Below are 144,179 nucleotides of genomic sequence, written 5' to 3' on the forward strand. Positions count from 1 at the left end.
GATCATCATCCCGGTGGGCCTCTATTATTACAAGACCTACTAGTTAGTACCTGTTGTATTTATTGTTAACTTGTTCTCGTCCTGAACTTTCGTGAAATATTTGCCACTGGACATAAAGCAATCAACAATCAATCAATCATCAACAAATAGCATAAGTTGGTTTGGGATTAAAACAAGTATTTTATTTTAAAACTCCATGGCTATATGTATTCTTAAGTTCTTAAGTTTCATATCAACACATTAATACATTGAAGAGGATTCTTTTGATGAACTTTATGATAACATTCTTTATGTGCCTGTTTCAAGCCACGACTTCTCATTTTTGATTGTCGTTATGTGTTGTATGTCATAATTTGTGTTATTCAATGTTTTTGGTGTAGATCAGTGTGTTTTTTTTCCTTACGATTAGTTTCACTAGTTATCAAGTAGACTTTTACAGCTTTCCATGAGCAATGATGTTTTTATTGTTGATTCATGTGAAAGACGGAAAAGGAGCTGTCATATAGACAGTAAAATTCAATCATATAAGCAACAAATACAAAACCATCAGACAGAGGTCACCAATACAGCTCTTCAAGATTAAGCAGTCAACACCATACAAGAAGTTCTGAATAGCTCCGACAAAAAAAGAATAGATGTCACCTAGATGTACAGCACAATGTCAGAATATCGTTCATCAAACTAAATGTATAACTGCACAAAGACATATCTATATAATATGACTTTGTCCGACTTGGGGCAGAGGTGCATATAAATGTGGCGGGTTGAACCGATTTTGTCGACGGCTGACGTTGAACATTATGGTTATATATATATGGTAACCTTGTTATGTTGTTGTTAGTTGGGAGGCATACCACATCTCCTTGTTTTATTATAGAACTAAATATGTAGATTAGATATATAGATTATATATGCAGTCGTCTATATTAAAACTGTTGCTCTTTCACACTTTCTTGTAGCACTTGAATTGCAATGAAGTCTTTAATATAGTTCACGTTTCTCCTATAGAAAGAAAAGATCCTTCTGATACCATGACAGTTTATTATCAGTAATAATTTCAAAGTAATTTAAAAGAATAAGCACACGTTTCAAGATATTTTTATAACATGAACCTTGGACTAAGTCAGGAACCTGTAGTCTAGTGGTTATGGTTGGTTCATTTCGGTCATATTTGTTGTTTGTAAATTGTTTTGTTTAACATTAGGCAGTTAAAATTCTCATATGAATTGTTTCATATTCATATTTCACATGTTTAAACCTTTTATTGCGACTTTTACTCACTCTATCAAGGCCGTACAATTGACTACAATTGCGTATATCTAACTAAAACTTTGGTGAATTATAGTTGTGTCATTGAAAATTATAACCACATTTCTTATTTTGACCAACATTGATATTTTCTATTCAACGACAAGAAAATAGAACTTTGCTTCTTATTGTTCTTTGTGTGGTTTTAATATAGCATAACAATTTTGACAGCAGTAGTCTAGATTTTGAATGAAAAGCTGGACTAATTTTTAGGGTAGTATGGCAGAATCCAATTAAAATACATATTCTAAATATAAAAAGAAATATTAGTTAAATTCTCACGAAACAGTAACCCTTCTACCAAAGATATTTCAGTCTATTACTATATGGAGTCTAATTCGGTTTTCTTCATCTTTTACATAACAAGTAAAAGAGTGTTCAATTGCAAAAAACTGCATTTTTTTGTCCTTGGCCTAAAGCACTTTCAAAATCACGGTTAGTGTAAAAGAATTATCTAAACTACAGACAAATTGTCTACCTATGAAATTAAAGTGAATCGAGCTATCACATGATTATTTTTTATGGGAAATGAACACGAATCGAGCCTTCACATGAATTTAACAGTAACTTAACATACATTTTCTTTTTGGTAGGGAGCATGTTTTATACAACCTTTCTTTATTTCTTTCTTGTTGTTCAAATTTCTTGGTCCTCAACAATCAGTCAGTCTTGTAAGCTCTAACCGTTGGTTTTCCCGTTTGAATGGTTTTATACTAGTAATTTTGGGGCCCTTTATAGCTTGTTGTTCGGTGTGAGCCAAGGCTCCGTGTTGAAGGCCGTACTTTAACCTATAATGGTTTACTTTTTTAAATTGTTATTTGGATGGAGAGTTGTCTCATTGGTACTCACACCACATCTGCCTTTATCTATCTAACCAATAATGTCTCACTTATAACTTATAACATAAGATGTAACAAGAATGCTCAAGCTGAATCGTCTCGCCTGCTTTTCTATTCACGAATTATTTTATGCTGATAATCCATTGATAGAGTTTTAGTACAAGTGTCACATACACCACACATTGTCAAAGATCCATGAAAATGAAGTCAATGTGAGATAAACCACAGTCGTTTGAATTTTAGTGATAAATAAACCAAAAAAATAGAAAAAAGTCGCCCATATCTTAAACGAGAAACAGACAAAACCATGAAAATTACATATTGACCAATGAACCATAAATTTAACATTGACCAATGACCTGTGCAAATTAAACAAATAATAGTACACAAGACACATAAAAAACTAATGACGAAGTAACACGAACCCCACCATGGGTTTGATCTCGGGTGCTCCTGAAGGGTATGCAGATTCTGCTCCACATATAAATGTAGTACCCATCCTGTTACCCGTGTTATTACAAACCCGGTAAATAGTCCAATTCGGTAGTTCATTAATAGGTAAGTGAGAAATTAACATAACAAAAATAGAAATTTGTTTTCAAGCAGTTGCTTGACAATGAAAATGAGGTCAAGGCCAACAGACACAATACAGACTTTCGTTATACATGTATAAGCCATCTGTACACAAGGTATGAAGCCTCCAGTTCAAGTCAATTACCATATAAAATATCAGGCTCAATACAAATAGCTAACACCGTAGGATTGTTATCTGTATCTTTCGCATGTCACAGGCGCGACAATACAGCAAGAAGACAAGCAATGTCATGTACATCGATGACTCGCATCCTGGATATTAGTTGTATTTGTTGATCAACTTTGAAACAAATTACTCAGGGAAAAGAGTCTAACTTGCAAAAGACAGAACGAAAGATGTTCATTCTTTCATGATTTTTTTCTAATCCATTTATCAACTTAATATTCTAAAAATAATTTATTTATTTAAACGCCTGCACCAAGGTAGGAACCTTATCATGTAAAAAAAAAAATAAAAAAAATCTGTGTTGATTTAGCTTTGATTCACAATGGAGAGCATGCTATATGTATCAAGTGTACGAATGGCAAGTTTCCCTTTAGATTTGTGTTTGGTGTTTTTTTATCGATTGATTGCTGTCGGATTCGAAGGCGTTTTCTTTTAGGGGGCAGGGATCCAGTCCCCTATATGGAGCTACATAAATGGATAAAGCATAAACTTTCTACATGTCCGACAACATGGAAAAGTTTGTAAAAGTTATTTTTATTTCAATGTTTTGTACTTTAACGTTTCATTTAAAACTAAATTAAATTTTGCTCTTTTGAGACTTTATCTGTAATGTTCATACAATAATTTAAATTTAAATTGTATATTATTATCAACGAGCTTCTGGTTGGGAAAATATACTCATGGCAAGTTATTACAGGTTCTTTCGGTCTCTTTAAAAATACACCACTGTATATCTCTTACATTAAAGTATTGTTTAAATGTTCTCCCCTGCACAAAATTACTATTAGTACCCATGGATTCTTTCATTTATTTGTATGTTATATTCTTGTAGGATGTTGATTCAATGATAAAATCCTGTTAAATAAACCGTATTAGACTCTTGGAATTCTTCATTCTGTTGCTGCAATCTAAAAATAAAATTCAGGGTACAATTTTCGTAAAATAATCAAATACTACGGTAACCTTACCAATCAGGGTTATTACTAAGGAATTTAAAAGATGAGTCCACATATTTCGCATTTCTGACATGTGCAATGGTGAGATTAAGGAATTTTTGTAATTTATAATTAGGGAGCTACCGTTTGATTTTTATGGGGGGGGGGGCTAGGATGAAAAATGTTGTCCTGCCTTTTTTTAGCAGTAATCTCTGTCCTGCCTTTTTTTTTAGTTTATCCTGACTTTTTTTTTACCTAAATTGTCGTCCTGACTTTTTTTTTTTGCAAGTGTCGCATCAAGCCTTTTTTACCTAAATTGTTGTCCTGCCTTTTTTTTTTTGCAAGTGTCGCATCCTGCCTTTTTTTTTACTCAAAACTCCTGTCCTGCCTATTTTTTTCAAATTTCATCCTAGCCCCCCATAAAAATCAAATGGTAGCTCCCCTTATCATTGCATTCTCCATGATAAACTAGAACAAGAAAAATTTTCTAATAAGATTATACCAATTTTACCCCTTAAATTAGATCTATATATATATACATCTATATATATATTTTTGTTATTGGTATAACATTGATTTTATTATCAGTATATAAAAACCGTAGTTTATATACGAGTATTTTATACACATATATATATTCTTTTAATTCTGTATTTTACTGATAAATATACTCACTTTTTTTTTAAGTCAACATCACACTTTTACATTACACTAACAGCAGCAACTGCAGGTGAGACACAGAGTTCTGTGGATCCCCTTAGAAAATGTCCAATCTAGATATCCCTTTGAAGATTTCTTGTGCGCTAGTTTGGTAAAATAATTAAGCTCATATGAATATTAGAGGAGAAACAGTTTTTACAATTTTAGATAAGTTAACGGACAATGATTACGTGGATAAGTGGGGCCCACTGACTGTCTAAGACGGGGCCCGTTCCAGTCAAGCTTCAGTGATTCCCTATTTAAGTAGCTGTCTGCCTAAGAATCATGCAAACAGTGGCATACTGATGATCTCAGATTTTGATAAAAATTTGCATAACACTTCATATTGATGGTCTAAGTTAGCATTCAAAATAAAACTTTCGTCAGTCTTTCGTTGCTAGGCAAAATGAAGCCATTTAGTTTCCATAGCAACTTGGTTTGAAATTTTGGGCAAAATCAGAAAAATCACCAATTTTTAAGTTAGATTAGAAAAAAAAATTCATGCTTTAGGTAAAAATGTAATTTATTACATGAAAGATACATATAAGCATAATACATTAGGCATATATCATAGACATATATTCTCAAAAAAAAATTTGACTGCTAGCCAAGCATTACATAGTTTTGATTCTTAGAATTTATTGACAATTTTGAAATTTTACAACATATTCATTGGTGTTTTTCTCAAGTTATCTGAAAGATCATTTAATATCATGCATATGTCAACAACTATTGGTACTTTGACTTCGTAAAACAAAATTCAAATGAGTCGGAAACATACAGGGTTGCCGTTGCTAGGCAACAATAAAATGGTCCATTTTTCAAGTTATTGGAAACAGAACCATACAAAACATACATTTATTACATACTTAAATTTAAAATATGTCTTAATATCTTATCAATTCACATTTCCATATTCACTATGTAATGTTTAAAGAGTAAATGAACTATTTAAAATTTCCTCAGTCACCATAGTAACCAAATTTTCCATAGCAACATAACCAAAAAATGGGATTTTTTTTCATCATTTTTCTAGCCCAAAAAACAACAATTTTAATATTTTTTGGCACATGATTTTACTTATCAAGTCTTTTGACAATCTGTTTTTCATCTGCATTGTATTAACTTATTGTTTGCAATATCAGATGACCCCTATTTATTTGGAACAATTTCCACAATTTATCAACATTTTAATTTTTTGTGTTTAACTTTTCCTTTCTGAAACCCCTATTCTTCCATTCATTTTTTTTTAAATAGAATATAAAAAGTGTCCAGACTGAAAACTCAATAGTTATATGACAAAGACATTGACTTCATTTATAAGGCAATATTAGCAAGAATTCTCTTTAAAAAAAGGGGGGTTATTTTGCCAATAATTTTGATTTGTTTAGATTTTGATATTCTTTCATAATATACTTGTAGTCTCTTAAAGTTAGAATCAAATCATGGGCAGTAGTAACTTTCTACAAAGCCTAGAAAAATGCATACTAATTATATGTATAATTAAATCTATTTGAAGTCATTTTTTTTTATTTACTTGGAGCCAAAACAAATTTCAGTTTTAACTTTGCAAATTTTGCCATCTGTACATAAAAATATCAATGACAAAAATATTTTCAGCACTTTATTTACTTATACATACATGCAGTCACAATAACTTTAATTCTCTATAAACAAGAACTGAATTTACAAGGACATTGTATAGACTGTAAAAAGTAATCACTAGCTCTGACCACACTTGTTGTCACTATCTTTACTGTAATTTTGCACATTTTATCCTTATATGTCTAACGTGACGGTACCAAAATTGCACCTATTTTGACAGTTTGTTCACCTACGTTTTTTTATAATCAAGACAAAAATGTCTATACTGTGTTTATTTTGTAGCCCTATCCTTCTTGATTGTATAGGTACACCAATTTACATTTTAATCCATATTGAGTCATTGAAAAATGGGTTTGAATCAACCTCCAAACTATCCATGATTCTGTAATGAGGAGTACCCAAATTGCATCCATGCTTAGATTCACATCGTCAAAAGTGTAATAACCTGGCTTTTGTTTAATTTCTTCAAATATTTTGAACAATTGGATATTTTTCCATGCTTACTCTTCATATTTTACGAAATGGATACTTATAATATTTTGTATTTGCTAATTTTAAAAAGATGACGTTTTGATGACGTCGCATGGTGACGTTTTCGTACATTTTGCTTTTTCAGTAAACAGTCCATCTGTTGATAAAAACTATGAACGTTTTGTGTATATCTAAATATGTTTACCTATGTTGAAAGACGTGCATAGTATCAAATCATAAAAATACAAATTGTTTAGTCTCTAGGAAATCTTGTAAGATTTTTGTTGCTATTTTTTTCTAAATAGGTGCAATTTGGGTACTCGGTGCAATTTGGGTACCCTTACGTTAAATTAATTTAATATTAGTTTTCCGGTTTTTCTGCATGTGCATAATAAAGGATTGTAAATGAGAATAATATTACTAACCCTATATATATATATATATAGAATAACCATACCTTGTCTAAAAATATAAAATTTATTGGTACAAGGATTAGAAACAGGAAGAAATCAAGGCTTTCCTGAGCATTTCTATCCTGTTTCGAGCTGAGTAAAAATACAATTTATATCGTAAGACAATGTATGGTTATTCTCTATATACTGCAACTCTTAAATTTCTTACAAAAGAAATATTTTGGGTAAAAACCAATATTTTGAATTTGAAGCGGATGACGTCAAGATTCCGTGAACCTGTATTACTTAATGACTTCATCAATAAAACTCTGGAAACACATTGTCAGCGTCACAAAGAAGGTGATATACCTTCAGTGACAGTATATCACACAAAAATATACTGCCAATGCATTTTGACTGCTCAAATAAAAGGCTTGCAGTATAAATAAATATATGGTTTACAATGACAAAATTTGTTGTCAACTTATTGTATTCAAAAATGAATTTAGCTATATCATTTTATAATTATGTTCTTATAAAAACAATGTGTTAAAAACAATGGTTAACTTAAAAAAAGAAGTGTGTTCAGTATAAATGACACAACTAACACAAATTACACAGTACTATTAAAAAAATCATTGTTAGATTAAAGCTGTTATTTCTTCTATGGCTTCAAACCTCTCGATAAGAGCTACCGCACTGTCAATATCCTCTGAAGACTTTGATGGCATTTTTTTCTCTGCAGTTAACCGTGAAAAGTAAGATGTGATTTGACTAGCATTTAAGTATTCACTGTTGCAAAACTTTTTGGTACCATTCTCTAGTGCAACTCTCATATTTCTTGCTACAGTGCCAGCATTCATCTTGTTCCCACTCTTTTCACCATCTTCAAATATTGACTTTAGATATAATTTAACTTTGTCTGAAAATCTCACATGCTTCCTTTCTTTTTTTAAGGCCCAACCTTGTTGTTCTTTGGCTATATCTTGTGAGATATTTGGTTGAGAAGCATCAGTTCGATTAAAATTCAATATTTCAGACAAGTTTATACAAGCATCATACCATCTGAGCTTAATCTTGTCATAAGTTGACATTTGTTGTAGATCATAGTTGTGATCACCAATCAAACAATGCATATGCATATCCATAAATGAGGTAAAGGTCTGAACACAACCTTCTTGACAACTGAAACCATCACCTGCAGAACTCTGCTTTATGGATCCTTCCACCTTCATTGGAGGTTTAAAATCAGCTAACACTTTCAATGACCTGAAAAAAGTTTATAAAATTCAAATTCATCTTTTTATAAAAATAAATCATGATTATAGTCATTATACATGTATGTATTTTAATAAAACATGATTGTGTGAACAGAAACATGACCAATATGGTCTCAAGTCATTAATTGCTATTTATCATATTGGTTTTTGTTTTAACAGTTGTTATTATATGAAACGTCACATATATATAATGTCAAACTATCTAAACAGAATGATTTTTGTCAATAGTTTAAGGTTGTACTGTGACATGTAACTGCTTACATCAACACCATTATCATCATTTGGTAGATTGTGGATAGTGGTCCATGAATTGATTTTGTGTCATGAATTTTAATACCCAAATCCATTCTTTTGAATTACTAATTCACTTAAAATGGGGACCCATTGTTTTCATGCTATAAAACACCATAGACAAATAATCTATTATCCAAATCAATGTCAGGATAGGCATATTTGCTAGGCAGCTGAAACAACATATACCATGCAAAATATTATTATGTTTAGTAAATTGTACCAACCTTTCATCTTGACTATTCATTTGTCCCTGAACAGATATATTTCTCCCTTGGCCAATACCATATGCTTTCCACATAGTTATTTGCATATTTTCCTGAAACTCTATATTGGATATTTTGGAGATTCCTTTAATAAGACCAGTTGCTCTATGATCATCCAAAGTATTTGTGATTTCCACATGAGCTGCTTGGCATCCAGAAACTCCCCCATAGTCATCTATTGCAGACTTCATATCTGAAGCACAAACTACATTTTTTCCATTTGAAACGCACTGTCTGATTTTCCCTCGCATGTGTGCAATTTTGGCATCACAGTATGACTTTCCGCTTTGGGCTTCGCTGAAGTCATATCTTTTTATATAAACTCCTACAAAAAAAAAACTATTTAGAAAACTATACATCAAAAGATTACTTCAATTGTTTCTTAACAATCTGCTATCAGACGGTTACCTTATGCATATAAAAATCAAGCTCTGTATGTCAGACCAGTACGAAGTAACGGTCAATGTTCCAATCTGATCATCATGCTCTAGTCCTTAATATTTAGTTTTTATTATCATGTTCTACTCCTATCCATCCATAAATTGTTTGTGTGCAATAAAGTATTTTTAGATAAGAAAATCAAGTAAGAAAATCAGGTAACATTTGATACATACTTATCAATGGTAAATTCTTAACCTACATACAACATACCTGTCCTTTCACTAATAAAAGGAATGGAGAACCAAAGGTTACCACAATGGTAACAGCCAGCATTGTCACTGCGTAAGAAGACAGTTTTGATATTTGGCAACTGGCTCTTGATGGTCTGCAAAGTATGCTCCAAAAGTGCAGACACAGTATACCAGTCCTGTTTGGTTGCTTCTACACAATGTGCAAAAGTTCTGTGCTGAAATAGAAAAGACATTTTTAAAAGATGTTTGCTAGTCATGTTTTGTAATTTTTGTCAGACTTTAGGAATCCTCAGGTTTTATCCATTTGACTGTCATAAATATTTTTGGATGCTTACCCCTAATTTATCATAAATCTTTTACTTGTTCAATTATAAGCCATTTTTATAACCTTACAAAATCTTTTCAATAGTTATTTAGAAATGAAACTGGTAAAAAAATCAAGAAATAACGTTTTTCCTGCCAAATATCTTTGGTAAATATCTCATTGACCTATGATTTTTTTTATCTTTTGCATCCAGATATCTTTTGACAGAAGCATTGAGTACAGTGTTTGACTTATTTTATAGATACATATCTTAAACCAAATTGTGTACAATTTGCATTACCCCTTCTTTGTAATGAAACTTTTTGAGAATCTCAATCATATTATGCCAGTGTGCACCTCCTATTTTGTACTTGATCAAATTGATTTTTGGGGTTCCCAATACCAAAACATGAAATTTGCAAGGATCAGGGGTATAATTGTGTGAGCTCTGATCACAGTAGTTTTTATTTACTTTTATTTCATTTATTTAAAAAAAAAAAAGTTTTTCTTTTGTGTAGGGTGCTGGTGGGGGAGTGGGTTGGTAGATATACCCAAAAACACTTTTTTTTATAAAAAAAAATAATAATACAAACCTTCAACTCTTCATTCTCTGACTTATAAATACAAACAGAGACATGCCAGTTGACACCTTTCTGTCCAAACCAGTCACTTTGTTTTTCCCTAAAAGACATGGGTAAGAATTTCATGGCCCAGTCCATGACAATGACTGCTTGTTCTGGTGAAAGGCTCTTCAAAAGATCACTGCGGCCTTTGTCTTGGTTGATGGTTCTTACAATGTGTCTTTTCCAATCTGTTATTCTTTCACAGGCTGATTCAATGTCACCATATATGTCAGATAGTAAATCTGGTGGAAGTTCATCTGCAATAGTTAAAAAACATTTCAGTTTAGTTTACTTTCTTATTACAATAATTTTATTAAAATCTATATAAACTGACACTGTTGTTGATGCACTGAGTTACAGATTAATTACTGATGACAAACCACCACTTCAAAACTGTCAAATTGGTGTCGAAACTATAATTTGGCATTACAATTAGAAAGATCATATCATAGTGAACATGTGTACTAAGTTTAAAGTTGTTTGGACTAAAACTTAATCAAAAACTACCTTGACCAAAAACTTTAACCCGACACAGGTCTCTCATTGTCTATGTTCAGTGGACCGTGAAATTGGTGTCAAATCTATAATTTGGCATTACAATTAGAAAGATCATATCATAGGGAACAAGTGCACTGAGTTTCAATTTAATTGGACTTCAACTTCATCAAAACTAACTTGACTAAAAACTTTAACCTGACAGTGGACAGACAGACAGACAAACGAACAGACCCACAGACCAGTAAACCTAATGCCCCTCTACAATCGTAAGTGGGGCATACAAATAATATTTTTGACATTGTAATTCAGTATTTGTTTTACTAACAGTGTATCATACCTCCTAAATTACGGATCTGGCTTTTGACCTCCAGAACAGTGTTGGTAAATAAATCACACCTGTCACAGCTTGTGTCATGAATGTGATCACTGCACAGCTGCTGATGTTTCTGATCCATAGGATCAGAAAGGGCAAAACTAATGCAGTGATCAGCACATCTATCCTTTTGCTTAATGTGAGCCTTGAAATCTGTTTCCCAAAAAGGGGGGTCCCTCAACAACAACCAGGTGCTCCGCGGGTGCGTATTAAACTTTATACGACCGCAGTGGTCTAACCCTGAACGGTTGGGGCAAATTTGGTCACAATATTCAAGCTTGATATTGCCTGAATTTGGATTGTGATCGAATTTTTGACATAATAAAGGTTTTTGTCACAAAATAAATGTGGTCAAAGATCTAACAAATCTACTGCACAATACTGTGCAATTGAAGATTTCTTCTGAAACTTTTCAAAATTCGAAAGTTGAAAAATTTTGAAAAAAAAAGAATCCCTTAAAAAAATTGTTAACAAAAACCCCCCTTCCCCAACTTGTTGCCCCCCCCCCCCTTTAAGCAATAACCCTTAAATTCAATCTCATCTTTTCCTTTGTAATATGGAACCTTGTAGTACAATTTCAGAGATATCCATTCACTTAAACACAAGTTATTGTTTGGAAACTAGAAACATGCTTCTTTTTGGTCCTTTTTTGTTCCCTAACTCCTACATATTTTGGGCAATTAATCCAAAACTTAATACCAGCCTCCCCCATGTTATATGGAACATTGTGGTATAATTTTAGAGAGTTCCATACAATTACACACTTGTAAGTTATTGTCTTGATTGTTTTTTACCCCTTTTTGGCCCCTAATTCCTAAACTTTGGACCCATAACCCCACAAATGAATCTAAACCTTCTACTTGTGGTTTTGAACATTGTGATACAATTTCAGAGCAATTGAAATACTTATACACAAGTTATTATCCTTAAACTAGAAAAATGCTTGTTTTGGGCACCTTTTGGGCCTCTAATTCCTAAACGGTTGGGACCACAATCCCTAAAGTCGAACCCAACCTTCCTTTTGTGGTATTGAACCTTCTAAAAAAAAATTATAAAGATCTATTTTCCTTTTCTAAAGATACTGTCCGGAAACCAATGTATCTTCTGACGACGCAGCCAACGACGACATCATACCATTAAACGATCCCAAACAATTTGTTGCTGTCGTATAAAAAATCACCTCTAGTTTACATTGTGGCTTAACTTATAAAATTTGAGGTAGGGCCAATTTCCCGATAATTTTAGTCACAGAAGGGCCAATTTAAAAAAGTGCTGAAAGAATAAAATTTACTTTAAAAACAAAAAATAAAACTGCTTTTTGATCAATATGTCGATTATCATATATCATGATATGTGTGAAAGATAGTTATTTCAACCCTAAACCAGATGCTCCGCAGGGCGCAGCTTTATACGACCGCAGAGGTTGAACCCTGAACGGTTGGGGAAAGTATGGACACAACATTCAAGCTGGATACAGCTCTAAATTTGGATTGTGATTAAATAGTTGACACAGAATGAATGAGGTCTAATGAACTTAAATTTTCTTTTTTGCCTTTGAGCAATTCACTATGCTGTTGAATATTAATCCTCTAAAAAAAATGTTTGAAGAAATTTTCTTTTTATTTATGAAATCTGAAATGAGAAAAATTTAACCCCCCCCTTTTTCACATCCCCCTTTCCCTTTTTCCAAAACTGATCTCAATTCAAATTTCTAATGGAGTTTGCAACAATAACTACTCATTTAAATCCATCATAAAATATTAAAATGTAACAAAAGGTGCTTGTTATCACTGAATGGTAAAGATTGTTTTAATTTATCAGTTGGTAGTAAAAGTAAATATACATTGTATATTGTATAAAACAATGATTTAAGTTGACTCAATTACTATTTTGGACAAAGAAAGATAACTCCAATCAATTGAAAATTTCTTGCTATTGCACAATATTGTGCAATTAGATATTTCTGGTTATTGCGCAATACTGTGCAATTGAAAATATTTGCTATTGCACAATACTGTGCAATTGAAAATTTCTTGCTATTGCACAATACTTAATATAATAATTTTGGATCCTGATTTGAACCAACTTGAAAACTGGGCCCATAAACAAAAATCTAAGTACATGTTTAGATTCAGCATATCAAAAAAGCCCAAGAATTCAATTTTTGTTAAAATCAAATTTAGTTTAATTTTGGACCCTTTGGACTTTAATGTAGACCAATTTGAAAACAGGACAAAAAAAATAAGAATCTACATACACAGTTAGATTTGGCATATCAAAGAACCCCAAGTATTCAATTTTTGATGAAATCAAACAAAGTTTAATTTTAGACCCCGATTTGGACCAACTTGAAAACTGGGCCAATAATAAAAAATATAAGTAAATTTTAGATTCCACATATTAAAGAACCCCAAGGATTCATTTGTTTGTTAAAATCAAACTAAGTTTAATTTTGGACCCTTTTGACCTTAATGTAGACCAATTTGAAAACGGGACCAAAAATTAAGAATCTACATACACAGTTAGATGTAGCATATCAAAGAACCCTAATTACTCAATTTTTGAAGAAATCAAACAAAGTTCAATTTTGGACCCTTTGGGCCCCTTATTCCTAAATTGTTGGGACCAAAACTCCCAAAATCAATCCGAACCTTCCTTTTATGGTCATAAACCTTGTGTTTAAATTTCATAGATTTCTATTTACTTATACTTAAGTTATGGTGCGAAAACCAAGAATAATGCTTATTTGGGCCCCTTGTTGGCCCCCAATTCCTAAACTGTTGGGACCTTAACTCCCAAAATCAATCCCAACCTTCCTTTTGTGGTCATAAACCTTGTGTTTAAATTTCACTGATTTCTATGTACTTATACTGAAGTTATTGTGCGAAAACCAAGAAAATGCTTATTTGGGCCCTTTTTGGCCCCTAATTCCTAAAATGTTGGGACCAAAACTCCCAAAATCAATCCCAACCTTTCTTTTGTGGTCATAAACCTTGTGTTAAAATTTCATTGATTTCTATTCACTTTTACTAAAGTAAGAGTGCGAAAACTAAAAATATTCGGACGACGACGACGACGACGACGACGACGACGTGATAGCAATATACGACCAAAAAATTAAAATTTTTGCGGTCGTATAAAAAGAAGCATTCAATACTCATAATTACAAAATTTTTTTTAGCAATGATCATGAAAACACGAATTCTATTATTGTTTTATTTAATTCACCTGTGCACTTTATTGTGGGACCAGGGGTATCATGAATGAAAAGTTTTATTGAGCAATGCAATTGCTTACGGAATAACACGTGATGTGCAGTTATCCAATCAGAATACAGTATCATAATGAAACATACATCTAATGTAATTATGAGTTAATGCAACAACGTGAATGGAAACGCCATTTTACAATCTTTCAAGAACCATAACTCCTGAACAGTAAAAGTCAAAATCGTCATTATTGAACTTGACCTCTATTTTGTCATCAGTAACAACATATAAAAATTTTAAAAGCTTTGGTTGAATAGTTCATGAGAAAATGCACGGACACGACTGGAAACACCATTTTTCAATCTTTCAAGAACCATAACTCCTGAACGGTAAAAGTCAAAATCGTCATTATTGAACTTGTCTGTATTTTGTCATAAGTAACAACATATTAAAATTAGGGAAGCTTTGGTAGAACAGTTCATGCGTAAATGCACGGACACGACTGGAAACTCCATTTTTCAATCTTTCAAGAACCATAACTCCTGAACGGTAAAAGTCAAAATCGTCATTATTGAACTTGACCTCCATTTTGTCATCAGTAACAACATATTAAAATTTGGGAAGCTTTGGTAAAACAGTTCATGCGTAAATGCACGGACACGACTGGAAACTCCATTTTTCAATCTTTCAAGAACCATAACTCCTGAACGGTAAAAGTCAAAATCGCCATTATTGAACTTGACCTTCATTTAGTTGTCAGGACCAAAATATTTAAATTTTAAAAGCTTTGGTTGAACGGTTCATGAGTTAATGCACGGACAACATTTGATTACCGCCCGCCCGCCCGCCGTACATCCCCAATTCAATAACCGACATTTTTGTCACAAAAATCCAGTTAAAAATGATAGAATCTGAAGCGAGATGATATATCAAATACTCTTGCTTTGTGCGTTTCAAAGACAAAATATACTCCTAAAACACGCCTTAACATAAAAAGGTGCACTCGATTTTCTCTTTTCAATACATTTGTTAACCATTTTTTTGATTTTTTTTCTCGAGTCACATAATGGAAGGGCAGGCATGAAAATTACTGAACTAATAGATTGATACATATGTTCTCCGTGCGTGGTAAAATTTCAAAAAAATCGGAGGTTATGCATTTTCTACATCCAACTTGATGGATACCCATGACGTCGACTTGATATTAATAGATAAATTGAAATCTTATGCAAATGGTGTTTTTAAAATAAAACACTCCGTATTCGGAGAAAAATGTCGTTTTATTCATTTCTATTTACATTTTAAAATGTTGTTACTATAGTAAACATTACAGTAAGCACTTATCGCCTTCTCTAACAAAGAGCTTCGATTCTTTTGTTCTATTTCAACTGGCTTTCCGACTGGCAGGAGTATTTGAAAGCAGATATACTTTTTTATTTTTTTTATTTCACTGGATAATGAATTCCACACTTTTGGACCAGTAAAAGAAAAACTTGATTTGTATAATTCTGTATTTGATTTAGTGACAATACAATTATCCGATGATGAAAGTCGAGTATTGTACGATTGTTTACTATTTGTAGGCACAATAAGAGTTAAGAAAGTTGAGTTGCGAGTTAAGAACGAGTTAAGAAAGTCGATTTGCGAATTACAAAAGTCGAGTTGCGAGTTACAAAAGTCGAGTTGCGAGTTAAGAATGCCGAGTTGCGAGTTGCGAGTTAAGAGAGTCGAGTTGCGAGTTAAGAAAGTCGAGTTGCGAGTTAAGAAAGTCCAGTTCCGACTTGAGAAAGTCGAGTTGCGAGTTACAAAAGTCGAATTGCTTAAAACTGTGGAAACCAAACTATTGTTTTGGTGTAACTGTATAACATTTTGGAATGATGATTGCTTATAGAATTGTATACAGTATTGTTGATTATTTTTGTTGTTTATATCTCTTCGTAAAAATAAAATGGATCGATAATCACTACTATCGGATTTTCTGAAGAAGCAGATAGCCTTTTGAGATACAGCGGATAGCTTGCAGTTTAATCATAATTAAATTTCATAGCTAGCACCGTCATATTAAACGTAAAGGAAGATATAGCAACCAAGCTATGGTACATATGTAAAAGACCCCTTCTGCAAGTTTCGTTTAGAGTGGGCAATTTAGGGCAGCTGTAGAGCCGGGTAATATTCGTTAGGGACCTCAAAATTTATTCTTTGACAATGACACTTACAATTGTGGACGTTAAAATTATATATGTCTACATAGGCTAGAGTTGAAGGGGAAATGATGGGCGTGTATAAAACCAGTTTAAACCAGCCGCCTTTTTGTGTCTGACCGAAGTCGGGACCTTTAGCCTGTGTTGGTCTTGTATATCTTTTACAATTGGAAAACTTATAAACAATGCTAAATACAACAAAAAACGGATCAAGTTTGAATTTTAGTGTCGTCATTCTACCCATTTTAGAGTTATGCCCCTATACAAATGAAAAAATGATAATTTTTTGTTTCTATTTTTAACTTTAGTCCAAATTGCCTAAACCAAATGTTATGTAACTTATAAACAATACTTATTACGACAAAACTCGGATCAAGTACAAATTGAATTTAGGTAGTATCACTTTTACTGTTCCTCAGTGATGTCCTTTTATAACTTTATATGATATGCAAGCGGGGCTGTGTCCAATGGACTCATTACCTATTTATCTAAATTCTTTAAAGTAACAGATATAAATTATAGAACAGACAAGGGGTAGTTGCAAATATTTCATGTATATTTTGAACACATGCAGAGAAGATTACTTAGGAACCCTTTGCCAAAAAATAAAACCTTCTTTTCTTCTATGTGCCCGCCTTCAGATGTTATGTTTTGAATTTTAGTTTCACTTTCCATATTCGGTATTTATCCTTAGGTAAGCTCCTTGTGGCAAAAATCACGTGATGCAAGAATTTATTATCCTGGAGTTAGGCTATTTATTTCTTTTTGTGGCGGGTATCCAAGCAGACAACGTGCATGTGTTTAACGGCAATGCAGATTTTCTCTTATGAAATAAAATTAAAAAGTTGCCGATCCGGCACATAATAAAGATCGGTTAGAAAGCAAGGTTTTCATTTTAATTTAGATCGAAAATCTTAATTCGAGGGTTGAAAATTTAGAGCACAAAAAAAGGAGGTGTTCCTCAGGGGATCTTTTTATCTTATGCACTCTCATTCAGGGCCGTAACTAGCTTCTTTTAAAAGTGAGGCAAAATATATTCGCCGAGCGAAGCGAGGCGAAGGGTCTGGAGGCCGCTCAAGGCCCCCAGAAGCTCTGAAAAAATGACGCAAAATCGTGCATTCTGACCGTTTCCCGGACTCTTTCTTACTCTGAAACGCAATTAATTTTTAGCTATTTTTTCGACAATATTCTGGTCTCAAAGCAAAATATATAGATTCATTGTAAATAAAAACTTTTAGGTTAAAGGGACAACATCAAAAGACCGATATGTAGGATAAAGCAAAAATCGTAATTCTCATAATCACTTTAATACTAGATCTGTCTGTTCTTGTCTTGTATTGTGTTTAGACTTTGGAGAATTTTTTTTTTTACTGAATTTAGATATAGTGACAGTGCAGTATTATACTTTAAGTACCGCTTAAGTCGACATTAGGGACCATCTTGACTTTGTTTTATGGTATTAATGATTCTTTCATTGCTGAAGACTCTCAGGCCAGCGACTATATCAAGATGAAGAACAGGGATAAAAACCCTGATCATAGATAATTTGTATTTTTTCTATGTATTGACTTTGTGTGCGATTAAGTCCCGTGCACGTTTACTCCATATTCCTTTATTTTGTATTAAAGGGTCTGAACACGACTTAATTGCAAGCGCTTCAATGTAAAAGGTCATATATGGCAATACATTGTTGTTTTTTTCAAATGATTTGATACCGCGAGATTGGTGGTCTCATTTTAATTTAACCCATGTCGGCTATCTAGTTTTATCTACAAAAAAGAGAGCCAGTTTTGAATGTCTGGACATCGGTGGACATGCAACATTGCCAAAAACCAAACAACCGTTCACCCGTCATTGTAGATCTAATTTCAAATATTCTTACAATTGAATGTAGTTTTTCAGTTTTTTCAATTAGATAAAAGGTCCTTCAGTATAAGAAAACTCAAGTTTTAAACAAAATTACTAGATTTACAAAAGAAAATCAACACTTAGACTATAGTCATAAAGTAGGACAATAAATGAACAAAAGACAAACCCGGGTACAGATAAGACACATAACTACAAACAATAGACCATCAACACTGAAAACTAAAAGTAAATTAGAAACATAGATCACGAAAAACATGCAGGGGCGACATCAGAGAGTGAAGAGAACTTGCTTCTTGCAAGACAATCGCCGTGAAAACAATTTGATATGAAGACAAGCTTTTGTTTCAATTTTTTTTCTTCAAATTTCCAACATGAGGCATTTGCCTTATTTGCCTCCATGTAGTTACGGCCCTGCCCTTATGAACATTTCTTGATCCGCCAGTGGTTGATACTTTAGTCTGGAAGAGCATGATTTATAGGCTGGTTTTAATTGGCTTTTAAATAGACAAGTGTGCTAGTACTAGTAGTTTTCAGTTACTACAAATACTCTTATTTTGGTGCTTCGCGTTTATAATCTTTAGTAAATGTTAGTTGTTTTTGTGTCTCGTATCGATCTTTTGGGTCAATCCAATTGCAACGGACTTTTAAACGTTGTTTTTATGTTATACTATTACAACACTGACTGTTTAAGTTTAGGGGTTGAACGCTCACACACATGTTGAATCCTACCACATTATCATGAGCATGTATAGTTGAGTGGTTATTGTTTGTTCATATCTGTCGACTCATATTTGAAGTTTTTAGAATGGGTTTGTTATATATCGCTAGGCCGTTACTTTATTTCGTCTTAATTGTTTCACATTTTTGTCGTTGCCTTTTATAACTGATATACAGTATGGATATTTGTACTTTTTTAAGGCCGCACGGTTTGTTATAATTGATAATACTACTTCATTGAACTTCAGTTGATAGTTGCCAAATTAGCAGTCATACCACATCTTCTTACTTGTTATGATATTGTATACATGACTTTTAGTTTCGGGTCTTGTCTAAACATTTATGAAATATTAGTCGCTTGACGTTAAAAACAAACAACTAACAATCAATCAATTTAAACTCGTGTTCAATAAGGAGAAAATCATTTGATTTGTTGGGTTAAAAGGGAGAGGTGGCAGGAGTATTTTGAATATGAATATGGTGGGCTGGTAAGAGCTGGAAAAAATAAGCATGATTAGCGACAAGTTAAATCTTTAACATGAATAAAAAATTTCGCAAAAGATCCTCCTGCCGGCCCCATTCCCATCCTTAGAATAACAAAAGGTCGTATCCTTACTGTAATTGTCCGTGTGTGTTTATTATTTATCCAGCTAATTGTCCTTATAGTGTCCTACTAAGGGGACGACTATTTGATATTCTGGGGGAGGAGGATTTTGAAAATAAATAACTAAGCCTTGATAATCACAAAAATCAAAAAGGTTTGTTCTGTGGTAGTTTGAAAATATATAACCTGACACACAATTTATTGAAAAAATAGGTCTATTCGAAAGTATTAGATGGCACCAGATATTCATACTTTTTTTTCCAAACAAAAATCGGGAAACACTTCCGTAAACTTTACATAATGAATTATTAATATTATTTAAATATACTTGAAATGTGTGAAAAAGGGTTTCATTTTTAAAAGTTGAGATACATTGTGGTAGAAATACGCGTTGGTAAATATTGGGTACGAGTTTGCGAAGGTACGAGTTGACATGGCTCCACAGCTATTTTATTCTAGATTTGTAAAACTTTTGACTTGTCAAACTTCTTGATTTGTAACTTGTATTTTTCTTTAGAAACGCAACTTCTCTTTGGCTGGCAGCGGTAACTATTACACAGACGCGATCTCACAAAACGTGACTAAAACAAAGTGACTACATTTAAAAAATTAAGAAACGTAGAAATTCATGAAACTAATGGAGAAAATACGTTTACAATTTAAGAAATTGTGTTTACTCGTGTATCAAGAAATTACATTTCACAAATCAAGAAATGTAGAAATTCGTGTAACGGATGGAAAAAATACATGTTACAAATTAAGAAATGACATTTTACAAATTAAGAAATTGCATATGTTATACGAATTAGAAATTGCAAGCCATTTCACAAATTAAGAATTGTATAATTTTGGCGGATATTCCCTTCCATAGTTTTGCACCCACCTAAATTCCCCAAGTTTCAGAGTTTGAACACCTTAGGCAGCAACCATTTAATTTTCTGGGGGGGGGGGCTATGGTTTTTTTTGGAAAAAAAAGTTTGTTTCCAGTTTTTGGAGAAAAAAATAATTTGTTTTTGATTCTGAGAAAAAAAAATTGTTTGTTTCACCCTCATCTGCCACTATATGTAATGCTAAAATTGAAAGAAAAAAATTGTTTTCGACTTGTCGCGAAAAAAATAGATTGTTTTTCGCCGCAGGCGAAAAAAAAAATTTGTCCAGAAAAAAAAACCATAGCCCCCCCCAGAAAATCAAATGGTTGCTGCCTTATTTGATTTCAGGACCACCATACTCAAATGTGAAATACTTTGATATATTTCGTAACTTTTTACCTTAAAGAATCCTGGTCTTGAGTAGATTTAGAAGTTGTCGTCAGCAAAAGATTAAAACACCGTTCATTGCGGGCTTCCGTTGTCGTTGATTTCTATATTTTGTGCAATGTCAATTTCATCATGGAAAACTTTCTCTACCATCAGAGGTTCATCAAGGGATAATACTAAATTTGATATTTATGCTATTAATATATGATAGTTACGATTTAAAAAAATCAATGTTTTAATTTAAGTTGCAGTATAAAAACAATATTAGGTCAATGTTATAAAGATATAAACTTTTTGGTATTCCGAATAAAACTGGGGAAGGGAAGGGCGCAGTAAAATCTCGTCCTTCCCCAGTTTCTCAGTCTCAATAATATTTTTTGTATGATGCTGAGAAACTGGGGAAGGACGAAGTTCTACTGAGCTCTTCCCCATTTTTGCGCCGAGTACAAACAAAAATATTTTTTCTGACATTGACTTAATATTGTTTTTAAACTGCAACTTAAATTAATAAATTGATAGCTATTCAAATCGTAACACAAATGTCAAACTTATTTTCATCCCTTAATGGACCCCTGATTGTGGAGAAAGTGTTCCATGATGAAATTGACATCGTACACAATATAGCTGTGTTACTATATTTTATATGAAATAAACAGAACTATTTGCAGTATAAAAAAACATTATATATTTTTCTGACATTTGACCTGATACTGTATGTTTAGAAGTACTTAAAGATGACAAAAAGTTTAGAATTGAAAATGACTAAAATTTTCAGTACTGAAAAATGACTGAAATTTTCAGTACTGAAAAATGACTGAAATTTTCAGTACTGAAAAATGACTGAAATTTTCAGTACTGAAAAATGACTGAAATATACAGTACTGAAAAATGACTGAAATTTTTAGTACTGAAAAATGACTGAAATTTTCAGTACTGGAAAATGACTGAAATTTTCAGTACTGTAAACAACTTCTTCCCAACATTACTGAAAATGATATAAAATTTAATGTACTGAATAGTGATGTTTCCTAAAAGTACTGTTTATATAGCGGCATTTAATGTACTGTTTGGTGATGTTTTCTAAAAGTACTGTTTATCACTGGGGTAAAGCTGATGACCGTAACTGCATTCACGGTCATCCCAAGATGTCGGATGAAAAATTAGGTCAGTTTCTGTATTGTCTGTTAAAGTGTTTCTATATCATTTTCTTTACAAATCATACATTGAAACGATGTAAATTTATAAAAGAATCACTCGAAAATCACTAATTACTTCCGAGAAATGTGCATGAAACGGGAAATTCGATTTGAAAAAATCGTTAAGATGACCGTAAATCATAATCAAAATATTTTCAAGATGACCGTAACATAAAACAAGGATGACCGTGATTGGTAAAAAGATGACCGTAACTTGTAAAGGATGACCGTAATTTGTAAAGACTGACTGTAATTTATATGGGACGACCGTAAGTTTTATAGGATGACCATCAATTCTAAGAAATATCCGTATTGTATTCAAAGCTTTTTTGTTGAGTTTGTCGATCTCAATAGGGGCTCGGTTAGCGGATATAAATATGTTTCATAAATTTCTTTTTTTAAACTATAATATAATTGGCCATATTTAGGATTTATAACAATGATAGTAAATTGCATATTTCTCGTAAACAATGAAATATTTATTGATATCGACGTTAAAATTTTAACACAAATTTACAGCGATACGACGAAAATTTGAAGAAACATGAATGTGTCCCTAGTACACGGATGCCTCATCTACACAATCATTTTCTATGTTTAGTGGACTATGAAAATGGGATAAAACTCAGTGTAATTTGGCATTAGAATTAAAAAGATCATTCCATAGGGAAAATGTGTACTAAGTTTCAATTTTATTTAACTTGAAGCTGGACAAACGGACAAACAAACAGACGAACGGACGAACGTACGCACAGACCAGAAAAACATAATGCCAATAAATGGAGCATTAAAAACATTAACAATACATACGAATATTTGGTAATCGAGCCCATGTGTATGGGTCCAGAGGAAGCAGATTAAAATCTTAATTTGTCTTGATATATGCAGGCGGAAACACTTTTGAAATAGAACAAAAGAATCGAAGCTCTGTGTTTATCGAGAAAGCGATAAAAGTTAACTGTAATGTTTGATATAGTAACAAAATTTTAAAAAGTTAATAGAAACAAATAAAACGACAATTTTCTTATTTTAAAAACACCATTTGCATAAGTTTTCAATGTATCTATTACATAGTAATGCAAAATAATAAGATATCAAGTCGACGACATGGTTCTTATCGGGGCCTTTTATAGCTGACTATGCGGTATGGGATTTGCTCATTGTTGAAGGCCTTACGGTTACCTATAGTTGTTAATGTTTGTGTCATTTTGGTCTTTTCTGGATAGCTGTCTCATTGGCAATAATACCACATCTTCTTTTTTATATATAGTATCTATAAGTTGGATGTAGAAAATGCATAACCTCCGATTTTTTTTTATCACGGACGGAGAACATAATTATCAATCTTTTAGTTCAGAAATTTTCGTGTCTGCCCTTCCATTATGTGAATCAAGAAAAAATTCCCCAAAACAGGTACCGATTGTATCGAAAAGAGAAAAATCGAGTGCACCTTTTTATGTTAGGGCATGCTTGGGGTGTATATTTTGTCTTTAAAACGTACAAAGCAAGAGTATTTTATATAGCATCTCGCTTCAGATTCTATCATTATTATATATCAAAGCTACAGGTTGACTTTATAACGTAAACAAATGACAGTACGAAAAGGTGAAATATATGGGTCAATTGAGATACCTATCTAATGAATCACAAAAACAGAGTAGGTGTGTTCGAAAGTTATAGCTATTTTTTCTAAAAGTACTTGACGACAGTCTTTTAATTTGGATGATGAAAATGTGTGTGTGATAACTAGGGTTTATAATCTTCAACCACTGAAAATTTTTAGTCTGCCCTTCCACGAAATATTTAATTAGAATTTTTTTAAATGCTTAAGAATTTTCAAAAATTCCATCTGACATCCAAACAGACAATATTTTTAAGTTGAATCAATGTAGACAAGATCATTAACTAATGCTCATTAGCTAGTAGATACATTTGTATTTTAAAATATAACTGACATATATATAACGATCGATCGTAATGGTGCTATTTGGATAAATTTATCAGTTTTCAAGAGCAAAATTGGCAGAGCGTCATCCCTACAATGGCTTCCATTTCTACGACTGTGAGCATGAACTGGCGTAATGGGGAGATAATTTTGAAGAAGTAGAATCTTGACTGTATGAATAACATTTCTGTATATATACAAATTGACAACGTTCCGCCTTGTGATACGCTTTTCGTACAATACTATTTTAAGGATCTACTTTGCTGGAGCTCACCTTCACCAGTTTATTCGAATGATATTTTCAAAATATTTCTGTTATTTTATTTACACGACAAAATGGAAGACGATATAATATCAATGGGTGTACATGCAATTTTTTGGCATTTTTAAAAATGTGTATTTATTATATGTCATTAAAAGGAATCCCAGAAACAAAAAAAAATCTTTTGTCGAGCAGTTGAAGGCTGTGCACCGCATGTCTTTTGGCAAATTCATTTTAAAAATTGAACCCTCTACTGTAAAAAAGATACATAGGGTAATCTTTGCATTTGAAGCACGTCTTATTTTCTTCTACCTATAGGATAAAACTTTCATATTAATATGTGTATACCAACACGATTAATCATTTGATACAAAAAGATAGTTATATAAATACGGATATTTCTTAGAATTGAGGGTCATTCTTTAAAAGTTACGGTCATCATTTACAAATTACGGTCATCTTAAAAGCAGTTACGGTCAGCCTTGTTATGAATCGCTGATTCTGTTACGGTCATCTCGATTGTGATTTACGGTCATCTTGGCGATTTTTTCAAATCGAATTTCCCGTTTCATGCACATTTCTCAGAAGTAATTAGTGATTTCCGAGTGATTCTTTTATAAATTTACATCGTTTCAATGTATGATTTGTAAAGAAAATGATATAGAAACACTTTAACAGACAATACAGAAACTGACCTAATTTTTCATCCGACATCTTGGGATGACCGTGAATGCAGTTACGGTCATCAGCTTTACCCCAGTGTTTATATAGCGGCATTTAATGTACTGATTAGTGATGTTTTCTAAAAGTACTGTTTATATAGTGGCATTTAATGTACTGATTAGTGATGTTTCCTAAAAGTACTGTTTATATAGCGGCATTTAATGTACATGTAAATGCTAGTCAAATTGTTGGTAGTGTATCACATTTGTTTTTTCTTCATTGTTTTGTATATAAATCAGGTCGTTAATTTTCTCGTTTGAATTGTTTAACATTTGTCATTTCGGGCCTTTCTTAGCTACAATGTAACTATGGGGATTGGGTTTTGCTCATTGTTGAAGACCGTGTGATGACCTTTTGTTGTAAACATCTATGTCATTTGGTCTCAGGCGGATACTTGTCTCATTCACAACCATGTCACATCTCTTTATTATTAAACAGAACTGCGAACTGTGTCTATGATACATCGTCTAAACTTTTTATGTCATAAAAGTCCTATTAATTTGAGAATAGAAGGGGATTTCTCATAAAAATTTTGAAGCATCAAGCAAAGGATAACTGGAATTTTCTACAAGATATTTTATAGATGGTTGGCATTTTCAAAGAAACAATTCCAAAATCTGTTCAAAGACCAATATGGGAGTCTAAATAAATCGAAAGGAATTTTTAAGTCGTTTAACAGAAGATGTGTGTATACTTCAATGGCACACATCACGCAAACAAAAGTTGATGTATTTTACTATGAAAGTAAAAACTATGAAACGAAAAATATGATAATCCTCAAAATCGATTAAGGGTTGCAAAAAGAAGGCAACTACCTTCACAGAAGTTGCGAATTCGGATGCTAACAACAGAGGTTTCTCAGCACCAATTGTTGAATTAATAACCAAATTAAAATATGACCTCCACTGTTAATCTCTAAAATCAGAAGATTACTCATTGGCACCCCATTTCAATACAAAATGGCTGATCTTACTATAGGCTTGTAAATTTAACAAAACCTTTTGTGTGCCCCTAAAGGTTTCCTTTAAAAGACCCTCTTATAAAAAAATAAGCGAACTTCAGCACACATTTATAATTATTATGTCCGTCCATGATTTGTAACCTTAGGAAAATTGACTTTTTTCAAAAACAGCTGTGAAATACTTTGATATATTTCGTAACTTTTTACCTTAAAGAATCCTGGTCTTGAGTAGATTTAGAAGTTGTCGTCAGCAAAAGATTAAAACACCGTTCATTGCGGGCTTCCGTTGTCGTTGATTTCTATATTTTGTGCAATGTCAATTTCATCATGGAAAACTTTCTCTACCATCAGAGGTTCATCAAGGGATAATACTAAATTTGATATTTATGCTATTAATATATGATAGTTACGATTTAAAAAAATCAATGTTTTAATTTAAGTTGCAGTATAAAAACAATATTAGGTCAATGTTATAAAGATATAAACTTTTTGGTATTCCGAATAAAACTGGGGAAGGGAAGGGCGCAGTAAAATCTCGTCCTTCCCCAGTTTCTCAGTCTCAATAATATTTTTTGTATGATGCTGAGAAACTGGGGAAGGACGAAGTTCTACTGAGCTCTTCCCCATTTTTGCGCCGAGTACAAACAAAAATATTTTTTCTGACATTGACTTAATATTGTTTTTAAACTGCAACTTAAATTAATAAATTGATAGCTATTCAAATCGTAACACAAATGTCAAACTTATTTTCATCCCTTAATGGACCCCTGATTGTGGAGAAAGTGTTCCATGATGAAATTGACATCGTACACAATATAGCTGTGTTACTATATTTTATATGAAATAAACAGAACTATTTGCAGTATAAAAAAACATTATATATTTTTCTGACATTTGACCTGATACTGTATGTTTAGAAGTACTTAAAGATGACAAAAAGTTTAGAATTGAAAATGACTAAAATTTTCAGTACTGAAAAATGACTGAAATTTTCAGTACTGAAAAATGACTGAAATTTTCAGTACTGAAAAATGACTGAAATTTTCAGTACTGAAAAATGACTGAAATATACAGTACTGAAAAATGACTGAAATTTTTAGTACTGAAAAATGACTGAAATTTTCAGTACTGGAAAATGACTGAAATTTTCAGTACTGTAAACAACTTCTTCCCAACATTACTGAAAATGATATAAAATTTAATGTACTGAATAGTGATGTTTCCTAAAAGTACTGTTTATATAGCGGCATTTAATGTACTGTTTGGTGATGTTTTCTAAAAGTACTGTTTATCACTGGGGTAAAGCTGATGACCGTAACTGCATTCACGGTCATCCCAAGATGTCGGATGAAAAATTAGGTCAGTTTCTGTATTGTCTGTTAAAGTGTTTCTATATCATTTTCTTTACAAATCATACATTGAAACGATGTAAATTTATAAAAGAATCACTCGAAAATCACTAATTACTTCCGAGAAATGTGCATGAAACGGGAAATTCGATTTGAAAAAATCGTTAAGATGACCGTAAATCATAATCAAAATATTTTCAAGATGACCGTAACATAAAACAAGGATGACCGTGATTGGTAAAAAGATGACCGTAACTTGTAAAGGATGACCGTAATTTGTAAAGACTGACTGTAATTTATATGGGACGACCGTAAGTTTTATAGGATGACCATCAATTCTAAGAAATATCCGTATTGTATTCAAAGCTTTTTTGTTGAGTTTGTCGATCTCAATAGGGGCTCGGTTAGCGGATATAAATATGTTTCATAAATTTCTTTTTTTAAACTATAATATAATTGGCCATATTTAGGATTTATAACAATGATAGTAAATTGCATATTTCTCGTAAACAATGAAATATTTATTGATATCGACGTTAAAATTTTAACACAAATTTACAGCGATACGACGAAAATTTGAAGAAACATGAATGTGTCCCTAGTACACGGATGCCTCATCTACACAATCATTTTCTATGTTTAGTGGACTATGAAAATGGGATAAAACTCAGTGTAATTTGGCATTAGAATTAAAAAGATCATTCCATAGGGAAAATGTGTACTAAGTTTCAATTTTATTTAACTTGAAGCTGGACAAACGGACAAACAAACAGACGAACGGACGAACGTACGCACAGACCAGAAAAACATAATGCCAATAAATGGAGCATTAAAAACATTAACAATACATACGAATATTTGGTAATCGAGCCCATGTGTATGGGTCCAGAGGAAGCAGATTAAAATCTTAATTTGTCTTGATATATGCAGGCGGAAACACTTTTGAAATAGAACAAAAGAATCGAAGCTCTGTGTTTATCGAGAAAGCGATAAAAGTTAACTGTAATGTTTGATATAGTAACAAAATTTTAAAAAGTTAATAGAAACAAATAAAACGACAATTTTCTTATTTTAAAAACACCATTTGCATAAGTTTTCAATGTATCTATTACATAGTAATGCAAAATAATAAGATATCAAGTCGACGACATGGTTCTTATCGGGGCCTTTTATAGCTGACTATGCGGTATGGGATTTGCTCATTGTTGAAGGCCTTACGGTTACCTATAGTTGTTAATGTTTGTGTCATTTTGGTCTTTTCTGGATAGCTGTCTCATTGGCAATAATACCACATCTTCTTTTTTATATATAGTATCTATAAGTTGGATGTAGAAAATGCATAACCTCCGATTTTTTTTTATCACGGACGGAGAACATAATTATCAATCTTTTAGTTCAGAAATTTTCGTGTCTGCCCTTCCATTATGTGAATCAAGAAAAAATTCCCCAAAACAGGTACCGATTGTATCGAAAAGAGAAAAATCGAGTGCACCTTTTTATGTTAGGGCATGCTTGGGGTGTATATTTTGTCTTTAAAACGTACAAAGCAAGAGTATTTTATATAGCATCTCGCTTCAGATTCTATCATTATTATATATCAAAGCTACAGGTTGACTTTATAACGTAAACAAATGACAGTACGAAAAGGTGAAATATATGGGTCAATTGAGATACCTATCTAATGAATCACAAAAACAGAGTAGGTGTGTTCGAAAGTTATAGCTATTTTTTCTAAAAGTACTTGACGACAGTCTTTTAATTTGGATGATGAAAATGTGTGTGTGATAACTAGGGTTTATAATCTTCAACCACTGAAAATTTTTAGTCTGCCCTTCCACGAAATATTTAATTAGAATTTTTTTAAATGCTTAAGAATTTTCAAAAATTCCATCTGACATCCAAACAGACAATATTTTTAAGTTGAATCAATGTAGACAAGATCATTAACTAATGCTCATTAGCTAGTAGATACATTTGTATTTTAAAATATAACTGACATATATATAACGATCGATCGTAATGGTGCTATTTGGATAAATTTATCAGTTTTCAAGAGCAAAATTGGCAGAGCGTCATCCCTACAATGGCTTCCATTTCTACGACTGTGAGCATGAACTGGCGTAATGGGGAGATAATTTTGAAGAAGTAGAATCTTGACTGTATGAATAACATTTCTGTATATATACAAATTGACAACGTTCCGCCTTGTGATACGCTTTTCGTACAATACTATTTTAAGGATCTACTTTGCTGGAGCTCACCTTCACCAGTTTATTCGAATGATATTTTCAAAATATTTCTGTTATTTTATTTACACGACAAAATGGAAGACGATATAATATCAATGGGTGTACATGCAATTTTTTGGCATTTTTAAAAATGTGTATTTATTATATGTCATTAAAAGGAATCCCAGAAACAAAAAAAAATCTTTTGTCGAGCAGTTGAAGGCTGTGCACCGCATGTCTTTTGGCAAATTCATTTTAAAAATTGAACCCTCTACTGTAAAAAAGATACATAGGGTAATCTTTGCATTTGAAGCACGTCTTATTTTCTTCTACCTATAGGATAAAACTTTCATATTAATATGTGTATACCAACACGATTAATCATTTGATACAAAAAGATAGTTATATAAATACGGATATTTCTTAGAATTGAGGGTCATTCTTTAAAAGTTACGGTCATCATTTACAAATTACGGTCATCTTAAAAGCAGTTACGGTCAGCCTTGTTATGAATCGCTGATTCTGTTACGGTCATCTCGATTGTGATTTACGGTCATCTTGGCGATTTTTTCAAATCGAATTTCCCGTTTCATGCACATTTCTCAGAAGTAATTAGTGATTTCCGAGTGATTCTTTTATAAATTTACATCGTTTCAATGTATGATTTGTAAAGAAAATGATATAGAAACACTTTAACAGACAATACAGAAACTGACCTAATTTTTCATCCGACATCTTGGGATGACCGTGAATGCAGTTACGGTCATCAGCTTTACCCCAGTGTTTATATAGCGGCATTTAATGTACTGATTAGTGATGTTTTCTAAAAGTACTGTTTATATAGTGGCATTTAATGTACTGATTAGTGATGTTTCCTAAAAGTACTGTTTATATAGCGGCATTTAATGTACATGTAAATGCTAGTCAAATTGTTGGTAGTGTATCACATTTGTTTTTTCTTCATTGTTTTGTATATAAATCAGGTCGTTAATTTTCTCGTTTGAATTGTTTAACATTTGTCATTTCGGGCCTTTCTTAGCTACAATGTAACTATGGGGATTGGGTTTTGCTCATTGTTGAAGACCGTGTGATGACCTTTTGTTGTAAACATCTATGTCATTTGGTCTCAGGCGGATACTTGTCTCATTCACAACCATGTCACATCTCTTTATTATTAAACAGAACTGCGAACTGTGTCTATGATACATCGTCTAAACTTTTTATGTCATAAAAGTCCTATTAATTTGAGAATAGAAGGGGATTTCTCATAAAAATTTTGAAGCATCAAGCAAAGGATAACTGGAATTTTCTACAAGATATTTTATAGATGGTTGGCATTTTCAAAGAAACAATTCCAAAATCTGTTCAAAGACCAATATGGGAGTCTAAATAAATCGAAAGGAATTTTTAAGTCGTTTAACAGAAGATGTGTGTATACTTCAATGGCACACATCACGCAAACAAAAGTTGATGTATTTTACTATGAAAGTAAAAACTATGAAACGAAAAATATGATAATCCTCAAAATCGATTAAGGGTTGCAAAAAGAAGGCAACTACCTTCACAGAAGTTGCGAATTCGGATGCTAACAACAGAGGTTTCTCAGCACCAATTGTTGAATTAATAACCAAATTAAAATATGACCTCCACTGTTAATCTCTAAAATCAGAAGATTACTCATTGGCACCCCATTTCAATACAAAATGGCTGATCTTACTATAGGCTTGTAAATTTAACAAAACCTTTTGTGTGCCCCTAAAGGTTTCCTTTAAAAGACCCTCTTATAAAAAAATAAGCGAACTTCAGCACACATTTATAATTATTATGTCCGTCCATGATTTGTAACCTTAGGAAAATTGACTTTTTTCAAAAACAGCTGTGAACAACATAAAAATAACAACAATTAGCAAATTCCAAACCACATAGCAAGCTAAGAAGGACATGAAATGACAAATGTAAAACAATTCAAGCGATAAGAATGACTGTCTGGTTTATAGATAGAATTGTTAACGAAAAACAAATATGATATATGCAGATATACTGTACAGCAAACGACAAGTCTTGTTACGAATAACGAAAAGGGAGAAGACAAACTGAAAACACACTCTTCAAGCTTAGTCAGAGAAATTTAATAATGAAAAATTGTCATAATCATCCGATACGAGTATGTGATATTCAGTAGTTAACGTTTGTTGGTGCGACTCTTTTTTATATAGATTACATCGTTGCCTCACACAGATATCTATAATACTAAAATAACGAGGTCAATTTGTCAGCCGTCATGGGTTAAAAACGACTAATCAGCGCAGTACGTTCTGCATTTGACAGGCGCACCACCAAACGGTGTATTTCGGATTTTGCTCTATACACGGGTCATAATCACAGGGTTGATACTACTAAATTCAATCATTGTCAAATTATTCCCAATTGTACAAATGTTGTAGTATTTTATACTTTCTAAGATGACAATACGAATACTTAAATTCTGGACTTAAAATAAGGCTTATAGATACAGTTTTCAATTTGTTAGCGGGCATGATGCAAAACAGCGATTCAAAGAGTTCAACTTAATTTATAACTAATATAGGACAATGCTGTTGATTAAAAAATACTCCATTATATATACAGGACCTTTTGTTTTCCAAATAATTAATATTACCAAACAGAAAGAATTTTAAATCCTAGAAAACTGTGCGTCTTATAATCGGCATGACTTTATCAGATGACAATCCCAATACTATAATAAGGCTTACGCATAGTTATATACTTTAATTCTGTCACGGACCCGCAATATCACGGGTGTGCTTTAGTAATTATAATAAATCCCTTTGACATGAAATATAGGTAACTTTTTACATCCACTTTATTTGCACTTTGGCAAATAGTTGTTTCATTGGCATTCAAAACACATCTGCTTATTTTTATATAGATAGGTAAACGTGAGTGTAGTTTGTGTTTTTTTGTGTTAATGATTAAATTACCTCACATGAATAGACTGGAAAACACACCACAAATTGCATTATACTTTTTTTTAGATAAAATGATTCATTTCAATGTGTAGGGTACGCTCATACCTAATGTAAGGAACTGAAGGTAAGAGCGCCAACCCTTCAAAATTTCTGGTAGGCATTGGTGTTTCGCCAATGGACTATCATAAATTACAGCGCCGACGGAGGAGAAACCGGGTCTGCTTTAATCGTGCACCTCTACAAGGTATAATTTCTTCTTAAGAAATTATTTTGGAACGGATCTCTTCTTATCTTTATTCATTAAAACTCTCTTTCAATCTTCAACTTCTTTCTCATTGTCTATATTTCACACTTTTTCATTCCCCTACTCTTTCTCTTTCTCTAAATCTCGTTAAATTTTTTGTATGTTTCTTACACTTGATTTTTTTCTCATACGCTCTTTCTTACTTTCTATCATTCGCTCTTTCTTACTTTCTCTCAGACATTCTTATTGTGTATGGGAGAGAGAGAGACAGAGTGTGTGTGTGGGATAGAAAGAGAGAGAGAGTATGTGTGGGTGTGGGAGAGCGAGACAGAGTGTATTTGGGTGTGTGTGTTTGAGGGGGAGGAGAGAGTGTGGTAGTGAGATTGTGTGTAGGAGAGAGTGTATATGTGTGAGGGGAGAGTGAGTGTTTGTTAAGTAAATAAAAATCTTTTCCACAAAAATGCAAACTGTTTTTAATTCAATCCTCATTCACCTCATTTATAGACTTATACCTCAAATTTGACATACACGGTTATCTCACTTCTAGATTCTATGTCAAACAAGACGATTTTAGTTTTGAAATTATCAATTTCCCCCACCTTAGTAGCAATACCATCTTCACCTGCATATGGGATATACATTTCCTATCTTATTTGTTAATTAAGAGCATGCAGAAATTGTATTTTTTTACTGAATTTGTAAAACGTCACAAGTGTCTGAGTACAAAGTTGACGAACCAGGGGTATCTCAAAGAACGTCTGGTCCTTTTTCTGAAAAAGAGTTCATTGGAAGGTACTAAGACCTTGTTGATGAATATTCCATATCACTTCACAAATACTACACGATGGTCCTGTAGTATAGATTTTTGTTACTGACGTTTTCAATCATCTAAATAACGTGTTATAGTATTCTTTTATTTCTCTTTATGAATATTACTTTTACTGGTTAGTCTGTTTTTTGTGGTATCCATTTGACGTGGCTCTGTATCTATACATCCCGTCATTGTGTTATTGTTCTATAACTTTTGTATTATTGTCTTTCACTTTTGCTAATATGCTTTGTCTATATGCTTTTTACTGTTTCTTTTTTACACGTGGCTTTGTACTTATACATCCCGTCATTGTGTTATAATTGTTCTATGATAATTATTGTATTCTTATTTTTCATTTTTGTTAATATGCTGTCTATATGCCTTTTTGTGTTTCTTTTTTACATGTGACGTGGCTCTGTACTTATACATTCCAACGTTGCGTCATGGTAAAAAGCAAAATCACAAAATTACTGAACTCCGAGGAAAATTTAAATATAAAGTCTCTTATCAAATGGAAAATCGGAATGTTTGTTTACATATTTGTTTTTTTGTAGTAGTGATTAAGATGATAATACAATGTTGTCTGCTGTATCCCTATTATTTTACATTTTTACCTGTTACAATGTATGTCTGTTTGTTTTGTTCACACATCGTTGTCAACATAATGGAATGTTATGCAACTGTCATATAATACAACATTTGATCATGTTGATAAGGGATTTCTATTTTTGAATTTTTCTCGGTGTTTAGTATTTTTGTGATTTTACTTTTTTTTCGTAACAAATCTTAGCAGCACTTTTTTTCCAGGTTTGTTTAAGGGACATTTTTCGACTAAATTTATCGAAATAGGTACAGGCAACAAATGTAAGTGCTTTCGTGAAATTATTTAAAACCCCTCAAAGCAATGACCCTTGTTATTGAACTACTTGCATAACTGTCCTTGAAGGAAGCAACGTTTCATTTGCAATATCATTTGCCCACCTTTACTGTAGATAAACAGATTAGGTCATGATCACACTCTTGACAAGAAGTAAATTATTCGTGCCTTGTAAAACGTTATGCACGTATTATTTACAACACTTTCAGAGAACAAAAAGGAAATACTCCAATGAAACACTAGATGTCGACACGTATGTTCAATATTAGACGTAAACAGAGGTTATTATCAGACAATCTCCAGAATGAAACATGTTAATTTGTTATAATTTTTCCCAACGCGTCAGTTGGAAAAAAATATATTGCATTTGGTTGTTATGATAATAGTTAACGATCTCTTTCTTATTTAGAAAATAACATTAAGAAAATGCTGATGTAATGCACTGTATCAATATCCTATACATAAATATTGAAACAAATTATGAAATTGTTTACCATAAAGATTGAAATTGAGATATCATAATTGACATTTAAGTTATTGGTTATTATACTGGAACTGTAATTTCTCTGCAACCGATCGAATTCCAAACAAAAAACAAAATGTCGAACAGTAAAATCTCAGCAGCACGCTGGCTTTCCATCACGTTAAATTGACATTTAACCTAACTTCAGAATCTTGTTAACGCTTTTTTTTATTCGACTTCATTGATTAAAGGGGAAACGTCATATTTCAAATGTTCATCCTCAAGCCTTATTACACAATAACAGAATTATTCCTTCTGCTGGTTTAAGTTTCCCGATTATTTAGCACTTTTTCTTCGGACAAGAGTTCATTGTGACTTTTGAATTTCGTGAGTATCGATTATTCCATCGTAAAAATCACATGGCACTTAGATTTAATCGCTTGTCGCTAGTACGTACGTATTACTTTTTGTTTCCGGTGAAATGAGCCATTGACAGTAGGTGTCTCCCTCTAGAACATTATTGACTTTTGAATGATTGAATTTCAAAACTATTCTGACACTGAAATGAAACACGGAAAGTCAATCACATCATAATTCAAATAACTTTCTTCCATAATGTTGGATTGACTAGTGATCAAAAAATGATTATCAAATAAGGTAAGGAAAGTTTGTAAACGATCTGTAGATTTAATGTTAAAGTTAAAAAAAAAAAAAAAGTTCAATATTTTTATCTTGTTTGAATATGTAATTTAATCTGCTTTGAGATATTATATATATACTTTATTTCATATTTATATGAGACTGTAACATTAATTAAAAAAAAAATATTAATAGAGTGATAATAATAACTAACACAACTAAAATTAAAATCTGAATAAAAAGAAGATCAGTGTAGACAGCAAACCCACAATATAAAATCCAAGTGACGTGTGTTTGAAAATTTTCGTTTTCTATATGATACTTATTTTTTTAGAAAATTACAACTTAGATTAACTAACATACAATGTGCTCAGAAATACATTTTATGTTAAGATATTGATATGTTTGGAGAGAACTTTGAAATTTATGAGGAACATGAAGGTTAATAACAATTTCTTGAAGTGCTTTCAAGAACACTTGCTTGCGTATAATTATATTCGTTATATATATTAAATACAATGTATTTCCATGAAAAACAGAGGAAAATAAATTCAATATGGAATTTAAGGAAAAAATCTTATTGTTCCAGTATGTTTCAACTAAATTTATGTATAAATGATACATGTATATCTTATTTAGGAATATATTTGATATAATATAGATATAAAAATAACGTATAGTCTTGACGCTTCAGTTGTGAGCGAACAGCGATGTTCATAAATTGTTAAGTCATGGTTCATTTTACTTCCTGTTCGGTTTCTAGTATGCCATAACTACATTTTTTTTTAATATTTCGACTTCAATGAATATATATACTTATCATATACTTAGACTAAATAACATATGATTTTTACCGTATGATAATAGCATTAAATTAAAGTATTTTCCATATTTTCCGAATTGGTGCTTAGCGGGCTGATATGAAAAGTTTATCACATGCTTCGATTGTTATCACATGCCTTTCCGTAACGTTATCACATGGCATTCCGGTGATACTCGGCAAATTCCGGAAAATACACCTCAATGCTACGTTTTCAGTGAAAAACATTACAAAGTAGTGTACAAAACAATTATTTGAATAGTGGAAAATATATTGTGTAAAATGATTAAATTAAATAAAAAAAAAAAAAAAAAAATATTAAATAAATGCAGTTTTTAAGTTTTGCGGCTCTTGGGCTGATATTGAACCTAGGGCTGATAATACATGCGATATGAAAAATGCCATGTAATAATCTGATATTATCGTATAACCAGGGTTACAAAATGAAGGGATTCGACAATGTTCGATGGCCGAGTGGTCTAAGAATTCGATCAACTGTATCACTAGTCTGTGGTTTAATTTCGATTCCCGAACGTGGCACGTTCGTCACCAATTTAAATTGACTAAGATTGTAAGCTTTTGCAACATGACGTTTGCGCTTTTTCTATAGGATACTTACGCTTTATCTAAACTACATTTGAGATATCATGGTTACGAGTTTAAACAAATTATTTATTATAAAAAAACCAAATTCATTCTTAAATATATTTACACCTAAAAACTTACAACTTTCTCAAAAATGTTTGTCTTCTGAAAAATGTTTGTCATCTGAAAAATGTTTGTCATCTGAAAACGACAACACTTGAAGAGGCTGGACGCAGATTAATTTCTAATAACAACAAATATTCCTTTTAGAAGCTTTAGTCAAGGTAAACTGCAGGTTTCAGTCATTTGAATCGTGCTTAAATAAAACTATGATGATACAGGGAATTTCTATACAAAATATGGGCGAAGACAAATATAGTTTCCATCTTAAAATCCACGAATTGTATAAAGGTGCTTCAAGAATTTAGTGCATTTAGAGAGCCTTATTAAAAAATTTGTGCAATCAAAATTAGTTAGTCTCTCTTAATAAAGATATTATGAATATTATTCCTTATTATTACAGACTTTTTTTTCAGCAAAAACGTAATAATTTTTATGATGCTTGTACCTTTAAAATAACACGAACCAAACTTTGTTTTCTAATATTTTGTGGTATTATACAACATAGTTTGAAAATAAATTACTGTATTTATGATATTTTGAATTTCAGCAGCAAAAAAATTCTTGTGGACTGAACGTACTTGCCACTGATAGTGATTTACATATAATTCGAACAATTTTATAAAAAGTAACCTGGTATAATTGCAATTTTTATAATTATAAAATTGCACCTCCCAAAGGATTAATCGAACTTAAAATAGATTTTGCCAATTCTATCATATTTCTTTAGAATAAATCATGCCTTCTCCTGCTTCATTTTATTTTCGAGCTTTTTCCCGCATGATAATTGATCTACTAATAGACATTTTACGAAAAGGTATATTCACGATGCTGGGGTTGACAAATTACACTTTAAATGTGGGGACTATGTCAAAACGCAAAAGAGATTACCTGTGTATACATTGGATTTTATTTAAAAACTGTATTTCGTAGGCAATTCCGTATGGAACGAATATTCAATAAAATTTATACCATAAGAAATATAAGAAATAGATATTAATAATTTCCATTATATTTTTAAGAAAATATACCGCAAAAAAATGGGGGGACGGTCATGTTAATGCAGTAGATGTGCGGTACAACGTAGACACGAGGTACATACTTGTGTAAATTCTTTGACGATCTTGCAAATAATCTTAAGTATTATAATCTGTTTTATACCTACTCTTAAATATATATGTAACGGTCATTTTTATTTAGTTTTAAAAAGCAAACAGTGTATGTATTTTGATCCAGTTGTTTGCCACCCAAATTTTTACATAACGGGGTCTGTTTTAAAACAACTAAAACACGATTTGTATACAATTTAAACTTGAGGCATGTTGCATTATATACATTGTAGTTTTAGAAAATTTACGCCTTGTAATATAGCTTCGATGGCATGTATTTTCTTTCTTAATTTCCTTCCAACTTTGTCTTAATTTAAAAAGTTTTAGCTCGTTTTGTATTTTCTTTATGAAGGGTTTGTGATTGATTGATTGTTGGTTGCTTAACGTTCAGTGGCAAATATTTCATGTATGTTCAGAACGAGAAGATATTTGTGTAAAATATGACTTACTACTCATCGGTTGAAAAACCCTGCAGAGTTTCAAAAGCATTGCATAATGACTTTGCATTTACATCTTAACACCACCTTATGCAGATATTTTGTATTTCATAAATTCCTGAAACGTTTTGTGGAAATTCGCCAACCGTTTCATAAGAAAATGACAATATGAATAAAGTGACACAGATGACCGATGGGTCTTTCCACTGTTTAAGCAAACAATGCTAGGGGTTTCTTTAAGAAGTAATATGTTTTTTTTATATTAAATCTGTTGGATGGGTACTTATTACTACTCTATGGAAGTACCAGTTGTTGTTTCAGGGAGAATGGGGGGGGGGGGGGGGGGGGGGGGGGGGATAGGATTAAATTTTAAAAAGTCAGGACAGGAGTTTTGAGTTAAGAAAAGGCAGAATAAGCAACTTGAAAAAAAAAAACTAAAATTTAACTGGCTTACTATGTATATATTATCAATCTAGAATCGAATGAACTGGTATAACCCTCAGCCCCCTTTTTCTAGACCACCCACTCCTGCGCGCGTACACCTTTTATGTCTTATGACAGGTTTTAGCCAGCAATAATATCACACAAGCAGTTGTCGTATAGGATGTTACACAATGATGTTCTAGATAAGTGTAATTTGAATTAAGCAAGACGCACAAGATTTAAATTTTACCTATTTAAATCTATAATCAATGTTTTGACTCCGTCCCCAAATTTAAAGTCTATTTGTCAACCTCATCGTCGAGAATATACCTTTTCGTAACATAGATATAGGAAGATGTGGTGTGAGTGCCAATGAGACAACTCTCTGTCTGAGATTTTACATCTCCTTCGGGGTAAGTCGACTTTTTAAGACAATTTCAATAATCTTTAATTAAACCTTTTTAGTTGTCTATATCATTGTTGTTTTTTATTAAACAAAACCACAAAACCACATTAACACAATGAATTGCATCAAACTGTCTGGACAATTTGTTGTTCTTTGTTGTCGTAGTTTAAACGTCTGTTCTATTTTTCAAGGGAGTTGGTACATGTAGTTGGTGTCTGTTCTAATTTTCGGAGGAGTCAGTGGTACATGTAGTTGGTGGCTGGTGGGGCTTTCATAACCGTCTACTAACTTTCAGCAAAATTTCATAAAAGATAGAAAATTCGATATGATGTACGTTGATTTAAATTTACCACACATACTATAAATGAACACATACAAACAATATATATAGCAACAATAAATCCCTCAAATCGGTTTTTGTTTTATAAAAATAAGAAGATGTGGTATGATTGCCAATGAGACAACTTTCCACAAGAGACGAAATGACGTAAAAGATAGTTTGTTCAGGATAAACTTGGCTTTTAACTGGTTCAACATTGTCAATTTTCCACAAGAGACCGACTGACGTAAAAGTTAGTTTACCTCAGGCTAAACTTGGCTTTTAACTGGTTCAACATTGTCAATTTTCCACAAGAGACCGACTGACGTAAAAGTTAGTTTGCTCAGGCTAAACTTGGCTTTTAACTGGTTCAGCATTGTAATTTAAACCTGCTTTAAGCCATTTCAGGTAATGTTGATGTAATTGAACACAGAAATACGAGCCTCGCATTTGTAATACTTCTTTTTGCTCTTGATATTTTACGTCTTTAAAGCAATAACATAATATTGTTAAACGTTAATAAAATGTTTCCTTTATAAATATCATCCTTTTCATTTCATTCCCTTGTGAGTCATTACACATTTATAAAAATAACTCAATTTGCAATTTATAACTAACATAAAAATTCTCAGTTCTAAACATTTTCAACAGATTTATTTTGATTGAATACATGATACTATCGATAGTTAAAACCATCATTGTTGTAACGGCTTTATCGTCGTAAAAATAATCGGAAAAAATTAGAAAAGTATCACCATAAAAATCAAAACCATAGCAAATGACATAATACAGTGCACTTAATAACTGAACATTTAATTTTCCTAATTAATGTAATTGAGAACCAAGTCTTAAAGTGATTAGCAAAAGTTACTTTGATTGACTCAAAATAGTATGTGGGGTGTGTTAAACTTCCATATCTAGGTTCATAATACGGGTATTTATGTATAATACATATATGTTTAATATTGATAATATAATACGTGTCCTAGAAAATTGATAATTCATTTATACGTTACTACTATAGTACTTTTAGATCGGTACTTCGTGTCTTCTTTGGTTGTTTTGTATGGATATTATAAGATCTGATTAGCCAAGTACACCCTTTCTTTAAACTGACTGTGTTCGTATTCGGTGCTATAACTCAATTTTCCAAGGTTATGAAAAGAAAAAGAGCCATCGCATGTTTAACGTTGCCGCATTTTTAAATACACGTCTGTCACTTGTCATGATTCTTTAGTTCGTTGTCGTGTAGTACAAAAAGAGGGACGAAAGATACCAAAGGGACAGTCAAACTCATAAATCTAAAACAAACTGACAACGCCATGGCTAAAAATAAAAAAGACAAACAGAAAAACAATAGTACACACGACACAACATAGAAAACTAAAGAATAAACAACACGAACCCCACCAAAAACTAGGGGTGATCTCAGGTGCTCCGGAAGGGTAAGCAGATCCTGCTCCACATGTGGCACCCGTCGTGTTGCTTAAGTGATTACAAATCCGGTAAACAGTCTAATTCGGTAGGTCATATTCATGAAAGGGGATTGTAGTTACGACGTAAGGAACATATCCGATATCATTTGTGAAACGGTTATTCCATAACGGTCAACCAACTCGTGATGGCGTCCGTAAAATTTACGAAGGGATGATTTCAACTTCACCATTTGGAACTCTTGGTTTAATAGCTTCCTTGTGAGCAGCAAACCTCTATCAAGAAAATCCTGATAGGAAATGCAAGCACGGGAATATCGTATCAATTGGGAGATATATACCCCGTATGCAGGTGCTGCTGGAATGTTGCTACTTAGAAATGGAAAGTTCACAATTGGAAAGCTGACATCATCTCTTTTGTCGTAAAGTTTTGTTTTCAACCGACCCTCATTGTCAATTTCTAGATGTAAGTCAAGATATGAAGCCGACTTAACTGTATCTGTAGTATCCTTTATCTCTAGTTCGATTGGATAGATGCGTTCCACATAGTCACCAAATTTTGAATTGTTTAGTGAAAGAACATCATCTATATAGCGGAAAGTAGAGTTAAAGGATATTGCTAACTTCTTATCTTTCTTACCTGTTTCTCTTAATGTTTTTCGCTTACACTAGAACGTTAGTTTACTCTCTTGAATTTGTCACACTTTTTATATTTCCATTTTATAGCTTACTATACTTTTTTTGGCATTGTTGAGGTCTGTTGGTTTGAAAATGTGTACCGAGTACTTGTTCTACATGAAGATTGTTAGTATACTTTATTGGATTGGTTTGTTTGAGCTTCAACATTAAGTCGTTCGATATTTTGTGAAAAAGTCTAACGTAAAATGTAACTGACTTGTAGATTTTCTGGCTTACGAGTTCGAAGATCTGTTTTCAAAAACGCTTTCTATACATAATGCTTTAAAAAAAAAAAGTAACATGTAAGAATTTTTTGTTTTGATTCATGTCGATCTGATGAGACAAGCCATTTCACACTGATCTTTACAGTACTTAGGTTGTGCTGTTTCACAACTGTCTCAGTTAGAGGGAAGGGTTGAGCGAACACAAACATGTTCTACCCCAACACAATTGTTATCGTTCTGTATCCTAAGCCAGGAGCCTGTAACTCACCGGTTGTCGTTTGTTGCTGTCTGTCTGTCATGTTTGTTTTTTGTTTATTATATTGCGACCAATCAGGCCGTTCACTTTTTTCGTTTGAAACTTTTAACATTTTGTTATTACGGGATCTGTTATAAAGACAATACTGTATTGATTTTGCCCATGGTTATTATAGGCCGTATTGTGACCGGTTGATGCTTAAAGGTTGCACTTTGTAAATACAGCTGTTTCTCTAAACACGCCTCTTTTGGGGAGATCTTGAATATTCATAGAAAATTAATTTTGTTTACATACTGGTTCCCAGTTATGCCCTCTGTGTTCCATCTCACAGAGACATAACTTGGGAATGTTACCAGTAAATTTTCATTTGCATATTGTTTACATTGAAATCTGTGGTAACCTTTCATTCGAGGTAGGGGTAGTTAAGAAAATAAGTGTTAGTTTAAACTCTGAGAAGTTCAGGGCATATAAACGTTGAAATATGCCGCACAGCCCTATATTTTGATCTTTGAAAAAAATTGTGGTGCATATGAACAATCAATTCTAGGATAAGTTTTTTTTCAAAACTTCATAGAAAAAGTGGTACAGTTTTAGCCGTAAAAGTAGTTCCTATGGGAAATTGCATTGTCAATATTAAAAGAAATGCAACCTAAAACCGCGTCATTAGTATATGCTGATGGCAATGTTATCACATAACCTTATTGTATAATGATGACAAACAATTCCTCGAAGAATGTAAATATAAAAAATATGTTGTATGATTATTGCCAATGGGACAATTCTCCACAAGAGACCAAATGACACATAAACTATTAACTATAGGTCACCGTACGGCCTTCAACAAAGAGCAAAGCCTTTAGTACAAACGAATTTATACTATAACTGTTTTGTGGATCAAACGGACAAAAAAAATGATTATAAGTACACGACTGTCTCCTTTTGGTTTGTGAAGCGGAAGACAATAACAAATTATCATAGTAATGTAGTTTTGTAAATTTCCCTACATCAAAACTATATTAAAATTATTGTCTTCTGTAATTTCCCATCAAATCTATTCGAATTATATCCTTGAAGATTCTAATTCTTCTATAAGAGAAATATGTTCTTCTATTCTATTCTATTAATTTTCAAATTTTAGTTTTTCAGGATTATTTATAATCGAGGTATAAATATTGTGTTAGAATTTATATCACAAAATTTATTCAAAATGGTTTACGTAATATGTTAAAATGGACAAAGACAAACGATTTTAAATATGCATTAGGAAGTGAACGTTTAGACCGATGACATTTTCCATTATCTCAAATAAGATATCGGTATCATGCGTATCGCCCACAAAGACAGTATCTAGTACTGCTTGTTTACTATCATTTTCGAGGGTACCAGCTCAACATCCAATAACGTTTGAACAAACATAATTTAAATGATCTATAGTTTTGTCCGAATAGTTCTATGTTATAATTATTTCTTGTGCTAAAATAAAGGTCGCAACTCTCTTACAAAGTTTACCAAATACGTTTTTGGTTGGTTTCTCTCTATGTCCTTTTTAACGTTTTCTAATTTGGGACTGTCCAGAGTTTTGTTTTCGAAACTTAACTTTTAATTTGTTTAAGCGGATACTTTTTTCAAACATTCCAAAATGGTATCAGACGTTTTTACTTCATTGTACTGCTGGTGGAGAACTACCTGTATCAGTTCAGTCATTTTATTGTTGCATTTTGCTCGTATATATTGTATGTATGTATATTCCAGTTGATTAAACATGTATTTGATCTTAAGGTGGTACCTAACACTACAGTGAGATGACTCTGTAAAATCAGCTCAACGTTTTAATTGCGTTGTGTTGGTAAAAGAATATTAAGCTTCTCAATGATCAAAATAAGTGTTTGTCAAACTGCTATATAACCAGTGTATTTTTTCTGATAAAATGGTTTGTTCAAATTTTTGGAAATTTTTATATTTTTGTCATAGGGTCAAAGTAAATCATTTTGTCAAAATTTTATGAAAATTAAACGAGCAAAATAAATTTCAGTGAATGTGTTGGGTACCATCTTAACTGAATGAAAAATCACTATGGACATTTGATTTTACTTTTCTTTGTTTTTTATTGAGGAAAACTTTCTTGTGAAATTGCACTAAATATATTCAGATGTCAAGAACATGTAGAACGGTTCAGAAGAGAGTCTAGTAAAGTATATCTATTTAGAATTATATCTATTTCCAGTCCCTTTACCAGTATCTGTTACATGTACGTAAAAGCCTTATCATTAACAATAACACCAAAGATTTTGACTATTAAAAGAGTTTGCCTGTCAATTTCGGAAAATAACATGTCTGAAAGTCATTTGTTTTTCTTTCAATCCCTCAATTAATTTAGTTCATGACATCATGAATATGCAAATTTTCAGAGTGATGAAGTTCTTTAATGATATACCATGCATTTCACGAAAATCAGGCAACCATTATAAAAGTTTCAACTGCCAATAAGAAGATAGAAAATTGAAAGTTCGAGGTTCGACGGTACGGGCAAAATGAACAAGCATAATATCTTGATAGTGATTCATAAAAAAACCCTATATTTGATTATGATGATAGATATGACTATCGTGTTTACATAAACCAAAGCTTCAAGTAACGCAAGAATTCACAGCATCTAAGATATTTTCAATAACTATTATTAAAAATTGTACTTGATGTGACATAAGATGATGTAATGAAATTTACATTCGCAATCGATTAATCTGTAAATCAATTACTAATTTGTGAGAACAAATATTTGTATAAGGACTTTATATGAGAGATTGAATTTTCAAAGGAACACAGATAGAACGATTTTAATTTTCTAGTTCAAGACCTTCATGAGGCTATAATAGTTTACTTTAGGTTTATAATGAGAAGCTTTTAGTTAATGAATTTTCAATAAACTGATATTTTTCGCGATTTCAATACATTTATTTAATCACAATTCTTTGGTTATTTTGGCTTAACCACCTTTTTCAAGAATATTTACTGCTTTTGACAGCTTTCTGTCGTTACGAAAATTTTACATCGAATACTCTTACACACACACATGTTTATTTGCAAAATTAAAAAAAATATGTGTATTATACTTAAATTCGATAGCGAGTAGATAGTTGAATTTTAAACAGAATAGTATGGTTTGTCTCGAAAAGATAGGCTAACAACTATTTTGCAGATACATTTCCTCTCAATAATTTCATTAGATGTATGTTTCATTATAATACTTTATTCCGATTGGCTAACTGCACATCCCGTGTTATTCCTTAAGCAATTGCATTACTCAATAAAACTTATCATTTATGATAACACGTGGTCCCACAATAAAGTGAACAGGTGAATTAAATAAAACAATTATAAAATTCGTGTTTTCATGATCATAGCTAAAAAATGTAATTATAAGTATTGAATGCCTCTTTTTGTAACTTCATAGGGTTGTAAAAGCGTTGACCGTGCGCACATTTTTAGAATGAAGCGCTTCCGCGCTTCATACAAAATGTACTTCGGTCAACGCTTTTACAACCCAATGGAGTTACAAAAAGAAGCATTCAATTCTTAAATATACCCTCGGACATTTATGACCAATAGTACAAAGGTGAGTTTATTTTTTTGCCATAAATCATTTCTTTAATTTTCCCTGTTTGAATTGTTGTTTCATATTTTGTCATGCCGGTGCCTTTTATAACTGACTATACTGTATGGGTTTAACTCATTGTTGAAGGTCACAGGGTGACCTATAGTTGCTTACATAATTTGAACTCTGGTGGCGAGTTGTCTCATTGGCAATTATGCCACATCTCTTTATCTTAAAATTAAATTAGTTTTCCGACAATCATCTTTCGAGATAAAAATATTGTTTTGTTTCTTGCACTTTTCACCAAGAAAATTGCAAAAGAGATATGACTTGTCACACTTGTAGTTTAAAAATAAATACATTTGTGCAGCATATCGATTAATAATCAAAGTACTGAAGTACTGAACATCAGAGGACCTCAAGTTGTGTTGAATTATTGATAAATGACAGGTGTTTATATTATACCTACCAGACAGATATGTTCACCATACAATATAGTACAAATATTAAATATAATTTGCTATCATATCTGAGATACTGACTTGAACTAGGAAACTTAATTTTGTGAATTATCAATGATTACTTGGTCAAATGAGAACTGTTAGATTGGCATTATGACCATATAGTTGCACACATACAAAAATCGCTAACATATAACTTATAATAGAGAATCAACATAGCAAACAATTCTTCGAGTAGCTATATAGTCACTCACTGAACTATGAAAAAGAGGTTCAAGACAATCATATTAAAACAGATAAATTGTAATATTGTGGCTAATTGAAAAATAAAGTGGGGAAAAATATATTGTTTTGGCGAAAGAGGTGGCGAAAAAAATAATTGACCCAGGGGAAACCCTGGGGCTAAAGATACCAGATGAACAGCAAACTCATAAATGGAAAATAAACTTACAATTCCATGACTAAAACTGAAAAAGACATGCATACAAATAAAAGTACACTAGAAACAACATAGAAAACTAAAGACTGAGCAACACAAACCCCACCAAAACAGGTGATCTCAGGTGCTCCAGATGAGTAAGCAGTTCCTGCTCTACAGATGGCATTTATTAACAATGTTTGTACATGTAGTATCCAGGTCTTTTTTCTGAAACATTTAGCTTTTGGATCAATTGCTAATTAAATGGATGTTAACACAGCAAGATTACTATCCCTTATTCTAGATTTTTGATGCAGTCAACACAAACTCTTTAAATGTTCATAAATAGCTTCACTGAGTTACATTTGTATCTTGGTTTTATTGTAACACAGTCAATCATTTATCCATTATATTTTTTTTTAAATCAGCAGCTATACATGTACATTGTAGGTTCTGTTTTCTAATTATTAAATGGTTCATTGTAAATATTACAATGTATTATATGTAGATAGCCATTTGCTAATGATGGTATTTTTGTTAATTGAATATCACATTTGGATAGTTTTTCAACTGTTAGGTTTTTTTACCTTGTTCTGTATTTAATACTTTGGATACCACTGGTATAGTAATGAGAACATTTTGCACTATACATATAGAACACAACTACCATATGAATGTGTCGGTCCTTTGTAAGAAACCTGTAAAACAGGCCTTGTAATTTTTTGGTGTATATCTTGATTTCCCGATTGTACATTGATGTGGCCATTAGTTTTCTTGTATATATTGTTTAACATTTGACATTTCATGGCTATTTCTAACTGATTTATGTATAGTTTTTTTCTGATTGTAAAAATGTTGTATGGTTATAAGCTTTATTTCTTTTTCATCATTTTGTCTAGAGCTGGTGTCTGATTTATACCAATCATACCTCCCTTTTCTTTTTTTATGAATAATGACAACAGTTTGGTTTTAATTTTCATTTATGTATGTACATGTAACAATATAAAAAGTATATATACATGTATAATCTCATTCCATCATTAATATTGGTCATTGTCGGTATATATTTATCTTTAAGTTTAACAATGTACTGTGAAAGAGCTATCTTCTAACAGATACTAAGTATATAATGGTTATTGTGAAACCACTGATTTAAAGGACAAGTTTCACTTATTGCCCAAAATAGCCTAAACTATAAAACTCCAAAAAGTTCTCAATTTGGTTCGTAATTTGGGTCTATTTCAAAAGTCTTAACACTCAATAAATCAGTTCTTTTCATAAAAGTACATTTTACGTTCCAAATTTGTCAAAATGTGATGATTTTGGGCAATTTTCAGACCTGAAAGCTTTAAGCCTCAGGAATAAAGATTTGGCCCCTACCTACAAATGTACATGTACCATCCAAAATGTTTTGTAACCAAAAGAATCCAAATCTGATATATATAATTCATTAAATATAAAAACTTTTTAGATCTTGGATGGCAGCCAAGTTTAATTATGCCAAAAACAATTAAAGTTTTACCATAGTTATCTGTGGTATAATTTTCACAATTATTCAATGGTTTTGTTGTATCTGATTTTCGAATATAGAAAAATAAAGATGGCAAGACCTGAACGATGCCGCCTAATTTTTTTAAGTAACATATGAACAACAGAGTCAGTGTGGGGCCACTAAGCTAAACTGCCCGCTTTGCACCAGCCAATATAAATGAATGCCTAGGGTGGGAATCGAACCCACATACACCAACTCTGTTGTTCCTATATTTTTTTTTTTAAAATAAACAAAAACAAATTGTCAAGAACAAATTTAAAAATATAGCGCTCATAGGTTTGTCTCAATAAAGATTTGCTTAGTTTGCTCATGCAGTATCCCAATATTGCTCTCAATAGTATAAATAGGCTCATGTGTACTCAAATAACCATTTAGATTAGTCTCAATATTGATATATATCTAACTCAATTGAGTAGATCTAGCTCAAATTTTACTCAACATATAACTGATCATATTTGCTCAATTTAAGATCTCATGGGTGCTCATAGATAAAGTTAACTGATTGTATTTATCATAGATATAACTAATCATATTTGCTCAATTCAAGTTCTTATATGCATGTATGTGTGAACAAATGTCTAATATAAGTTACTAAAATTTGACATGAATATGGTTACACATTTAAATTAAATAATGCTGTAGAGTATGATAAGCACAAGTATGTCATCAAATTATCATATAATTTTGGCGATACATGTCATGTATGGTCAAAATAATACAATACTATGCAAGCTAAGGAAGACTTAAAAAACAGGACAGTTAATCTATATTTATATCTCCAAAACTGTAAGGTTTCTCCCAATATATCTATAGTAATTCAGTAAATGTGATTAACCCAAATTCTGACATTTCAATGTAAAGTAAGACTCTTGATTTTACGAGCAAGAGTCTTTATACACTCAAAAAGAGTTCAACTCTATTGGAAGAAGAAAAAGTCGAAGATTCTCTGAATATTATATAAACAATAAATTCAACCAATAATTATATATTAGAATTACTTACATAGACATAGTCAAAGTCATTACAGTCAAGGGACATATTCACATATACTAATGCAACAAACTAAGTCGGAGAAGGAGCGAAAATCCGAAACAGTATCTTAAAAAACAGAAAATAGTTCCGTGTGTGTGTCCAAGTGATCAATCTACTTGTTATTTACGAAGAAAAGAAATTTAACTCCAAAAATTGTTGAGATCTTTATAAAAACAAATTGTTGTTATAAAAAATACACAAATAGTAACCTTATCTTTAAAGGCCTTGCAGGTTCTTGTTACTCCTACCCAATCTGCTGGTATTTTCAAAATGGCTGCGGGCCGGGACGTGACCTGATAATTTATTTTAATATTATGACAGATTAAATTTTCCTGGTTTTGCTACGTTAATATTATAGACAAATATGCTACAAACGGTTTAAAAAGGTGACTCCAAATCAAATAATTGAAATATAATTACCTCTCTGTGTATAAATGTGTGAATTGATTTCCTCTCGATTTTCTACTCGCTCGCTCTTGCCCTCTTGCGCACTCGTGGTATTCATCCGCAACAACAATTTTTCGACGCGTCATTGATATTGAAGATCGTTTGATTAATATACAAATATTTCTAACGACAAAACATTTTCATATTATAAATTTTGCATTAAGAAAAATTAAAAAAAACTGAGTATCCATTGAAAACATGAATTTAAAAGAAGCGATACGGAATTTTATTCTGCAATATATAGGTCCGCGGGTCTATAATGTCGGTTATTATTCCAACACTAATTATATATGCATCTCTTTGATCTTTGAAAAGTAGGCGATGGCAATACACCCGAGGCCCCCTCAGGGGCCTCTGATGTAAAAAGGGGGGAGGAGTGAATAAAAAAATCAAATGATCTTTTTCTTTTTGATTTTGATTTATTTTCAATATCAAATGTAATTACATCATGCGGTTTCTTTTGAGTTTGCAATTAGTAGCGTCCAGGCTAAGTACGTGTGACGGATTGTAGAGTTGTGGTTTGTCAGTATTTGCAGGAGATGTGATTTTTGCAGCTAGATTAAATAGCAGCATCACATCCGATTGCATTAAACGACTTAAACTATACCCATGGCAAATCAAAATAAACAAATGTATCACATTTAAAAGAAGTTAATTTCGTCACATTTTTCGTCTTTGTTAGTTATGTCATACTAGTAGTTTATATTCATCACTCTCTCCAAATTGCATTTGTCAAATGTACAGTGCAAGTAAAATTAGATGAAATTTCCATTCTAAACATTTACAATCCAGTGTATTACTTGTGCTAGATTAACCAAAAGATCGACCGTAAAACAGATTTTGATCATTTATAGAAATGAGATCAGAGTATTTTGGTGTTATTTTGAAGTCGAAAATCAAATGTCAATATTACAATGTAGGGCTTGTTATTAAAACTGCCATATCCAATGTCATTGATTACGCCATCAAAGTGTAATTCGATTGAAAATAGTGGAAAACATTTCATCATATTTAGGTCATGAACAAGTACAATAATACATGTATATCAAACTTGATAAATGTTTTACGGTGGCTTGGCCTGAAGGAAGGAGAGAGAGATGGTCCCTGTATTAAAATAAAAGAAGAACATGTATGTACATGTATATAACAAGTTACCAAAGGTACCAGGGTTATAATTTAATACGCCAGACGCGCGTTTCGTCTGCATAAGACTCATCAGTGACGCTCAGATCAAAAAAGTTATGCGGAAGCCAAACAAGTACAAAGTTGAAGAGCATTGAGGACCATTGTTTTAATTGTCATAAAATTCGAAAAAAATGACGTAAAAATATGAGTAAAACTATCAACGACATTCGGCTTATATTTCGGTACACCAGACACTCGTTTCTATTACGTAATAGTTGTCAGTGGCGCCCATATAGACAATAGGAAGGCAATATTTAATACGAAGTTAAGTTAAAAAGCATTATAAACCAGAAATTCAGTGATGCAAAAAAGACCTTTGGATCGGCAAACCTAAAAGTAAAATCGTACATACATTTCCTAAAAGTATTTATAATCGATTTTTTTTTCAATTCTTATCTAATTATCCCATGTACAATTACCGCCACCATCACCATTATCAAAATCACCACCGACATCACTGTTGGCACAATCAATGCTGCCATTACCCCATTGCCATCACCACTACTACCCTTTCTTCTCCACTTCTTTTCAATGAAACCTTAAATACTCTTAAAAAAAGGCACATAAAAGATTTGACGTATACATTTTTCAACCAATGTGCACGTGGTATTATGTTTAAAAATTAATCTAGACTGAGTATAGTATATCAATTAGATTTTCTTTTACTGTACATTTTGTTTTTATCTTCATTACCAGTATCCATTGTTCCTGCTTGTGCGAAGTGAATTTTTATAAATTGTTTTTTACTTTCTTAATAGATGATTGATTCATATATATACCAGGAACACGCAAGACGTCGTTTCGAAATAATTGTTCCATAGAACCACGGTACATATTGTATGTACTTAAGAAACTTTTAATAATAATGAAGCTGTCTTTGTTTTTTTTAAATTGCACTCCACAACACGAAAGTGAATCAATCATATAAGATTATAAGCATTTCAAAAATTATCTCTAATATCAGAAAATGTTCTTCTAGATAATGAAAGCTTTGTAGCTTTTAAAAAAGCTGAAACATGATAACTGCGTGTAGACAGACACAAGAAATTTAACTCTTGCGGAAGTGAAATAAAAATCACAATATTCTGAATAAAACACGATATATTAAAAATTTAAAATGATATAATAGAAAGTCTATCTCTTCGACTGTTTTACTGAGGCACCCCGGGTTGCCCAAAAAAGATAATAAAAGACGAAATTTGTCTGTTAATGTCAGATACTTCTTTGACTAAAAAATGTCGATAAATGAAATGACGAAAATAAATGAGCAAATAACATTTCAATAACGTTTCACGGAACAACATTTATTTTTTACGAGTCTAGACTTGGAATTATTTTGACATAAACTATTAAAGATCTGCTAGCTATGTCAAATAAATTTCATGAAGATTAAAGAAAGACAACTATAAATGAACTAACGAGTTTCTAGACTGGAAATAAGAAACTAATTTATGGCGGGCTTCGTGTACTTTTTGTACAGTCACACTTTAGTCTCTTTTATTTTATCTTGACCAATGGAGAAATCCGAAACATTCGAAAGGTACATTGAACTCACAATAAGTAAGATACATTATGCTGCAACAATTTGAAGAAAACTGGGTCATGTCCTTCAAACCCCGACAAGCGTAGAGTACTGTGCATCATAAACATATGCACATCATGTGACCCAACCTACAACATATGGAATACCCCTAAGTACGATAAAAGGCAAAGAACTTTGGTCTTAACATAAGTTCTAACCGCAGCTTATTTCCCATGTGAAATGTCTCGCATTACAAACAGCTGCAATATATATACAATAACTCAAATCAAAGGACTTTGGTCTTAATATCAGTTTAAACCGCAGCTGGGTTCTACATTTAGACAGCATCGCCTATGTGAAATGTTTCTACATCATACATATTTATGCACAACTCGCTTTTCCATAGTGATTGCCAGTTTTCATAAAAAGTGTTCTGAAAGCTTTCAGTTTTGATTTCTACATCTTTATGTAAAGAAATGGGTTGAATATTCCTTTACTTTTGATTTAATTGTGTTAAAAATTGATTTTGCAGACAAATGTAGATTTTTAGCATCAAGTAGAATTCATGTTTAAAACATTTATGTTCTCTTAGTTGATTAAAGATGAAACGTGTTCGAATGCACTTTTCATTTGTAAATCATGTGATTTTATGAGTTATATTTTTGCAGGTGATTTGTTACTTTTATTACAGATATGAGTTACTATAATTAAGTTTTCATTGTAAATTGAAACTAATTGATGGCACTTCAAGAAAAACAGGTATTGAATCTCAATAAAATGTTCTTCTAAGACTGATCGATCAATTTCAGTTTCATTTTTTCCGACAAACATTACGAATTCAAACATTTTTGTAAGAGATATTGCAATTTGAAACTTGAAATCTCAATTAAAAGTCTGGTGAATTACAACAAGGAAATATTGGTAATAAAAAAAACTTCCAACAATTTCCTTGATATGAATGAATTATTAATTCTTAAAACTATCCGAGGAAGTAAATGTATTGTTAGTACTATAGACCTTAAAGGCTATTTTGTTTTAACCATTAGTCTGACTGATTGTAAAGATTTTATATAGCATTTTAAATTCAAAGATTTATCACAATACAAATGATATCTATTTATGAATAATTGATTGCTGCAAGAACTGTTTTATCGATCATAAGACGTCATACCATACCTCTGATAAATAAAGTGTCAGAAACGTCATTGTGATTGTCAGAATGTGAACATTATCTGTTTTAACTTCATTTCCTGGATAAGAAAGGCTTTTTGTTAAAATCTACTGGTGCGTCAACTTTTCGTGGGAATTATCGCATATTTTTTTAATTAACTTGTATTACGAAACTAAACATCTCTATGTAAAACAGTCAATTTACATTTGAACCAGTTCTCATTTTTAATGTTATATATACGAATTTATGAGTATGCTACAAATCAAGATCGCCAAATATCAGTCACAGATCACACTATTAAACTTTTTGAATGTGGACGTAGCAAACAAGCGAAAAAGCTTCGCATTATGTCGATCTGCTGATTTTTTACGATTTTTATAACCAGTAAACCCGATAATTGATTTATCTTACGATTTCTGATCGTTTATCCTTCATTAGGCAGTACTAAAGTGACGAAAATAAGATTGGTAACATTATATGGTGTTTATAAGATTGATGTGTTAACTGGATCTTTCGCGTTGATAAACAAGTCCTTCTGACTATATTCAGTGTATGTGAATTGGTTGAGTTTACACACCAGTAAAATCCTTTAAACTTCATAGTTATATAATTAGTACAGTATCTTTATAAATGTAATGTATCATGGTAAAATTTTATAATATTCCAAATATCCTCATCTTATTACTGTAAATTCAGAAATTATTGCGAATTTTCAAGAATTGACAAAAATGCGGGTTTAATTATAGAGATTTCGAAAAAAATGTATACAGGTCTATGTTTTAGTTATCAGAATGCGAGCTCTTCTTATCTATCATTGCGATATTCACCCAGTCGCATTATTCGATCGATTTTTTTTTTGAATTTACAGTATTCATTCATTCGTCATAAAAAAAAATTACATAAAACGCTAGTAAAAAATAATGTTCTTTTCTTTCTTTTCAGACAAAAGTCAAAATGCTTCTCTGCTATGGCAACGACTAACTGCAGCTATACTGATAGCAGCACTAACTACCAAGTACTGACATGTGCGTCAAATGAATTTTGCTGTACTGGTTCCTCGTTAAATACTTGTTCTTCTACGATATGTTCAACCTCGGCATCAAGCAGCAGTAGTTCTAGCATTTCACCGACTTTGTAAGTTTTAATGAAACATATTATTTACTAAGAAGGTTTGAAATTAACTTTTGTCGATGTTTGTCTTATTTGAAATTAGACTGTATCTAAAACAAATTACATTGTAATGTTTCACAATTCGAATTTTTGATTAGAATGCACTTTACTTGGAACTTTTTGCAGAAAAATATATTGGAATTTAACGAATCAATAAAAGTTACGTTCCAGGAAAAAGTTATTTTTATCAGTATGTTAAAAAACACATAATCGATAAATCTTTACTGAAAATATCTAATTGTATCTTTGAGTGCTAACCCTCTCCTTTCACATTTTAATATCAACAAGATCTAGTAATTTTATTTTTTACTTCATTCTGCAGGTGATTTTTTTTAAGTCAAATTCAACACATCAAGTATTTTCAACTGATTTGTACATCATTATGTTGTTCTGTACAACCATTGTCCAAGGATAAGAGGATATTTGATTACTTACAAATATATTTTAACCCGCCTTATGTTCCTTTCTAAAGTCAGTAGCCTGCATGTATTTCAGCCGTTATCGTTTGTTGCTATCTGGTGTCGCGGGGAGGCACTACAAGAGTCTTGGTAGTTTCGAGGCTATGTACTTGCAGGAAAGACACACTTGCGTTTCGTTTATTGTTTTTATCATATAGAAGGCAGTTGGTTTTCTCTTTTGAATTATTCGAAAAAGCATAGGGATAAAACTAAATCTTACATTCTTGAGACAGCGTTTGACCTTGCTTGAAAGGGATGAGGAGTTAACGTCAATGAGACGGAATCACAAGAACACAAAAGCAAGTTTAGCTTCAAAACCATAATCCTCTCCTTCAATTTTTTACCCTTAATTTGTAAAATACTTTTAAAACACATTCTATAAAAATCAAGATTATGAATAAATGTACTATAAATGATGATTTATTAAAGCTTGTTCTTGAATTGTTTAATATGGTTTTGCTAGCACTGGCAACATATGCAGATTAATTTCCTTTTCTGCTTAACAAACACTAATTTCATTTTAATTCCAAGTGTCACAAAATATTGAAAACGTATATGAACTGGAGTTATTGTCTAATATCAATAGAACTCTGTGTGTGTTGTTATCTTGAACGCTGAAATAAGCAGGCGATAAATTGACGAGATAATTAAGAGAAGCTTATTTCTAAGCAATCTAAATAAAATAAAGCGAACTGATTTAATTTTGATAATTCTTTTAGATTTGATGGAATGAAATATTCTAATCAAATTCATTGATGATATATGGTAACTGCATGCAATATTGCACATAGAAAGTCGATTAAAATTAAATTTTTCAGTCTAAGAGTCTTCTTTTCAATTAGAAAAACCGTTTTATTTCATATCGTAACTTTAATATCTCTAAAAGTACAGGGAAATCCGATTTTAGTGCTTAAATTGTCACTGTGATAATGCAAACATTAAAATTAAAACGTTCACAAATCTAGTTTTAACTGCCTTAAAGACTAGACAAAGAGTATAAAGTACAAATGCATACTAACATGTTTATATATGTATACATGTATTTCCAAATATATTATACATTAAGCAAAGAAATGTTTTGGAATAGCGTCTTCTTTATAGATATTTCAACTTTGTTAAACAACTGAAACAGTCTCTCATTCATTTTTTGTGAAGTACATGCATCAAGTCATATTTTTAAAGCAATGGTCAATCTTCATACATTACTGCATGATGAATAACTAATGCTGTTTTGATCTGATAATTGAAATATTAATGTAACGAATATTACTTCAATCTATGGTTCATTCTTAGTTGAATAGATATATATTTTAGGCATTAATTTCAAGCATGTTTATGACGGTCTTTCGAAGTTGTAACATAAAAAGAAATTGGAAAAGAACACTGCTCTTAAATATGGAACTTGTGACGTCTATAACAATATGTGCATTCTTCTCATAATACTGGATTTCGTATGGACACCGCAAAAAGAAAAACATAGAACTTAAAGGTTTAACCAATATTAATAGATTAAGGAAATAAATCCTTGTTTTGTTTACAGATGGCTTATAAATGGTCACCAGAAAAACGGAAAAACTTAAAAGGTTTAAACAATGTTAATAGATTAAGGAAATAAATCCTTTTTTGTATACATATGGCTTTTAAATGGTCATCAGAGTTCTAATGATTTAAATAAATTATGTATTAAATATTGATGGATAGACTGTCAGTTGCTGACTGAGATACATACAAAGGGCATCATATTATCCAACATAAGCAAAACGACGGTTGCCACATGTGGTGCGGGATCTGCTTACCCTTCCGGAGCGCCTTAGATCACCCCAGTTTTTGGTGGGGTTCGTGTTGCTTATTCTTTAGTTTTCTATGTGTGTCCTCTGTACTATTGTTTGTCTGTTTGTCTTTTTATTTTTAGCCATGGCGTTGTCAGTTTATTTTCTATCTATGTGTTTGACCCTCCCTCTGGTATCTTTGTTTGATGATCATTGAGGTTTGTTTAGCTTGTTAACGTAATAAAGTATTTCTGTTTTGAATTAAACAAAAAAGAATTATCAAACAGGTCTTCATTCATGTTTAAATTTGATATTTGCGTTTCGAGATTATAAAAAATAAATAGAAACCTACTATCTCTCTTTTATAGGTATTGACTTGTTTGCATAATATCGATAGACCCGTCCGACTGTTGAGAAACATAACATAATACTGAAAAGCGAAAATAAGTTCGTCAAGACATGCAATCATAGACACCCTTTAAACACGTTTTGGTAGTTTAAGGCTATATTTAAGATATCCATGTAATTCTAACGCCGAGGTTGGAAAATTAAATGTAATACCCAATTACATGTTATAGTACCAACCGACGAAGCGCTGAATTTTCAGAACAATTTAATTTTTTTTATATTGAAAAGTGTTATTTCAATGCAAAATACTCATAATAAGTCTATTGAAACTTTTTCATATGCCGATGAGCGTGAAATTAGTGAAAACTGTTAATATTATGATTTATTGTATTACACATCAGATATTAAATTGCTCTTTCAAGCTCATTTGTGTCACTTCATAAAGAAATCTCCTATTTTGGAATATGTGTGATGTTGCTGAATAGCATTTCTGTGACATGCAACGCACGTACGCTTTTAATTTATTTAGTTATCGCAGAATATACACAATTTGAAGAATCGACCAATATCCTTAAAGAGCAAAAGTTCCGCTTTATTCAATTACATAATACTGTCCAATATTATGAAACTTAATTTGGAATATGAACGAAGTTTGAATTCGATTCATTAATTTATTGCAGTGTACCGTCAAGGGAGGAAATAAATCGAGACTGTAACATATTGACATTAATTTGATTTCTTCCTTTTGAAATCAATTTTAAGTGCATCGTCATGGAATTTGACAAACAGTACTATATATTCTCAGTTATGTTCGTAAACGGAATGAAGTCAAACATTATCTTTTGGTCAAGATACTAAAGAGATATTCAAAATTATAAGTCGAAAACAAAATGACAATGCAATGAAAAGAAAAGAAAAGAAAAAACATTCAAAAGACAAATACATGTAGCAGTATTCAAAACACCACATAGAAAACTAACGAATGAGCAAGGAAGGGTAAACAAATCCTACTTAGCACGTGGCGCCCGTCGTGTTGTTCATGCAAGTTCAAACCAAGTGAACTCAATCGGCAGAAAACCAGCAATGAAAAATATCTCCAGATCATTCCCGTTCCACATGACACCGTTTTGATCCGATACAGCAGAATCAGTCACGACATAGGCACGATTGTAATCCGACTAGACAAAATCGGCTGAGTATCCCCGAATGTTACGGCACGCACCTAACTGTCGGGGTGCTTCGCCGAACTATTCGAACCCCTCCCGACCCGTAGGAATTTGTTACGAAATTAAACGACTGCGTTCAGACAATAATAGAGCATTCCAGATAATTGAGGATAGTAATCCGACTTTTTCACTTTTCGTGTCGTACCGTTGTCTGATCTCAGACGGCGTAATAATCGGCAATGTGTGAACCCCGCATTAATTAAAATTATTTGACAGAAAAACAAAGACCTTTTTCGAATTCGAAATAGTACCTAACTTCTGAATTAGTTAGATTTTTAACAGTTATAGTTTATCAACTCAGTCAGTCATTAATGATATCCTCTCTGATTGTCAGTGTGTTCGCACTTACATATCAATTTAGTTCATAAATAGTACAATGTGCACAAATGATGACATTAAGTCTCCATGCACTATACGCGATTCTGTCCCTTTTTTGTCCAACCATGCTGAATGTATTCTGTTTTTTAAATACAAGACGGAAGGCTTTCTAGATGGCGGGAAATTTTGCACTCTTCCATAATGAAGACATTACATTTGTAATCGCATTTTTTTACCGGACGTGAAAGAGCCTTACAGACGGCCAATTATAATAGTATTTGTCATACCATGTATTTCAGAATTGATCAGCTAGATCTGAATATTAAAATGAGAGTTGTATTATCCACCATGCATACATTTTTCATGAAACCGAGACGAAGGTGTATTATAATCGCATTTACTATGCGTATCCTATACTGGGCAACTGGATGTTCCGTTAAACGAAAGTTGCTAGTGTTTCGCATTCATCTAGGTTTTGTATTTGTCTAAACTAATTATTTCAAAAGAAAGACTGAATCAGATGATTTCAAGACATATACGTTAAACTAATGGCGAATGAAAACAAAACATCATAAGTTTTGTGTGTCTGATGTGTTTCAAGGAATGGTAAAATGTTAGGAGCTTAATTTCATTACCAAAAGGAAACTTAAAAAGAAAATTCATTTAAGGTCAACTCTCAACCTTAAACCTTGTTGACTGTAAAACTCGAATCACTGTTACACATAATTTAGAGTAAATATAGGTGGTGGAATAGCATGGACATCTATGATTTTTTTCATGTAAACGCATTTGATAAAATGTCTTACTCACTAAGAATAAGACAAGAGAAAACTATTTCAATTCTTTATCATTGATCAATGTGTTTCTAACAAAATCGCTGTTTATAATCTTGTTTATTACAGATTTTGGAGTATACTTGGTGGACTATTTGGAACAGGAATATTACTTATTTTCTTAATGTACATCATTTGCAAGTTCAAGTCACCAACCAGTTGCTGTAAGTAATGGTATATTACTTCTGTAATTCATTTGACATTTTGGGAATTTTTAGTTTAAGATATGAAAGCTTTTAACTTTTTGTAATTGATTTTTACCTTCTATTTGTTTTTATTTGAACAACAAAGATGAGTATCGTCATAAAGTACGTCTGTTACACTGAGTTATTAGCTTGGTGTCTTTGTTGAGTTTTAACGTCGTACCTGTTTTGAAAATACTTTGTCAATTAGTAATCAATTCTTCTATGAAATGATTAACAATATTTTCCGAGGTCTGGTTAACAATATAATCCGTGTTCTGAATTTCAAAACCATTCGCATAGGAGTTTCTAACCTCTCTCTAAAGTAAAGAAGGATCTAACAAAAACAAAACTGAATTTAAGATTCTTATGCACAGAAAGTCTAGACTATCGGGCAGATTATACTCTTAAGGACTAACAATTCTGAACCACCATTGTTGAATGACAGTTCATGTATCAACAGTTGTACTGATAATTCATAAATCACTCTAGATGATTTACAATTTATCAAACATCCTAGGTCTTTGACAATTTACGAATCAGCAGAGGTATTAAACATTAATGAATCACTATCGCGATTGTTGACGTGCAATTCTTTAAACACACTCGTTAACTGACAATTCATGAATTAGGAGAGATACTTTCCCAGTGGTTTATACATTTATCAATATCTGCTTAGCTAATTCAGAATTTGGTGTATTTTTGCACTTGGTAACGAAAAGACAATTTAAACTCCTTTTAATAAAAACGTTTCTCTTATTTCAGTATCAGATGAACATGTACACGATGCTGAAATGTTCGAAGAAGAACGTCATGAAATTAACACTGTCACTCATCAACAATCTCATCATCAACCAAGATTTTATATTAGACGTGAAAGTTTTTGGAAAATAACCAGACGCAAGTCTTCGAATTCGAATATAGTTTGCAGACAGTGTGAACAAACTCGTGAAAGAAATCAGGACAAAAACAACAAAACGAGGAAGGATGATGTTGAAATGAAAAACAACATTGTTATCATTAAAAACGTTGCCAACCAGAAATGTTCAAACACGAAAACTGTATTAGCTCTTCCGGATGTTGGATGAATATCTTTCTCAAAGGTTAACGACAATGCATTCGTTGTCATGACATATTTGAAGGTGAAACAACAACACAACAAGCGTTTTGGTATCCCTAAAAAGTCGGGCTCATATGTATAGTTCAAGTTTTCTAATAACTTGTTATGAATTTGTTATTGATATATAAATAAAAATACATGTTTTTTTTTAAATTGAAAAATAGCTAGAAAAACTGAAGCCCTACTCCTCTAAATAGTGACATCCTTTCAATAATTCCGTTACAAAAAATAATCGGTGTACGATGGGAAATAATGAATCAAATGATTTACAACATCAAGACCACAGAAAGTAAACAGTAGGTAAACATACTAAGCCAAATCTCTCATCTTACTTTTTTTAATATCATTATAATTATAAAGTTGACGGTTCATGACCTGAATATTTTCAAGAAGGCTTTAGCAAGAACAAATATTAACAAACAAAACTCTAAGGTAAATCTAAAACGGGGAGGTCAATAGAAACTTACAAAATCAAACGGTAGAGTTTATCATGCAACAAACAGAACGAATGGAAAGCAATTGCCATATTCCGGAATTAGTACAGGGATTTTCCAGTGTTATTTTTGACATTCTTCGGAGCTCGTTATCTTTGTGTTTTTTTAAAACTTTTTATAGCTAGCTTAACCTCCCAAAAGAATTCATGTGTTTTATTCCATCGAAAGAACATATTGTCTCAGATATAAAAGATTACTTAAAATGTCATTTGGTTAGAAATCAAGAGATACATATGCTACAAGATAAGCAATTGAATGGAAAGGACATTGCAAAGATCCTTTATGTTTGCCAATCTATGTTATTTTCACTGGCAATTGCATATAGACGTCTGTAATATTCATCAGCAATGTGTCACCGGTGACAGAGGAGAAGGTTCATGAAAGGTTAAACTATTCTTATACTAAATACTAAGTTTCCGAAATAGTCTCAGCTATAATGTGACTTTTACGTATACATTAGTCAATAATTCTACGCACCTTCTGATAACAAGTTTATATAACTGTTCAGAGACAAATGTTTTTATCTAACGTAAGCACACTCTGATATATAGTTATCAAAGGTACCAGGATTATAATTTAGTACGCCAGACGCGCGTTTCGTCTACATAAGACTCATCAGTGACGCTCATATCAAAATATTTATAAAGCCAAACAAGTACAAAGTTGAGGAGCATTGAGGATCCAAAGTTCCAAAAGGTTGTGCCAAATACGGCTAAGGTAATCTATGTCTGGTAATAAGAAAATCCTTAGTTTTTCAAAAAATTGAAAGTTTTGTAAACGGGAAATTTATAAAAATGACCACATTATTGATATTCATGATATGCTTGGAATTTAAATAGACATTAAATTCAGTGCTTTTTATGCTGAAATATAATTTGGCAATTATCTGACATTCTAGTATACAAAGCTAGTGTTGAAGTTTTTCGATGTCACATTTATGAGTCATTGTAGATAAAACACGTGTCTTGTTTTTAAAATCATGTCTGGCATATATGGTTGTTTATTTTACAACCACTCGGTCGATGTCAATGTTGGTAGATATTTCCTCTCCAATGGTATCACTATCACAGCATATCAGTCAACACTTAATTGTTTACATTATATGCGGTGATAATTATTACAAACTAACTGTTTACAAAACTGAAGGTTCAAAATCTAATTTAGTGTCCTGAATGCTCTTCAAATTATGATTCGAAAATCACTGATAAGTGTTTTGTAGACGAAACCCGCTCCGCTGGTGTAAAAAATGGTAAGTCTTGTATCAATGAGGTTTTTTATACATTGCTTAACCCACTTTTATTTTTGTGAAATGTCTGTACCAAGTTGGGAATATAACAGTTGTTCCCAGTCGTCCGGTGTACCGTTTAATTTGATCAGATTTTAAAAGAATTCATTCTTTCGAATTTACCTATGAGTTTGGTATTTTTGTTTTGACATTTTGTATGACCTTCTACAAACACGGAATATAAACTGTAGGCGTGTGAGTACATTTTGTACCTGGTTCAAGCAGGTAGTTTTGTTTGTAATGAAGATTGAGATAACCTGACAGTAAAACCAATCTGCTTGTACATTGTATTACACCATATTTGAAGACTAAAATAACAAAACACGATTTTTCCAGCTAGAATAAAGATTGAAGAATGATCGTATGGCAAAATTATATTCTTGCCTGACGTTTGCCCTTCACTAATTGTAACTTGAGCCTTGATAACATGGAATTTTGAATCTTCCTAATGATGATTATGATATGTGTTGTAGATTGTTATTGGTCCTTCTTTTTTCTATACCAGTCTCTAATTTCGTTTTTTCTTTCACGTTTTTTGTTAACATCTATATTTTTCTGGTTTTTTTTTTAATGTGCAGTATTTCATAGAAACAAAAACGTATGGACCACGTCGTCCAACGATCTCAATATTGGTATCCTACCGACTTTTGATACGAGTGCTCGCTTTTCATTTATCTGCGTATTCAATTCCCGCGTGCTATGATCCATTTTATATAATCCTGGTCCCTTTGATAACTAATTAGTCTATATTAGCACCATGTTAATTGTTTGTGCAATTATTATTTTTATCTATATTCCGGTGTTTGTTCATCAAAATAAGTCAGCATACTCAATCATCATCTATACACCAGTTACAAATATTGAGATATGATCGAATCTCATGTCCTGATGAAGAAGAGAACACGTCTTTCTTTGCAGTCTTAATACACTTTATCCACGTTTATGTTATTCCCTTTTTATACTCCTATCTTTGTAGAAGTGATTCATTGCAATTTTCTGATATCTTTGTTTGATGATTATTGTTGTTTAGCTATAATGTAACAAAGTATTTCTGCTTTGAATTAAGGATGTTCGCTACTCTGTTAAATAATAACAAGCTTTTTAAAAGACTGTTATGAATTTATAGTATATAAATAAAGAAACTAAAAAAGTAGAAAAAAATGGAGAGTCCGTGTGCTCATTTTCGAGATATAAGCCATTGAAATCTTGGCGGGAAATGATTCTGGGATAATAATGACTCCTTCCATATTTTTTGCATACATGTTAGTCTTTTTGATCTTTTTGAAATAAAAAACAGAATTTGGTCAAATATGGTGAAAGGTAGAATGCAACTGTGTGACTTTCAGTTTATCAGCTTATATTTTTCATTATTAGAATGGTAGGAATTTACACAAAGTTCATTATTATATGTGTAACTATAATTACATACATTATATTATAATTGTTTTGATTCATATAAATAAATAATGTTTTTATCTTAATATATTTTGAGAACTTTACAAAAGTCACGGATAACAAAAAAGCTTAAGTACCATAAACTCAGACAAGACGAAAAAATACCTCAAGATAAATTTGAAAAAAATCAAAATTTGTATATGAAATTAAATGATAAATATTCCGTTCTGTTGATAAATACAGTTAACATACATTTAATAAGGATGTGAGTGGGTAAAGTGTTATCTAAAAGAATATTTTCTATATTTATATCGAAATTCAATGATCTATTTCTGTGTATTTCGCAACAATGTTATGTTCCTATCTTTTTTAACCTACAATGTATAAGGCTACTGGGACATATGAATCATCGTGTATTCATGTATTAAGAAATCAAGCATTATTATTAAGATTTCTAATCAACTACTTATCCTCTTTAATTTTATAATAAAACAATATACATTTGTGTCTGTTTATGTATATAACAAGAGTTCGACATTGTTGCAGTTCCGCATTATAATGAATTAATAACTATAACTAATAGCTGTCATAATCAGGTGAACTTTATAAGTACGCGAGATATGCAGATATTGTTTGTTTACTTACAACAAATTGTCACATGAGTTTGACGGTATGGGATTATCAAGAGAGTTGTGAACTTCTCATCGATGTATAAATAAAAAAAAATGTAAATCAATTTCAAAACTAAAAATGCATTTGTTCACAACGTTTTTGACAATTTTGCTTGGGTTGTGTTATAGCAATGGGCGCTTTGTTGACCCAATACATCCAACACAAAGGCCTTTAGTGCCTTCGCACACAAAACCCACTCCAACAGCAGCATTCGAACATGAATTTCAGTTAGACTCTGACGGAAACTTTTGGTTGTTTTGGAATGCCAGCGGTACCAATATTACGTTTGAAACTCATGTCAGAACCAGGGGGTATGTTGGATTTGGACTATCGCCGAATGGTAAAATGTTTCCATCGGATGTCGTCGTTGGATGGGTAAAAGACGGAACAGCAGTTTTAAAAGCAAGTATATTCATATTAAAAGGTAGAACAAAGTAGAAGGGCTAAATTCCCCAGAAATTATTTCGCGCTAGTGTCATTTTTTAAAATTCGCCAATCTGTACTAAAATTCATCCATACCAATTTTAAACAAATGAAGTCGTCTAGCAGGCCTCCAGATTTTTGTTGAAAATTTAGTGTTCAACCCAAGAACCGGTCTGGCCACAACAACAATTTTAAGTTTATGATAATTGACACAGTGTGTATATGTTAAGTACGTTTAAATGAAGATATGTTCCCATAGTTTAGAACTTTATTCATTATAGGTTGAGAATTACAGGCAAAGTTTAGATGTTTATGAAGTGTCCTATATTTTGACTTTAGTGGAACATTAATATTGTGATTGAAGACACTTTGATACAATATTGCAAAATTTAGATGTTTTAATTAGTTTGCATCCAAGTATTGGTATCTATGAAGAATGTTTACTCATTAACCATATCCATTAATTTGTAGTTAATAGATAACTGCATAAAAATGTCCTTTTTGTTGATTTTTTATACATATTCCATAATTGCTTAAATCGATATATACCTTTATAATTGATTAACATGTTCAGAAACACGCAATAATTTCTTTAGTATCGTCGCTATATTTTTAGATTGGTACGGATTATCGCACTCACTTTGTGATACCTCATCAAAGCTCGTCATCAATGTGAATGCAGAAGACCATGCTGAGCCAAATCAAACCAACAAACTATTTCTATTGTTTGCGACTCACCAGTTATCCCAGTAAATAGATACTGTAAATAACACAATTATATTTTATTTTAAGGACTGCCATACAACGGGACATTTTACTCCCGAAGTTGATACCAGTCAGGATTGGCACTTGATTAATGGCTTTGAGAACGACTTTGGCACTGTCCTGACATTTTCCAGAAAATTGGACACATGTGATGACAACGATACAATAATTACTGTAAGTGTTTGTAAATACTATTCAGTAAGTCTGATATTGATGTTATATTAAATTTTGTTCAGGTACGATGACTTGTGATATTGAATTTGGTACAGATGCACTGCATTTGAAGGTAGATTTTTGTAAGTCTTCCCCCACACATACAGCACATACGTAAGCGTTATTCCCCTCAACTCTGGTCATCATCTTTCGCTAAGATATTGCGATCATGGACGATATTTCGTCACAAACCTTGTAGTCATTAAAGCTTATTCATGCAAATAGGTTGGCATGAGCTTTGTTTGCTGATTGGCAAGAGGTCATATGCATAAATTAACTCCCTCGGCTTATGAAACTGTCTATAGCCAGGAGGGAGGTTTAGTTCTACATTGGTATCCGGAAAACATTCTTCAGAATCACTGATCGAAGCAATTGAAAAAGCATACTATCGAACGGTTACTCATTACAAGATATACTTACAGTGTGTAATTAGTATTAAATACAACAAATATGGCCAACCTCATGAATATTTACAGGTGAAAAAAGTCTTAAAATACGGTTAACCAACTATGAAATAAACATGAAAAAAGGCTCCTAGTGTTGTTACTTTGATGCAGTTGGAGTCATCATTATATATAAGCCAAATGGTAGTACATGTTTGTAGAAAACAAATCTAGGAAATTTCTTCACTAGTTGAAACCAATTGTTGCTTAAAGATTCGTATATCAATGTACTTCCTGATTGCCATATAATGTTAATTGAGGATATATCTCAGCATACAAAAAAAGCTTCCTGTTGATTTTTTCTGTTTGTCTTTTTCATTTTTAGCCATGGCGTTGTCAGTTTGTTTTAGATTTATGAGTTTGACTGTCCCTTTGGTATCTTTCGTCCCTCTTTTACAAAGAAAAGGTATTTCAAATTAAGCAAACAAAATAATCAGATCAGCAGCATTTGTAAGTATAAAAAAAAGAAGATGTGGTATGATTGCCAATGAGACAACTGTCCATAAGAGACCAAAATGGCACAGACATTAACAACTATAGGTCACCGTACGGCCTTCAACAATGAGCAAAGCCCATACCGCATAGTCAGCTATAAAACGCCCGATAAGACAATGTAAAACAATTCAAACGAGAGAATTAACGGCCTTATTTATATGAAAAAATGAACGAGAAACAAATATGTAACAAATAAACAAACGACAACCACTGAATTACAGGCTCCTGACTTGGGACAGGCACATATTTAAATAATGTGGCGGGGTTAAAAATGTTAGCGGGATCCCAACCCTCCCCCTAACCTGGGCCAGTGGTATAACAGTACAACATAAGAACGAACTATAAAAACCAGTTGAAAAAGGCTTTACTCATCAGATGGACAAAAATACAAGTGGACGTGGCCGGGTACTTATACATCCCGACAAAAAAAGATACTAGGAACAAATCTGAGGGTACTCGCAGTTATCTGACTGCTAGTTCAAAGCCACTAACAACAAATAAAACAAATCATGCATCTAAGACTAAACTATCAATCCGTACACATCCAACATCCAATGGATTTAGTATAAAGACGTCATAAACAGCCAGAGAAAAACATGACCTTGTGCAATGCCAAGTTACAGGTATCGACAGATTGTAGATCCATGAATGTGTATGTGTATATAACATACTAGTAATATTTAGTTTGCTTTTAATTTTACTGATAACAAAATCAATATTTATACCAATAAAAACAATATTCAATGATCTTATTACAGTGTTGAATTGGTAACCTTTTAGAATAAGTTTATTTAAAGGAGCGATCAGTTTACATGGATCATTTTGAAATTTCCGGGCACGGTTAACATCATTTCCGTAAAAATGAGGATGTGCTATCCCGTTTGAAATAAGTTTTCTACAAGAACAATCAAGCTTCAAACCCAAATCTTTATATCTATGGAAAAATTTAGTAAAGGTTTTAAGTAATTTATGATAACGATATCCCTGGTTTAATAATTTACCAGTTATACATAGATAACCTTCGTTAAAATCAAAAACGTCACAACAGACATGGGCATAGCGAACGAGCTGTGAAATATAAACACCGTAAGATGGTACCAAAGGAACATCACCATCTAAAAATGGAAAATTAACGATAGGGAACGAAAAATCGTCCCTTTTGTCGTAAATTGTGTGGAGTTTCCCGTTTAAAACCGAAATATCTAAATCCAGGAAAGGACAGTTATTACCGAATAAATTTGATTTATTTAAAGTAAGTTCCTTGGGGTAAATTTCAGCAGTATATTGAGAAAACTCTTGATTATTTAATGAAAAAATATCATCAAGATAACGGAAAGTGTTGTTGAATTTATCAATTAAATGCAATTTCGACGGGTCTTTACTGAGTTTAGTCATAAACTGTGATTCGTAACAGTACAAAAACAAGTCTGCTATTAAATGGGCACAATTAGTGCCAATGGGGATACCTACAACCTGTCGATAAACTTTGTTGCCGAAACGTACATAAATATTATCAAGGAGAAAATTAACAGCTTCAATCATCTCATCACACCTCCAGTAAGTATTTCTAGCATATTACCTTTCTCATTAGAGAAGAAGGCTTTAAATGAGTTGCAGCAATATTGCATTCAGCTTTACCAAACGACCATTTAATTAAATAGGAAAACTTTTGTTTAATAAGATAGTGTGGAAGTGTAGTGTATTGAGTAGAAAAATCAAAACTGTCAACAGAATCAAAAGGACCATCAAAAGCACGTAATTTATCTAAAACATCCAAAGATTTTTTTACACTCCAAAAAGAGCCATTTTAAAACATTTTAGTTAATTGAATTAAATTTCATGGATTTTATTTTCAGGACGACACTGTGAAAGCTATATATTCCTATCATCCTGACGATCCAGATTCTGTCCAAGGAATGCAATGGCATGGAGTAAAACGTCGTGGAGCGCAAAGTTTAATGTTATTGTCATCTACTAAATCGGATATTAACATTCCAGTTAATAATATACACTTAGATCTGGTATCACCTCACGTAGGTTTACATGTATATTAGCAATGTCTTTTAGATGAAAAAATAAATTGAGGCGTGGTTGAGGTTAGGGACATGTATAAAATGTATATCTTTCATATCCCTCTAAGGTTTCAATAAAAGATGTGATTAAAGGAATGTTTTAATAATAGAACAAATAGAGTTGTATTGAATATTTAAATGTTTTTTTCCGTAATTATTCATATTGAATACACAATGAGACAGTTCTTTAGATAAAAGTTGCTCTAGAAACCAGAGCTTTGATTTCAAATAACCTTAGTCCAATCAGCAATTACTGAGTTTCTTATATTGATCCTATATCATTTATTTAAGTCGAAACTTAAACTCTCATGATATTTCTGTCATCCCTAACTTTACTAAAATGTATAATACATGTATTGTGAAGATATGTATGACAAGAGATAAGAGTAGCTAGTAAGCTGCACATATGCATATTTATATGGAATTTCTTTAAACAACTTAAATATAAAACTCATGTTCCGTCGCCGATTACAAATGCATAGTAGAAAAAACACAACTGACATTATAATATCCATAATAAATTCCAAATACATGTAGCTGTGTCAAATCTATGTAAGACCATTTATAAGATTTTAAGCGGTAAAGAGGGTAATTTAAGGGAGGGGGGTAGAAAAACTTTAATGTTTTAAATACATGTAATGTTAACATGCAGAACATTTACAGAAAATGACAGCATTTATGAAATTTAATTATAGCACTACTGGGATATATATATCGCCTAGGACAAATCGTCTACCAGCATTGTCATCAACCCAGTGGTCGCAAAAACTGAACATTCTTTTTTCCGCAGACAAGTCCGATATGTATTTCATATGTATGACCTTATTCTTTTTTGCTTCTTTGTTTGTTGCATTTCTAATAATTATATTGAAATATTTCTTTTCGTCAGTTTTCTTTACCTTCAGTTGATACACGCTACCAATGTACTATACACAAAATACCAACTCTACCAAAGAAACATCATATGATCAGAGTGAGTTATAGATTTATTAGATATCATAACTTTATTTGATATGAACTGCATATACAAAAAGGAAAATAATTGAATCAATAACAAATAACAGGTGACAAAGAGGGTTTATTTCAATTATATACTAGTATTTTTTTTTTGCAAACACACTTGTGCAGGAAGGTATTGTCTTAATCAGTATAAAAAAGTCCAGAGCATAATTAAAGTGCATACACAAAACAGGGTGCAAAACATAGTATATATGAACAGAAATACAAAATATATCTGTGAAATCCAGAACAAGTTAAAGTATATTGCAAAAATAATTTTATATATATATATGAGCGGAGTCATTTGTGAAATGTAACATCAATCTGCAATGTTGCATTATGATATAATGATCACGTATTAGTGTTTTTAAACATGTATCTATAGAAAATAAAATTAGAAAAGCATTTAAAGTGTTTCTAGCAAGAATGCTAGACATTTCTGTGTCATTTGGTGAGTTGTCTCGTTGGTAAGGATACCACATCTTCTTATTTTTATATTGTAATGAAATTCTCTAACATTAAGCATATGAAGAGTAAAACTTGTCTGTGGCGTAACACTAATGTTCGTCGTCTACCCGTGACCCAGTCGTAAGTCTGCATTGACAAAACATAAGCCTTGATAACTATCTGCTTGTTTTTATTAAAAAAAAATTGTTTAATGGAACTAAGTTCTACTCTTTTTATAAATCAATACATATTGTGTTAATAATTTTTTGGGGGAAATAGTTAAATCATTGTATTCTTTTAGTATGAACCAGTTATACAGAAAGAAAACATCGATTATGTCCACCATATTGTTGTTACAACATGTCCTGAAGTAACCGAGGCAGATGTTGGAACTTCCTTTGAATGTTACTCAAGGTCTACACCTAGACGTTTCCATAAATGCAGTGAAGTAGTGGTGGGTTGGGCTGTAGGCGGAGTGGTATGTATCATGCAGCTTTAGATATTAGGTTGGCTGACACGCTCCTATCTTAAATGGCTCTAAAAGTTGAATTGAGTTTTTAAAAAAGGGCAACCTTTACTTCACCCTTCCAGCAGTAAAAGAGAGGCGAAAAATATGAAAGGAATATTCAAACTTAATATTCGAAAAAAAAACTGACAATGTCATAACAAAAACAAAACGAGCAAAAAGACTAACAACAGTACACAAAACAGCACACAAATCAAAACACAAGATTGAAAACTGCAGACTCAGCAAAACAAACGCTAACAAAAACCGGTGTCGATCTCACGTACTCCTGTAGTGTAAGCATATTATGCTCCACATGTGGAACAAATCGTGTTGCTCGTGTAAGTACAAACCCAGTGACAAGTCTAATTCGGAAAGTTACATTCGAGGAAAAGAGGACTGGATTGTTGTTTCAACAATTGGCACATAACCATCATCATCCGTGAAACAGATATTCTATATCGGTAATGCAACTCATGATGGCGTTCATTGAAATTTTCAGATTGATGATTTCAACTTCAGCACTTGGAACTGTGATAGCTTCCCTGTAAGCAGCAATCCTCTATCAGTAAAACCTTAACTAAGTGGTAATCCAATTGGTTGTTCATGATTCATAAATTTGCAGCTACAACAAGTTAGAATGGGTTATTCAATTCGATGTCCTATGTTGAGCGAGTTCTGTCTGATCGTAAAAAGTCCATAGTAATAACACTTCGAATGGTCTGCGTGTAAGACGTACATGCTTCTTCTATCAATTATACTTTCAAATGGCAGTCCATACTTTCAGCCCTTCATCTCGATTGACTCATGATTCAGAATTTAACTAAATGATTTATATTTTGTTTGTTCTCCTACTGAATATATAACTAAATAATAAACTTAAAGCAAAAACCTTCCGATCGACCTCCCCAATGGTACACTTGTAGCACAATCGTTATCATTCGTGTTACTGCATGAAATTTAGATTTTCACATGCTCGATTGAGTTTAAGTTAGGTATAGTTGAGCCTTGCAGTTCAAGCACAACGCATGTGAAAAGTGCCAACAAGATTACGATCTACTTAAATGATCCAATTTTTTTCTTTTCTATCATTCCCCTTTCATCGATTATTACATAGAGTCAGTTTGTTTACATCGATTAAAAAAAAATTAGTATTATGTCCTGCAGAGTTTTTTTTTTTTTTTTTTTAATTTTTTTTTTTTTAAAGGGCATTGGCCTACAAAAATGTATGTGAACCAATAACCTAGTATCAGGAGTATTTATTTCCTTCGTAAATATTTTTTCTTCTATTACTAGGCTTTTAATATGCCAGAGCACGTTGGATTTGCTTTTGGGGAGGCAGACAGTCCAAAATATGTGAGACTAGAAATACATTATAACAATCCTACCATGAAATCTGGTAAGTAACTGAAATTAAATATTTATATACAGATTTTACACGTACATGTACTTGTACTTGGATTCATTTTTGTATTTACCCCTCAAAGTGAGTTGAATATTATTTATGTACACAGATATGAAACAATTTTAATTTGTAAAACTTGAAAAGAGTAAACAGCAATACAATGATCAATCTACAATACACAAACACAGTGATTGCAGTATTTACGAATGTATATCCTTTAGTGACAAAAGGAATCAAATGTGTCTTAATACATATAGATTACATGATATTAACATTGCAAACAAGTAAGTTCTCGTGAACTTCGTACTTTAATTGGTCTTTTAATTTTTTGTATTCGAGCGTCTCTGATTAGTCCTTTGTAAACGAAATGCGCGTCTTGCGTACAAAACTTTAAGACTGGTATCTATGACGAGATTATTGCTTTGATCAAATCTATAATTCAAAAAACATAAACGCATTCTAACAGTAAATATTTTCCAACAGAAAATATATAAATGCATGTTAATACTAAAAATATGACAAGCAAAACAACAAAACAATACTTACGAGAATAACTAGCCACATTTTTATTTAAATTTGTTTTGATTTTCAAAAATGGTGTCAAAGTGATGTGTCTTGTAACTAGCTGAGATTTTTTTGGATTACATTTCAGATATTGTTGACAGTTCAGGTATCAGATTAATTCTTACCCCGGATACTCGCCAGTTTGACGCAGCCGGTATGAGTACTGGGATCAATTTTGATCCAAACCATTTTATACCTCCATATCAGAGAGCTTTTTTGTCTACGGGATATTGTAGTCCAGAGTGTACTGAGAAGGTCTGTTTTCAAATATTGTTTTTTAGAAAGAGATTCCTTTGTACCCTCATGTATAGTTTTAATAGACAAAATGATGGACACTATATAGTATTTTGTGGAGAGAGTTGTCTTTATAACATTAAAATTATAAAAAAAGTGGTCCGAGTTGTCCTTAAAACTGTTCCGAATTTCTCTAAAACTTGTCCGAGTTGTCTTTAAATTGGTCCGAGTTGTCTTGGTCTGACTTGTCCTTTGTCCAAGTTGTCTTGGTCTGACTTGTCTTTGGTCCGAGTTGTCTTGGTCTGACTTGTCTTTGGTTCGAGTTGTCTTTGCTCCGAGTTGTCTTGGTCTGACTTGTCTTTGGTTCGAGTTGTCTTGGTCCGACCTGACTGTGATCCGTGTTGTCTTGGTCTGACTTGACTGTGGTTCGAGTTGTCTTGGTCTGACTTGTCTTTGGTTCGAGTTGTCTTGGTCCAATTTGACTGTGGTCCGAGTTGTCTGTGCTGACTTGTCTTTGGTCCGAGTTGTCTTGGTCTGACTTAGTCTTTGGTTCGAGTAGACTTCGTCTAACTTGACTGTGGTCCGAGTTGTCTTGGTCTGACTAGACTGTGGTCCGAGTTGTATTGGTCTGACTTGTCTTTGGTTCGAGTTGTCTTGTTCCTACTTGACTGTGGTTTGGGTTGCTTTGGTCCGACTTGTTTTGGTTCGAGTTGTCATGTATTTGTTGTTAGTATTTATGTTTTGTTTCCTGTTGTATTTTCTGTCTTTCCTCGATTTTTTTTAATTACCTCATGGTACCTTCTATTTTTTCTTGGTTATTAGAGACCCTTGAAGTGTTTGATTTACTGTCCGGTGTAACAGGATTTCACTGAATGCAAATGAACCAATCATCGACTTTAAATCATACTTCGTACATTTTGAGATTTCAAAAATTAGATCTTGTTACAACAACACTCTAAGCAGAATGAAACAAAAATTTATAAAACAACCCAAAAAAATGGAGACTGACTAGAACAACGTGCCTTGGAAAAGCTGCAGTTCTTACAACATGACCTTTGAACCCATTAAACACCATTCCTTTACTTTGATCAGAAACACTATAACACAAATTGCGAACAATGATAGTATGTTGGTGCATGAAAAAACGTACTGTCCACTATAATCTAACCTTGAGTCATTTTTATGTTGTTTTTTAAATTCAATGAACTTATATTTCAGGGTTTACCAGACACTGGAATTAAGATTTTTGGCCTCTTACAACATGCTCATTTATTGGGTGCTGGAATTAAAACAAGGCATATAAGAAACGGAACTGAACTTCCACCCATAGCTGAGGATGATCACTATGATTTTAATTACCAAGATATCCGGGTTTTAAAAAAAGAACGAGAGGTCAAACGAGTATGTTAAACTGTTTTGAAATTTTTTAACAACATAACATTCATTATTTTTTTTTAAATATAAAAGGAATAATTTGAAGGAGTCATTGTGTATGTAAAGACGTGTCTTTCAAGTTTGGAATTTGTATAGCACGATGCATACTTGAGATGAATTCATTACAAAAGAATACATACGGGATTTTTTAAATGCATTTTTAAAGGAAAAAACCTTAGTTTTGTAACCACAAAAAATAGTACACGTTAAATTTCTTTGCGAAAAATTATTTAAAACAAAGTTGCTATTAAAACAATTGATCTCATTTTGAAAGATTCCTATACATGTGCATTACATGTATAAATTTGTTCGGTTTATCATCGAAATCCATTAATTACGGGAAGACATCATTGTCCATAATGAAGCGTTTTATGTTATTGGACAAACCTACACAATCACTATACATTGGCGTATTTCGCTATTTCGACGGTTAGACCAGTTTCTTCCCAATCAAAAAACCTTAACTCTAAATTTTTATGAAATAACTTCAGAGTTTTCGACATCCATGAGGGTTCAGACTGTGAAGAGGGCGCAGAATTCGCTCAACTTACAAGGAAGAAATATATTTCAGAACAATACGCACATAAAAGCACCACAAAAGAGCTTAAATAAAATATTTAAGAAAAACCTTAGGATTTATCATATTTAAAATCTTTACATTAATCATTTTTTTTCTATATAGCTAAATGCTCGATATTTATACAAAGCGGTATGTGTATTGTTTTCAGAGATAAACACACTAACAGTTAAAGGATATATAAGCTATAAGACAAAGAGACAAAATATATAACATTTCATTTCAAATAACAGAAAAATTGCCGTAAACGTAAAATGTACCTTATCTTTATCAGGGTGACAGTTTTGTTGTTGAATGTACCTACGACTCGCCAAGAAGAAACAAACCAACAATAGTGAGTACATATCAGTTTATCTTTTTCTCTGTCCTCTTTTCCTATTTCAAATTTAGAAATTAGTAAGAAACTTAGATTTCAACTTCCTCAAACAAAGTTGACCTTAAATGGAACTGGCTATTATTCAAGATCTGTTATTTTCATATAGTTTTTCAACCCTCGTGTTTTTAAGGGAGTTCGCTTCTCTGTTTCAAAGTAATTAAATTTTCAAAACACTAGTTTCTATTGATAGGGAATCAATAAAGGAATCCAAAGAGCTGAAAAAATATATAGGTCACCGTGCTTGTTTTGGAGATATGAGCCATTGAAATTTTGGCGGGAAAATATTCTCTCTTGACTTTTCATAGCTATATCATTGACAATTGACGTTCTCAAAAACTGTTAAAAAGTAATTAAAATTTTATAAAGCTTTTGCAGATGACTTATCATTATACATGTAAAAGATTTTCAAAAGAAAAAATGGGGGTCACCGGGCATTTTTTTCCAAGGCATTCCAATGGATAAAATCAGAGGATTCCGAAAATCTGACAAAAAATCAAAAACATGACAAGCCAGCTTCCTTAATACATATATTTGGCTTTGATGACGGTAAATTCAGAACATATGAGATTTATAAGGTGTTGTTTTAATTTTTATATCGTTCTTGGGATTATTCACAAACAACAGTTTTCTTTTCGAGGATGATTTAGAAATTAATTAAATGTGGCTTCCACCATTATTTTTTTATATTATAATCGTACAAAGATTTTTAAATACAGGGAGGTCTATCAACACAAGAAGAGATGTGTGTTTCCTTTTTATACTACTATCCAAGGATACCAATGTCTTTTTGTTTGAGTTTACCAGTGTATGACCAAATATACAAAGACCCATCCAAAGCAGTGGATCAATTTAACGGTTTGAATTGGAGAGATGATAATGTCCAGCACATGTTTCAAGACTTGGTGAATAATTCGACATATGAGATTATCTGTAATGGACCCGAAAGGATCAAGGTAAATTGTCATTAAAAATACAGCCTGTCACAAAACATGAGAAATAAGTTATGCATAATAATGGTCTGATTCAGATGTATTTGCCTTATATAAGTTACAAATTAAAGCAGTTTTAAAAATTGACTCGGATGAGTCAAAGTATGGCACTGGTCGTAATCGCAGGAGCTCATGGGTTCCATCTTCTGCCTGGGCATACCAAAGATTTTATATTTATTGTTGTTGTATCTCTGGCAGGCATGTCGCGTTTCAATCATTAACGGAAAAAAAGAATGGTTGCTTTGGAGTTTATATATGATGTGTTTTGGTACTATGGTGAAAGAATTCGAAGCGGTCTATCATCTTGAGCTAGCATGTTTGAATTTGGTTCAGCGTGTCGATTTAGTATCACTTTATCTTTTTTAGGCCGTGAATATTTTGGTAATATACATTCTAAATCAGACGATAACTTTGAAAAAAAATCCGTTTTTTGAAAAACATTTATCTTTGGGCATTTATAGTTTACTGTGAGGGATTCGCTCATTGTTGAAGGCCGTAGTTGTAATTAATTCTCGTCCTTTGGTCTTCCGTAGGTAGATAGTTATCTCATTGGCAATCATGCCTCGTCGTATTATCTTTGTAAATATATAATAATGGGGTGACATTGTTTGCAGTTTTCCACACAGTCACACAAAAATCATAGATAGTACTGGAATATACTTGGTATGAATACAGATATAAATTATCTACTTAGTTTTCGGAATATTCGAACAATGTTACATTGACATAAACTTTCAGTTTAAGAATATGATTTAAAAAATCATAATTTGTGAATTCATGAGACACACTATTATGATCAGTCGGAAACCCGGTTGAAATAGAACAAAAGAATCGAAGCTCTTTTTTAGGTAAGGCGATAAATGTGTACTGTAATGTATATAGTGACAAAAAATTTAAAAGTTAATAGAAACAAACAAAATTACAAATTTCTTCTCAATAACGATGTGTAAAAAATAAAAAACAGCGTTTGCCTAAGTTTCCAATTTATCTAGTACATAGTTAAGCAGAACAAATAGATATCAAGTCGACGACATTGGTATCTTTCAAGTTTGATGTAGAAAATGCATAACCTCCGATTTAAAAAATTTTTTTACCACGGAGGGAAAACATATTTATCTATTAGTTCAGTAATTTTCGTGTCTGCACTTCCATTATGTGACTCAAGAAAAAAATCAAAACAATGGGTAACAATAGTATCGAAAAGAGAAAATCGAGTGCACCTTTTTATGTTAGGGCGTGTTTGAGTTGAATATTTTGTCTTGATATCGTACAAAGCAAGAATATTATATATGATATTATCAATTTTATATATCAAAGCTACAGGTTGACATTATAACATAAAAAAATCACAGTACTAAAAGATGAAATATATGGGTCAAGTGAAATACCTATCTAATGAATCACAAAAACAGAGTAGGTGTGTTTGAATAGCTATTTTTTTTACTGAAAGTACTTGACGACAGTCTTTTAAGTTGGATGATGAAAATGCATTTCCCGAAAAATTATAATTTGTTTGTGTGTGATAACTAGGGTTTATAGTCTTCAATCACTAAAAAAATCTAGTCTGCCCTTCCATGAAATATTTAATTAGAATTTTTTTTAAATGTTTATGAATTTTCGAAAATTCCACCTGACAACCGATCAGACAATATTTTTAAGTTGAATCAATGCAGACAAGATCATTAACTGATGCTTATAAGCTAGTTGATACATTTGTCTTTTGAAATACAACTGACATATAAGGATCGTAATGGTACAATGTGGATAAATTTATCGGTTTCCAAGAGCAAAAATGGTAGCGCGTCATCCCTACAATGGCTTCCATTTCTACGATTGTGTAAATGAACTGGCGTAATGTGGAGATAATTTTGACGAAGTAGAATCCTCACTGTGATACGATATTTTTGATTTCTTTAGTTTATGAATTTTTTTTAATACAAACAAGTTTTATTGGCATAAAAATGGGAAATGTACCAAAAAAGTACTTTATATAGCATTTTATAGCATGTTCAGAACTATGTTGACATAAGAAGTACTTAGTCTTGACATGGATAACCGCTACCTATACCCTAAAGTTAATCTGAAGCACCATGTTCTCATTTCGAAAATTGTTTTCTTATCAATGGCACTCGAAACAAAATATATTTTATAAACATTCGTACATGCACAATTTTACCACCTTATATAAACCCGCAATTTTTGGTGTATATCTTTACAGCTATATTTCATGAATAATTATAACTATTTTGAATTGTAGATTCATCGCCACTTCTCTGTTGTTCCTAAACCAGATGTTCCTTTCCAGAAACCACAACGACAATGTTCATAACTCTGTCTTACTGATTTAATCTTTGACGATGGCATAATTTCATTATAGCATACATGTTTATAGATAGCTATAAATAATCGTAAGAGTTTAATTTTCTAAAAAAAAGTGTGAATTTTGAATAAAAAGAGACTGATACTTCATGTGGGTTGTAATTCTATAGCAGCGCTCAACGTAAAAAATAACCAAAAGACATCTAAAGCCACTCCAAATTGAATACTTGTTCTTCGGACATTTATGTACAAACATTTGACCGGGCTAGCGACATGTTTTTTTGGTTATTTCAGAATTATCATTTTAGCAACGATGCCTGAAATTTGGTGTGAGGAAGGAATATTATATAAAACTTATGTTGCAGGAGCGAGAAATATTTTTCAAATTAATTGAATTGTGGGGCGATCGATACCATTTGAAAAATGAAATCGTTGATTTTATTTCAATGGAACGGTAGTTCAGAAAGTCTCATAGGAATGGCTGTAAATGATTTATTTTAGGTTTCCCAATTTATGCAGCTAGTGAATTCGAAGAAAGAATACATTTGGAGTGGCCTGAAAGGCAACATATCAAAGATCTGCTATTTACTTCCAAATGGCGAAAACATAATACGACATACGACAACTGAAGTCGAGGTTTTCGATTTGGGACTGGCGCGTGAAGATGAACATGTGGTTGTGTTGACATAGCTTTTAAAAAAAATCTCAACCCAGTACAGGAAAAGCGCTTCACTCTAAAAGAAAAGTATTCTATAGAACGAAAACACAAAGTAAATTCACAATTGTAGAATGTTTGCACAGTACTGAACTTGCTTATAAGAAATTATGTCGTACTACACTTAGTCTAAATATATGTTGTTGTAATTCATAGCAGATTTCACACAGCGTGTTATATACAGAACAAGAAGACATGTGCAGTGCCTCTCCAAACATATTAAAGAAAAAAAGCATTGCTTAAAACTAGCGAATGGATATGTATTCCAAACAAAAAAAAAATGATTGACCCCAGAACAGTACAGTTTTGAGTGTTTAAGTCATATTTGAGGGTCAATTCATAATCTATTAGCTTTAAAAACAATATTGCTGTGAACATCTACATGCAAAATATGACAAGATTTACAAGCAAGTCAACATATCCAAAATCGTTAATCATATCCTGATATGAGTTTTTGTGTAATTGCAAAATTTTTAGTAGATAGATAGATACAGTAACGGTTATCAGCAGAAATCATCAGCTTTGACCTATTCTAGTGTTTTCCCGGATATCTTGAAAACTGCAGTAGATAGACTAAAAATTTAAATAGAAAAAATGATGAGCAAAACACACGGGCTATCAATAAGTCATTGCAATCATCAAACATTTCCTGATTGCCAATGGGTAAATCAGAATTTGTTTTTTTAAAACTTTTAACCATTAAATTGAAAAATATCTGGATAGACAAACGTATGCCAAGTAAAATTATCAACAAGAAAATATTTTAGCTCGCACAGATTCCACTCAATCCAAATATTCGTGTTGCATTGCATCAATTTTATGGAGAAAAAAATGCTACGTGAGCATAGTTTATCCTCCTCCGATCATCTAGTTTATTTTTTATTTTGAACATAAGCTCTCAGAAAGGGCAAGTATTTGCTGTTCAACTTGTGATAATCGTTAAGGAAAGTAAATACTTTGTAATAAGTGGTATTTGGTAATATCGAGGAAAAGATGGTGGGATTGTGGCTACGATAAATGTTCATCTGTGACAAAGATATTCCATTACGGTCATCTTATTCTTGGTAGCTTCCGTAAAACCTTCGAGCTGGCTTCAAATATCCCTTTGTTTCAATATCTTTCTTGTAAGCAACACCTACGTGTATGTCAAGGAAATATTGTCTAGACATAGTTCGTGACATCAAAACTATGTTTTAGGAAAAATTAAACCTCATTTTCTGATTTTATACAGCTAACACAAGATAAAATTGAGAATGAAAATGGGGAATGTGTAAAAGAGATAACAACCCGACCATAGAACAGACAACAACAGAAGGTCACCAACAGGTCTTCAATGCAGCGAGAAATTCCCGCACCCGGAAGCGTCCTTCAGCTGGCCCATAAACAAATATACTAGTTCAGTGATAATGAACGCCATACTAAACTCCAAAATGTACACAAGAAACTAAAATTAAAATAGTACAACACTAACAAAGGACAGAGGCTCCTGACTTGGGACAGGCGCAAAAATGCTGCAAGGTTAAACATGTTTGTTAGATCTGAACCCTCCCCCTATACCTCTAGCCAATGCAGAAAAGTAAACGCATAACAATACGCACATTAGAATTCAGTTCAAGAGAAGTCCGAGTCTGATGTCGGAAGATGTAACCAAAGAAAATAAACAAAAAGACAATAATACATAAATAACAACAGACTACTAGAAGTTAACTGACATGCTAGCTCCAGACTACTACAATTAAACTGATTGAAAGATCATGTCTTCATCATATGAATATCAGGCACAATCCTTCCCGTTAGGGGTTTAGTATCATACCATCATAACATATATGAGAAGAACATAACCCGTGTCATGCCAACAACTGGTTTTTAAATAAATGTGTTTAGTTCCGATGCAAAGACCCTATAAGTGAGTCAATATTAACGCCAAAATATGCAATCTTTAATGACCTGACAACAGTATCGTAACTATATCCCTACTTAATAAGTCTATTTAAAGGTTTTGCTAGCTTTTGAGGTGAAGAGCACAGATTTACCGTTAAAAGGAGTTTTGAATAGCATATCCTATGAATAAACTCGGTCGCTTTCTAAACAAAATGTACCAATAAAATCTGGGCTTTGTAACAACAATTATACCAAGGATGAGTCACAACAATATTATTTAGTACCTAAAAATCAACTTGGACTGCCCTCATGTATATAATTATGTATCTTTTTTGTGTTGTGTTTTTTTTTTCTTTCTGTGTAACCTGCATGTCTGATTTTTTTGTATTCTCGTCACCTTTTAAAGATTTTTAAATATATAAAAGAGTCGCTTAGCAACGTTAGTGTTTGCACTGCTACAGAATATGAAAACTGGCTTAATGAAAAAAATCATTTTGCAATTAATAGAATTTCCTATAATAGATAAAAATCGACTATGTACTAAAAATCTTAACTCACAGTTACAAAAGAGATTTCAATAAGAAAAGATTAAATACTCAGAGATTTTAATAAATAAGAATAAATACGTATAACAGGAGATGTGCGGTACAAATTAATGAGACAGCAACCCAACTACAAAAAACCCAAAATAATAGAGTTTGTTCCAAATTTCTTTTACTCGTCACGTTTTTGAATTTTTTGATTGTCTTCTCGATAGTTGTCTTCTGTTGGTCGCTTTCTGCCAGATGGCGGCGTCGGCAGATGTTTGCTGTCATTCTTAGATTTAGACTTATTTAGTCCTGCATAGTCGGTAGAGTTTCTTTCTTTATTTCGATACGTTCTGATTCTTTCTTTAGTTTAACATTTTCTTCTTTGAGTACATCTTCGCTTTGTTCTTCTCCAGGTTTCTGGTTATCGTCGTATAGCCATATGTGTTTTTTATGCGAGAAACAAAGATAACCTTCTATACTGAATATCACATTGCTTTTTTTCTCCATTGGATGGAAACGACATAGTTCTTCATTTATTCCTTCACAAAATATAGTCACATACACAGCGTCGTTATCAGCAACATGGTAAAATGGCGTATAACATTTAGACTTGATTTTAGTGTACCCCGTTGTTTTTGCTGTCTCCCAGATAACTTCTTTGTTCAGTCCGAAATTAATTCCATTTCCAAGAATTTCAACCCCACCTTCACTGTTGGACACCCAGATTAAAAGGTAAATTTTCTATTCTCTGGATCATTACATAAATATCCTCATTGTAATCATTTGCAACAATGACTTTTACAACCATACTGAATTTTTCTAAAACAAAATAAAGTCCAGATTACAATGCTGCTTTTGCAATTGTATTTATTATTATTATTATTATTATTATTATTATTATTATTATTATTATTATTATTATTATTATTATTATTATTATTATTATTATTATTATTATTATTATTATTATTATTATTAGGTCTTTCCACTTTTCCGTGGAAAGACCTATTGGTTTTCTTCTGATTATTATTATTTTTTTTCTTCCGCCTAATTTTCTTTCCTTCGCAGTTTTTTTTGTTTCGCAAGATGTCGCTTAGATATATGGTATATGATATCGAACAATTAATACGCTTTTGAAACTGACAGCTCGTAACCAAAATCTTATCCATGTAAGAGTTATCTCCCCGAACACTGTTTTTCTTGTTATCGCTTAATCTTCGCAACCGTATAAGAAACCGACAAATTTATTTTACCAAATTGCTCGTTATATCCTGAGGATGATTTGATTCATTTTGACCGAAGCTATCCGGAGACTCCATATGAGAGTTATTTCCCCTTTTATATTTGATATAAGTGATATGCATTTTTAACTGGAAAACCATAAGTGGTAGAGGCCTAGGGTCTTTTAATTTGAGGTCCTTGGTCCAAAAAAATTAAAATGAGGTCAAGGTCAAAGGTCAAGGTCATGATTAAAATTTTGATTTTGGCTTGTTATCTCTTATTTTCAGTAATCATACAAGATATCGACAAAATATTTTCACACAATTGTTAGTTACGACATGTCGTAACACATAAATTTTAGTCGAAAGGGTACGTAGACATTTGACGCAAGTTTTCCCCCTTTTTATATCTAATATCATACGTATGGTAATATAACTCATTAACAATATAAAGTAGAGGACTAGAGTCTTTTGATTTGAGGTCCTTGGTTTATAACCTTGAAATTGAGCTCAAGGTCATATGCTAATTAAACGTTCTAGATTTTGACCTTTGCTTTTACCTCATATGTACACATGATAAAGCCATGGAACTTTTTGCGTTAAGTTGTAAGCAATGTGACCTTAAAAAACACAACCGGAAGTGACCTTTTTTAAACCGGAAGTAGCTATTTTTCGTACTAAATCAATGTAAAAGTATATAGAACCATATATTTTTGGAATCAGTGTCAAGTAAACTATCAAACAATACCGGAAGTAAACTTTTCAAACCGGAAGTAAAAGATTATCTCCATTTTCGATATATTTTTTTTATAGAAACCATATATTTTTTGAATAAGCGTTCAATAAGCTGTCATTTGGCGCTAAAATTGACATTTTAAACCAAATTTTAATATTTTTATATAAAAAAGGTCTTAACTGGTGGAAAGACCATCAATGGTTCTCTGAACAATTGGTTTTTAATTATTATTATTATTATTATTATCATGATTATTGTTATTATTATTATTATTATTATTTGTAAAATTCTCATAAACAGACTACCTGTGCTTGAATAAACAAATCAAGATGTGTTAGTTTGTGTTTTTTACATGTTTCAGTTCTTTATATACCATACTGAGTTCCGGTTGCCCATAATATGCTCCACCACTACATTCAAAATGCTTACATCATTTACATACTTTACCTATAAATATACCTATTTCTCGCGAAATGAAATTAAAAAAATTCTAATAACCATCCTTTGAAATAAAATTTTCCGGTTGAATTACAAATCGTAGGAGTACATACATATATCGAAATATCGAACTTTTTATCATGTATGTTCAATCTTTAAAATTGTATTTAAGGTTTTTTTTCTCAAATGTTTCGTTTTAATGGGTAACTAATCTGGGTTAATACTAGATACATGTAGAAGGCAAAACTGATATTGAAATAATAATTCGCATAAACAGTCAGTTTGTTTCATTTTTGTAAAAAAAAAGACAACTAAAAAACATCACTTATATATATACTAAAGAGATATTCAAAATTATAATTCGAAAACAAAATGACAATGCAATGAAATGAAAAAACATTCAAAAGACAAATACATGTAGCAGTATTCAAAACACCAAATAGAAAACTAACGAATGAGCAAGGAAGGGTAAGCAAATCCTACTTAGCATGTGGCGCCCGTCGTGTTGTTCATGCAAGTTCAAACCAAGTGATAAGTCAAATTCGGTGGGTGACATGCTTATAATTAAATTTTACAAGATAAGATATTCTGTTATTAACTTAAGCTGGGGTCACACATTAACGATTTTACTGCCGTCCTTGACAGGACCATTCCCGATTAAAATTGTCAAAAGTCTGATCAAAATTCTGTGAATCATGGATGGAAATTCAAACTTTGAATAAAATTTGTAAAAAAAATAATTTAATCACGACAACAATCAGATATTGTTCAGGAAGCGTCGATATTCAACCGTTTCCAAGCGAATTTATCCCGATAATCCGGTTCTCAATCCGCTTTTAATCCGATTTGTATCTTTCGCCTGGTAAAATTCGACCGAATCTGTCACGACTGCGTCTCGATTCTACCGAATGTTATCCGACAGAGATCAGACAATGACCAGACAGTGAACCGTCGCTGACGGAAGTTATCAGTTCGAAAACAGTCGGCATACTCGGAATGACCAGGTACTGTCGGAACGTAATCCTATCACGGTCCGCTCTATCGCATTGTAAACGGCTTTGTCTGGTCTCAGTCGACAAGATCTGGATGGAATCTGGACTCAATAGGCAGAAAAACAGCAATGAAAAATTTCTCCAGATTTTAGGATTTTGATCCGATACAGCATAATCAGTCACGACATAGGCACGATTGTAATCCGACTAGACAAAATCGGCTGAGTTTCCCCGAATGTTACGGTACGCACCTAACTGTCGGGGTGCTTCGCCGAACTATTCGAACCCCTCCCGACCCGTAGGAATTTGTTACGAACTTAAACGACTGCGTTCAGATAATGATAGGGCATTCCAGATAATTGAGGATAGTATTCCGACTTTTCCACTTTTCGTGTCATACCGCTGTCTGATCTCAAACGGGAGTAATAATCGGCAATGTGTGAACCCCGCATTAATTGAAATTATTTGACAGAAAAACAAAGACCTTTTTTCGAATTCGAAATAGTACCTAACTTCTGAATTAGTTAGATTTTTAACAGTTATAGTTTATCAACTCAGTCAGTCATTAATGATATAATCTCTGATTGTCAGTGCGTTCGCACTTACATATCAATTTAGTTCATAAATAGTACAATGTGCACAAATGATGACATTAAGTCTCCATGCACTATACGCGATTCTGTTCCTTATTTGTCAAAACATGAAAATGCATTCTGTTTTTTAAATACAAGACGGAAGGCTTTCTAGATGGCGGGAAATTTTGCACTCTTCCATAATGAGGGAATTACATTTGTTATCGCATTTTTTTACTGGACGTGAAAGAGGCTTACAGACGGCCAATTATAATAGTATTTGTCATACCATGTATTTCAGAATTGATCAGCTAAATCTGAATATTAAAATGAGAGTTGTATTATCCACCGTGCATACATTTTTCATGAAAACGAGACAAAGGTGTATTATAATCGCATTTACTATGCTTTTCCTATACTGGGCAACTGGATGTTCCGTTAAACGAAAGTTGCTATTGTTTCGCATTCATCTAGCTTTTGTATTTGTCTGAATTAATTATTTCAAAAGAAAGACTGAATCAGATGATTTCAAGTCATATACGTTAAACTAATGGCGAATGAAAACACAACATCATAAGTTTCGTGTGTCTGAAGTGTTTCCAGGAATGGTAAAATGAGCTTAATTTCATTACCAAAAGGAAACTTATATTAAATAGAAAATTCAGTTAAGGTCAACTCTCAACCTTAAACCTTGTTGACTGTAAAACTCGAATCACTGTTACACATAGTTAAGAGTAAATATAGGTGGTGGAATTACATGGACATCTATGATTTTTTTCATGTAAACGCATTTGATAAAATGTCTTACTCACTAAGAATAAGACAAGAGAAAACTATTTCAATTCTTTATCATATATCAATGTGTTTTTATGTGTTTCTAACAAAATCGCTGTTTATAATCTTGTTTATTACAGATTTTGGAGTATACTTGGTGGACTATTTGGAACAGGAATATTACTTATTTTCTTAATGTACATCATTTGCAAGTTCAAGTCACCAACCAGTTGCTGTAAGTAAAGGTATATTACTACTGTAATTCATTTGACATATCTGGAATTTATAGTTTAAGATATGAAAGCTTTTAACTTTTCGTAATCGATTGTTACTTCTATTTGTTTTTATTTGAACACCAAAGATGAGTATCGTCATAAAGTACGTCTGTCACACTGAGTTATTAGCTTGGTGTCTTTGTTGAGTTTTAACGTCGTACCTGTTTTGAAAATAGTAATCAATTCTTCTATGAAATGATTTTCAATATTTTCCGAGATCTGATTAACAATATAATCCGTGTTCTGAATTTCAAAACCATTCGCATAGGGGTTTCTAACCTCTCTCTATAGGAAAGAAGGGTCTAACGAAAACAAAACCGAATTTAAGTTTCTTATCCACAGAAAGTCTAGACTATCGGGCAGATTATACTCTTAACGACTAACAATTCTGAACCACCATTGTTGAATGACCGTTCATGTATCAACAGTTGTACTGATAATTCATAAATCACTCTAGATGAATTACAATTTATCAAACATCCTAGGTCTTTGACAATTTACGAATCAGCAGAGGTATTAAACATTAATGAATCACTATCGCGATTGTTGACGTGCAATTCTTTAAACACACTCGTTAACTGACAATTCATGAATTAGGAGAGATACTTTCCCAGTGATTTATACATTTATTAATATCTGCTGAGCTAATTCAGACATTTAGTGTATTTTTGCACTTGGTAACGAAAAGACAATTTAAAATCCTTTTAATAAAAACGTTTTCCTTATTTCAGTATCAGATGAACATGTACACGATGCTGAAATGTTCGAAGTAGAACGTCATGAAATTAACACTGTCACTCATCAACAATCTCATCATCAACCAAGATTTTATATAAGACGTGAAAGTTTTTGGAAAATAACCAGACGCAAATCTTCGAATTCGAATATAGTTTGCAGACAGTGTGAACAAACTCGTGAAAGAAATCAGGACAAAAACAACAAAACGAGGAAGGATGATGTTGAAATGAAAAACAACATTGTTATCATTAAAAACGTTGCCAACCAGAAATGTTCAAAAACGAAAACTGTATTAGCTCTTCCGGATGTTGGATGAACATCTTTCTCAAAGGTTAACGACAATGCATTCGTTGTCATGACATATTTGAAGATGAAACAACAACACAAGTGTTTTGGTATCCCTTAAAAGTCGGGCTCATATGTATAGTTCAAGTTTTCTTATAACTTGTTATGAATTTGTTATTGATATATGAATATTAATACATGTTTTTTTTTAAATGGAAAAATAGCTAGAAAAACTGAAGCCCCACTCCTCTAAATAGTGACAGCCTTTCAATAATTTCGCTGCAAAAAAAAAATCGGTGTACGATGGGAAATATAACGAATCAAATGATTTACAACATCAAGACCACAGAAAGTAAACAGTAGGAAAACATACTAAGCCCAATCTTCATCTTACTTTTTATAATATCATCATAACTAAAAAGTTGACGGTTCCTGACCTGAATATTTTCAAGAAGGCTTTAGCAAGAACAAATATTAACAACAAAAAACAAAACTCTAAGGTAAATCTAAAAAGGGGAGGTCAATAGAAACTTACAAAATCAAACGGTAGGGTTTGGCATGCAACGTACAGAACGAATGGAAAGCAATTACCATATTCCGGAATTAGTGCAGGGATTTTCCAGTGTTATTTTTAACATTATTCCGAGCACGCTATCTTTGGGGTTTTTTTTTTAAACTTTTTATAGCTAGCTTAACCTCCCAAAATAATTCATGTTTTTTATTCCATCGAAAGAACATATTGTCTCAGATATAAAAGATTAAAATGTCATTTGGTTAGAAATCAAGAGATACATATGCTACAAGATAAGCAATTGAATGGAAAGGACATTGCAAAGATCCTTTATGTTTGCCAATCTATGTTATTTTCACTGGCAATTGCATATAGACGTCTGTAATATTCATCAGCAATGTGTCACCGGTGGCAGAGGAGAAGGTTCACGAAGGGTTAAAATATTCTTATACTAAATACTAAGTTTCCGAAATAGTCTCAGCTATAATGTGACTTTTATGTATGCATTAGTCAATAAATCTACGCACCTCCTGATATCAAATTTATATAACTGTTCACAGACAAATCTTTTTATCTAACGTAAGCACATTCTGATATGCCTGGAATTTAAATAGACATTAAATTCAGTGCTTTTTATGCTGAAATATAATTTGGCAACTATCTGACATACTAGTATAAAAAGCTAGTGTTGAAGTTTTTCGATGTCACATTTATGAGTCATTGTAGATAAAACGCGTGTCTTGTTTTTAAAATCATGTCCGGTATATTTTGCGGTTCATTTGACAACCACTCGGTCGATGCCAATGTTGGTAGATATTTCCTCTCCAATGGTATCACTATCACAGCATATCAGTCAACACTTGGTCCGAGACCACAATTGTCGTCCCTTGATTTTCGTTGTTCACAAAGATAGTCCCTAGTGTTGACAGTGGGTTACTTGCCATTAATTTTTATAACCCTTCTTAATTTATTTATCCATGTTTAATGCCTCAAATTGCAAGTAGGGGGGGGGGGGGGGGTGAAATTACACTGTAAAAAAATTTGGGTCCAGAATTTTAAAGGAAAGTAGTGATTTGGTCCAGGTGAAAAAGGTTGAAAAATAGTACTTTGGAAACTGTCAAAAGATTTCAAGACGCCCTAAAGATAAAATTGTCCATATTTTGAGTTAGAGGCGATGAAGTTTTCTATAATTTTGATATAATTTGTCCCAAAGGTAGTACAACACACTGTAAAAGTTTCTTTGAGAAAGCGCAGGGGGGATTTTTTTTATTTTCATTTATGTTCTAAAAGAAATGCACTACGAAATAATTGTGGTCTCGGACCACTTAATTGTTGACATTATATGCGGTGATACTACAAACTAACTGTTTACAAAACTGAAGGTTCGAAATCTAATTTAATGTCCTGACTGCTCTTCAAATTATGATTCGAAAATCAGTGATAAGTGTTTTTTATACATTGCTTAACCCACTATCATCTTCGTGAAATGTCTGTACCAAGTCGGGAATATAACAGTTGTTCCCAGTCGTCCGGTGTACCGTTTAATTTGATCAGATTTTAAAAGAATTCATTCTTTCGAAATTTACCTATAAGTTTGGTATTTTTGCTTTGACATTTTGTATGACCTTCTACAAACACGGAATATAAACTGTAGGCGTGTGAGTACCTGGTTCAAGCAGGTAGTTTTGTTTGTAATGAAGATTGAGATAACCTGACAGTAAAACCAATCTGCTTGTACATTGTATTACACCATATTTGAAGACTAAAATAACAAAACACGATTTTTCCAGCTAGAATAAAGATTGAAGAATGATCGTATGGCAAAATTATATTCTTGCCTGACGTTTGCCCTTCACTAGTTGTAACTTAAGCCTTGATAACATGGAATTTTGAATCTTCATAATAAAATTGAGAATGGAAATGGGGAATGTGTCAAAGAGACAACAACCCGACCAAATAAAAAACAACAGCAGAGGGTCACCAACAGGTTGATGATGATTATGTTATGTGATGTAGATTGTTATTGGTCCTTCTTTTTTCTATACCAGTCTCTAATTTCGTTTTTTCTTTCACGTTTTTTGTCAACATCTATATTTTTCTGGTTTTTCTACTGTACAGTATTTCATAGAAACAAACACGTATGGACGACGTCGTCCAACGATCTGAATATTGGTATTCTACCGACTTTTGATACGAGTGCTCGCTTTTCATTTATCTGCGTAGTCAATTCCCGCGTGCTATGATTCATTTTATATAATCCTGGTCCCTTTGATAATTAATTAGTCTATACTAGCACCATGTTAATTGTTTGTGCAATTATTATTTTTATCTATATTCCGGTGTTTGTTCATCAAAATAATTCCGCATACTCAATCATCATCCATACACCAGTTACAAATATTAAGATATGATCGAATCTCTTGTCCTGATGAAGAAGAGAACACGTCTTTTTTTGCAGTCTGAATACACTTTATCCACGTTTATGTTATTCCCTTTTTATACTCCTACTCTGAAGTGATTCATTGCAACTTTCTGATATCTTTGTTTGATGATCATTGAGGTTTGTTTAGCTTGTTAACGTAACAAAGTATTTCTGTTTTGAATTAAACAAAAAAGAATTATCAAACAGGTCTTCATTCGTGTTTTGATATTTGCGTTTCGAGATTATAAAAAATAAATAGAAACCTACTATCTCTCTTTTATAGGTATTGACTTGTTTGTATAATATCGATAGACCCGTCCGACTGTTGAGAAACATAACATAATACTGAAAAGCGAAAATAAGGTCGTCAAGACATGCAATCATAGACACCCTTTAAACACGTTTTGGTAGTTTAAGGCTATATTTAAGATATCCATGTAATTCTAACGCCGAGGTTGGAAAATTAAATGTAATACCCAATTACATGTTATAGTACCAACCGACGAAGCGCTGAATTTTCAGAACAATTTTTTTTTTTTTTTATATTGAACGGTGTTATTTCAATGCAAAATACTCATAATAAGTCTATTGAAACTTTTGCATATGCCGATGAGCGTGAAATTAGTGAAAACTGTTAATATTATGATTTATTGTATTATACATTATCAAATATTAAATTGCTCTTTCAATCTCATTTGTGTCACGTCACAAAGAAATCTCCTATTTTGGAATATGTGTGATGTTGCTGAATAGCATTTCTATGACATGCAACGCACGTACGCTTTTAATTCATTTAGTTATCGCAGAATATACAAAATTTGAAGAATCGACCAATATCCTTAAAGAGCAAAAGTTCCGCTTTATTCAATTTACATAAGACTGTCCAATATTATGAAAATTAATTTGGAATATGAACGAAGTTTGAATTCGATTCATTAATTTATTGCAGTGTACCGTCAAGGGAGGAAATAAATCGAGACTGTAAAATATTGACATTAATTTGATTTCTTCCTTTTGAAATCAATTTTAAGTGCATCGTAATGGAATTTAACAAACAGTACTATATATTATCAGTTATGGTCGTTAACGGAATGAAGTCAAACATTATCTTTTGCTCAAGATACTAAAGAGGTATTCAAAATTATAAGTCGAAAACAAAATGACAATGCAATGAAAAGAAAAGAAAAAACATTCAAAAGACGATTTTTACTGCCGTTTTTGACAGGACTATTCCCGATTAAAATTTGTCAAAAGTCTGATTAAGATCCTGTGAATCTTGGATGGAAATTCAAACTTTGATTAAAATTTGTAAAAACATTAATTTAATCACGACAACAATCAGATATTGTTCAAACGTCGATACTCAACCGTATCCAAGCGAATGTATCCCGATAATCCCATTCTCAATCCACTTTTAATCCGATTTGTATCATTCGCCTGGTAAAATTCGACCGAGTCTGTCACGACTGCGTCTCGATTCTACCGAATGTAATCCGACAGAGATCAGACAGTGACCAGACAGGGAACCGACGGCATACTCGGGATGATCAGGTACTGTCGGAACGTAATCATATTACGGTCCACTCTATCGCATTGCAAACGGATTTGTCTGGTCTCAGTCGTATTGTATTCTGTAATTGTCGGGACTCTGACGTGGGTATCATTGACGAATTTCGTATTAATAACGGGACTGTTCCGGAACTGTTTCGGCACCAACGGTTTGCAATCGACAAGATCTGAATGCAATCTGGACTCAATCGGCAGAAAAACAGCAATGAAAAATTTCTCCAAATCATTCCCGTTCCACAGGACACCGTAACAAATACACAGAACATTGTTAGGATTTGATCCGACAAAGCAGAAGCAGTCACGACATAGGCATGATTGTAATCTGACTAGACAAAATCGGCTGAGTTTCCCCGAATGTTACGGTACGCACCTAACTGTCGGGGTGCTTCGTCGTACTATTCAAACCCCTCCCAACCCGTAGGAATTTGTTACGAACTTTATAAACGACTGCGTTCAGACAATGGTAGGGCATTCCAGATAATTGAGGATAGTAATCCGACTTTTTCACTTTTCGTGTCGTATCGCTGTTTGATCTCAAACGGGAGTAATAATCGGCAATGTGTGAAACCCGCATGAATTGAAATTATTTGACAGAAAAACAGACCTTTTTTCGAATTCGAAATAGTACCTAACTTCTGAATTAGTTAGATTTTTAACAGTTATAGTTTATCAACTCAGTCAGTCATTAATGATATCCTCTCTGATTGTCAGTGTGTTCGCACTTACATATCAATTTAGTTCATAAATAGTACAATGTGCACAAATGATGACATTAAGTCTCCATGCACTATACGCGATTCTGTTCCTTTTTTGTCAAAACATGAAAATGTATTATGTTTTTTAAATATAAGACGGAAGGCTTTCTAGATCGCGGGAAATTTTGCACTCTTCCATAATGAGGGCATTACATTTTTTGTCGCATTTTTCTACCGGACGTGAAAGAGCCTTATAGACGGCCAATTATAATAGTATTTGTCATACCATGTATTTCAGAATGGATCAGCTAGATCTGAATATTAAAATGAGAGTTGTGTTATCCACAAAGTTGCTAGTGTTTCGCACTCATCTAAGTTTTGTATTTGTCTGAACTAATTATTTCACAAGAAAGACTGAATCAGATGATTTAAAGTCATATACGTTAAACTAATGGCGAATGAAAACAAAACATCATAAGTTTCGAGTGTCTGAAGTATTTCCAGGAATGGTAAAATGTTAGGAGCCAAAATGAACTTATAAAGAAAATTCATTTAAGGTCAACTTTCAACCTTAAACCTTTTTGACTGTAAAACTCAATCACTGTTACACATAATTTAGAGTAAATATATGTGGTGGAATAACATGGACATCTATAAAAAAATTTCATGTAAACGCATTTGATAAAATGTCTTACTCACTAAGAATAAGACAAGAGAAAACTATTTCAATTCTTTATTATTGATCAATGTGTTTCTATGTGTTTCTAACAAAATTGCTGTTTATAATCTTGTTTATTACAGAATTTGGAGTATACTTGGTGGACTATTTGGAGCAGGAATATTACTTATTTTCTTAATGTACATCATTTGCAAGTTCAAGTCACCAACCAGTTGCTGCATGTAATGGTATATTACTACTGTAATTCATTTGACATATCTGGAATTTGTAGTTTAAGATATGAAAGCTTTTAACTTTTCGTAATTGATTTTTACCTTCTATTTGTTTTTATTTAAACACCAAAGATGAGTATCGTCATAAAGTACGTCTGTCACACTGAGTTATTAGCTTGGTGTCTTTGTTGAGTTTTAGCGTCGTACCTGTTTTGAAAATACTTTGTCAATTAGTAATCAATTCTTCTATGAAATGATTTTCAACATTTTCCGAGATATTATTAACAATATAATCCGTGCTCTGAATTTCAAAACCATTCGCATACGGATTTCTAACCTCTCTCTATAGTAAAGAAGGATCTAACGAAAACAAAACCGAATTTAAGTTTCTTATCCACAGAAAGTCTAGACTATCGGGCAGATAATACTCTTAACGACTAACAATTCTGAACCACCATTGTTGAATGACCGTTCATGTAACAACAGTTGAACTGATAATTCATAAATCACTCTCGATGAATTACAATTTATCAAACATCCTAGGTCTTTGACAATTTACGAATCAGCAGAGGTATTAAACATTAATGAATCACTATCGCGATTGTTGACGTGCAATTCTTTATAAACACACTCGTTAACTGACAATTCATGAATTAGGAGAGATACTTTCCCAGTGATTTATACATTTATCTATATCTGCTTAGCTAATTCAGAATTTGGTGTATTTTTGCACTTGGTAACGAAAAGACAATTTAAACTCCTTTTAATAAAAACGTTTTCCTTATTTCAGTACCAGATGAACATGTACACGATGCGGAAATGTTCGAAGAAGAACTTCATGAAATTAAAACTGTCAGCCATCAATAATCTCATCATCAACCAAGATTTTATATAAGACGTGAAAGTTTTGGAAAATAATCAGACGCAAATCTTCGAATTCGAATATAGTTTGCAGACAGTGTGAACAAACTTGTGAAAGAAATCAGGACAAAAACAACAAAACGAGGAAGGATGATGTTGAAATGAAAAACAACATTGTTATCATTAAAAACGTTGCCAACCAGAAATGTTAAAACACGAAAACTGTATTAGCTCTTCCGGATGTTGGATGAACATCTTTCTCAAAGGTTAACGACAATGCATTCGTTGTCATGACATAATTGAAGATGAAACAACAACACAAAAAGTGCTTTGGTATCCCTAAAAAGTCGGGCTCATATGTATAGTTCAAGTTTTCTTATAACTTTTTATGAATTTGTTATTGGTATATGAATAAACAAATACATGTTTTTTTTTTAAATTGACAATAGCTAGAATAACTGAAGTCCTACTCATCTAAATAGTGATCCCTTTTCTTACAATTTCGCTGCAAAAAAAAAAACGATGTACAATAGAAATCTAACGAAACAAATGATTCACAACATCAAATTAACAGAAAGTAAACAGTAAGTAGCATACTAACTTTGTTGACAATATTCAGATCAAGAAGATCCAATTCTAAAAGAACATTTCCTCACACATTAAATAAAGTCAACAGTAGTATACCTCTGTTCGAAATGCATACATCGACTGAGAGGGAAACACATCAAAAATAAGAGAACTACGACACAACAGAAACACAGCCTTAACGCCGTTTTTAACCAAAGAAAAAACGAACTGCAAGTTAAGGTAGAAACATGATTTACCGCCATCTTGGATTTTATGATCAAAATTGGTCTAGTTATTTTCCAAAATCTGCAAATTTTTAGTCAGATTTGCAATTTAATCGTTAGACTGTTTATCTATATAAGGAAAACTTGGTGATTTATAGTATTATTCAAACTATTTAAACAAATATCATTTTCTTTTCGAATCATTTTTTCAAATGAGCCATTCAAGGGGTGATAACTCTCTTAGTAAAAAACATATACTGGACCAATAGAGATTGTTTTAAAATTTTTACTTGTAGCAAGAAAACAAGTTCGGTAACACCATTCTTATTTTTATTTTCTTAAAACATGTAAAAAGTAAAATTCCAAAAATACTGAACTTAGAGGAAAATCTAATCGGAAAGTCCATAATCACATGGCAAAATCAAATAACAAAACACATCAAAAGCGATGGTATCCGATGAACAGAAGTTGTTGTTTGTTTATGTAATTTATACGTGTTTGGAATCTGATGTACAGTAGTTGTCGTTTGTTTATGTAACTTATACGTGTTTCTCGTTTCTCTTTTTTTATATAGATTAGACCGTTGGTTTTCCCGTTTGAATGGTTTTACACTAGTAATTTTGGGGCCCTTTATAGCTTGTTGTTCGGTGTGAGCCAATGCTCTGTGTTGAAGGCCGTACATTGACCTATAATGGTTTACTTTTTTAAATTGTTATTTGGATGGAGAGTTGTCTCATTAGCACTCACACCACATCTTCCTATATCTAAGAGAGGGACGAAAGATACCAAAGGGACAGTCAAACTCATAAATCTAAAACAAACTGACAACGCCATGGCTAAAAATGAAAAAGACAAACAGAAAAACAATAGTACACATGACACAACATAGAAAACTAAAGAATAAACAACACGAACCCCACCAAAAACTAGGGGTGATCTCAGGTGCTCCGGAAGGGTAAGCAGATCCTGCTCCACATGCGGCACCCGTCGTGTTGCTTATGTGATAACAAATCCGGTAAACAGTCTAATTCGGTAGGTCACACTCAGGAAAGGGAAGGGGATTGTAGTTACGACGCAAGGAACATATCCGATATCATTTGTGATACGGTTATTCCATAACGGTCAACCAACTCGTGATGGCGTCCGTAAAATTTACGAAGGGATGATATCAACTTCACCATTTGGAACTCTCGGTTTAATAGCTTTCTTGTGAGCAGCAACCCTCTATCAAGAAAATCATGATAGGAAATGCAAGCACGGGAATATCGTATCAATTGGGAGATATATACCCCGTATGCAGGTGCTGCTGGAATGTTGCTACTTAGAAATGGAAAGTTCACAATTGGAAAGCTGAAATCATCTCTTTTGTCGCAAAGTTTTGTTTTCAACCGACCCTCTTTGTCAATTTCTAGATGTAAGTCAAGATATGAGGCCGACTTAACTGTATCTGTAGTATCCTTTATCTCTAGCTCGATTGGATAGATGCGTTCCACATAGTCACCAAATTTTGAATTATTTAATGAAAGAACATCATAAGAACTGTCATATTCCTGACTTGGTACAGGCATTTTCAAATGTAGAAAATACTGGATTAAACCTGGTTTTTACGTAACAAAACCTATCTTCTCACAATTCATTTCAAAATTCTATCTCATAAAGTTTTGTTTATGCACACAAATGTGTTTTTTTCTGAACAATCTAACCAAATTTAGGCAATTTTCAACGACTCATAACTTGAAAACTAGCACGGTAACCCATACTATTTATTATATTTTTGAAAAAAGCATTGTAAAATCTTCGTTTTGGCAAAATATGAGAAAATTCTGTCTCAAAAAGTATATACTTATGATCTACCTTAAAAAAGGGGGAAGTCAATCAAAACTAACACATTCAAACATTATACTTTATTTACCAAGGACACGATTGGAAAACAACTGTCAAATACCTAAGTTTGGAAAGGCATTTTCCGAAACAATACAGTGGTTTCAAATGGTTTACTTTATAGCTAGCTAGTGTATAAATAAAGGCAACAGTAGTATACCGCTGTTCGAAAGTTATAAATCGATTGAGAGAAAACAAATTCGGGTTACAAACTAAAAATGAGGGAAACGCATAAAATATAAGAGGAAAGCAACAAAACAACAGAAATACTAAAGTGCAACAAAAAACCTTACGACAATCCAACACACACAAAAACGAACTATAAAACAACAATTGCATCCCACTTCTATGCAATTTGTTTATGTATTTTACCTTGCTTAATCCACTATTATCTTCGTGAAAAGGTTGTTCCAAGTCGGGAATATAACAGTTGTTCCCAGTCGTCCTGTGTACCGTTTATTTGATCAGATTTTAAAAAAGAATATAGAGTTCGGTATTTTTGCTTTGACATTTTGTATGACCTTCAAATAACACGGAATATAAACTGTAGTCGTGTAAGTACCTGGCTTCAATCAGATAGTTATGTTTGTAATCGAGATTGAGGAAACATGACATAAAGTATAATCAATCTGCTTGTATTACACCATATTTGAAGAATAAAATAACAAAATGATCGGATGGAAAAATTATATTCTTGCTATGCGTTTGCTCTTCAATAGTTGTAACTCAAGCCTTGATAACATGGAATTTTGAATCTTCGTTATGGATATTATGATATGTCTTTTAGATTTTTATAGGACCTTCTTTTTTCTATATTAGTCTCTCATTTTGCTTTTTCCTCCCACGTTTTGTATATATTTTTCAGTTTATATAAGTTTTTATCCTGTACAGTATTTCATAGAAACAGACACGTCATGACCACTTCGTCCAACGATTTGAATAATGGTATCTTACCGACGACTTTTAGTTTAAACAGTATTTATTAATGAAAAATGTCAAGATAAATATACAATGTTACATAAAGTTCAAATATGGGATTCGGAAACAAGTAAAAACTTTTATAAATCCGTCTCTCTATACCGACGACTTTTGATACGAAGGCTTGCTTTTCATTGATCTGCAAAGTAAATTCCCGCGTACTTCAATCCATTTTAGTCTATATTAGCTCCATGTTAATTATATGTGCAATTAATTTTCTTATTTATATTCCGATGTTTTTTCATCAAAATAATTTCAGCATACTCAATCATCACATAAAAAGCAAGTTACAAGTATTGAGATATGATCAAATTACATGTACTGATGAAGAAGGTAACACGTCTTTCTTTGCAGTCCTAATACACTTTATCCATGTTTATGTTATTCCTGTTTTATACTCTTGTCTTTGTAGAAGAGATTCATTGCAACTTTCTGATATCTTATTTCTAAATCAAGGACAACTAACTTTAATTCTAACATTGTTTGATGATCATTCAGGTTTGTCTAGCTAGTTAAAGTAACAAAGAATTTTTGCTTTATATTAAAAATAAAAGATTTACCAAACAGGTCTTCATTCATGTTTTGATATTTGCGTTTCGAGATTATAAAAAAAAGAAACCTACAATTACAACTCAAAAATATAAAATACTTCTTTTAAATGCATTTTTCTTTTACTGCAATAATCTGCATTAATGCATTGTCAATTCATGAATAGAACAAATATTTGATTAAACGATTTTTCGAACGTATAGTTTGTGAAGAACGATACCAGGCGGCATGAAGGGGTGGTGTATCTAAAACTCCAAATAAAGAAAATTGGATAATGACTCCTTCCATATTTTTGGCGAGTTGGTCTTTTTTTTATTCTTTTGAAATAAAAAAAAACAAACATAATTTGATAAAGTATGATAAGGTAGAATGAAACTGTGTGGTTTTCAGTTTATCAGCTAATATCTGTTATTATTTGAATGGTAGGACTTTACAAAAAGTTCATTATTTGTGTAACTATAATTACATACATCATATTCAATTGTTTTAAATTATCGTTTGAATAAATAATGTTTAGGTCTTAATATATTTTTCGGAAAGTCAAGGATAACGAAAGCTTTAATACCATAAACTAAGACAAGACGAAAAATTACCTTAAATTAAGATAAATTTGAAAAAAATATCAGAATTTATGTATGAAATTAAATGATAAATGTTATTTCGTTCTGTTGATAAATACAGATTACCATACATTTAATAATGGTGTTAGCAGGTAAAGTGTTATCTAAAAGATTAGTATGTCTTCTATATTTGTATCGAAGATCAATGATCTATTTCTATGTGTTTAGCAACAATGTTATGTTCCTGTCTTTTTTACCTATAAGGCTACTGTGACATATGAATCATCGTGTCTTCATGAATTAAGAAATGATTCATTATTATTAAGATTTCTAATCAAATACTTATCTTAACTAATTTATAATAAAACAATATACATTTGTGTATTTTTATATATACAACATGAAATTGTTGCAGTTCCGCATCATACTGAATTAATAACTTAAACTTATAGCTGTCATAACCAGGTGAACAAATGAGGTCTATATAAGTACGCGTGATATGCAGAAATTGTTTGTTTACTTACAACAAATTGTCACATGGGTTTGACGGTTTAAGGTTATCAAAAGAGTTGTGAAATTCTAATCGATGTATAAATAAAGAAAAAAAATGTGAATTTATATCAAAACTAAAAATGTATTTGCTGAGTATATTTTTGACATTTTTGCTCGGGTTGCATTATAGCAATGGGCGCATTGTTGATCCAATACATCCAACACAAAGGCCTTTAGTGCCTTCCCACACAAAACCCATTCCAACAGCAGCATTCCAACATGAATTTCAGTTGGACTCGGACGGAAACTTTTGGTTGTTTTGGAATGTCAGCGGTACCAATATAACGTTCGAAACTCATGTCAGAACTAGAGGATATGTTGGATTCGGGCTTTCATCAAATGGTAAAATGTTTCCATCTGATGTTGTCGTCGGATGGGTAAAAGACGGGACAGCGGTTTTAAAAGTAAGTATTCATGTATTTACATAAATAGAAGAATCAAGTTCAAGAGCCAGTTTTGAATGCATGTATTTCACACCATGGCCATTTGTTTTAAGTCCTCAAATCTCTACTAAAATTCACAGTTGATATATATATATATATAAATATGTGTATTTTAAAGTTATCATAACATTTTGCATATATCTAAATCAATTGAAAACTTCGTTTGCTCAATCATATTTCAATACAGCAATTTTTGTAGATTTTAGCAAATTAAGAGTAATAAAAATATATTTTTATCGGTTTGAAGTTGCCGAATACAAATTAGTGTGTGCTGATTATGGATTTTATTCGATTTGGAAATTTTACAAAATATGTTTGAGTTCTATTATTTTAATCTCTTCAATGTGTAAATGCGAGACTTTTTTGGGATAGTTTGGTTTATACTTCTCCTTTATTTGAATGTGAGACAATGATTGTAAAATATATTTTCGGTTAACTCGTGCAACATATGTATTTCGAGTAAACCATATGTGTTAAATTCCAATTTCTGTTCAAATATATCAATTTTGATATGTGTATTTCTACACACTTAATTATCCTTGTGATCTATATTGGTTTGTTTAATTATCAATACAAAAACTATATGAAAGGCAACACTAATTTTAATAATACAAAAATGAAATGGCAAAAAAACGACTCTTATATTGTAAAATACCTCATCTTTCTTAAAAAATTATTTAGTATTTATTCGAATCTAAATTTAAAGACTTAACTTTTATATTGCGACTTGACATTTGTATTAAAGATAATTTTCTCCCAAATAATGCATTGAAAAGTCTTTATTTTCCTCCAAAAAGCGAAACTGCATAGGACAAGACTATGTTTTGGTCTGGTAACAACTCTGAATAAGAATTTATTTTGAAAAAATTAAACAAACAACATTAGAATGCATCAGTAAAGATTATAATTTTTCATGTTTCAATATAAACCGAGGTTTATTGTTTTTATTTAAATATATTTTCGTAATTCCTCAAATCGATCTAGGCATTTAAAATTTATTTACGTGGTCAAAAGCACGCACTGGTGTTTTAACTTCAAAACAGACATATGACGTTACTATACTATCAATTTTTTCTCCAATAGTATCACATTCTTTTTATTTGTCCTTTGTATAAGATAAAATGAAGGATAACATTTTTTGTGCATTTTTGTCAAGTTATACATGCCAACAAATGATATATATATATACAAATGATACTGAACGGACAATAATTTTGCTTGTCGTGTTTTTTCTTGTTTGTTCTGTTCTTAGAACTGGTATGGATTGTCGAACTCGCTTTTTGAGATCTCATTAAGCGCGTCTTCCATTATATTGAAAATACACGGTGAAAATATTTTTTTATATTCTTTATTACAGAATCAAAATTAAAGTAAACAAACTGGTAACATTTTTCATTACCCAATGGAGTCATTTTCTATCAGTTTCCATTCACCATAATGTATCCCGGTAAATAGATACTACATGTATAAATAACAGAATAACATTTTATTTTAAGGACTGCCACACCACTGGACATTTTACTCCCGAAGTGGATACCAGTCAGGATTGGCACTTGATTAGTGGATTTGAGAACGATTTTGGCACTGTCCTGACATTTTCAAGAAAATTGGACACCTGTGATGGCAAAGACACAATAATCACTGTATGTATTGGTCAATAATCTTAATTCGTCTAATATTTAATTAATATCAAATTTGGTTCAGGTGCAATGACTTGTGATACATGCATTAATTTGATACAAGTGCACACCATTGGAATGAAGATATTTGTAAGTCTTCCCCTGCTATAGCACATACGAAAGCGTTATTCCCCTTAATTCTGGCCATGCTCTAGCGCGAAGATATCGCGTTTTGAACGATATTTTGTCACCAACCCTGTAGTCTTTATTTAAATGGAACGTTCTATTAAAAATCAAATGTTAGTACGGATGAAGCTAACGTCATAATTTTAAAATTTTGTATTATTGCCATCGTAACTCTAAATATGCAAACGACTGATCGAATCAAAAGCCAAAATTGTTCAATATACGCGGGTCAAGGGAGTCATATGCATAAATTTACTCGTCTTTGAATATGCACACGGCAAGAAATTGGTTCCGGTTCAAGATGGAACATTATCGTTGTGGTGCAAGGGGAAGTTGCATAAGTGATTAATTAGAACATACCCGCAGAGGAAACTAATCTAGGACTAGTATAGGCAGATAGATGGCGTATGCCTTTATTTCATTCTTTCCGTCTATTTGACCTGAAACAACTCTTGTTATCCACCAACATTGAAATGCTTCAGGGATTTATATGCAGAAATATGATTTGTTTGATTTCCATTGAATCAAAAAAATGACCATATAAATAATTGGGATAAGCTGGACACCCGAAAGGTCTTCCTGCCATACGCATGTGCGCTTTACAAATAAAAAAAACCAATTTAGACAGAAAAAAAAATGTTCCTTGTGAGATACTTTGATGACAATTGGCCAACCAATATTACCGTGCTTGGAATCTATGGGATATGTAGGCACAGATCTTCGTGAAAACCGTTCAACTGACACTCAATTGAAGTTCCCTGTACTATAAGGCTCAATACATTTCTTACCTACAAAGAATTTGGTTTAAACACAGGAGCTGTTGCAAATGTATCTAAGAATATTGTATTCGACAACTAAAACAAAATCTAATGGAAAGATCAAGTTGTTACATGTAAGTACTTGTCGCATTGTGCCGAGATGTGAATATCTTTGACTGATCGGCTGATCAAAATGTATGTTTGCATGAAGGAACAAAGTAAGTTGTACATTGGTACCTGGAAAAGAAAATATTATTACGAATCACTATTGCAACCGCAAACACATTTGGTTGAACAGTTCCTCAAGATGTACATACAATGTGTAATTACTTTTGTATATCAGATATGACAGACTTATTATATTTACACGTTCAAAAAATATTTAAACATACTTGAACATTGGTGTTACGTTTGTGCAGATAAAGGGATCATTGTATATGACCCTATGGTAAAACATATTTGAATAAAGAAAAGAAAAAGTCACTTCACCACAAGTTGTAACCAATTGATTTATTTTCTGATTGTCATATCATCTGAATTAATTATATATCTCAGCATACAAGGAATGGCTGCCAGTTGATCTTTATATCACTGTAACAAAGAAGTGAGATAAAAGCAAACAACTAAATCAGACCATCAGCCTTAATAACAGTAATTTTAAATCATTATTAGTGATTTGAATTATATTTCATCGTTTACATTATTTTTTTTATATTTAGGACGATACTGTGAAAGCTATATATTCCTACCATCCTGACGATCCAGATTCTGTCCAAGGAATGCAATGGCATGGAGTAAAACGTCGTGGTGCACAAAGTTTGATGTTTTTGTCATCTACTAAATCTGATGTTACCATTCCAGCCAATAATATACACATAGATCTGGTATCACCTAACGTATGTTTACATTATATTAGCAATGTTTTAAGATACAAAAACTGAGGCTTGGTAGAGGTTAGGGACATGTTTAAAAGGTATACCAGGGGGAAATGGTTGTATCGAATCTTCACGATATTTTGCCGTTATTAATTATATTGGATAAACAATGAAACGGTTTGTTCTAAGATAATATTTGCTCTACTAAACCAGAGCTTTAGTTTCAAATAACTTTAGTTCAACCAGCCGTTACAAGTTTCATATATTGTTCATATATCTTTTATTTAAGTCAAAACTTTAACACTAATAATGCGTCTTTTTAGGTCGGTCATTCTTAACTTTACAAAAATGTATAATATTGGCATTGTAAAGGAATGGATGACAAGAGATAAGGGTATTAAGGTAGCACAATACAAATATTTTGTCACTCCCAATCAGACAACTTTAACTGATGTAACTCATTTCATCCTTCTTTATATTTTATAAATGAGGTACCAAAAGAAAGATTTTCTTTATTTCTTATAAAACCAAGTTAATGGTACAAAGAAAGATATTTTTACATATATTACATACAGAATTTGCGCATGACAAGTTTGCACAAAACGAGCAACAAGAATGAGAGATTGGTGATCAACCTGGAGAACATACTTCTATATTGATAATTCTAATTAATTTACACAAATTTTTTAATACACGAATATTTTTTGAAATAAATAAAGCGCCGAATTTTAAAACATTTACTCGGCTTATATAGTAAGGTTTAAGAAAAGCTCTTCTACTTTCTGTTAGAGCTGTACAGTTTAAAATATAGTGATATTCATCACCTATCTCTTGAGAGTTACAAAGTACACAGTACCTTTCCTCTCTAATAATTCTACGCCATCTACCGGTTTCTATAGGCAACCGATGATTTCCAGTTCTAAACCTGCAAAACGTTATTTTATCTTTATAAGGTAATAAATCTAAATATTCTTCAAATTCAAAGTTTTCTTTAAACAGTTTGTAACATAATGCTTTTGGAGAATTTTCCATTTCTGATTTCCAAGTCTGTTGAAATTGATCAAAAATTCTTTGTTTAAGGCTCAACTTTAACCATTTTGGATTAAAACTATAGTTACTCTGATTTAACCAAATATTTGAAAATCCATATTTATTCAAGATATTTTTTATACAAATCAACCATTCGTTAGTAAATCCACCATCTACGTGGAGTTTATAAATGATAAATATATCAAAGAAGAAAGATTAATCGTTCAAATTGTGGTAATTTCATTATGACATAATTATTACATAATTAATTGTTATGTAATTAGTTGCCATTCTGTGATGTCCATACTTGAATGAATTTAGCTTCTTTGTTCTTCATAGCATCCTAAAAAAAATCATAGATTCTTGCACAACACAGTTTGACCTCCAAAACTGTGTCTCAGATTTTCCCTATTGTATTTCATTCTCTCATAAATCTTCAATGAAGTTTGCAACATCAATTCATTAGAGACCACTAAGTTCAATTTGGTATAAAATTTGTTCTATTGATGTTTTTGAAAATCTGAGACACAGTTTTGGAGGTCAAGCTGTGTTGTACAAGAATCTATAAAATATTTTGGGATGCTATGAAAAACAAAGACGCTAAATTCATTCAAGTGTGGACATCACAATATAGCGACTAATTACATAATAATTAATTATGTAATAATTATGTTATAATGAAATTATCACAATTTGAAAGATTAATCTTTCTTCTTTCTTTTGGTACCTCATTTATAAAATATAAAGAAGGATGAAAGGAATTACATCAGTTAAAGTTGTCTGATTGGGAGTGACAAAATATTTGTATTGTGCTACTTTAAAGTGCATAATTCTCATTTATGGCATTCCTTCGAACAACATAAAATATAAAGCTCGTGTTAAGTCGCCAATTACAAAATTTAATGCATACTAGGAAAGTAAACACAACTGGCACTATAATATCCATAATAAATTCCCAACATTGTTTTCAAAGATATGCATATAAGACAATTTGCAAGATTTTAAGAGTTAAAGATAGTAATTTGGGAGGTGGGGTAGAGTGAAATGGGGGAGAGGAGATATGTTCAAATGATTTTAACATTTCATGAACATACAGAACATTTACAAAAAATGCCAGCATTGATAAAATTTGTAGAACTACTGAGATATATATTTATCTCATAGCACAAATCGTCTCCCTGCATTGTCATCAACCCTTTTGTCGTAAAAACTTTTTTTTCGTTTACAAGTCAGATATTTATTTCATATGACTTGTATGACCTCATTCTATTTAGTTTTTTCTGTTTGTTGTATTTTTAATCATTTTATTGAATGCATCTTTTCTTCAGTTTGCTGTACCTTCGGTTGATACACGTTACCAATGTACTATACACAAAATACCAACCCTAACGAAGAAACATCATATGATCAGAGTGAGTGATGAATTTATAAGATATCATTACTTTATCAAATATGAACTGCATGCACAAAAAGGAAAATATTGAATTAAAGACAAATAACAGGTGTTATGAAACTAGAAGTTTACAAGTTTTGCAAACACACTTGTGCAGAAAGGTAAGGTCTGCATCAGTACAAATAAAAAAAACCAGAGCATAATTAAAGTGCAAACAAAAAACAGCGTGCCATGTCGGGTATGATATATACATTTAAATGAATTAATCCATTATGAAATAAAATTAGAATAGCATTCAAAAGTTTGAACTGTTTTAGGGGCGATAGTCAATTTTATGCAACGTTAGGAATATGAAGTTTTAAACATTCTGTGGCTTTACGCTTACCTATGACCCAGTGGAAATATGCATTGACAGAATATAAACCTTGATACCTTTCTGCTTGTTTTTATTAAAAAAAAATTGTTTAATGAAAATAAGTTAGTATAAATCAATACATATTGTGTAAATAATTTTTTGGGGAAAATAATTAAATCATTGTATTCTTTTAGTACGAACCTGTTATACAGAAGGAAAACATCGATTATGTCCACCATATTGTTGTAACAACATGTCCTGAAGTAACCGAGGCAGATGTTGGAACTTCCTTTGAGTGTTACTCTAGGGGTACACCTAGACGTTTCCAGACATGCAGTGAAGTGGTAGTGGCTTGGGCTGTAGGCGGAGTGGTAAGTTTACTACAGTTTATATATTCAGTTGGTTTTGACATGTGTTTATCTTAAATTCCTCTAAAAGTTGAGTGGATATAAAAAGAAAAGGTCACATAAATTTTTACCATCCAGCAGTAAAAGAGATGCGAAAGGTACCAACGGAATATTCGAACTCACAAGTTGAAAACAAATTGACAATGTCTTAATAAAAAAAAAATGCAGACTGAGCAAAATAACCCTCTGAGGAGTAATTTCTAAACTCGGAGTACAAGTCGAAGTCGGCCAAACTTGAAAAAATAGATAAGAAGCAATCACCTAGTATCTAGAGTCTTTCTTTCCTTCCTTAATAGTTTTGTTTTTATTACCAGGCTTTTAATATGCCAGAGCACGTTGGATTTGCTTTTGGAGAAGCAGACAGTCCAAAATATTTGAGACTAGAAATGCATTATAACAATCCTACCATGAAATCTGGTTAGTAAAGGAAGAAATATTAAATATCTATAGATCTATGCAAATATCAGATTTTACATGTACATGTAATTTGATTTTTATTGTATGTATCACTCAAAGTATACAATTCTTATTCATGAACACATATATGAAACCTTCTCGACTTGTAAAAGTTGAATAAGTTAAACAGCAATTAGTTGATAATCTACAAATCTACATAAATAGCATGAACGAAGATTGTCCTTAACTAACAGCATATTTAAAAGCTCTCAAAATATAAAGTAACGGAAAGATATTTTCATAATGCAAATACGCATCATTTCAACACTTTAGAAAAGTCAGCTTTTGCTTCGATCAAATCTGAAAGAGTGTCATTGATAGAGCGAAATAAAAAAGATAGACTTTCTAACATTAAGATATTTAAATAAATGCATATTAATTAATACATGTACGACAAGCAAAACTAACAATGCTAACGAATTTAATAATGGAAACACTTAATTAATTATATGCGTCAGAAGCGCTTTTATTATTATGTTTACATTCAAGGAAGCTCAAAGCCGAATATTTGGAAGCCATAATGTATATTAAGATTATAAATAGTTGGGAAGCTATATGACCTAAAGAACCGGGAGGAAAAATTATCTATATTTTATAATTTGTCTAAATATGGCAAAACTGGCCTCAAAGTGATATGTTTGAATAAATTATCATTCATTGGACTTATATTTCAGATATTGTTGACAGTTCAGGTATCAGATTAGTTCTTACCCCAGATACTCGCCAGTTTGATGCAGCCGGTATGAGTATTGGGGTCAATGTTGATCCGACTCATTTTATTCCACCATACCAAAAAGCTTTTTTGTCTACGGGATATTGTAGTCCAGAGTGTACTGAAAAGGTATGTTTTCAAATATTGTTTTTTTTAGCTCCTCTGACCTGAAAGGTCAAGTGAGCTTTTCTCATCACTTGGCGTCCGTCGTCCGTCGTCTGGCGTCCATCGTCCTGCGTCCGTCGTCCCTAAACTTTTACAAAAATCTTCTCCTCTGAAACTACTAGGCCAAATTTAACCAAACTTGGCCACAATCATCCTTGGGGCATCTAGTTTGAAAAATGTGTCCGATGACCTGGCCATCAAACCAAGATGGCCGCCATGGCTAAAAATAGAACACAGGGGTAAAATGTATATTTTGGCTTATATCTTTAAAACTAAAGCATTTAGAGCAAATCTGACATGGGGTAAAATTGTTGATCAGTTGAAGATCTATCTGCCCTGAAATTTTCAGACGAATCGGACAACCTGTTGTTAGGTTGCTGCTCCTGAATTGGTAATTTTAAATAATTTTGCTGTTTTTGGTTATTATCTTGAATACTATTATAGATAAAGATAAACTGTAAACAGCAATAATGTTCAGCAAAGTAAGATCTACAAATAAGTCAAATGAACAAAATTTTCAGAGAACCCCTTAAGGAGTTATTGTCCTTAATAGTCAATATTGAACAACTTTTGTCATTTTTGTAACTTGTACACAAATCTTCTTCTCTGAAACTACTGGGCAAAATTTAAACTAACTTGGCCACAATCATAATTGTGGTATATAGTTTAAAAAAGAACGTAGAGGTAAAATGCAGTTTTTGCTTTATATCTTTGAAACTAAGACATTTAGGGCAAATCTTTCAAGATTTAAATGTCCATCAGAATAAAATATATCCCCTCACAAATTTTCAGATGAATCCTATGACCCGTTATTGGGTTGCTGCCCTGAAATGGGTAATTTTAAGGAAATTTTGCAGTTTTTGGTTATTATCTTGAATACTATTATAGATAGAGATAAACTGTAAACAGCAATAATGTTCAGCAAAGTAAGATCTACAAATAAGTCAAATGACCAAAATTGTAAGAGAAACCCTTAAGGAGTTATTGTCCTTTATAGTCAATATTAAACAACTTTTGTCATTTTTGTAACTTGTACAAAAATCTTCTTTTCTAAAACTATGGGCCAAATTTTACCAAACTTGGCCACAACCATTTCTAGGGTATCTATTTAAAAAAAGTGTCTAATGACCCCGCCTACCAATTAAGATGGCCGACATCAGTTAATACAGTAACAGGTGAGCGACACAGGCTCTTGAGAGCCTCTAGTTTTAGAAAGAGATGTTTTTAAATGCAAAAAACAAACAAAGTTTAAAACGGAAAAAAATGATTGAAACTGTGTAGTATTTTGTGGACCGAGTTGTCTTCATAACATTAATTATTTTAGTTAAAGTTGTTCAAGTGGTTCTTCAAACTTGACCGTGTTGCTTTCATAAGTGATCCGAGTTGTCTTTAAAACTGGTCCAAGTTTTTATCAAACTTGTCAAAGTTGCAATTGAATTGGTCTGACTTGACTTTTGTTCATGTTGTCATGTATTTGTTGTTAGTATGTATGCCTTGTTTCTTGCGGTATTTTCTGTATTTGTCGAATAATTATAATTATATATTAATTTTTTTCATTTGTTACAAGATACCCATGAAGTTTGATTGATTTGCTTTCCGGTCTTACAGGATTTCACTGGATGCTATTGACACAATCAATCAACCACCAGCTTTAAATCATACTTTGGTACTTTATAAGTTTTGAAAAAGTAGGTCTTGTTACAACATTTTGAGCAGAATAATATAAAAATTAAGAAAACAACCTAAAATACTGGAGACTTGCTAGAACATCATGCCTAGAAAAAGAAACCCAGTTAATACAACATGGATTTTGTAAACAGCAAATACACTATTACACAAATTGCGAACAATGATGGTACATATATGTGGTGCATTGAAATGTGCTGTCCAATATTATTTAACCTTCAATTATTATTCTTTTTTTTAATTTAATGAAGATGACTTTTGTATTTCAGGGTTTACCAGAAAATGGAATTAAGATTTTTGGTCTCTTACAACATGCTCATTTATTGGGTGCTGGAATTATAACAAGGCATATAAGAAACGGAACTGAACTGTCGCCGATTGCTGAGGATGACCACTATGATTTCAATTACCAAGATATTAGGGTTTTAAAAGAAGAACGAGAGGTCAAACGAGTAAGTTAAACTTTTTTTTTCTTTTTTAAACAATATATATACCATCCGTTATTTTTTTTAAATAAAGCATTTGCAAATTTCTGTAGAGAAATCAATTTTTCTAATAAACTACGTTACAGTTTACCTTCCATCTGGTAGGACATCATGGTACTCGGTCAACCAAAATGCAAGAGCAATGTAAAAAAGTAAAATCATGCTTCCAATCGGTACAACTTTTGAGGTAGATAAAATGTTTTTTGTTTTCATATGTCAAAATAATCGAAAAACAGTAACCATCCTTTTTCGCCAACTGCACATATTTTATGTTTTATTTTACTTTTTGTGATGGCTCTTACTTAACCGAGTATCAAACCACAGATTATGTAACCTATCGAAAAATTAAAATAATCCGAGGTCTATGAAAAGTCTTTTTTGAAAGATTCTCATACATGTAATTTATGTAACTGTATAAAGTTTATCTTCGAAATCCATTAATCACGGGGAGACATCATAATTCATAATTAAGTATTGTAGTTTTCTTGACAAACCTACACAATCACTATGCATTGGTTTATTCCCTCCATTTCGACGGCTTTGTCAGTTTTTTCCCAATCAAAGAAACTTAACTCTTGATTTTTATGAAATAACTTCACAATTTCGACATGGTTTTAGACTGTGAAGAGGGCCGAAAATGTATTTACCGCAAACACAAAAAACGAACAGATACACCCAATTTAGAAACCTTAAAAATATATAATTTATGATAATATCACATTTAATCTTGTCATCAAACTAATTTTCATCAAGTAATTTAGTATATTGCTTAATGCTCACTACCTATATAAAGTGGTACATTGTATGCGTATTGCTTCTTGAGATGAATACACTAAAATTTAAGAAGACAAAAAAGCTGTTAGACAACGAGACAGCGAGACAACAGTATAACTATTCTGAAGCAGACTCTGGATCGGATTCAACATCGTAATGGTATCGCCATAACATTGACTAAAGATTAAAAGCAGCAAACATACTGATTTTTCATGCCAAAATCCTTGAATTTATCATTTCTTTCGTCGTTCCTTCACGTTTCGTTTGATATTGCAGTAAACTTAAAACATACCTTATTTTTATCAGGGTGACAGCTTTATTGTTGAATGTACCTACGACTCTTCAAGAAGAAACAAACCAACAATAGTAAGTAAATACAAGTTAATATATTTTTCTGTCCTCTTTCCTTATTTCTTATTTAGAAACTACATGTAGCAACAGAGAAAGAGAACTTAAATCTCAACTTCCTCACGAAAGCTTGATCTTAAAAACATTTGGCTATTATTTAAGGTCTTTTTTGCCATATAACTCTTAAACTCTTTTATATACCCTTGGGTTTAATATATTCGGCTTTAATTGTTGATAATGAAGGTAAACTCAGAAAATAAAAGTATTTCAAACTCAGAAGAATCTTAGAAGTGTTGTTTTGATTAGAAATTAACTGAAATGTGATATCAATCATTATATTGTATGGACATAATCAAACAAGTATTTTTAATTACAGGGAGGTCTATCAACGCAAGAAGAGATGTGTGTTTCATTTTTATACTACTATCCACGGACGTCGATGTCTTTGTGTTTGGGTTTACCAGTCTATGACCAGATATCCAAAGATCCATCCAAAGCAGTGGAACAATTCAACGGATGGAATTGGAGGGATGATAATGTCCAGCACATGTTTCAAGACTTGGTGAATAACTCAACATATAGAATTATCTGTAATGGTCCCGAAAGGCTCAAGGTAAGTTGTCATACTGTATAAAGTGTTGTTTTAAAGGAGAGAACGTCTGTCACAAAACGTCGTGAATACAAGTATTTGCTACTGGTTATATTCGCAACTATATTCTATATCAGGTCTTTGGTTTCTCTATTGAACAGTTACATTTGTATCACTTAATCTTTATGTATTTAGATAACACTAAGGTATGGGTTTTGCTAATTGTTGAAGTTCTAAGCTGTAGTTGATTGTATTCTTGTCATTTGACCTTCTAGGTTGTCGTCTCATTGCAATCAGTTTTTTTTGTGATCGAAATTAACTTAATATAATAAACGTTATTATCAAAATCATAAAAACTCACTATTACAATTTTTATTTGTTTGTTTTTTTCTCTCTCATTGACATGAAAGTGGGAAATGTACCAAAAAAATTTAAAAGAGAAGATTCATTTGTATTGCCAATCTTCATCTAGGTTTTCAATGAATAAACTGGAACTATATGTCTTCTTGATGAACAAGCCATACTTTATTGCATGTTCAAACCTATGTTGACACAAACACTACTTATTCTTAACATTGGTAATCTCTACCTTTCCCCTAAAGATTTGAAGCACCAAGTTCTCATTTCTGAAGTTGTTTACTTATCAATAATAATAAAATCATTTTCCTCGGAATATAATGCTTTTTATAAACACTCGTACATGCAACATTTTACCACCTTATATAAACCCTCAATTTTAAGTGTATATCTTTACACTGATATTTCATGAATACATTGTAATTATAACGGTTACTATTTCGTTTTGTAGGTTCATCGCCACTTTTCTGTTGTTCCTAAACCGGATGTTCCTTTCCAGAAACCACAACGACAATGTGCATAACTGTGTCTTTCTGATCTAATGTTTGTCGATGGCATAATTTCATTTTATATCATAATACATGTACATGTTTATAAATAAATATGAAAATAATCGCATGTGTTTATTGTTCTAAAAAATATTGAATATAAATAAAAGGAGAACGATACTTGATGTGAGGTGTAATTCAATAGCAGCTGAACGTAAATAATAATCAAAAGCCACCGCAAATCTTGTTCTTCGGACTTTTATGTACAAAAATTGGACTGGTCTAGCGACATATTTTTTTACTGATTTATTTCTGAAATGAATATATAATTTACCAAACGATACCTGAAATTTGGTGTGAGGAAGGAATGTTATTGAAACTTCTGTAGCAGGAGCGAGATTTTTTTATTCTCAAATCGATTGAAATGTTGGGCGAGCGATTTTAAAAACGGTATTGTTGATTTTATTTCAATGGAACTATATATTGTTCAGAAAGTCTCAAAGGAATGACTGTAAACCGTCGGATTTCAAAAATTTTGCAGCTATCAAATTCGAAGAATGCATATCATTAGAGTGGCCTAAAAGGCACATATCAAAGATCTGCTATTTAGTTCCAAATAGAGAAAAACAATATGACATAAACTAATGACGAGGTTCCATGTCTTAGGACTGTCGCGTGAAGATGTACATGTGGTTAGGTTGAAATAGCTTTAAAAAAAAACTCAACCCAGTACATGAAAAGCGCTTTACTCCAAAAGAAAAATATAATAAAGATTCAATATAGAACGAAACCACAAAGTCAATTCCCAATTATATCGTACTAAAGAATGACCGCTAAGCTATTTATTAGAGTATGTACAGTTATATACTAGTACTACAGTATGTGTTGTGTGTACTATATATTTACTACGTTCATTCATACATTCATTCATTCATTCATTGACGGACAGTTAGAAAAGACTTTATTCTATATACTACTCTGCACGAATTTATTATGCATGCAACCCCGCCACTTTTTCTAACCGTCCGTCAATGAATGAATGAATGAAATAATGAATGAAGGAATTAATGAATGAATGTATGAATGAACGTAGTAAATATATAGTACACACAACATATAGTGTAGTACTAGTATATAACTGTACTCTAATAAATAGCTACGGTGACATACTGAACCTGCTTGAATGAAATTATGCCGTACTACACTAAATATCCATTGTTGTAATGTCTTGTAATGTATTATAGAAGTTTTCATACATCCTGTAATATTCTGTACAAGAAGACATGATCTTGTGTAGTGCTTCTCCAAAAACATCACAGAAAAAAAAATCATTTTAGGATTGCTTCAAACTATGAATTAGCGAATTGATATGTATTTAAAAAAAAAGATTGACCCAGATCAGTACATTTTTTAGTTTTTAAGGCATATTTGAAGTTCCATTCCTAAAGCTATTAGCTTTATAAACAATATTTGTATGAACTTTTGGATGCGAAATATGACAAGATTTACAAGCATGTCAACATTTCCAAAATCGTTAGTCATATCCTGTTAGGAGTATAACTATTTGTGCGTATTTTGCAGAAACATTAGAGATAGATAAGTACAGTAATAGTAAACATAATAAGCATACTATAAGAAAGGATCTACAATCTCGTAAAATGATCGAAATCCTTAGTCAAATCTTTATTGGAGTTTGTGCTCTTAAACTATGATTTTTTACCAATTCCAGTGTTTCCTAAAATTTTGAAAAATTCGGAGACAGACTAAATATTTGAATAGAAAAATGATGTACAAAACACACGGGCTATCTATAAATCAAATGATTGAAATACTCAATCAACAATGTTTTTATTTTGAACTTAGTGACCAGAAAGGGCCAGTATTTTTTATTCCACTTGTGAAAACCGTCATTGCAAGAACATATTTGTTAAACCAGACGTGTTTGGTGTTGTCAAGATCGAGGATAAGATGGTGGGATAGTGAGTACGGGAAACTGAATATATCCGTGTTTTTCTGTGACACAGATATTCCATAACGGTCACCTAAGTCATGATGGCTTCCGTAAAACATTCGAACTGGATTCAAAGTAACCTTTGGTTCCGTAGCTTTCTTGTAAGCAACCCCTACATGTATGTCAAGGAAAAATTCCTTCGACATACTTTAAGACATCAAAACTATGTTTCAGGGAAAACATTCTGATTTTTTATACAGCTATCACAAGAACACATATTTACCATCGAAAGGAGTTTAAATAGCATATCCTAGGAATAATCTCGGTCACTTTCTAAAAAAATGTACCAATAAAATCTGGGCTTTGTAACAACAATTATAACAAGGATGAGTCGCAACAATATTATATAGTACATAGAAATCAACTTGAACTGCCCTCATGTTTATATGTATAATTAAGGTGTTTTTTCCCTTCTTTCTATGTAACATTTGTGTCTGTTTTTTTTTTATTCTCATCACCTTTTAAAGATTTTTTATAGAATATGAAAACTACTTTAATAAAAAAAAATGAAATTCATTTCGCAATAAATAGAATTTCCTTTAATAGAAAAAAATCCACTCTGTACTAAAATCACAACACGCAGTTACAAAAGAAATTTCAATAAGAAAAGATCAAAATACTTAGAGATTTTAATAAATAAGAATAAATACGTATAACAGGAGATGTGCGGTACCAATTAATGAGACAGCAACCCAACTACAAAAAAACCAACATAATAGAGTTTGTTCCAAATTTCTTTTACTCGTCACGTTTTTGAATTTTTTGATTGTCTTCTCGATAGTTGTCTTCTGTTGGTCGCTTTCTGTCAGATGGCGGCGTTGGCAGATGTTTGCTGTCATCCTTAGATTTAGACTTATTTAGTCTTGCATAGTCGGTAGAGTTTCTTTCTTTATTTTGATACGTTTCTGATTCTTTCTTTAGTTTTAACATTTTCTTCTTTGAGTACATTTTCGCTTTTTTTTCTCTCCAGGTTTTTGGTTATCGTCGTATTGCCATATGTCTTTTTCATGTGAGAAACAAAGATAACTTTCTAAACTGAATATCACATTGCATTTTTTCTCCACTGGATGCAAACGACATAGTTCTTTATTTATTCCTTCACAAAATATAGTCACATACACGGCGTCGTTATCAGCAACATGGTAAAATGGCGTATAACATTTAGACTTGATTTTAGTGTACCCCATTGTTTTGCTGTCTCCCAGATAACTTCTTTGTTCAGTCCGAAATTAAGTCCATTTCCAAGAATTTCATTCCCACCTTGGACATCCAAATTGGACGTAAATTTTCTATTCCCTGGATCATTACATAAATATCCTCATTGTAATTATTTGCAACAATGACTTTTACAACCATACTGAATTTTTCAGACTACCTGTGCTTGAATAAACAAATCAAGATGTGTTAGTTTGTGTTTTTTACATGTTTCAGTTCTTTATATACCATACTGAGTTCCGGTTGCCCATAATATGCTCCACCACTACATTCAAAATGCTTACATCATTTACATACTTTACCTTTAAATATACCTATTTCTCGCGGTATGAAATTTGAAAAAAATCTAATAACCATCCTTTGAAATAAATTTTCCAATTGAATTACAAATCGTAGGAGTACATACATATATCGAACTTTCGATTCGATCATGAATTTTCAATCTTTAAAATTGTATTCAAGGTTTTGTTTCTCTCAAATGTTGCGTTTTAGGGTAACTAATCTGGGTTAATATTAGATACATGTAGAAGGCAAAACTTCTATTGAAATAATAATTCGCCTAAACAGTCAGTTTGTTTCATTTAAAAAAAAAAAAGACAACTAAAAAACATCACTTATATATCAGCAACAGTTTAATTTTATACTAAGTTGGTTAGAGATTGGTTACGCACGTGTTCAACGTGATTACTAAAAAAGAAAAGAATGAAAATTTTAAACGGAAAAATTAAAACAGGGGTAACGCCAGGAAGTACTGATTTCAAATAAATGTTTTGATCTAGGATATGAAATCAAACAGTTTAAGAAAAATATTTATCACTTTATCAGACTTTTGCACGTGCTTGCCTGTCTATCTATATTATATGTGTAAGTTTATATTTGCGGTTTAATTACCATCGGTAGTCTTCGGATGTCATCTCGATTGTTTATAATGATGTCTAGACATTCTAAAATACGAAAGCAATGCTGACACTTTATTACGATTTTATGCCTTTAATTGCAACCAGTAATAAACTGTAGAATGGAAATGGGGAATGTGTCAAAGTATAACAACAACTCGACCAACGAGCAGATAACAGCTCAAAGCCACCAATGGGTCTTCAACACAGCGAGAAAACCCCGCACCCGGAAGCGGCCTTCAGCTTGCACTTAAACAAAAATGTTTAGACGTTACGCGCGATGTTCGTACATGTAAACGTAACACAACGACGCGAATATTTCGTAACGTTCAAGCCGAAAATTCGACTGAAACGTTGTTTTTAAGCAAGTGCGACATTCTTGTAAGACTCCGCAAATCGACGGTGCTTTTTAACTACTTATCGAAAATTGATGTATTTTAGGTTTTTGAAAATTTAAAAAAATAACATTTTAAAAAATCATAAAATTCTACTATTATAAGAGCAGTGGTAAGCAAACAACTGGCGTAAATTTGAGTTGAGTTCGTTTTTACGTCAAAAAATGGCGGTGCGACAAACTTGTAAACCTTTGAAAAATCGCTCATAAATTACCATAATTATGTCATTTTCAGGATATTTGTATTTAAATTCATAAAATTAAGCAAATTAACATTGATGTAGTAAATACAAATACTAAACATTTTTCATTTTAGATAAATGTTTTTTGATTCTCAAATCTGGAATCCCATTTTTTCCCCGCGGGACAGATTTGCTCTTGTAGTATGGAACGCGTTTTTTTTTCTATGACGTCATCATAACGTCATAAAAAATGCATAAAAGACTGAAGGAACCATTCTGTTTAATAATGGACAAAAACGGTTTTCAAAATATTAAATAGTTTTGACGAAAATCATAGTTTAGTGGTTACAAAAAATGAAATATGTTACGCGGGACAACCTAAAAATCGCCGTTTTTTTTAAATGAAGCTTGTCGCATGCAGCATAAAAAATAGTTTCAACAATTTTTGCTTTTTGTTTTTATTTTAAAAATCGTTATTTTTTAAAATACGTACAATAGCAATCAATATGATTTCACACAATTATATATTTTGGACTTGCATCTTGCCAACTACACCGAATTTCCAATGAGGTACGAACATCGCGCGTAACGTCTTACGAGTTCAGTGAAAATTTACGTCTGCTAAACTCCGAAACATATAAATGAACTAAAATTTAAAAAAAACCATACAAGACTAATTGAATTATATTATTTCTTGTAGATATTTTTGTATATTATAAATCAATTTGAACGAGTATGTATGTCAATTCATTGGTAACGAATGTGACAGCTAACTCACCTTTTAAATTAACACCTGAAATACATAATTCTAGTGTTAATTGCTTCAAATTTATAAGTACTTTATTGGAAAACAAAAACGGTTCTAAGAAGAAGTTCGAATGTTGTTAAAACTTATTGCGGACCTGTTTTTGTATTGTTATGAGTTACAATTTATGACTAAAATTAGCAAAGACCCATCAAAACAACATTTGATACAAAAATTTAACAATACTTTTAGATATTTGGATGATATATTGGCTCTAAATAATGACGACTTCAGTATGTATACTAAAGAAATTTATCCTGTAGAACTTACTTTAAATAAAGCTAATGATAACAATGACCACTGCCCTTTCCTCGATCTTGATATCTATATCATAAACGGGAAGCTTAATACTAAAATTTATGATAAAAGAGATGATTTTTCATTTCCTATTGTTAATTATCCATTTTTAGATGGTGACGTTCCCTTGTCACCATCTTATGGTGTTTATATATCTCAACTTGTACGATTCGCTCGTGTATGTAACAATGTATTAGATTTTAGCGAGAGAAATTTATGTATTACTGAAAAATTATTACACCAGGGTTTTCGATATCACAAACTGGTCAAAACATTTACTAAATTTTATCACCGGTATAAGGAAATAATTCGTAAATATAACTCAACATGCAGACATCTTATACGTTCAGGTATTTCACATCCAAAATTTTATGGAAATATTCTTTATAAAGCACAAAAATGCCAGTATTCTCCTCAGAAACTAACAAAACCTTTAAATAGACTTATTAAAAGGGGATATAGTTACGATACTGTTGTCAGGTCATTAAAGATTGCATATTTTGGCTTTAACATTGATTCACTGATAGGGTCTTTGCATCGGAACTAAACACATTTATTTCTAAAAAAAACAGTTGTTGGCATGACACGGGTTATGTTCTTCTCATATATTTTATGATAGTATGATACTAAACCCCTAACGGGAGGGATTGTACCTGATATTCATATGATGAAGACATAATCTTTCAATCAGTTTAATTGAGATCTGGAGCTGGCATGTCAGTTAACTGCTAGTAGTCTGTTGTTATTTATGTATTATTGTCATTTTATTTATTTTCTTTTGTTACATCTTTTGACATCAGACTCGGACTTCTCTTGAACTGAATTTTAATGTGCGTATTGTTATTCTTTTACTTTTCTACATTGGCTAGAGGTATAGGGGGAGGGTTGAGATCTCATAAACATGTTTAACCCCGCCGCAATTTTGCGCCTGTCCCAAGTCAGGAGCCTCTGGCCTTTGTTAGTCTTGTATGATTTTAAATTTTTGTTTCTTGTGTATTATTCGGAGTTTAGTATGACGTCCATTATCACTGTACTATTATGCATATTTTAGGGGCCAGCTGAAGGACACCTACGGGTGCGGGAATTCTCGCTACATTGAAGACCCATTGGTTGCCTTCGGCTGTTGTTTGCTCTATGGTCGGGTGGTTGTCGCTTTGACATATTCACCATTTCCTTTCTCAATTTAAAAGTATGTTTAATAAATATACTTTTAAGTTATATTTCTCTTTCTTAAGCCCCAGTCCCACTAGACCACGATCGCACCACGCTCACCGCGATCTAAATTAAATTCAGATCGTGGTGAGGGCGCGTTCGTTGCTTTCACGATGCAACTACGTCCTCATTACGCTTCTACAACGATAACGCTACGATTATAACACGTTCTCACCACGCTTATTCTGCGATCTTACTACGCTTATCAGGATCTTTCTATGCTTATCAGGATCTTTCTACGCTCATCACGTTCTCACTACGACCATACCAAGAGTTATCCGATTGAAACACGATCTTACCACGCTTCTACTGCGATTATAGCACGTTCTTACCACGATTACACTACGTTCTTACCACGATTACACTACGTTCAAACCGCGATCTTACTTCGCTCTCAGCAATAACGTCAACATCGTGTTCCATATCAATACAGTATCACTCTTTCAGTTCTATTTCTGATACGTAGATTTCTCGAAAAAAAATACAGTCATGCCACCGAAATCTACGAGAACACGTGGGCGTGGTGTTAGGGTTGATGTAGAGGCAAATGGAGCTCTGATAGTAACGAATCATGATCAAGTAGAGATGTCAGACTGACCAATCCGACCTAAATTACAACCTATTGCTGGTCCATAAAGCTGAAATGACGATATTTTAGTGAACGATAGCAGAAATGAAACAGATGTGTCAATAGATATAGGAAGATGTGGTATGAGTGCCAATGAGACAACTCTCAATCCAAGTAACAATTTTTTAAAGTAACAATTATAGGCCAAGATATGGCCTTCAACACGGAGCCTTGGCTTACACCGAACAGCAAGATATAAAAGGCCCCCAAAATTACTAGTGTAAAACCATTCAAACGGGAAAACCAACGGTCTAATCTATATGAAAACAAGAAGCATGGTTGAGCCGTTAGAGAAAATGGACAAGACGTCCCAGTTACATACAGACAAACAAAACCTGGAGAGAATTAATATATTTTATGGGAAAATGACAATGAGAATAATGGTCGTAGTATGAACGTAGTCAGGTCGTAAGAAGAGCGTGATGAGGACGGCAAGGGCGTGCTAGAATCGTACTATGGTCGTGAACAGCGTGGTATAGTCGTAGTGGAAGCGTAGTTTGGTCGCGGTGAGAACGTGATGGTCGTAGTGAGGTCGTAATAACGTCGCAATGAGATCGTAGCGCAGTTTCTCCGAATAGAATCACGCTTTCGCTACGCTCTCACTGCGATGGTACAGCGACCTTTGCGATCTTACTACGATCTTAGTGCGCTCTCACTACGCTTCTACTACGACCTGATTTCGCCACGACCGCACCACGATTGTTTTGAACATGTTCAAAGTTTGCCACGCTCATCACGATCTTGAAGACCTCACCACGACCGTGATACGACTGTCAAACTTAGGTTTTGGGTGTTTGTTGTTTGTTCTTTTGTGGTAGAGCTTTTTGAAGCAAGTGTGACAGGCAGATGCAGTGTGATGTTGACTGTATGATTTTCAGCTGTGACAAGATAAAATGATCTTGTTGACGGGAGTCTTTTGACAGGCCTGAAAATAGTCAAATCTGTTTTCTGAGAATTGGTCTTTATTCAATGCGTTCAATTTGAAAAGTCATATATATAATAACAGTATTACATAATAAAACATAAGTATAACAATGTAGTCAATATATGAGATACAATAACAAATCATGGGTGATTAATAATAAAGATGGAACTGTGAAGTTTCTTACTATTTCACCTTGAACGGTGTGAACTCTAGAGTGTTTGACTGGTTTCTTAATTGTGCAGCCTGACATGCATGGGATTTGCAGTAAACAATTAAACAAATTATAAACTATTCAATTGTTCTCTTTTAACAACCAAATATCTCTATAATAATAATTTCGACTTATTCTCAGAAACTTTTACTATTAAAAACATGTTTTTACAGTATAACATAGCTGAAGGCTATTATTTACAGAAAAGCAAACAGTTGTAAACAAATTTGCATATTAAGGGGAGATAACTGAAAGTTAAAACTTGGGACTGGGACTAGCTCACATACTAAAAATAATAACATGGGGGACTTTATACATATAGCATATAACACAATAAATGAAGTTCAATAAACGCATTTACTTTGAACCAGAAAACTATGTAAACAAACCGGGAATCTTATGAAATAAGAAAACAAGTAACACTGGGCTTTGCAATGGGATAAATAGAGAACATCAGTTTACTAGCTTCTAAGAGCTTTCTGTTACCTAACGACCATGAGAACTAATGCAAAATGCTTTGAATAATAATGTTCTTACACCTACCATTGTTTACAAATAATGGGTAAACTGTAAATTGAGACATATTACTTGCTCATGAAATTGTCGCGGTAAAACTGGAGTTGTCTCCCATATAAAAATTACTTCTGATGAAGCGTGTTCATTTTAGTCTAGTTTTGGCAACTAGTGTTCATTTACAAAAATACTTAATATGTTTGAAATTGATAAATACTTTCAAAATATTAACTTGAAAAAGATATATACATATTTAAAATTGACCAACTGGTTTGGCGTCTTTCTCTAACTATTGAAAATGATAATTTCTCTTAAAAATGCTAAATTGGCTTAACTCATTAGAATGAGCTTTTAGAACTTTTAAATATACATTGTAAAAATGAAATAAATACTTTGAATCTATAAAAGAAATAGATTTTTAAAATAAAAATAAAACTTAGTTTTCACTTACCTGAAAATAGTCAAATCTGTTTTCTGAGAATTGGTCTTTATTCAATGCGTTCAATTTGAAAAGTGACGCTATTGAGTGAATAAAGACAATTCACAGATTTGGACAATTTTGCAGGTTCAACCAATCAGAATTCGTTTCTACATATTAATCCATGGTAACACAAAAATTAAAGTTACCACGTGTTAGGATTATCCCCTATATCGCTCGGAGAAGCTTTACGTAAGAGCTTAATTGAAACTAATGTAGACAAAGAATTTACATCTTTTTGAACAAAAGAGTGTAAGAGGATCTTATATAATAAAATCTGTCACTTAAGATTTGACAAAGAGAAAAGTTAATACTTTATTAAACACCTGTTTCTTATGTCCTTAAGAATTTCTAAATGCGACAAAGAATAAATAAATAAGAATTCTAAATTTAACAAAGAATGAATGAAGCGGGTATTTGTAACAAAACTTCAAAATGTTTTTCATTAAAAATAAAATTATTGCAATTTAAAAATTCAAATATTAAAATAAGGCTTTTCTTAATAAAAATTCAACTAAGAATTTTTAAGCAAAATTACACTGTGACACGACCTTACTGCGATCTACACGATCGTACTACGATCATTAAAATTTGCATTTTTTTCACAGATCGTAGTGCGATCGTGGTCAAGTGGGACTGGGGTATTAATGACACACGGGGTATGTCGTACCGGATATTTCCGCAGATTTTAACGACAATTTGATATCATTAACTTAATATTTTGTTTTAAAGTACATCCGTTATTCAAATTAAAGCAATTTTATTTCAATACAATTAAAAAAAAAAGAAACATGAAGTATTTTAATTTGCCACTTTTGTAATTATATTTAAAATATGTTTTCTTCAAGAAAGATTGATTGATTGTTGGTGACTTAACATCCAGTTGCAAATATTTCATGCATGGTCGGGACGATTCAAGAAAGAAGGTATCATATCTATATAAAAAAAAACACACACACAATTATGATGGTACGCATTTCCTATCACAAAAAGTAATAAAATTCTGGGGCCGGTTTCACGAAGCTATCCTAAGACCTGTCGTAAGACATATCTTAGGACATGTCTTATGATCCTCTTATGACTATCCTAGGACATATCTCAGACCTCGTCTCGAAGCTGTCTTAGGATCATCTTAGCTAAGACATCCTAAACCTGTCGCAAGTTCTTTAAATTTTCAAATATAAATATGATCTACGGAAAAAAATCATGTAAATGTAGTATGTCTTACCATAAATTATTCTAAACGTATTGATTATTATAATGACATAATTTGCAAAATAAATATAGAAAAATAAAAGTAATTTATATATAAATTATCTTTAAACAATACATCAATATGAATATGAAATTTTCAATGCAAAATTAAGAAAAAAGAATATAAAATTATGACATTGTTTTGGTACAAGTGAGTTGAATTCAATTTCGACTTTATTGGTTATAAAAGGTTTAGAGATAAAATCGTGCAATTTTTATATCAATACATCGAATTTTCATTGTTGACAAATCCTGATAATCCGTCAATGTATTATGTTTTAAGCAGGAACATGAGAATAGATAATTAGACAATAATAAGATATTTTTTTTAAAAATTAATATAAAAAATGAGTGTTATTTATATAAATAAACGTATAACTATCCTAAGACCATCATAAGACACCTCTCGCGTTGTCCTAACTTTATGACTAACTTTAAGAGATGTCCTAATTTAGGACCGCTTTGTGAAACCCACTTAGGACTAAGATATGTCGTAAGACCATCCTAAGACAGCTTCGTGAAACTGGGCCCAGCTTAATAAGTAACAATCAGAATTATCAACTAAGTAAAATCACGGCCGACACTCGGCTAATCGAGAGATTGGTCGGTTAATCTATAATATTGAGTATGCGGCTATATGGGCGGTTGATCTGTTATACATGTACGTCTGTTATGCCCGCGTCACACTGTCCCGATTTTTACGCCGATGGCAACTCGATTATGGAAATGTTCAAAATCGGGACTGATCGTATCCAGATCGGGCTATTCGTAGTGCCATCTTTAACCATCGTAGAACCATCGGCCACTTTTTCTAGCCTTCGGGGACAACTTCGGGAAGGGTTCAAAATTTTTTAACATGTTAAAAAATCCCCGAAGGTGCGTCCGATGTTGAGGGTTCGTATTGAGTTCGTATCACCATCCTCACCATCGTAATGTCACCGGGAATACATCTTTGAACATCGTATTGCATTCGTGTTTCCATCGTTTCCATCGGGCAGTTTTGACATTACGATGTTTACACGAATGAATCACGAAGTTACCCGAAGGTCTTACGATGGCAACACGACTTCGTGAAGACCTCGTGATCCCGTCGTGTTGCCATCGAATAAAAGTACGAAGGCGACAAGATGGAACTACGACGGCAATAAATCCAGCTAAATGTAAGTTAATTTTCGCGCTAAAATACATTTAAAGTGCCATGCGCGATATGCACTGGTCAGTTAGATACGACAGTTAAGAAAGACATTCACAAAGCATGGAGCTTATCTATACTATTAAACGAGTAGACCTCATTTTTGGTGTCGCTTCTCTTCTTTCCACAATAAATTAATCAACACGCCTCTGTGTCCTATAGGTACAGTGCATATTCGCATTTGTCATCCATTCATATGATTATTCAGATTGAGTTATTTTGGGAGAAAAACGAGAAAAAAAGGCATATTGTCCCGTCATTGGACGAAATTTTAAGTCTGATTAGACTTCCGGTTTGCGTTTTGCTGTATGCTGTATTTTAAGAATTCTATCTGCTATCATTTTCAAGTTTACAATCCAGGCGGTCACATAGTTTATTAAATAGAGAGGGTCTGTATACTATATCAATGACCACCATGGATCGATTAGTAAACTTAAAATTGAAAGTAAATACACTATATTTATATAGTAATGAATGTTCATAATATACAGATTTATATAAGCGCTAAAATTATTCATGTGAACTTTTGATACCTTTTCTGAAATTCTCCAGTTATTAAATCTTTTACAAAATTCATTGATTACAAAAAAAGAAGATGTGGTATGATAGCCATGTTGAGACAACTCTCCACAAGAGACCAAAATGATACAGAAATTAACAACTATAGTTCACCGTACGACCTTCAACAATGAGCAAAGCCCATATCGCATAATCAGCTTTAAAAGGCCCTGAACTGACAAGGTAACACAATCCAAACCAGAAAACTAGCGGCCTTATTGATGTACAAAAAATGAAAGAAATACAAATATGTAACACATAAACAAACGACAAGGCAACCACTGAATTACAGGCTCCTTACTTAAATGTTCATAACATACTCAATGTATTATGTTCATATTGAAATTGATAGATAACAAAAAATTGGGAATTTTGGAAATTAAGGAGGAGGGATATAAAAAAACATTTTCCTGTCCCCAATAACCTATGACTTATGATACTTTTGCTGAAATTCCCCACTAAATGTATTATGTTCATATTGAAATTGATAGAAAACCAAAATTGGGAATTTTGGAAATAAAGGAGAAGGGATAAAAAAAAAAAACATTTTCCTGTCCCCAATAACCTTTGACTTGTGATACTTTTGCTAAAATTCTCCAGTCATTCAATATTTTACATTATTCTTCCAACAACACTTTACATACTATAAACTACGCTCTGAATGCCCGCGATTTCGCGGGTGTGTTCTAGTATCATATGATTCTATGAGAACAAGAAAGGCGACAGCGTTTTTTCTATTAATTCAAATGGAACAAGAAGAGCAGCTATTACAGGCTCAGGATTTACTTTAACCAGTAAAATGTCATTTTTTGTCAATTTTTCATATCAAGTAACATAACGAAAATCATAAACGCGCCTCGTACACCAACACTGCAGGCACACGTATATAGGGAAACCAACTTTTTTTTCATTATTCTGTTTTTTATGTATCGTCTGACTTGTTGTCCCACGAATGTTTACTCCAAAAACATTTTGTTTTCTATATTTTATATTTTGCCGCATTTGTTGCTTTCCCCACATCCTTCCTTTTGTCTATATTATTATGATATTCTCCTGGAAAGAGCTCTTTTTGAATAAAAGGGATCAACGAACCCATTACCTTACCTTTTAGATAGATCAGTTAACATGGGCATAATTATGGGTGATTATTCAGACTAGTGCACACATTTTACAGTTCAAACAAGGCAATGCCGAGCGTGGCACCCCCTCGTATGTAACATATTGGGGACAAATATGGACACTGTATATGACACATGCAGAAAATGGTAAATTGAATATGCATATTTGATACATAAACTATTTTTTTAGAAATCAACCAAAACAATAAGTAACTGGAAATACCTTTAATATTGTCTTTAGAATCAGCAGGTAAAAAAATGAGCAACCAATTTCCTGTGTATTATGCTATTTTAAGGAGAAAAAACAAGTCCATCTGTATGACCTTGACCTTTGGCCTTTAACGTAAAAAATGTCAGATCATTACAAGGAGGAACAATATACCAAATGTGGTTAAAATCTTTTGAAGCATTTTGGTTTAAAGTGTCCACAAGGGTGATATTACCTTGTATTACAACTGCCACTGTGACCTTGACCTTTGAACTTTAAAATCAATAGCGCTTAAGATATTCTTAACGAGTAACACCATACCAAGTTTTGAGCATTTTGGTTCTAGAGTGTCCATAACAATTTTATCTACACGCAACTTACATGTAGTAGGCGAGGGGATAATAAACTAAGTTTTATAAGAATTAGACAAAAAGACAGATTTCCCGCCTATAATTTAAATGCATCGTAATCTGTACACGACGTCTTTTAGACATCGTATGGCCATCGCGCCATCATCGTAATCTATCGTGTAGCCTTCAACTGAGATATGAAGCTTAAATACCCGTCTTCGGTTAACCTTCGTATGTCCATCTCTTGCTATCGTATATAATTTCGGCACCATCGTATAGACTTCGTTATTCATCGTACTTGCTTCGGTCACTTTTTGATATTTTAACGAGATCGGGACCAACTTCGTACGAACTTACAATTTTCGCATTCGGGTGTCCATCGTATATAAAAATCGGGACAGTGTGACACGGGCATAATTAAGAGTAACACTCACAATTCAATTTTAAACTCTGTTAAATATACAGAGTTATAATGGCATATTATAAGAACCAAATCAAAAAAGGAAAAGTGTCTGACAAAACGATATCTATCATAGAACATTTTCCACCTGTAAAAACATTTTATAGTCTGCGCAGTTTTCAGTAAAACTAAAAGGCGTCGCGTAAAAGTATGTGGTATTTATACTTAATATATATGCATATGCAATTTTTTTTAATAAAAGGCGAGACAAACAATTTTAGATATCATTTAAAGGACACAAAATAGTACTTTGGTTCTAAAAAATAAATTTTAAATATTTCATAATATTATTGATATGGATTGGCCGCTAGAATATGCATGAATTTATTATTAATGTATTCAATCAGCCTTAATTTTTGTGTCTGTTCAAAGTAACACGTTCTAAAATCCGACTGAAAGTGTCTGAATAATACAACACAGGGTTCATATAACGTGTTATCGTTCTCATATGCACATGATATTTGCCATTATCGCACCGCGGGTAAATTATCACGTTGTGATTGGTTTAACGCCGTCAAGTGGATCCGTAGGGGGTTAGTAAATTTCATAGGGGGTTTATAACGTCACGTCTACTGTTAATGGTGACGTCATCTAATATGAGGCAGGCATTACCTGTAAATGGGGACGAAGTCTGTATGAATTATTTTTTTGTAACTTAAATATTTGTTTAAAAAAAAGAAACGGAAATACCGTAACGTTTCCGATTTTGGTTCTGTTGTTAGGGATTTAGTTGTGACGTTATTTAAATTATGACGTCATATGCAATGTAAACAAAGAAACGCTATCATCAGGTAACGTTTTTTCATATCAAGGAATTATTAAAAATGAAATTGGTATTGCGCGTTCCTTCCTATTTTATACTAGACTGATAAATATATATTTTACTCAAAGTTTCATACAAACGAGACCGGAAAAAGGAAGTACATTGTACATTTCTGCGCAGGTCCGGGATTTCAAAACACGACAAAAAAAATTTGAACGATTTTGAGTTCATTAGTACAATGAAAAATTCGGGAAATTTTCCCGTATTTTTTTTTTTATTGAATTTTCTACTGTTATTGGGGACTCCGTCCCCATAATATGGGGACGAAGTCCCCAATTACGGTAGAAAAATCAATGAAAAAAAAAAAAAAAAAAAAATCTGGGAAAATTTCCCGAATTTTTCATTGTACTAATGAACTCAAAATCGTTAACGTTTTTTTTCAGATCTAGTTCCTGTTCCGGTTTTCCCGCATTTGCGCAGAAATCTGTCTTGTTTGCATGAGACTTTGATTTTTTTTTTATATTTATCAGTCTAGTAAAACATAAGATTGGATCTCAATACAAATTCAATTTTAATAATTGTTTGATATGAAAAAAAACCGTTACGTTCCCTGATGAAAGCGTTTCTTTTGTTTACATCGAATATGACGTCATAACTTAAAGAACGTCACAGCTAATTCCCTAACAACAGAACCAAAATCGGGAACGTTACGTACGGTATTTCGGTTTCTTTTATCAACATGTTTGAATTAAGAAAATAATACATACAGACTTCGTCCCCATTCACAGGTTATGCCTGCCTCATATTATGAGGAAGGCGCTACCTTAAATGCCAGCTTTATAATGTCCTAGATATTGATTGGTTGTTGGTTGTTTAACGTTCAGTGGCAAATATTTCATGCATGTTCAGAACGAATGTCCAAGGCTACAGTAACGTTTTGTTTATGTCTAAAATAAAATTATAAGTTCAGATGGAAAATGCTATTTTTCTTGAAAAAAAATATTCTGATTCCCAAATTGATGAATAAAAAAAGCATAGGACAAAAAAATATTTTGAATCCAGATCTTTGCCAAAAATGATTTTATCTTTCAGATATGCAAATTAAATTTAACTTTTATATTATCTAAAAACATAAAAACTTCCCAAACCGCACATGTCAGTCTGTACACAGTATTTTTTAGGTGATAATAAGACTGTATTTGCCAATTTGTTATGATAAACCTTAATACTAGTGTTAAATTTTGACTAAAAATTTTAAATGATAGTGCTGAATGGCTTCGGTAAAAAAAAATCTGACTCGAATAAAAACATTTGTATTTCTGATCATCTTCAGTTTGTGAGTTCTACATCAATATCTGACATGTACTATTAAATTCAGAGTCAGTTTTATGTCATTTCTTGTATATATATTTTTTTTGTTACATGTACATAATGTCCATGCTATTCTGATCTGAGTTTTATACATACATATACTGGCATGGCTGTGCTGTTTCAAGTTGTCTTCTTTTTCTGTTTCCTAAGAAGTATTTGTTTAACCTGTTCAGTCACTATAAAGTGTTACAATTCTTATTTAGATGCAACACATAAATGGTGACCAAAAAGGTTCTGCTTTCACACGAGAGGAGCTAGAAAAAAATTAAATGTACACATTTTCAATAGTTAGTAGGACTTACTATCAAATGGAATTAAGGAGATATGTACATGTAGTTTGAGACTTCTGCTGAATAGAAATATGTGGGTCTACCTGTGCCTGTTTTCAAATTAGTCCATATTGAAGTTTAAAGGATCCAAAATTAAAAATATGTTTGATTTCAACTGACATAAAAAAAATTGGTGTTATTTATATGCTCAATATACATCTGCGGTCGTATCAGGCTGTGCATGGCAAAGCATTTTATTGCCTTTAGGTTTGTACTTTTTTTTTTGGGTCATGAAAATAAATTTGCTAATTTTACCTAAATTGTCAGTTTTTTTTACCAAACTTTTTTTTATGTACCAGACAAAAGTTTATTCTGTGCTTATTTTGTAGACTTCCCTTGTTTACAATAGAGTAATACCAATTTAATTTTGAGTCCATGTAGAGTCATTGAAAAATTAGTTTGAAATAACATCCAAACAATCCATGATCCTGTAATGAGACCAGTACCCAAATTCCATACATCTTTACATGTATGGTTAATTTCAAATCCTTTAAACTGGGATATAAAAAGAGATTTTGTTTTATTTCATGCTGTAACTATTATTTTTGAAAGAAAAGGATGTTCATGGTAACACATTTAATTTGCTCATTTTATTGGAACCCAATTGAACCTTTCCATAGATTCACCTGATAGTTACCTGTCCATTTAAACTGTTTGCAGTTCTATTGTCCCATTGAACAAATACAACAGGTATTGTTCTCTGTATAGTTTATAGTCACTCAGACCTTTAAATTTCTTCTAAGAGAAATCTATCACTTATTAATTAATGTACCAGAGTAAAAAGATGATAATAAGATAATTTCACATGGTGAAACAAAACTTGTAAGTTTTTTGCAGGTATTTTTTGTTGAATAGGTGCAATTTGGTTACTGAGTACAATTTTTGTACTGTGATGTTATATCATAAGTGTGTATTGCTAAATAGGTTGAAATGTGACCCTGATAGTGATATAGTGATAAAATACTTGGTAGAGTGAAAATGTTTTGATCAGGGATAAACTGATGCATAAAATATGCAGGCGACTGCTGCAGCTTGAATTTTAAAGGATGTAGCCCACATGCTTCCAAGTAACATGCCCTATAAACACATCATGGTTTATTCTCATGGGTTATCATAATAACTCCATCTTCCCATAAAATCCAATTTTGGACAATATTGAAGCATACAATATATACAGTAGTCAGTTCTAAATGTACTACTTAGACTCAAGTCTCCTTTTATGATTCAACTTAGAGAGAGAAAACAAAACAGTTTCCATTTCCTGGGACTGTATAAGGTGTGACATAATCAATGAAAAGATGTCTTGAGAGTTTGCCATTTTAATAGAAAGTACAGAATAAGAAGATTGTGAATTATTTGAATGTTTTAACTTTTGTTAAGTTTTGAATTAGTCTGTGGTCTACCAAAGGATCCAGAGAGAGACCCTTTTCTTGGGGGGAAAAATGATGATTATATAGGGACTAACTGAATCATGACTGGAGTGCCCCGTCAGCCCCCCCCCCCCCCCCCCCCTTTATGAAAAATGCTTGATTCGCCATTGACTACATGAATAACCGTGATCACATTCAACTGTATAATTATGACTGTTCCTTGGTGTGGGGAATAATGATATGTGGCAGATGAACATAAGGAGTCATGGTCAACCAGTGCACCGGAGTTTACCCCGCATGTCCGACATGGTCAATTTGTAAAAAGAAATGCGAAATATATTGCTTGCAGAGTTTTTTTTTCTGTGTTCCCATGGCTGGACGGAACTTTTACGCTAAATATGTTATCGTACGTATGATTTTGTGACTTTTGAATGAAGTACCTGTGATTATTTAGGACATTTGCTTTGACCTCACTGATAATGGAATGTTGAAGCAGACGAAACATGGCGTCGGATGTTGTTGTCATAACTTCGGTAATTTCCGTGGTACAATAAAATTTAAATAAGCTACACAAGTAGCCAACATTTCTGAATTCTTGTTTTTGCAAACAAATAAAAATTCATGTCGTATTTAACATCGAATTTGTTCCGTTCTGCCTGTTTTTACAAGATCGCGATTGAACGAGAATTTTGGCAGCCATTAATAAAAAATAATCGTACGAGATTTAACGAGAGTGACGAAACTTTTCAGATGGGTCGTCTAGCAAGAGTTATCGTTCTTTGTCCCAAAACGATGCTTCTTGTGTTTCATTGTCTTTTTTTCTACAAAACGCAGCAGAAAAAGTCCAGCGTGCGATAAATTCGTTATACGGTTAACTACTGACCCCCTACGGACCATAGAGGGTGAATAAAATCCATAGGAGATTCGGCCTTCGGCCTCACCCCCTATGAATTTAACTAACCCTCGATGGAATTTGTTCCAGGAAAATTAAATATACAATGTTCTCTCCGTCTCGAGAGTAAATACTCTCCATTCGCGCCATGTTGAATTCAAACATGCACCAATATGAATTTAAAAATTGATTAGTGATTATGCAAATTGTCTTACGACTTTTGTGTATGGCATCAGTAATGTTGGCAGCAATTTCGTTTCCAACAAGAAAATCACGCTTGTGGAGACAAACTCGAAGTTCTGCTCCTTCTTCAATATTTGTAAGAAATGTTTCATGTACAAAATGCTGATCTTTCTCGTCATAGGAAACAAAGGCATCATAGTCGTAGGAAAGATCGAGTAAATTCGGCCTTCTATTGAATTTAAATTTTGTCATAAAATACAGGTATCTCAGCTTCCATTGATATCTGTATATAAGTCCACTTATTACAATGATAATAAAAAAGAACTACTTAAGACACAGTGGCCATTATCAAACCAAACTACGTCGAACATTCTTTTTCAAGCATTTTTAAAAGCGCGTTTCGGTGTTCGAGTGTGGTTTTTGTTTGGTTATTTAGCAGACAGGAATACGATTTTAAAAGTATTTCAGACGAATCTTAGTTGACGCTATCCATTTGATAAAATTTATATTGTTGCATGTGCATTGAATTGGATTCCCGCTTCTCTCTACCGCTTTGTCAAGTTCGGTAGTTTCTTTAGTTTTGAGAAACATTATAGCATTGTTTGAAAGGTCTATAAAAGACCTTTCAAACAATGCTATAATTAGATTTACCATATGCTTAATTTGAAAGTGTAGTCTTTCAATCAAATTACTTGCTAAATGAATATGCCGCATGCTGTCCTGCGATATAAAGTGTAAACGGGGTATGGACGAAATTTTGTTTTCCGATAAATCAATGGTTTCTAAATGTACTAAATGATAAAATATTTCACCTCTTTTGTCTTTTGGCAAAATAAATCTTATTAGAACATAGTTTAAGTGCATAGCAAAATTGATATTTAGGAACGGAGTCATCTGTGATCAAGAACATCATTCTGTAATGTCGCATAGCATAACTATAATGAACATCGGTTAGTGCTTTTATATCTGTAGAAAACATAATTTAAAAAATGCATTCAATACAGTATCTAGCAGGTACAATAAACATTGGAATGAACTTCGCTAACAATTCTGTTCCTAGTCTCCCTCCCCGTGACTCAAATTGTTTCAAAATAATCAAATCGTTGTATTCTTTTAGTATGAACCAGTAATACAGAAAGAAAACATCGATTATGTCCACCATATTGTTGTAACAACATGTCCTGAAGTAACCGAGGCAGTTGTTGGAACTTCCTTTGCGTGTTACTCAAGGGGTACACCTAGACATTTCCAGACATGCAGTGAAGTAGTGGTGGGTTGGGCTGTAGGCGGAGTGGTATGTACCATGCAGCTTTAGATATTAGGTTGGCTGATACGTTCATATCTTAAATGACTAATAGTTGATAGGAGTCAAAACAAACTGACAATGTCATGACAAAAACAAAACGACCAAAAACAAACAACAGTGCACAAATTAAAACACAACATATAAAACTAAAGACTGAGCAAGACGAACCTTAAAACAAACGGGATCTATCTTTGGTGCTCTTGTAGTGTTATCAGATCCTGCTTCACATGTTGCACCGTCGTGTTGCTCATATAAGTTCACACCCGGTGACAAGTCTAATTCGGTGAAAAGAGGACTGGATTGTGGTTTCTACAATTGGATATCTGTTGTCATTTATGATGCAGATATTCTATCACAGTAATGTAATTCGTGATGGCGTTCATTAAAATTTTCGAAGGGATGATTTCAACTCTTGGTATGATAGCTTCCTTTTAGGCAGCAATACTTTATCAGTAAGACCCTAACTAAGCGGTAGTCCAAATTGGTTCTTTGTGATGTATAAATACGCAGCTACAGCAAGTTAGAAAGGGTTATTAAATTTAATTTCTTATGACGAGCGAGTGCTGTGTGACTGTTAAAGATTCATAACAATAACTCGTCGATTGATCTGTGTGTAAGGCGCAAATACTGCTTCAAATGGCAGTCCATATTTTCAGCCCTTCATCCCGGTTGACTCACTATGCAGACTTAACTAAATGATTTATATTTTGTTTGTTCTTCTACTGAATATATAACTAAAGAATAAACTTAAAGCAAAAACCTTCCGATCGACCTCCCCCAATGGTACATTTGTAGCACAATCGTTATCATTCGTGTTACTGCATGAAATTTAGATTTACACGGTCATGCTCGATTGAGTTTAATTTGTGTATAGTTGATCCTTGCAGTTCAAGCACAACGCATGAAAAGTGTCAACAAAATGCAAGTTACGATCTACTTAAATTTGTCCACTTTTTTTCTTTTCTATCATTCCACTTTCATCGACTACATAAAGTCAGTTTGTTAACATCGATTACAAAATTAATATTATGTCCTGCATGAAATGTAGAGTTGTTTTATTTTTGTTTTTTTTTAATTTTTAAAGGGCATTGGCCTACATAACTTTACGTGAACCAATAACCTAGTATCAGGAGTTTTTTTCCTTCTATTACCAGCTCAGGCTTTTAATATGCCTTATGAGGTGCTAACCAAGTGTTGTTACTTTGTAGCCGATCCATCATCCAAGATGGCCGCCAGCAGGGGACTAAGTTTAACATTAGACCCTATAGGAAATGCATACAAATGACTTCTTTTAGAGAACCGTTGAATGGAATGAAACCAAACATGGCATGAATGTTCCTTATGAAGTGCTGATCAAGTGTTGTTACTTTGTAGCCGATCCATCATCCAAGATGGCCACCATCGGGGGTCTTAGTTTAACATAGGACCCTATGGGAAATGCATACAAATGACTTCTTTCAGAGAACCAAAGAATGGAATGAAACCAAACATGGCATGAATATTCCTTATGAGGTGCTGACCAAGTGTTTTTACTTTGTAGCCGATCCATCATCCAAGATGGCCGTCAGCGGGGGACTTAGTTTAACATTGGACCCTTTGGGAAATGCATACAAATGACTTCTTTTAGAGAACCACTGAATCGAATGAAACCAAACATTGAATGAATATTCCTTATGAGGTGCTGACCAAGTGTTGTTACTTTGTAGCCTATTCATCACCCAAGATGGCCGCCAGAAGTGGGACTTAAACATAGGACCCTATGGGAAGTACACACAATAACTTATTTTAGTGAACCATTGAATGGAATGAAACAAAACATAGCATGAATGTTCCTAATGAGTTGCTGACCAAGTGTTGGTACTTTGTCATCCATCAAACATCCAAGATGGCCGCCAGTGGGGGACTTAGTTTACCATATGGGAAATACATTCAAATTTCTTCTTTTAGAGAACCGCTGGATGGAATGAAACTAAACATAGCATTAATGTTTCTTACGAGATGCTGACCAAGTGTTGATACTTTGTAGCCGATCCATCAACCAAGATGGCCGACAGCGGGGGGGGGGGGGGGTTAGTTTAACAAAGGACCCTAGGGGAAATGCATAAAAAAGTCTTCTTGTCAGGGAATCTGTTAAACAGATCTTAATTGTTTCAGGGATTTTATAAAATCAGTAATCAGTTCAGTGATTTTACAAATTCTTTTAAATTTCAGTGATTTCACAAAATCCCTGTTTTACAATTTCACTGTTACATATACATGTAATGCATTTCCTTTAGACAATAAATGCAAATAAAAAAATCGCACTTCTCCTTTAGATTTTTACAGTGTTGTCTACTGCTTTTATTTAGCATTTATTAAATTATAGAATCGTCTACCGAATCCCACTCAAAATATGCACAATTTTATGTTTAGGGGTCTATAAATCAGTTTGACAGCTTCAGACGTTACTAATTTTTACCCTTTTCGGCTAAACCAAATCACTTAGTAACCGCAAAATTCATGTAATTTCATCCCTCAACTTACTATGCTATGCATACAATATATAAAGAAATAAATGAGGAAGGCGTATGAAAAATAATTTGCAAGTTATACTGTCCACATTTGGGTACTAGGACCAAAAGCAATTGTCAGACATTTCAGGCGATATGTCATATTATATATTTTAAAAAATAGGTATCTGTCTTTAATACAGAGAATTAGAGCGTTATTATCATAATAGCTTTTTTTTGTACCTAATCATTAATCTAATAAAATAGAAAATTATGTTGTGTACTATACTGTTTGCGTTTTCTAAATTAGTGACACGAGTATCCTATATTATGCAGATCAATTATGCATTATGGCAATTAAATGTAGAAAAAGTGAAAGATCACAAACTTTCACTTCCCATATGTTTATATGTACAATTATATTTTCAACATGTTTATGAAGCCTGTATAAGGGCCTTTATTGACTGGTTAACTACATATTTTTCTCTGGTCTTGTATGGTCAGAATGGCTGTTTTTAATGTTTAAAGTACCTTCATTTATATGTGATATAGAATTAATAGCACCAGAGGTGCAATAACATGAATCACATTTTACATTGTACCATTGCGGTAATGATACATGTATAAAAACAGTTTGTTAATCCCAACTGTTTAGGCATATCTTGATTTGAATTAATCTTCATTGTGGATTTTTTAATTCTACATGTATGCATGAAAAATGTACTGTTCCAGTTAAACACATACTATTATAACTTTTTTAATTTTGACATTTGACATAAGATTTTGCAAAGAGAATTTTTTTAATCCAATAGTAAATTGTTTAAAATGTATTGCTTAATACGCAGCCTCACCCTATATGCCTATGATTCAATAATCAACACAGCTTGATATGTGCCAAGATTTACAAGGACAATTTGGAGGGACAATTTTAAGCCGAAATTAACTTAAATTCTCAATAAAAAATTGAAAAGACCGCGAAATCGCTGACAACATTTCTGACGGGGAAGAGGTATACATTTTCAAAATTAGCGGTATAAAGCATTGATGCTTTTACTACTAAACCCTGACACTAAGATATATCTCGGTAAGTAGTAAAATAAAGACATAGTTGCCAAAAGATACTATAAGTTGTAGAACGCAGGGGGAGGCTTGTGTTGATGACAAAAAATCCTTTGTAAATTTTTTTTGAAAAGACATAATTAATCATGTCTTGATTCTACACTTTACAAAGTTAACTTACTGAACTGTCGCAATGATACCCTACATTGAAAAAAACCAATAGGTTAGACTAAGAACAAATTATTTTGAGTTCGTATTAGTTTCTTGAAATTATTCTTATTAATGATGGTCCCTGACTATGATAGCTGTTTATGCATCTTTGAGTTTTTATAATTCGTAAAGTCATCGTCAGTCATCGTATGTTAACTTTAACAAAATCTTCGCTTCTGATACTACTGAGCCAAATTGAACGAAACTTTAACAAAATCCTCTTTGGGGTATCTAGTTTTAAAAATGTATCCGATGACCCTGCTTGCCAATCAACATGGCAGACATGGATAGATACATTGCAAGTGTCGTGTATTAAATAGTAAAAATGATCAGCAAGACAAGATCCACAATTAAGTCGAAGGGACCATTAGATTAACTCTAAAATTCCATGATTTATATTAAGTAATAACATTAAATTTGATTACAAAGTCTGTAAAAATGTCTTAACAAATACGAATTCAACAAGTTTTAGCACGTAAGAACAAATTTGACATGCCATTATAACGCCATAATTTTGTACTCTAATGAAGAAATCATAGTTATGACTAGTTTCTCTTAATTTTAATACATTTTGCTTCGAACGACATTGGCCACATGCAAAGACCGTGACAATTTTCAGTATATAACAATTGCATGTTGATCGAAAGGTGTGGACAATGCTTTTTAGAAGAAAATAAAAAATGCATTAAAGACGCAATTTAAACATTGTATATTAAAGATCGTAAATACAGGTTTTTATATATGGTATTACAAAGTTTGAGTTTTAGTGCCAATTCGTAGACCTTCGTAGCATTACTCCTTTTGCCTAAATCGATAGTAGACTCTTTATAGAAGAATGTTTTGGGCAAAAACTTAGGAAGAAAGAGAGAAACTGAAGAAAACAGAAATAAATGATTAGCAATACAGATCAACAAAAAGAGATTTTTATCATGAGTTAATTTCCAGTCTACAATATTGGAGAGTGTCCATTGTTGAAGATGCACATAGACCTAGGTGAGCGACACAGGTTATTTAGAGCCTCTAGTTAAAAAGTAATCCAACTTCAATACATTCAAAGTTAGACAATATTCTGGTGAAATTCAGAACATGGAAACAAGTATGAAATGCCAAAAGATAGCTCAAAACTGCAATTTTGACATCCAAATTATGTTTTAAAAAAACATATTTTTATGCATTTAGCAGCTATAAAAGGAGCAAATATTTACATTTTTCAATAAAATAAAGTAAGATCGACATTGGAAAAAAGTAAAATCACAAAAATACTGAACTTAGAGGAAAAGTCCATAATCACATGGCAAAATCAAATAACAAAACGCATCAAAAACGAAAGGACAAGAACTGTCATATTCCTGACTTGATACCGGCATTTTCAAATGTAGAAAAATGGTGGATTAAACCTGGTTTTATAGCACCAACCCTCTCACTTTGATGACAGTCTCATCAAATTCCGTTATATTTACATTGATGCGTTGACCAAGGAAAACCTACATTTGTAAATATAAAATGGAAAGAGGAAATAGAAAAACAACTTGTTAATATTGAAAAGAACATAATATCTAATAGAGAAACAGATGCTCCAATAAAATACTATGAAATAAAAAATGTTATTAGTAAGCTAAAAAAAAGAAAAAGTGCCTGGGCCAGATACCATTATAAATGAAATAGTAAAATTTAGTAAAAATGTATCTATCAAAAGTATTAAACTGTTTAACCTTATTTTGAATACAGGTATTTACCCATCAAAATGGAAATACTCATACTTAATTTTATTGCATAAATCAGGAGTAAAAACTGATCCTAATAATTACAGGGGAATATCTCTGATAAGTTGCTTACCAAAATTGTTTAATGCTGTATTAAATGAAAGATTGATTAAACTGATGGAGATTACTATAAGTAATACTCAATTTGGCTTTAGAAAAAATCACAGAACCTCTGATAGTATATTTGTGCTTAAGTCGTTAATAAACAAATACTTACACAAAAATAAAAATAAAATATATGCTTGTTTTGTAGATTTAAAAAAGGCTTTTGATTCTGTCTGGAGATAAGCTTTACTTTATAAACTGTATAAGGCAGGAGCAGGGAAAAAAATATTTAATATTATTAAAGGACAGTATGAGGAAACAAAATCTGCCTTCAAGCATCAAGAGTGGCATTCAGAATATTTTGAAATCACACAAGGGGTTAAACAAGGGGATTCATTGAGTCCTACTTTATTTAATTTATTTATTAATGATTTAGATGCAGAGTTTTCAAATGAAAATAGCTGTCCATTAGAACTAATTGATACTAAAGTAGGATCTTTACAATTTGCTGATGACCTTTTAATATTATGTGAAAGTAAAGAAGGCCTACAAAATAGTCTGAACAACTTAGAAAAGTATTGTGAAAAATGGCAATTAACTTTAAATATTAATAAAACTAAAACAATGATTCTGCAGCAAAATAATAAAAAAGTGGAAACATCTTTATCAAAATATAAAAATGAAAGTTTGTCAAATGTCTCCGAGTATTCATTTCTTGGAATTCTTGTGAAATCAAATGGAAACTTATTGCATAGCTCTGAAGAGCTTGTAAATAAAGCAAGGAAAGTGATGTTTGCCATTAAAACTTATACTGGTTCCTTAAATAATCTGCCAGTTAAAGTAGCTTGCAGTCTTTTTGATTCTATAGTTAAACCAATAGCCACTTATAATTCAGAAATAACTTATATGGATACTTATGTTACAAAATTTAGAGCAGAAAAACGTGCAAATATTTCCAAAACAAATATAGACCCCCTTAATTTTACTGATAAATCAAGTTTAGAAAAATTACATTTGTCTTTCTGTAAATATATCCTCGGAACAAGAAAATCTTCATCAAACATAGCTGTGAGAACAGAGTTAGGGAGATACCCACTAGAGATGCATATAAAAACTCAAAGTATACTTTACTTATCAAGATTACTAAATTCTGAAATTAATCCATTATTATACGAATCCTTTTTACTTTCTAAAAGTTTAGATAATTCAGGTTGCTATACCTGGTTTACATATGTAAAAAATATTTTGAAAGAGGTAAATATGGACGCATCCATTCTTGAGGGAAACAAAAGAAAAAATTACTCATAGTTGTTAAATTAAACCTTAAAACATCAATTCTTAAATTTCTACACAAATATATATGAACAAAAATTTGAAAAAATAGATAAAAAAAGTAAATTGTATTTATATAAAAGTTTAAAGCAAAATTTAGAAATGGAAAACTACTTAAACTGTAAATCTTTTGAAAAGAGAAGTAACATAACAAAAATGAGAATTAGCGATCATAAATAATGATAGAAAAAGGAAGACATTTAAAAATACCTAGAGAAAAAAGACTATGCACATCCTGTAATACAACGGAGGATGAAGCCCATTTTATTTTATACTGCAAAAAAATTGCTAAACTAAGAGATAACTTTATAGGAAATGTAATTAAACATATGCCAGATTTTATGTCCTGGCAAGAAAATGAAAAAATTAAATATCTTCTTTGTCCATCAACCTCAAAAGAAGTAGAAAGCTTAGGGTTCTATTTTAAACAGGCATTAGAACTGAGGACAGGGGACTCTTGATTTATTTATAAAATATATTTATATATCATATAGATAGATTGTTTTGCTTTTTTGCTTTTTTTTTGTTTTCATGGTTTTGTTTGTTAAATGTATTTTGTGTATGTTTATATTATTTGTCCCAAACTTGTTGTTCAGAGTTTATATGACAATAAATATTTGAATTATTGAAAATAAATAAATATTTGAGTTAACTAAACAGACACAATAAATAAAATAGTCAAAATATGGGTACAACAGTCATCATCGTATAACAATTTTAAAAGGAACAATTTAACAGAACACAAAATCATCTAACACATTCCTTGATTTGTGTGTCTGACGTCAGAATTTTTTTATACGTCACATAGATTTGTTGTTCAATGTGCATACAAACAATTTTAAAATTTACATAGGAAATGTTAGCATACAGGGTTAAAAAATCAAAAGTAGTAAGAATAAATTTCAGAAATAGACCGAGATTGAAAATAGTCCAAAAGTTATATATAGAATTTATAAGAATCCACAAATAGTTAATTCCACTACGCGATTGAATGATTTTGACGTTTATGGTTCAACGTATTTTATAATTCATAATAGAAATATATATCATAATGACAAAAAATTATCAAGTGGGTGAAATAAAAGGAAGTCAATAGGTATAATTTGTATTGCCTGTTATAAATATTTTTTCAATATATTACAAAATACAATATATCATAAATAATTAAATACACAAATGAAAATACATAAACATAGATATATAACCAAATTTTTTGGCAAACATCCGCCGCTATAAATTTATAAAAGGAAAAAAAAAATTTAACGAGGGAGGGAGGGTAGGTAATTTCAACGTAATATCAAATTCAAAAATGTAAAGAAAACACTTTGCAATAGTATAAATAAACAATTAACAACAAAGGAAAAGTTTATATCCAATAAAAAGAGCGAAATAATATAGTGAGTAAATTTAATGCAAGAGTTTATACTAACGAAAATCTAGTTTGAACCAGTGTGATTACTGAGGTGTAAAATATAAATTTCACTGTTTTGCTAATTAAATAATTTAAATCTTAAATTAAACCAATTATCAAGTGGGTGAAATAAACGGAAGTCAATAGGTATAATTTGTATTGCCTGATATAAATATTTTTTCAATATATTACAAAATACATTATATCATAAATAATTAAATACACAAATGAAAATACATGAACATAGATATATAACCAAATTGTTTGGCAAACATCCGCCAAGCCTGCAAGGCCGCCAAAAAACAAACAAAAAAACTATCAATTTGAAAACAGTTAATGATGATAAAAACCAGACATACTATCATCACTCTTTTTTCTCACTTCAAATAAGCTCGATCCTTTCAAAATGTGTATAGATAATGAAAGGACAAAACAGCAAACCAACTCAAAATATATGTAGATCTTGAGTAGTTAGAGGAAAACCAGCATCATATTCAGGATGCAAGTTCTCTGAAAAGAGAAAAAAGAATAATTATAGTAAACAATATACATGTATGAAGTAAATAAAAAACACAATTGTAACACATTACAATTTATATACTCTGATGCTTAATAATATTGATTATCTTTTTTTCTGAAAAGTTCTGTACCAGCAAAATTTAAATGAAGCCCATCTCTCGGAGCAAATA

At 32.2% G+C, this 144,179-nt stretch overlaps 4 protein-coding genes and 1 long non-coding RNA gene across 5 annotated transcripts in view; 3 read left to right on the forward strand and 2 right to left on the reverse strand.

The window, feature by feature from the left end:
• Positions 1 to 6,969: 6,969 nt before the first annotated feature.
• Positions 6,970 to 11,427, reverse strand: LOC139488475 (uncharacterized). The gene is made up of 5 exons (XM_071274104.1): positions 11,241 to 11,427; positions 10,376 to 10,662; positions 9,498 to 9,693; positions 8,808 to 9,171; positions 6,970 to 8,278 (listed from the first exon to the last, which is right to left on the reverse strand). Exons 1-5 carry the CDS (start codon positions 11,356 to 11,358, stop codon positions 7,651 to 7,653), a joined length of 1,593 nt encoding a protein of 530 aa, XP_071130205.1. The 5' UTR covers positions 11,359 to 11,427; the 3' UTR covers positions 6,970 to 7,650.
• A 24,202-nt stretch (positions 11,428 to 35,629) lies between these two features.
• LOC139519952 (uncharacterized) lies at positions 35,630 to 61,566 on the forward strand. The gene is made up of 4 exons (XM_071312267.1): positions 35,630 to 35,817; positions 54,932 to 55,123; positions 60,181 to 60,275; positions 61,059 to 61,566. The coding sequence occupies exons 2-4, from the start codon at positions 54,957 to 54,959 to the stop codon at positions 61,379 to 61,381; spliced, it is 585 nt and encodes a 194-aa protein (XP_071168368.1). The 5' UTR covers positions 35,630 to 35,817; positions 54,932 to 54,956; the 3' UTR covers positions 61,382 to 61,566.
• Positions 61,567 to 65,277: 3,711 nt separating this feature from the next.
• On the forward strand, positions 65,278 to 79,669 carry LOC139488481 (DBH-like monooxygenase protein 1 homolog). The gene is made up of 11 exons (XM_071274136.1): positions 65,278 to 65,661; positions 66,475 to 66,621; positions 69,455 to 69,631; positions 70,560 to 70,643; positions 71,418 to 71,594; positions 72,918 to 73,020; positions 73,679 to 73,845; positions 75,043 to 75,225; positions 76,110 to 76,169; positions 76,928 to 77,164; positions 79,458 to 79,669. The coding sequence occupies exons 1-11, from the start codon at positions 65,338 to 65,340 to the stop codon at positions 79,527 to 79,529; spliced, it is 1,731 nt and encodes a 576-aa protein (XP_071130237.1). The 5' UTR covers positions 65,278 to 65,337; the 3' UTR covers positions 79,530 to 79,669.
• Positions 79,670 to 100,968: 21,299 nt separating this feature from the next.
• LOC139488480 (DBH-like monooxygenase protein 1) lies at positions 100,969 to 114,157 on the forward strand. The gene is made up of 11 exons (XM_071274120.1): positions 100,969 to 101,339; positions 102,875 to 103,021; positions 104,661 to 104,837; positions 107,174 to 107,257; positions 107,788 to 107,964; positions 108,315 to 108,417; positions 109,131 to 109,297; positions 111,289 to 111,471; positions 112,585 to 112,644; positions 113,003 to 113,239; positions 114,024 to 114,157. The coding sequence occupies exons 1-11, from the start codon at positions 101,016 to 101,018 to the stop codon at positions 114,093 to 114,095; spliced, it is 1,731 nt and encodes a 576-aa protein (XP_071130221.1). The 5' UTR covers positions 100,969 to 101,015; the 3' UTR covers positions 114,096 to 114,157.
• Positions 114,158 to 143,412: 29,255 nt separating this feature from the next.
• LOC139488482 (uncharacterized) overlaps positions 143,413 to 144,179 on the reverse strand; it is a 2,462-nt gene continuing 1,695 nt past the window's right edge. Inside the window, exon 3 of the long non-coding RNA XR_011656012.1 lies at positions 143,413 to 144,000. This is a non-coding gene — a long non-coding RNA (uncharacterized lncRNA). The remainder of the gene's footprint in view (positions 144,001 to 144,179) is intronic.

Source organism: Mytilus edulis, chromosome 1 (genome assembly GCF_963676685.1).
Source record: "Mytilus edulis chromosome 1, xbMytEdul2.2, whole genome shotgun sequence".
Classification (NCBI taxonomy): Eukaryota; Metazoa; Mollusca; class Bivalvia; order Mytilida; family Mytilidae; genus Mytilus; species Mytilus edulis.

What these genes read in the sequence shown, in the direction of transcription:
- LOC139488475 (XM_071274104.1), bottom strand. Translation starts at nt 11,358, where the DNA reads ATGGATCAGAAACATCAGCAGCTGTGCAGTGATCACATTCATGACACA. An exon ending in CCAGATCCGTAATTTAGGAG is followed by an intron (nt 10,663 to 11,240) that starts GTATGATACACT and finishes TAACTATTGCAG; the next exon opens with ATGAACTTCCACCAGATTTA. An exon ending in CAGAGAATGAAGAGTTGAAG is followed by an intron (nt 9,694 to 10,375) that starts GTTTGTATTATT and finishes TTTCTATTTCAG; the next exon opens with CACAGAACTTTTGCACATTG.
- LOC139519952 (XM_071312267.1), top strand. Translation starts at nt 54,957, where the DNA reads ATGGCAACGACTAACTGCAGCTATACTGATAGCAGCACTAACTACCAA. An exon ending in TCTAGCATTTCACCGACTTT is followed by an intron (nt 55,124 to 60,180) that starts GTAAGTTTTAAT and finishes TGTTTATTACAG; the next exon opens with ATTTTGGAGTATACTTGGTG. An exon ending in CAAGTCACCAACCAGTTGCT is followed by an intron (nt 60,276 to 61,058) that starts GTAAGTAATGGT and finishes CTCTTATTTCAG; the next exon opens with TATCAGATGAACATGTACAC.
- LOC139488481 (XM_071274136.1), top strand. Translation starts at nt 65,338, where the DNA reads ATGCATTTGTTCACAACGTTTTTGACAATTTTGCTTGGGTTGTGTTAT. An exon ending in AAGAACGAGAGGTCAAACGA is followed by an intron (nt 75,226 to 76,109) that starts GTATGTTAAACT and finishes TATCTTTATCAG; the next exon opens with GGTGACAGTTTTGTTGTTGA. An exon ending in ATGGACCCGAAAGGATCAAG is followed by an intron (nt 77,165 to 79,457) that starts GTAAATTGTCAT and finishes TTTGAATTGTAG; the next exon opens with ATTCATCGCCACTTCTCTGT.
- LOC139488480 (XM_071274120.1), top strand. Translation starts at nt 101,016, where the DNA reads ATGTATTTGCTGAGTATATTTTTGACATTTTTGCTCGGGTTGCATTAT. An exon ending in GCAAAGACACAATAATCACT is followed by an intron (nt 103,022 to 104,660) that starts GTATGTATTGGT and finishes TTTTATATTTAG; the next exon opens with GACGATACTGTGAAAGCTAT. An exon ending in ATGGTCCCGAAAGGCTCAAG is followed by an intron (nt 113,240 to 114,023) that starts GTAAGTTGTCAT and finishes TTCGTTTTGTAG; the next exon opens with GTTCATCGCCACTTTTCTGT.